Source organism: Triturus cristatus, chromosome 5_2, assembly GCF_964204655.1.
Source record: "Triturus cristatus chromosome 5_2, aTriCri1.1, whole genome shotgun sequence".
In the NCBI taxonomy this organism is placed as follows: Eukaryota; Metazoa; Chordata; class Amphibia; order Caudata; family Salamandridae; genus Triturus; species Triturus cristatus.
Genome location: NC_140588.1, coordinates 1106420513 through 1106564691, shown reverse-complemented (window position 1 = coordinate 1106564691; position 144179 = coordinate 1106420513). Strand labels below are relative to the sequence as shown.

Here is a 144179-nt window from a genome sequence, read left to right as displayed (position 1 = left end):
ACACATCAACCGAGCTGGGTGACCCCCATCATCCTGGCCAACATGCCTGTTCCAAGCAGCAGCCTTACAGGTCTCTTGCCACCTGAGGCACTGCAGCAATCATCCCCACAAACAGCATCAGAGCAGTTGGTCAGTTGCTGAGATAAGACCTTTCATGGAGCTCAGGCCTGTGGGGTTTCACTCAGCACATTCAGAGAGAGTCCCATGTGATTGCAGCTCAGGTCTAGCCCCTCTGCTCATTCTGTTGACAAAAGAAAGTCTAGATCAAAATGAACCCATATACGAGATAGAGAAAAGTGCTTCCTGTACATTTTCACAAACCAGTTGAATACATTGAAATGTTTCTGTGTGTACATTGTTAACTCACTTGTCAATTCTTCTGAATGATTAATGAGATGCAATCATCCTTGTCATCAAAAACACAAGTTTCTCTTCATTATTTGGCCATAAAAAGCAAAAGACATCATTTGATGCAGAATAATAGGGGCTAATGAACTCATGCAAACAATGCTAGAGTAACTTAAGGGTAACATCTTCATGGACAAATACACCCACCACAGCTGTCCGTAAAACAAGGAAAATACTTTTATTGTTTCAACTATTCCATACAAAACAGTGATTGTGCCCAAGTGCAAAAAACACACCAAAAACAAAATACAGAAATGAAAGTATACCATAAAAGCCCATTGTGTTTATAACAAACAAACATTATCAAGAACCAAGAAGGAATTCTTCCGTTTCACAGGACTAGCAGTCCTTTTGTTTTTTTATTCTATGTCAACAACGTTTTGACCCTTATTCAGGATACATGTGTTTTTTCAAGACTATAGGAATATGGGGACTTTAATACAACGGAATTAATAAAAAGTGGTGAGGAGAGTGTAGATTAATCGGAAGTGATTATGTGATTATCCCTAATTGAAAAGTAACAAAAAATAACAACTGCTAATACATTTGTGCTCAAATGAAAATAAGGAAATATATACTCACTCAGAGGAACCAAGGGCCATATGTAGGTAAAACGTGTTTTGCGATTCTCTAATTGCAATTTTTAGGGAATCGCAATTAGAGAATTGCAAAACGCAATGTAGGTAGGATTAGCAAAATATTTTGCGATTCCCACCTATTCCTTATTTGCGAATCCCAAATTGAGATTCGCAAATAAGGAATAGCTTGCCATTCATTCCTATGGGCTAGAAGGCCCATAGGAATGAATAGGAAGACATTCTCAATTTGTTATTCTCAATTAGAGAATCGCAAATTGAGAATGCAATTTCAAGGTTGCAAGGGTGTCAATAGGACAGCCTTTTGCACCCCTGAAATAAACATGTGGCGCACATACATGCGCTAAGGGCATGTATGTGTGCTACATGGCACTTTGAAAAATGCAAAAAAGTGCATTTTTCAAGGAAGTCGCAAATTACCACCAACCTGAGGTTGGTGGTAATATGAGATTCCTTAAGCCAAAATTGCACAACTTGGGTGCTTCCTACATTGCATTTCAGGAATCGCACTTTGGGATTCCTTAAATGCATTAGCAAAATAAGGAATCACAAATTTTGCAATTCCTTATTTTGCGTGTGGGTTTTTGTGTGCTACATAGCACACTGCCCAAATTGCGATCTCAAACGCCGAAATTCGGCGAATTTCAGCATTTGCGATCGCAATTTGGCTTCCTACATATGGCCCCTAGTCTGTAAAAGTGAAACTAGCAAGTAAAGTTAACATTGAACTAGGATAGAGTGTTTGATTTCCAGATAGGATTCTAATTTTATAGAAAGTGACTCCTGAGGAGACAGAAAGTGTGGGAAGCAATGCATGTAGAATTGGTGTAACGCTAATCAGAGCTGGCACCAAAAAATGGCAGATTACCGTGTGGAGTCAAGGCTCTGATAAGTTATCAGGCAGCCCGGTAGTAGGTACAGTCACTGTCAACGAAGAAGAGTGAATGCGCGCTTCACAGAAGCACACAAATATACTCTAAAACAAGACTTGGAAGGAAGGCAGCATGATCAGACTCTGCAGCTTTTGGTGTACCTGCTCAGGCCTAAGAGACTATCTGTCCTACTAGGATCATTGGACTGTGGTTAGGGTCTCAATATACATGTTAGTATCTAAAGGTTTGGACAGCCTTATGCAGCATCGCACATCATTATAATATAGAAAGCTTTCTGCATAATTTAAAGTTAACTCTCTCCATTTTACCTCCAAATGGCATGGCTCATCATTAAAATATCCAAATAAATATGTTTGCCAAGTCACATCTTGCTCTGTTTGCTCATATTTGTGTCTGTGTTGTGTCTCTTCTAATACTCCCTTGGGATATTGGCTCTTACTGCTGAAATAATAATATAAAAAATGTATTTAAAATAAACACATATCCACCATGCCAAGCAGGAAGTGACATCCGGCGTCAAAAGTGTAAGAATGCAGATCTGAAACCATGTGATAAAGCATCAATATTAACCACCTCTTGTGCACATTTTTGCACAACCATGCAATGCAGAACACCAGACGGCAAAATGCCCACCCCAAAACTCAAGGGATTTAGATGGTATAGAAAACACTGGTCACAAATGACTTACCACTGGATTCAAGCTAGTCTGGCTGATGAGGGGTGTTACCCCAAAATGGTCCCAGGATGCTTGTTTCTGGTTCAGGGAAGACCTGGCATGGCAGTTCGGCCTGGACTGTTCCCATGAGGCACAGGGTCAAGACTGATTTGCATATAGCTGGATCTCAACTGTGGTGGCAAAGTGAGCTAAAGAACAATGATGGATCAATACAGATCTTTTGATGAATGTCTGAAAAAGTTTCAGCACTCCGTCCATCATCTCCTTGTGTTTGCTTCACAAATTACTGGTCACAAATTCCAGCAAGTGTTTTTGCAACCAATGGAATTTTGTGAACTAATCTTTGCACTAATAGGGTGGTCTTCAAACCACACTACCACAAATATAGCGTAAGGTGCTATCTACTTTTACCTCTGCCTATCTTTGGGGTTCCAATGGATTCTGTGCACATTATACCTCACTTTGATATAGTATATACATAGCCAGCTTCCTACACCTGTGACAGGAAACGGACCAACATGCAACATAGGCACATCACATTTTTTCTACAGAAAACTGACTCTTTTTTTGCAATGTGTCTAGCTGTGTATTTTGGGCTGTAGCTCATCTGCCAACAAGACAAACCTATCAATCCTATAAATGTTGGAAAACTAGACACATGAAGAATTCTATGATGGGGTGACTTGTGTGGCTCTCACCAGATTCTATTACCCAGGCTCCCTTGCAAACCTCAGAATTTGTAAAAAAAAAAAAGAAAAGCAAGTAATAATCACTTTAGTCACATTTCTGTGATGGAAAGTTCTGGAATCTGTGGGAAGCAACAAACTTCCACCCACCCAGCATTCCACAGAGTCTCATGATAAAAATGGTACCTCAGTTGTGCGGGTAAGTCAAATGACTGCAACAGGAAACAGCCACAAACGCAACGTGGAAACATCAACATTTTTCCACAGAAACGGACTCATTTTTTGCAATCTACCTTCGTATTTTAGGCCTTAGCAAACCCAACATCTATGGAAATCTGGCAAACCTGTACATTTTTAAAACTAGACACCATGCTGAATCTAGGATGGGGTTATTTGTGTGGTTCTCAACAGGTTCTGTTACCCAGAATCTCTTGCAAACCTCTGAATTTGTAAAAATATTAATAATAATAATAATTATTCACTTTACTGTGTTGAACAGTTCTTGAATTTACAGGAAACCACAAACTTTCTCCAAGAAATCGCACAAGTCTCCTGTTTAAAAAGATTCTTCACTGTGTGGATAGGCCTTGTGTCCATGACAGGAAACTGCCCAAAACACAGCATGGACACATATTTTTCCACAGAAAACTGATTTTTTTTTTGCTTAGCTGTGGATTTTGGGCCCTATCTCAGCCGGCACCAAGGGAAACCTAGAAAAGCTCTATGGGACACATTTACAAGCCCCTTGCGGCACTTTTGCGTCACTTTTAACATGAGAAAAGTGACGCAAAAGTGGCGCAAGGGGCTTGTAATTCTGCCCCTATATTTTTTTTAATTAGACACCAAGGGTAATGAAAGATGGGGTGACTTTTGTGGCTCTCACCAGGTTCCGTTATCCAGATTCCCTTGCAAACCTCAAACTTTGTAAAAAAAACATATTACTTACATTTCTGTGATTGAGAGTTCGGGAATCTGTAGGGAGACACACACTTTCATGCATACAGCATTCCCCCAAGTCTTCCGATAAAAATGGTACCTCAATTGTGTGGGTAGGCCTAGTGCCTGCAAAAGGAACAGACACTTATATTTTCTTCACAGTGTTATATATAATAAATCGCAACTGGAGGATTCTAACCTCAAATACCCTCCAATGGCCTAAACCTAGGTTTGCCAATAAAAGGACACGTAACCTGAAAGATCAGTTGGTACATACCAGACCAGCCCCAATCAAGAAAAAAGAGAACATAACATCACTCTGGAACATGAGTCCCATTACGGGCCATTACCCATGTGGGTCATGTGTCGTATGCAAGCTCACAACGGCCACAAAAAAACTTGATTTGTTACCTAACTTCACATGGACCCTCAGACATCACACGAACTGCAATACCAGCCACGTGGTATACATGATCAGCTGCCCCTGCCAAAAGAGGTACATTGGTATGACATGACGTAACGTCAAGCTCCGCATAGGAGAACACAAGAGCAATGTGAACTGCAAGAGAGCAACGACAAAAATGAGCAAACATTACATAGAGCAAAACCACAATTCAGAAGATCTCAGGTGGGTAGTACTAGAAACCCTGTCAGCAACAACAAACAATGCTGAACGCATCTTATTCGAAAAAGAACAGCGTTGGGTACATCGCCTTAAAACAGATATTGAAGGATTAAATGATTTTATCCCATGGCATACACTGGCGTGACATTATGAATGAGATGATACAATCAGATGCCAGTCCGAGAGAAGACGATAGAAACCATCCATGTATCCTACATCACGTCATCACCTTTAAAAAGAATAATCTCAGTAAAAGAATAAGTACTGAAAAACAACCTTAAAATACAAAATAATAATCCTTCATAATGACACTAGATAACTTTTGAAATTAAGCTTTTGAAAATAAACCTTGGAGAATTTCATCCCTCCTTTACCATAACAGCGATCACATTTACACAATTCCTTTAAACGTATCGCTAATTCTGAAACTATTGATTTGCTTCATAATTAATTATTTTTCTTTAACCACTAACATGATCATTGCCAACTTATATCTTACACCAGAGTCTTCTTTCTTAACAATGAAGACCTTTGCCAACCGCTTTGCCAACCAGATGCAGGAATAAGAGTCTCTCCTTAGTTTCTAAACCCAAACAGGTAAAAACGACCGATACGCGGCCCCGCGTTAACCGGGACACGGCGATCAGAGTCAGCACAAGCAATGCGTGGTGAAGAACCGGTAAGCCCTTGCTACTCGCTACCACGAGACAGAAGACTAACGCGGTAAGAGCACCCAACTAAACAGCATTTAACCTTACAGGAACAGGTTTCTTGATCTCTGAAGTCCCGAGGAAGCTCATGCAAGACATTGGGCAAGGTAATAGAGACAATTATTATTCTCATACTAATCTGGGAATGTTGACCCTTACGAATTGGCGGATAAATTAATTGGCTGTTTGTTTGGTTCAGGGGTTAAATGTACGCGCCTCTTTATTCACGGTAAATACACACTACCGATTTGAAAATTATGACGCTTACGAATAAAGTGGACTATCTATTTGTTTGTTAGTTTTAACAGTCGAATATGCGCTCCTCCATAAAATACGATAAATACAGATTGTTCTTGACATCTAACTAAAAGCGGATAAACACGAGCGCTCGACACACATAGAATGAGAACTAGTGAATTTATGTCATATAAGTCACTTAATTAGATATGCCCCCGTAAGTACATTCAAACCATCAGTGACGACCGTCTGCTCATTCATGCCAAAGCGTGTGTACTCTCAAACTATGACACCACACAAGTGCTACCATAATCAAGATATCCAGTGAATCTCTTGACTTTCCACTTCGTGTAGCCCACATGCCAGTCTCTCCTTGACTGCTCAGTTGTTTTTAGCGCGTAAATTTCCTATTCGAAGTGCTTAATTGGAAGCACGATAATTATTACATTATTACTGTCACAACCCCATCAATTATATAGGACGAATGGTCACTGTATTATTGATGCTGCAAAGAGGGTAGAATAATTACAATTTAATCTTGTTTATATTACAGAGTCAACAACTCTCCAAAGGAATTAATATAATTGTGATCACCTGATCACACAATAAAAGGCGGCAGAACGGGCCCCCTTTTTACTTTTTGGTCCTGATGAAAGCCTCAAGAATACACGAGAAGGCTGAAACATGTTGACCTTATTCACAGACCTTATTCACTGATGTAATAGACTATTAACTCTGTCTATCACAACATCACTTTTATTTTAATTTCCCACTTCACTATTAATCTCATTAAATTTTTTTGCAGCTTTTAGAGTTGAGTAGGGAATTTTAACCTCACCACTTATGAGCACTTTGCACATCCCTCTCCTTTTTGATACCTGGACGCTACTGTAATATCAGTTGGTCTACCTCCAGGTGGAGGACAGCATACTAACAAAAAGAAACCCAATGAAGATGCTGTGACAGTACACGAAGGCGGAGAATCAAGATACACCGCCATCGACCTGTGTACTCATATGAGGGTTTTCTTACACAGACTCCTAAGATCTTAGACCCTGATAGCACAGGACAAGTGATCCATTCTCCCAGTACTTGATTTTTCACAAAGATTATTATCCTGACCTTTGTTTGTTTAAATAAATTTAGTATTGATTACTTTCCCCCAGTTGTTTCTTTGTCTCCCGGGGTCAGTTTTTAGCTTGTCGTTTTCTGGTAACCTAGACCCTAACTTGGGCTTATACATATTATCTCTGTGTAGGCAGTCGGTTCCTTTTTCCTTTTTGATACTAGTTGTCCCCTATTCCTTCTGCCTACCCATCCAACATATAGGGGCCCCCCTTCTATTAGATGTTTGCACACGTCACCTCAGATCCATCCCCTCCCTTCTCCACTGTGTAAACACGCCCTGTGTCCATTTTAATTTGGGAGATTAGGTCCCCTTGAATTCTGAGTGTTCATAGGGTCGAAGTAGTCCACTAGGTACCTCCAGTAAGCACCACAGAGCTGCGTTACAGAGAGGTGTAAAAAGGGGCACAGCCTGGTCCACCTCTCTGAAAGTGGTGCTTACTGGAAGTACCTGGTGGGCTAGTTGGCCCTCTGGGGCTCTCAGGATTGAAGGGGAATTATTTCTCCAACTTAAAACGCGCCACAGGGCATGTTTTCACACGTCACCTCAGGCCCCATTCCCTCCCTTCACCACTGTGTAAACGCGCCCTGTGCCCATTTTAAGTTGGGAGATTAAGTCCCCTTGAATCCTGAGGGTCCCTAGGGTCAAACTAGCCCACTAGGTACCTTCAGTAAGCGCCACAGAGCTGCATTGCAGAGAGGTGTAAAAAGGGGTGTGGCCTTATTACACCTTTCTGCAACGCAGCCCCCTGCTGCATACTGGAGGTTCCTGGTGGGCTAGTTGGCCCCAGGGACCCTCAGTATTGAAGGGAATTAATTCCCAAATGTACAACTCACCAGGGGGTGTGTTGGCACAATGGTGAAGGAAGGGGGCGGGGCCTAAGGTGACATGTGAGCAAAAACACCCTGTGGCGCATTTTAAGTTGGGAAATTAATTCCTCTTCAATCCTAAGGGTCCCTGGGGACCAACTAGCACACCAGGTACCTCCAGTATGCGCCAGGGAGCTGCGCTGCAGAGAGGTGTTCAGAGGCCACGCCCCTTCTTACAACACTCTGCAAAAAGACCTTCGTGGTGCTCACTGGAGGTACCTGATGGGCTAGTTGGCCCCCAGGGACCCTCAGGATTCAAGAGGAATTAATTCCTCAACTTAAAATGCGCCACAGGGCCTGTTTGCACACATGTGACCTCCGGCCCCACCCCCTCCATTCACCACTGTGCAAACGCGCCCCGTGGTGCGTTTTAATAGGAGGATTAGCTCCCCTTGAATCCTGAGTGTCCCTGGGGTGCAACTAACCCACCAGCTGCCTCCATTAAGCACCACAGAGCTGCGTTGCAGAGAGATGTAAAAAGGGGCGTATCCTCAGAACACCTCTCTGCAATGCAGCCCCCTGGCGCATACTGGAGGTTCCTGGTGGGCTAGTTGGTCCCCAGGGAACCCCAGTATTCAAGGGGAATTCGTTCCCCATGTGCAAACGTGCCAGGGGGCGCGTTTGCAAAGTGTAGCAAGGAGGGGGGGTGGCCTCCGGGCACGATCCCCTTTTTTTTTTTCTTTTTTTTTAAGAAGGGGGGCTGTGTGGCCCCCTTCTTGTTCTAATTTATTGGCCCTGGGTACCCTACCCCCAGGGCCTGCCCCCAATATTTTTTTTTTAAATGAAAGATTTTAGAAAGGGGGAAGCATAACCCTATCCCCTGGGGCATGGCCTTTTTCTTGTGTTTTGGTTGTTTTGGAGGGGGGCAGGGGTGCCACCCTCCTCTAGCCACTTATGGCCCCGGGGATCCCATCCCCCGGGGCCTGCCTTAGGTTTTGTTTTTTATTTTTGCTTTTTAAGTTTTGGGGAGCGGGTCCCCCCTCCCGGGCCACTAATAGCCCCGTGAACCCCATCCCCCGGGGCTGGCCCTCTCCGTTGGGGGCTGTGGGGGGGTCCCCAATCCCCCATGGTCCCGCCAGCTCCCCACGTCCCTCGGGAGCCTGTATTGCTTGTCCACATGGGGAACTGCTAAGATGCAGCTCCCGGTGTGGAAAAGCAATTTGGTTTGCTCTCTCTTTCAAAATCCAAACCAAGTTTGCTATGGAAGGGTGGGAGCCACGAGGCTCCCATCCTGCCATAGCAAACAGCAGTGTCCCGTGGGTGGTCACCCTGGGACACTGCAGGAGCTGGCCCTGGGGGGTGGCAGTCCCCAGGGCCACGACAAGGCTCCAGGAAGGGGGCCGAATGGCCCCCTCCCACTTAATTCAAAGCCCCGGGGGTTTTAAATATTTAGTCCCCGGGGCATGTGGGGAGGCTCGAGCCCCCCTGCAAATATGTAAATAAAGCCCTGGGGGTGGCGGTCTCCAGGGCTTGGTGGCCCCCCTGGGCCCCCCATTACATTATGTATATTGCCCCGGGACTTGACCCCCCCGGGGGCTAATTAACTTTTTTTATCAGCAGGATCCACCCACCCTGAGCGGAATTTTCCGATTTAAAAAAATAATAATAATTTTGGAGGGCCCTGGGGGTCAGGGTGTTTCTATCCTGCCCCCTTTTTGCGTTTTTCGCATTTCTTTTCTGCTTTCTTATGCCTCGGTTCTTGGAAATATAATTTTTTATTGTTTTTTACCCATTCCATCCGTCATGACGAGTTACAGTCGACACTCAGCCTTGATCACATGACATTGCTAAGACATTTTTACCAGAATTTAAAGTACCAGTGCTAACAACCCTGGTCATGGACATAAACAACATACTACACCATAGACTCACATTACTGCTTACATGCAATATGTTTACCACTATCCTAGTAAAATACTCAGGATAACACGTGAAGATAAATAAATAATATCCTACTATGGATAATATGTTGTCACATTGTGTGCGGGATATAATACCTATACCTATTGTGGCATCAATGCCTCTAAGCATACTATTATTGCTTCAATGCCTGATGCACCTCGACATATAATTGTCCTGTATCTTTTGTGACTTGAGTTGATTTCCCCAAATGATACCTCCCATATTCAAAAAAGTAATGTCGCTGTTAGCCTTATTACTATGCAATAAATACACTGAAAAAAAGACCATAAGCCATAAATGTGCCAGTTGGGCAATGTGTATCCAGTCTAATTACTGTACCCAAAATGTGCCCGGCCCAAACACTGTGCTTAATAGCAGCTTCGAAATCTTACAATGTGCAAATATTGGTGTATGCTAACTCAAGTGACAATATGCTAAAGTGTTTGTTCCTAAGGTGCGAAAAATAAATATGAAAAAGTGCTATGTGCTAAATTATCCTTACTCATGGCAACATATATATACAAAAATATTTTCAAATGTCTAGCAAGTGATAACGATTAATTATGAAACATATTTTGTGCAAAAATTGCAAAAAATTGTGTTTTCTCCTGGCATATTGATTGGCGAGAGCCGTAAATACTAGAAGTACTGGAGTCGCCCAATACATATGTATAAAGTGCAAAAGAGGTGTGGATGATTTTATAAGGATCTGTCCATAAATGTATCATAGATATTATATTTCCAGTTGAGTCTCATCAATACACATAAATAAATAAATCCATATAAATATGATGCATAAAAACCAACCGCCTAAAATGAATAAATATGTACATGAATAAGATCCTATAATAAAAAGAAAGAACATGTTCGGTATAGAAAAAGAGAAATGCTTGAAGTTACACATAGTGAGAATTACTGTTCATAATAGCGATCAATGGGTCACAAGCTTGATATTTGATTGCTGCTCCAAACCCATTAAAATGTCTATTAGTTTATTCACCTCAAAGAGTTAACTGATCAATAAAGAAGAAACTTCACTTTTTCATAGATATATGTGCAGGTCTTCACTAGCATTGACGCCCCCTGGCTGTTTTGGAATCAAATTCTAAAATAAAGCTGGACTCAAGGCGCCTCAACTTAGCCTCCCGGTTTCCACCTCTTTTTTTGGCGGTAATGCCTCTATTGCATAATTCCTGAGGTGTCTGAGGTCACTGTTGTGACATTCCTGGTAGCTGGCATCATTGTTAACTATGGCTCTTAAATGCTGGTGTATTCTTTTGTGCACGGCTAACTTCATGCTGCCAATGTATTTAAGATTGCAGCTATATTCCAGAGTATATACTGCATACTCAGATTTGCAGGTTAAATGGTGTTTGATATTCTGCGTTCTGGTATTGAATGCAGTCTGATACAAAATGTATTAATGCCGTGTTGGCCAGCTTTGCAGGTGGTCAGTTAAAAAAATATTTCCTAGCTGTGAGCTACATCCCTGTGCCCTGGTCTTCTGGACTGCTCTTTACCAGTGCATTTCCCATGCTTGCAGTTTTTCTAAATGTAATGGCTGGGTTTGGTGGTAAGAGCCTACCTATTACAGGGTCATCTCAGACAGTAGACCAATTACATCTTACTATTGCCCCCAGCTGTTTTTCCTGCCTAGAGAAAGATAAAATAAGCCTGGTGGGTTCCTGGGCCTCTTTCCTTCCCCCGCTTGTCTCTCTCCTTGATTTGACACTGAACTGCAATAGGTCCTTCTTGATAGCTCTTTGGACCTAGCTATTGCTCCATCCACTGTCTCTGGCCAAGAAGCGGGCTTGGCTTTCTGCTTGCTTAATTCCAGTATCTTCCTCATCGCTGAAGATGCGTCTAATACGCAACATTTCCCCATAGCGGATACTATTTATAAGAGGGGGAGGTTGTGCACCAGACGCATGCAACACTTTGTACCCTGCTGTCAATTTACGAAACTAGATATAGACAAGCGGTTGTTCCTGACTTGAACCTGCACGTCTAAAAATGTTACTTGGTCTTTACTGATATTTGAGGTCAAATTTAAATTAACATCATTAATATTGATTTTGGCAATAAAATCAATAGCACTTTGTTAATTGCCTCGCCACACTATAAATAGGTCATCTATAAATCTTACCCGAGAAATAACTCTAGTTTTGTATATATGTTCAAACCTCATGAGGACCAGCCTATCCCACCAGCCCATCAATAGACAGGCATAGCTAAGGGAGAAGCTGCCCCCATTGCCACTCCTTGAATCTGTTACTACGTTTGATTTTTGAACAAAAATACATTATTATCTAAACAAAAGAGCAGCATCCTGAGTAGCATGTTGTTGCGCTGAGCATACTTGAGAGGCCTATTAGATAGAAAGTATTCCACAGCCCTAAGACCGTCCTTCTTTCTAATGCATGTGTACAATGAGGATACATGAAGGGCTATTAACAGGTATTCTGGCTTCCATTGTATGTCTTTCATTTTTCAAAGGAAATCACAGGTATCCCGAACATAGGACCTTACAATTTTGACAGGTTCTTGCAGGAAGAAGTCAATGTATTTAGACATGTTTTCCAAAGGCCCATCACATGTAACAATGATGGGTTTGCCCGGTGGTCTATGAATGATTTTGTGAAATTTTTGAACAAAATAGATCACCGGGGTAGTTGGAGGTTCCTTCTTAAGGTATTTATAGTTTTCCAAGCTCAAAAGACCCAAACTTTTTCATTTCAGTAATTTTGAAAAGAAAAGATCCTATATACTTTTGAACTTTTGTGGACAACTCTTTTTATAGCATTCCTGGTCATTCAGCTGACTGTATGCTTCTTTCATGTATTCCCCCAAGGGTCATAAAATGATGTTCCCGCCTTTGTCAGAGTTCCTGATTACCACTTTCTTTTCATTCCTGAGTTTGTCAATGAGCTGATAATATTTCCTTTCCTGGTTGGTAATAGGCTTTATAGCAATGTTAAGTTTCTTTACCTGCGCTACCACCTGTTCGTTAATTACATCGGGCAAATCACGAGACATAATTGGTATGAACTTATATATATTTATATTCTCTACATCTGCATATATATTATGTATATGTGTAACATAGATAGCCAATGCATACTAAAACAAACAGAACCAGTACTCACTTGTTCCATGTTAGCACGCCATGTGATTCATTAGTTTGTATTTAAGATTCCCATTATTATTCAAATGAACTTTGTCAACAAAGTCTCTTCCACTATTATTTTGAAATTTTGTGCCTGTTTTCACAATATGTGCAACAGAATATAACAAAACAGAGAGTTTGCTTTTAAAGAGAAGGTAGAAAAGAAATGTTGTGCATGAACCACAGATTATTTGAACTCGGAAGTAGGAATCTGCACTGGATGATCATTATAAACAGATGTGCAAAGCAGTGAGCTTCTCAACTCTTTTCCCACTTACTGAGTTGACCTTTGGCTTCCTTCATTTAATGGCAGAGGGAAAATACTATAGGGTTCAAATATTTCTTCTGATTTTTAGGAATCTACCCTTTCAAGCTGTCCACTGTCAGAAGACTTTGAACTGGACGCTCCCCCTGAAGTGACATGCTGATCTACAGCTGCAGCTTTGTAGAAGCCACTTTCTGTTTTTTGAGGTACGCTATGACTCTCTATACTTTCTCTGGATCACTGACATAATATCGATTACCAAAATATCGACTACTTAAAATATCGTTGCTAAATTATCGACTACAATATTATCGACTCACCATACTTATTAAACAAAATACAAAAATATCGAGTACACAATATCGTCTTAACAAAATATCGTATATCATTATATCGAAGTTAAAAATATCGTTAACAAAATTATCGTCTACTCTTAAATGACAATGTAAATGACAAAATTATCGAAACCAGAAATATAGACAACCAAAATATCGAATATTTCACAATATCGACTATCTAAAAAACTATGAAGAAAATATACTTTAAGCACAACACATACATTAACATTGCAATACATAATAAAACACGTAAATAACATTAAAATTTTCGTTCAAACACATACATTTAAAAATAAACATTCCATAAACAATATGAATACATTTCACTACATAAATAATTTTATAATTATTATACATGCATTAAACCACATTTAAAAATCTCTGTAAAGCATTTAATACTACAAATAAACAATGACTTACTACTAATAAGTTGCTAATTAGCGTTTCCCTTACAAGGAAACAAACAGCCCGAAAAGAAAAAAAAAATTAAGGTGGACCAATGACATGCTCACATTTCAAATTAAACCAATGAAATGAAGCAACTATTTAATTGCACACTATAAAAACACTACATTTCAACATCTCTTTCACACTACAAACTGAAAAGAAGAAATAAGACGAAACTCTACTCAACTGTTTCCTGAAAGAAGAATTACAGTCCAAAAGAAAATTTAACAACTACAGAAAGTAAGTTAAACTCTGTTTATAAAGCAACTAATCTAGAATGCTACAGCTGAAACTATTTCTATAAATGAATGTACTACACTTCATTTAATTACATTCATTTCGCCACTATAGATACCTTCTAAAAAGACAGAAATATTTTGGACATCCCCACAACTCTAATATTAATCAATGTAAGTATTGTTTTACTTTTTCCTACCCACCTACAACTATTAAATAAAAAAATAATTCTAAAAAATATTTATTCCTTATTTGTCTCCTCTACAGAAAACCACTGAACCATCCAAAACTACCTTCTACGCAATCACCTACTGGACCAAAGAAATAAGTAAGTATATAAACCTCAATCATTAAACAGCCTAAAATACGCAGCCAGAATGTTACTTTCCCCTTAAAACAGTAGCACATTCAAAAAAATGTATCCAACTATTAACAAATTTTTTTCTCTTATCAACAGAAAATCTATCTCCAAGATTAAACTGAAAGCTTGAAGTCAGCTAATTAACATATTTCATTCAACACATCAAATTATACATTGTAAGTATATTCACTAAAATGTAAATATATTTAAAATATCGATAACATTGTTTATATTTACAAAATATTTTTTCATCTCCCCTAGCATAATACAGAACAACATGACTGAAGGTACTGAATTTATAACGTCTCAAAAAAATAAAATGTTGTTATGTTATATGGGTTATGTATATACACAAGAAAAGCAAAGTGGTCTGAAAATGTTTTGGAAATGTAGCAAATACTACTCAAACAAATGCTATGGTAGAGCTATTACAAAAGAAACCACTGTTCTTTCTGTAAAAGAACATAATCACCCCCCCAATATTACAGAGATAGAAGTTAGAAATGCTCTTGAAAACATTAAAGAAGCAAGTACTAGCACTGATAAACCCACCACCCAAATACTCAAAGAACAATTAATAAAAATACCACACCATGCATCAGCACAATTACCCCCAATTGATTGTTTAAAAAGAAAAAAACTAACTACCAAAACTTTACCTACCCCTAAAACATTTGATACAGTAATCATTCCCCCAGAATTAAGCATAACTCACACTAATGAACCATTTATTTTTTTTGACAACAAATCTCCTGAAAAAAGAATAATTATGTTTGCTACTGCTAACAATTTAGTGAAATTACAACAATGTGACACTTGGATGATGGATGGAACTTTTAAAGTTTGTCCAAAACCATTTTACCAGCTGTACACAGTGCATGGATTGTACCAACATTCTAACATTCCATTCATCTATGCCCTCTTACCAAATAAACAGCAAACAACATACATAGAAATATTAACCAAAATTAAAGAAGAAACCAATAATTATTTCCCACAAAAAATAATTATTGATTTCGAATTAGCCATGATCAATTCAATACTAAAAAATTATCCACACACAGCAATCCAAGGTTGCTATTATCATTTTAACCAGAGTCTATGGAGACATCTGCAAAAGTCCACCCTAAGTGTACAATATGCTACAGATAGTACTTTTGCCTACCAGGTTAAAAAACTAATAGCACTAGCATACGTACCTGTAACAGATGTAGCAGAACACTATAATATTCTAATAGAAAGTCCCTATTACAAAAAGAACTAAGACAAATTAAGCCAACTCCTAGACTACTTTGAGGACACCTGGGTGGGAAGATTACATCGATCAGGACATAGAAGACAACCAAAGTTCCACATTCCTTGGTGGAATGTATACCTGAGTACCTTAAATAAACAATCCAAAACAAACAATAGTGTTGAAGGATGGCATAATGCCTTCCAAGCAACTACAAGCAGAGGGAAACCTACCCTACAAAAACTCCTGGAATCTCTACAAAAAGAACAAAGCTACCAAGAATTACGGATGCAACAATCTGTTACTCAAATAGGTCCTAAATTAACTAAACAAACCAAACAAATGTTTGATCTACTACAAAGTCAAGTAAACCTATACCCATCAACAAGTGGCCTAGACTACCTATCACTAATAGCCAAAAGCATTTTATAATTAACATACACACAGCTAATAAATGAAATAGGTCAATACAATAAACAATTGCAATCATATATTAATACTATATTTTCCTAAATAATATATAATTGTCAGATACATTTCATTTTCATATAGGAAATATATATGTACAATTAAATATTATTTCTGTAAATATAATATATATAACAATAAACTATAATAACATTTCCCACCCAAATTATAACAAAATATAACTTACCATTGATGTAGCCATACAAGATGAATTCCACCAAGTAATACTCCTCCCATTTCTATGTCAATCCATAGTAATAATAAAACATTTGCCGCACCAAAAATGAAAATATCAACACATCCAATGTAAATCCATCCTCGACAAATCCAAAAACGTGAAACCCTCAAAAACCCGAAAAATAGGTCAAAATAGTAACAAACGCTCCTGGAAATCCAGGTGAAAAAAACAGTGTGACAACTTTATTAGTTTCATTAACTAAAACACACTGTAAAAAAAATAAAAAAATTACGTCTCTCTTTCCATCATAATATCCAAACCCTCAAAAACCCGAAAAGAAGTGAAAAATCAAAATAAACGCTCCATGAAATCCCGTAAAAAGTTAAAAAGTGTGTTAACATTATTACTTAAATCAAGTAACACACACTTTAAAAAAAAAAAACGCGTCTTGGTCTTCGAAAAAACATCGATCAACATTTACCTGAAAAACAGAACAAAACATACCCACCCACACAATCACACCCAAATACATTTAATAAATACAATTACATCATTTCAAAACAACACATATTTAATCACAATATTTACTTCGAAAACTACGTCACAACCAGTAAACAACCAGACGTAACTAAATCATTACTAACACGTCAAAAACACCCAAAACATTTTAAATTATCTATCAATACACTATAAACATCCTAACTACCCTAAACATAAGTATTTAATAACACTTAATACTTAAAACACCCCTTACCTTGCTCAACGCGACGCAGCTTCCAACCGCGAGCTTCCTCAGTCCAAAATGACCCAAAATAACATGAACCGGTTACAAAATAATCCCATTCAAATGAAAGTCCCTACTTAAATCAGTGTAAATACATTAAAACATTATAATCATATATAAATATAACATAAATGTATCTACATTTTTTGAAAATTATTTTGTAATAAACAATACCTTAAAAAATTATATTCATAATAATTATAAATACATTATTATTATGATTATAATACAGTAATTTTTTTTCACAACTGTACAAACTATAATAAAATGTTTTTATTATTTAAAAATTATTTACAAAATGTACATGTTGCCAAACAATTTTTTTCATATAATTATAAAATATAAAAATTAATAATATTAACATTTCCTACAATAATATTATTAATCATCATTAAAAATACATAGCATAAAAATATACTTTTTGTCATGTACTAATTATGTACAACAACAAAATAAAAATGAAACAATATTCTTCAGAAATTAAATATGCAATGATTTTTTTTATGTATATAGCCAACAAAAACATTATGATATGAATACTGTAAGAATATGTTTATTTTCAAACAATGTTAAAAAGTAATAAATGTTATGTATGTTTTTTTGTAATTATCAATACTTCTGTTATAAAATGTGATAATATCAATACATTTTATTTTCCTTAAAACATTGCAAAAAGACACAAATGAATGCATATTTGCTGTATGTCTACTAATGTATACTCCATTCTGTAAATAAAAAAAAAATAATCTGTCTACTTTCTTCAACAAAAATAAAGCTTATCTAAAAATATAAAATGTGTCATTGGATTTCATAATTTATAACTCTCACATATATAATGTAGCTAATTTAATTTTTTAAAAATGTAAATAATCACATTTTTTGCCAACATTTAATCCAAAAACATACTTCATTAACACAATACATATACATTCAGCACACTAACCCTATACAAATTACTATTCCCATTTCACCTACATTAAAGTTAGGAAAACTGCTGGACACTAACCCTATATAATTTACTATTCCCACTCCAGTTAACATAAAGTCAGGAAAGGTGCTGGACAGTAACCCTATATCATTTACTATTCCCACTCCAGTTAACATAAAGTCAAGAAAGGTGCTGGACAGTAACCCTATATAATTTACTATTCCCACTCCAGTTAACATAAATTCTGAGAAGGTGGTGGACAGTAACCCTATATAATTTACTATTCCCACTCCAGTTAACATAAAGTCAGAGAAGATGCTGGACAGTAAACCTATATAATTTACAATTCCCACTCCAGTTAACATAAAGTCAAGGAAGGTGCTGGACAGTAAACCTATATAATTTACTATTCCCACTCCAGTTAACATAAAGGTGCTGATCACGATCCTGCAAAAACCGGGTACGAACCGTCGGACGGAGCATAATCTCCGCCCGACGCGTACCCGGTCGTCAATTTTTACAAACAAGGAATTACGATTCGCACGGGTACACCATTACCGTACGATTCGTAAAAAAGCCGACCGAACAAAAAACACCTACCAATGCGATCCGGGAAAGCGCCGACCTGACGTCGGGACGCACGCAGCCAGCCATTCACGACCCAGGAATCACGATTCGCACCGACGTCACCCCGCACGGTGAATATTTTGCGGCAGCCAAAAACTGCCGTGAAATCAGGACGACGTGAACAAGGACCACCAGTACGCGACGGACAGACGACGCCGCGAACAAGGAGGACCAGTACGCGACGGACAGACATGGACCCGAACCTACGAGTCATCCCTGCCCTCATAGCAGTACACCTCCTCTACAGGTTACGACGCAGACGCCGCAGAAGGTCAGAATAACTAAGGGAGGGGGGAAAGTGGGGTGGGGTGGGGGTGGCACGACCAGGGCAGGCCACAAATCAACCACATAAGTCACACACCACACATGGCCTGGACATACCTGACTCCCATGCCCTGGTCACCACGAGGGGGTGGGGGCGTGTCCTGATAAGCCAGCGACCGCCACAACGGAAGTCCGTCACCACGCGAACCGGCAACACAACCAGACAGGTACGTCCCGTACCCACGCCTGAAGAGCGTGGGTACGAGTCGGACCACGCCCACACACGTCACCCCAACAATGGCGGGACGGATCGCACCCACGTGGCAAAGGCCTGGGTACGGGCCGCACAAACATCACATAGCGTGGGGACGGATATGTACAGACCCCACCCCCACCCCGTATGCAAGGAGCGTACCCCCACCCCAACAGTGAAAGTACGACCCGTACCCCCACCCGCGTATGCATGGAGCGTACCCCCACCCCAACAGTGTAAGTTCGACCCGTACCCTCACCCGCGTATGCATGCAGCGTACCCCCCATGCCAACAGTGTAAGTACGACTCGAACCCCCACCCACGAATGCAAGGAGCGTACCCCCCAGCCCAACAGTGTAAGTACGACCCGTACCCCCACCCGCGTATGCAAGGAGCGTACCCCCCATGCCAACAGTGTCAGTACGACCCGTACCCCCACCCGCGGACGTACGGAGCGTACCCCCACCCCAACAGTGTAAGTCCGACCCGTACCCTCACCCGCATATGCATGGAGCGTACCCCCCATGCCAACAGTGTAAGTACGACTCGAACCCCCACCCACGAATGCAAGGAGCGTACCCCCCAGCCCAACAGTGTAAGTACGACCCGTACCCCCACCCGCGTATGCAAGGAGCGTACCCCCCATGCCAACAGTGTCAGTACGACCCGTACCCCCACCCGCGGACGTACGGAGCGTACCCCCACCCCAACAGTGTAAGTCCGACCCGTACCCTCACCCGCAAATGCAAGGAGCGTACCCCCCAGCCCAACAGTGTCAGTACGACCCGTACCCCCACCCGCGGACGTACGGAGCGTACCCCCACCCCAACAATGTAAGTCCGACCCGTACCCTCACCCGCGTATGCATGGAGCGTACCCCCCATGCCAACAGTGTAAGTACGACTAGAACCCCCACCCACGAATGCAAGGAGTGTACCCCCCAGCCCAACAGTGTAAGTACGACCCGTACCCCCACCCGCGTATGCAAGGAGCGTACCCCCCATGCCAACAGTGTCAGTACGACCCGTACCCCCACCCGCGGACGTACGGAGCGTACCCCCACCCCAACAGTGTAAGTCCGACCCGTACCCTCACCCGCAAATGCAAGGAGCGTACCCCCCAGCCCAACAGTGTCAGTACGACCCGTACCCCCACCCGCGGACGTACGGAGCGTACCCCCACCCCAACAATGTAAGTCCGACCCGTACCCTCACCCGCATATGCATGGAGCGTACCCCCCATGCCAACAGTGTAAGTACGACTAGAACCCCCACCCACGAATGCAAGGAGCGTACCCCCCAGCCCAACAGTGTAAGTACGACCCGTACCCCCACCCGCGAATGCAAGGAGCGTACCCCCCAGCCCAACAGTGTAAGTACGACCCGTACCCCCACCCGCAAATGCAAGGAGCGTACCCCCCAGCCCAACAGTGCAAGTACGACCCGTACCCCCACCCGCGTATGCAAGGAGCGTACCCCCCAGCCCAACAGTGCAAGTACGACCCGTACCCCCACCCGCGTATGCAAGGAGCGTACCCCCCATGCCAACAGTGCAAGTACGACCCGTACCCCCACCCGCGTATGCAAGGAGCGTACCCCCATGCCAACAGTGTAAGAACTACCCGTACCCACACCCGCGGACGTACGGAGCGTACCCCCACCACACCAGTGTCAGTAGACTCGTACCCTCACCTCGAATGCATTGTGCGTACCCCCACCGTGTATGTGCCAAGCGCACATATCCAGAAATCAGAGGTGTGTGTGCAGAGTCCACCCAGCAGTGCCCTGACACAGGAGGGGTGGGTGCGGAGTCCTCCCAGCAGTGCCCTGAGACAGGAGGGGTGGGTGTGGAGTCCTCCCAGCAGTGCCCTGAGACAGGAGGGGTGGGTGCAGAGTCCTCCCAGCAGTGCCCTGAGACAGGAGGGGTGGGTGTGGAGTCCTCCCAGCAGTGCCCTGACACAGGAGGGGTGGGTGTGGAGCCCTCCCAGCAGTGCCCTGAGACAGGAGGGGTGGGTGCAGAGTCCTCCCAGTAGTGCCCAGAGACAGGAGGGGTGTGTGCCTATCACTCCCAGCAGTGCCCAGAGACAGGAGGGGTGTGTGCAGAGTCCTCCCAGCAGTGCCCTGACACAGGAGGGGTGGGTGTGGAGTCCTCCCAGCAGTGCCCTGAGACAGGAGGGGTGGGTGCCTATCACTCCCAGCAGTGCCCTGAGACAGGAGGGGTGGGTGTGGAGTCCTCCCAGCAGTGCCCTGAGACAGGAGGGGTGGGTGCAGAGTCCTCCCAGCAGTGCCCTGAGACAGGAGGGGTGGGTGTGGAGTCCTCCCAGCAGTGCCCTGAGACAGGAGGGGTGGGTGCAGAGTCCTCCCAGCAGTGCCCTGAGACAGGAGGGGTGGGTGTGGAGTCCTCCCAGCAGTGCCCTGACACAGGAGGGGTGGGTGTGGAGTCCTCCCAGCAGTGCCCTGAGACAGGAGGGGTGGGTGCAGAGTCCTCCCAGCAGTGCCCAGAGACAGGAGGGGTGTGTGCCTATCACTCCCAGCAGTGCCCAGAGACAGGAGGGGTGTGTGCAGAGTCCTCCCAGCAGTGCCCTGACACAGGAGGGGTGGGTGTGGAGTCCTCCCAGCAGTGCCCTGAGACAGGAGGGGTGGGTGCCTATCACTCCCAGCAGTGCCCTGAGACAGGAGGGGTGGGTGTGGAGTCCTCCCAGCAGTGCCCTGAGACAGGAGGGGTGGGTGCAGAGTCCTCCCAGCAGTGCCCTTAGACAGGAGGGGTGGGCGTGGAGTCCTCCCAGCAGTGCCCTGAGACAGGAGGGGTGGGTGCAGAGTCCTCCCAGCAGTGCCCTGAGACAGGAGGGGTGGGTGTGGAGTCCTCCCAGCAGTGCCCTGACACAGGAGGGGTGGGTGCAGAGTCCTCCCAGCAGTGCCCAGAGACAGGAGGGGTGTGTGCCTATCACTCCCAGCAGTGCCCAGAGACAGGAGGGGTGTGTGCAGAGTCCTCCCAGCAGTGCCCTGACACAGGAGGGGTGGGTGTGGAGTCCTCCCAGCAGTGCCCTGAGACTGGAGGGGTGTAACACATGTGTGTGAGGCCAGAATTATCCACACGCATACTGGCTACAAGGGAACATGTCCCCATGAACTCATGTCAACAGACTCCACACACAAGTACAGTGATCACCAAGGATGCCACGATTGTCGCAGGTGGAGACATGGCCCTGCATGCATGGCCAAAGTAGAAGGGCTCCGTCACACACACAGCTCATGTAGACACAGCTCTGCGCTAAACATTGGGAACACCCTGCAGGGAAGAAAGCTGGGTACACAGAGGAAGGAATACACCCTGGGAAAAGTGCACCATGCAGTAACTGCTTACATGAACAAAGAAAGTTAGCCAACACCTTGTGATGGCACACAGATCACAGGGTCCCACCAATGAGCAGTACACTACTACATATCCCACACACCCAAACCCTTACACACCACCCAAAACCATGTAGCAGCCCCACCAACACCAATACCAGCATAGCAGTAGTGTGATAATGAAAACAAAATTAAGCTTTATTCAGCATGAGCACAATGTCCGTGGATCGCAGGCAGTTCAATCTTCACAAAGCCCATAGGGCAGTCAATGATTCTCAGCTGGATGGGGGACACAGTGGGATGCGTGTCCCCTACCTTGCCTGCACAGTCAAATGGCATCGTCTTCCACACTGGTGAGGGCATCGGGGGGGGGGAAGCAACAGGCACCGCAGGGACATCAGGGCAAAGGGGCGGCGTTGTGGGTGCAGGGATGGAGGACTCCACCACAGGGGGTGGGTCAGTGCCAAAGGCGGAGGCCAGGATGGCACTACACACCTTTGCAAGGTCCTCCAGGGAGTCCCCTGCACCCGAAGGGACCTCAGGCCCCAAGGAGGGGAGGGGGGGTCAGAGGGATGGGTCGCAGCGCCACCGGGGGAGGGTGGAGACAGGGGGGGAGACTCAACCACCCTGACCGGGGACCTCCTTGACCGCTTGCGTGGTGGTGTAACTGTGGGGCTCAGGGACAGAGCGACCATGAAGGAGTCCTTGGGGGAGATGTGGCCAGGAGAGCTGAGGGGAGGGGATTTGGAGGGAGTGGACTGGGTGGAATGCGGACTCCCACTATGGCTGCGTGTCACACGTTTGCCCCCCGACCCAGTGGGTGTGCCTACCTCACCCTGTGTGTGCGTGTCAGGAGGAGTGCGGTGGACCTTCCCTGCTGGTGTGGTGCCCGTGTCCGTTGATGTGGGTGCATGCCGACGTCTGGGTGTACGTGTGACAGGCATGGGAGTGGGAAGTGTGGATGGGGCAGGGGTAGGTGGGGGGAGGTCGCGCTGCAGGAGACCCACTGCTGCAGTCAGTGTGGAGTCGATGGACCTTAGCAAGTTGCGTTGGTCAGCCTGCGATGAATGAATGCCCTCCAAGAAAGCCTCGATGTTGGTGAGGGTTTTGCCGTGGGCATGGAGGACATTAAGGATCGCAGCCTGACCAACCTGCAGTTGCCGCTGGATGTCCACAGACTCTGCATTGGCGGCAGCAGTGGAGACAGGGGCAGGGGGTGCGGTGCCTGGCAGGAAGGAGACATGCTGTGACCGGGCACGCTGGGAAGGGACACGAGCAAGTGGGAGGCGGCTGGTGGAAACTGAGGGGGCGGTGCGAGGTGTTGTTCCGCTGTCAGCTGCTGGTGCAGCCTCCGCCCACTCGGAGACATCGTCCCCGGACCTGTCAGCTTCGTAGTCTGATGTGCCAGTCGACAGGTCCTCGGCCACACTCTCCTCCGCCTCTGTCCCACTCGATGTGCCAGACCCGATGTCACGGCTGGCACTGGTGCTCGGTCCCTCCGCCTGGTCTGTGTCCATGTCTCCCTCTGTGTCCCCCGACGATGCTGTGGGCAGGGTGGAGAGACAGAAATTATTCAGACACCTGTACACATCTGTCACATGAGTCCAATCTACATAGGTAACATTGCATGGCCTGAAAAGGAAGATCCCTAACATCTACTGAACAGGGTAACGATGTAGGGCATGAAACACACAGTTGGTTGAGCCACCATGCCACTGAAATACCATGGAGAGCATGAGACAATAGCTAAACACAGGAAAAGGAGTCTGACATAGCACCCAGGCCCTGGGGACAATCCAGCACTGCATCTGCACCACACAGCGTTGGCGAAAATACCGATGACCAGGGACCATTACCATGAACTTGAGACACATGCTGCATAGGTAATGCTGAAAACATGCACAACATGACTCTGTCACTGCACATTGCGTGTGTGTCCAGGCACATCACACACTGCCCAGACCCAGCAAGTGGTAATCAGGATTTAACACATAGGCATTGCCCGCCCCAACAAGACCCTACACGAGGCAAATTGTTGAGACACAGGTGGCACCAACATCTCATAGTCTGGGTGATACACACAGGGGCAGGCAAAAAGCAAGATTGGACGCCAAACAGCCAAGGTGTGCCTGTACAAATAATGAGGTACCAGTGCCCATCCTCAGATGAGTATAACAAGACACACAGGCACTGGCAACTGTGAGTATGAAGAAGGACAATCAGGTCAGGCTGCACAGTGGACACCTGTACAAATTAGCACGTCTATATACATGGTGACAGGGGACAATGGCACAGAGCACAACTTACGCTGTAGACACTGACAGTGGCCACGTTTATGATGACACATACACCACTGAGGAAAAGGTGCCCCAGGGGACAGTAGTGGGCACGCAACTACATGCTACTGAATGGTAATGACTGCAACACACGTCACCATCCCTGCACTATGTGTATCGCACACTCATGCACATCATGTCACAGGCCACTACATAGGACATGCGCGCTGTAAGGCATGACACATGAGAGACCAACTCTCATGTCTGGAGTCAGCATCAGTGCCAACTGACATGGAACCCACATGCAGTGAACTTGACAGTGCACAGGCAAGGTCCCACAACCTGTTACACACCACCCCCACACATGATGCTACAGACATTGTTCCCGTGGACAAAGCGCCAGCCTACATTACCCTGTGAAGGAGTGACTACACACAGACCAGGGAACACATTGCAAGGAGGGGAAGGGTGGCAGGGGCACAGCGCTATACTGGGGCAAACAGGATCTGCACAGCACCTTTAAACCCTGCCAGTGGATTCATGCTACTGTGCCCTTACAAATGCCGGTGACACACAACAAACACACATGTACCTACCCCCTTCCGGCTGCTGCATCGCCTGTAAGCGCCTCTCCAGGTCTGGAAAGACCACTGGCAGCACACGCCTGTGGAGGTGGCTCAGACGGCGGCGGCCGCGGTTCTTGTGGCTCTCAGGTGAGTCCCCCAGCAGGAGCCGTGCAATCCTCCGCGTCCAGCACCGGATATCCTGCCAGCGTTTCCTCACCTGGGGCAGGCTCCGCCTCCGACCATCCACACCCCTCACGGCACTGACGGCGGTCAGCCAGATCTGCTCCTTGGCAGTGGCGCCTACCTGTGAGGAGGAACAAGTGACACCACATCAATACACCAGCCACATGTCACAGAGAGACATATGGGTACAAATTAGCTGGTTACAACAAGGCATGTCATGCAGCCAACGCATTGCACCTTTGTCATAGGGACATCATCCCCTGGTGAGGGAAAAAGCACTACGTGCCACAGTGGGTACACAGGTGGAATGATGACAATGTCACAATCAATGATCAAGGCTCACACTGTGCATCACACCCACCCCTCCTGTCTCAGGGCACTGCTGGGAGGACTCTGCACCCACCCCTCCTGTGTCAGGGCACTGCTGGGAGGACTCCACACCCACCCCTCCTGTCTCAGGGCACTGCTGGGAGTGATGGGCACCCACCCCTCCTGTCTCAGGGCACTGCTGGGAGGACTCCACACCCACCCCTCCTGTCTCAGGGCAATGCTGTGAGTGATAGGCCCCCACCCCTCCTGTCTCAGGGCACGGCTGGGAGACATCAGGCACCCCCCCCTGGGACCCCCCCGACAGTACATGGCATGTGTGTTACACCTGGATGCAATGGCAGAATTCACAGTCACCACATAGGGACAGTCTGTGGCAGTGGCCTATGCACTCACCTGATAACCTGGTCGCCCATACAGCATGGAGTACTGTGGGAGGATCACATCCAGCAGAGCCATGTTCTCCTCCAGGGTGAATGGCTGTGTCCTCTCCACAGCCCTTGACATGGTTCCAGGGAATCAGTAGCAGCAGCTGGGTCGACGAATGCAAAGATGTGCAGGCAAGTGCTCCCTCATGGGACCTGGCTGCCTTATATGTGCCCTTCTGCCCAGTCTCATGCACAGGAGTACAGAGAGATTGGTCACTCACATTTGCATCCTATGTTTCCACCAATCCCTTCAAACCTAGCAGTCTGTGGGTTCTCTATCGGTTTCATTCTCCTGCATGATGTCAGCCCCACAAACACATTGCAACAAAGTAGACAAATCCCAACTGACTTCTGCTGTACACCTTCCAGAACAATTTCGAATTTTGAACTTGGTCTCCATGACAACCAGCATGCATGTAGGCCTTAATACTTGTCCCCTATGTAATTTGGAGCATCACACACAGGTACGGTGCGTGTGGGGGCCCTAGGGCACCCCAAATGCATGGCAACGGCCCGTACATGCATGCCTACGCTCTCCATCACTTTTGGTCTGCACGCGTATGCGTACTCGTAGTGATAGTGAGCGTAGATGTGAGTGTACGGTCCGTACCACTACGGGTACGCATACGCGTGCAGACCCATAGTGATAGTGAGCGTAGATGCGAGTGTACGGTCCGTACCACTACGGGTACGCATACGCGTGCAGACCCATAGTGATAGAGAGCGTAGATGCGAGTGTACGGCCCTATCACTATGGGTCTGCACGCGTATGCGTACCCGTAGTGGTACGGACCGAACACTCGCATCTACGCTCACCATCACTATGGGTCTGCACGCGTATGCGTACCCGTAGTGGTACGGACCGAACACTCACATCTACGCTCTCTATCACTATGGGTCTGCACGCGTATGCGTACCCGTAGTGGTACGGACCATACACTCACATCTACGCTCACTATCACTATGGGTCTGCACGCGTATGCGTACCCGTAGTGGTACGGACCGTACACTCACATCTACGCTCTCTATCACTACGAGTACGCATACGCGTGCAGACCCATAGTGATGGAGAGCGTAGATGCGAGTGTACGGTCCGTACCACTACGAGTACGCATACGCGTGCAGACCCATAGTGATGGCGAGCGTAGATGCGAGTGTACGGTCCGTACCACTACGGGTACGCATACGCGTGCAGACCCATAGTGATGGAAGCGTAGATGCGAGTGTACGGTCCGTACCACTACGAGTACGCATACGCGTGCAGACCCATAGTGATGGAGAGCGTAGATGCGAGTGTACGGTCCGTACCACTACGAGTACGCATACGCGTGCAGACCCATAGTGATGGCGAGCGTAGATGCGAGTGTACGGTCCGTACCACTACGAGTACGCATACGCGTGCAGACCCATAGTGATGGAGAGCGTAGATGCGAGTGTACGGTCCGTACCACTACGAGTACGCATACGCGTGCAGACCCATAGTGATGGCGAGCGTAGATGCGAGTGTACGGTCCGTACCACTACGGGTACGCATACGCGTGCAGACCCATAGTGATGGAGAGCGTAGATGCGAGTGTACGGTCCGTACCACTACGAGTACGCATACGCGTGCAGACCCATAGTGATGGAGAGCGTAGATGCGAGTGTACGGTCCGTACCACTACGAGTACGCATACGCGTGCAGACCCATAGTGATGGCGAGCGTAGATGCGAGTGTACGGTCCGTACCACTACGAGTACGCATACGCGTGCAGACCCATAGTGATGGAGAGCGTAGATGCGAGTGTACGGTCCGTACCACTACGAGTACGCATACGCGTGCAGACCCATAGTGATGGCGAGCGTAGATGCGAGTGTACGGTCCGTACCACTACGGGTACGCATACGCGTGCAGACCCATAGTGATAGGGCCGTACACTCGCATCTACGCTCTCTATCACTATGGGTCTGCACGCGTATGCGTACTCGTAGTGGTACGGACCGTACACTCGCATCTACGCTCGCCATCACGATGGGTACACATACGGCAGCACTCCCACAGTGATTTGGGAACATGCACAGGCCCTCTCAGCAGCAGTACGGCGGATTTTACACATCACTGTGGTGATAGGTGACACACATGTAGGAATAGGGCGGACATACTTGTCCATGGATGGACATACTTGTCCAGGAATGGACATCAAGGCATCGTCTGTGCATTACCACATGTGTGGGGCACAGGTGTCACAGGCTGTGATGTGGAACATGCCTCCTGAGTGGAGAAGGCACCAGATGTATGATGAGATGTGTACATGTGTACTGTGTGAGGGTGCAATGTGTGCCAGGCATGCCCTTGACTCCTTTGACATGTGTGCATGTGGGACTGCGCACTTGGGGTGAGCGTCACTGGCATGGCACGGACACCAACACACGGAAGTGTCCCATGATGCCCGGTACAGGGGTCATGACACATGACTTATCACTACCCACAGTGCACAATGTGACTATGCCATATACGTGTCCGGGATTTACATCAGGTTGATGTTGTAGCACCCTCAAAAGCTGCAGCCGTTGCAGCAACCAACATGTGGCTGTGTGTAGATTGTCATTGCACACTGTTCCCAACACCATGCCACATGTGTTATCGGATGTGAGGTGCACATGTATGCAAGGGACACGGAGTAGCGTGACAAGGCCATGTCAGCAAACTCACAAGGAATGTGTGGGGAGTCATGACATGTGCACCTTCATGGCAAGGTGTGTGGGCTGGACTAGTGTAATGTCATGTGACCTGTGGCTCAAGTGTTCCGCTGCCAGTCTCTGCAATCGGCATCACACTTCTGCTGATGTGTGGGTGTATGTCACTCCTGTCTTGCGTCGGGCAGTGCACTTGCACTGGGACACAGCTATTTCCATGGCGTGGCATGGGGAGGTTCTCAATCACCGTGTGTAGCTGGGTCTTGGAAGGAGTGTCACCTTGCATCCATACGTGTCCTGGGCATGTAGCACATGCCTGACTCCCTATGTGGCATGTGTGTATTGCCAGATTTACATGTGCTCAGTAGACATGAGTTGTTCTCGTAGTGCACTCACTCTTCCTTGTCACTTCCAAATTACTGCAGAGCGCCTCCTGTTGCCCGAAGAATTCCAGACTTGGCCACCATGCAGGAGAATGACAGGATCCGGCTCTACCGCTTCACCCAACCGTTGATTCTGGAGCTGACGGCGAGACTGGCACCACACCTGCAACCGCAGCACAGGTATCCTACGGCACTGACACCCCAGCTGAAGGTAATGGCTGCCCTACATTTCCTTGCCACGGGTACCTTCCAAAATACCATAGCTCATGTTGGTGGCATGTCCCAGAGCATGTTCAGCGGTGTGCTGCATGATTTCTTGGAGGCCATGTTGATTCACCTGGATGACTTCATCAAGTTCCCAACCCCTGAACAGATGACTGAGGTCAAGCGTGGTTTCTATGCCCTGGGAGGGATGCCCCATGTCATTGGGTCCATAGATGGGACACATGTAGGTTTGGTACCACCACACGCACGGGAGGTGGCGTACCGCAATCGGAAGCACTACCACTCCATCAATGCCCTTGTGGTGTGTCTGTCCAACATGGTGATTTCACATGTCTGTGCTCGTTTCCCAGGATCAGCACACGATGCCTACATCATGAGGCGTAGCGGGATGCCTGATATGATGATGCAGCTGCGCAACGAACGGGCATGTGTTGTTGGTGGGTACAGTCTGTCTGTCCTGTATTCTGTTTGGCCGAGCAGCACTACCGCTTCGCCAGTTCTAACGATATCCATGTGCTTACCATTTAGGGGACGCTGGCTATCCCAACATGCCTTGGCTGCTGACACCTCTCCGCAACCCCATCACGCCGGCCCAGCTCCGCTACAACACCGCCCATGGCCGGACAAGGCGAGTGATAGAGAGGACGTTTGGCATGCTGAAGAGCCGATTCAGGTGCCTCCACAAGACCGGCGGCGCACTCCCATATGCCCCGGCGAAGGTCTGCAAGATCTTCATGGTCTGCTGCATGCTGCACAACATGGCAGTTGAAAGAGCTGTGCCACTCATCCTGAATCAACATGACGAGGACCATCCACCCGTGGAGGACGAAGGGCTTGGCAATGGGGCAAGTGATGTGGAGGATGTGGAGCAGCAAGAGGACATCCGGACTCGGCTCATACGCGACTTCTTTGCTTAGTGGTGAGTACCAGTGTCTGAGTGTGCACGCCTTGGTCCCCGTGTGGCATGTGTTGTGATGCGTGTCTCCACCTGCATGTATGGCACGTGAGTCAGAGGTGTGTGTGGGTGTGTCACTGGAGTGATGGTGGCAGTGATGGTAGTATTTCCCCACTCATAATTGTGACCTGGCATGTTGTCATCCATACATGTGTCGAGTCAATGCACATGCAAGTGGCTGTGCTTTTTGTGGCTGACTTCTTGTGTGTCTCTCTTCCCCAGGTACCTGCGCATGCCGTCTTCTGGTTGCATTGTTGTGGCACTGCTATTCCTCATGGACATGGCATCGTGGGCTGACTCAGCGTTACAGGCACGGACACGTTTGGAAGTCTCCATGGGGTAAGGGATGCATCTGGGGTGTATTGGGTGTGGCAGTTGTTCACGATGTGTGCACACTGCCCAGGTCGGGGTTTGGTTCCTCTGCAGACATGTGGCATCCCCATGGGACACGACATGCAGCTGGGTACACCTGAATAGATGGGCTGCCTGGTTGTCAGTCATCAGTGATGGGATAGTGGATTGTGATGAAGGCATCAATGTGTGTGACACTGCCCTCGGACACATACGGTTAACATTGTCTTGACATGGCGTGGGACTTCCACATCAGCGGATGTATGGTGTATGGCAGTCTCTCCGTGAGCAGCTGTGGGTATTTAGCTGTTAGCCGACACTTGTGTGCCAGTTCCATGGCTATCACGCATTTGTGCTGCAGAAGGGGGGTGCCAGTGTTGGAGCAACATGTTACTCCACATGATGTGTTCATGTGTACTTCAAGTTGCCTCTGCAATCCCAAAAACATGACTATTAAAGGTGTCCCTATGCCCCCAAGGTGCCTCTTCTCAGTCAATGCTGGTGTGTTGGCACGGTGCATCCTGCATGTCTGGCATGGTATTCCCTGATTGTGGCTATGTGTCAATGTGTCGAGTGGCAAGATGCAAGCTGTGTGTGTGTGCTGAGACTGTGTATTGGGCATGATGTCCATGACTGTGTGGGTATTGTGACATGTGCCATCCCCATGCATCCAACGTTGTCCATGACCCCATTCTCTGCATCCACCGGACTCAAGCTTGCAGGACATGGTTCTGCCACCTGTCTACACGTACCTGGGTGCCCCCCAGGACACGGGCCAGGATCCCTGACCTCTGCGCATGACTGTTGCTGTACTCAATGTGTCTGTCAGCACGGTTGTTCGGCCACCCCCTCAGCTGGTTCTGACCATCACGGGTGTGTATGGTGCTCCATGTCTGTCTTGCCTAAAAAACTGTGACCCATGTGTCCTGTGCCAGACTCAGGCCCCAGGGTGTGGATGGTTGAAGTGAACAGATGACTCAGGCATGTTTAGACTGTACAAGACACATGTTAGGTAATAATGCTACCAGCAGCCATCTACTCTCAATAGTGTGATTTATTATTGGGGGGGGGGGGGGGCAAAGTGAGGGGCTTTCCGGGATTAGGGAATCCAAAGTTCAGTAGGGGAGTTGGTGTCCTTGCCATTGGAAATCCTCAGAGTCCATGCCACAGTCTTTGTCAACATTGGTCAGCCAGTAACCAGCAGGGCCATGTGGCAGAGAATGTCTCTTGATGCTGTGATGCTGTTGCTCCAGTGGGCCAGGTGCCAGGCCAGGTGTCCTGGGAGATGGTGATGTAGCAGCCACCCTCACGGTCCTTTCCGTGGACGACCCGGCTTCCTGCGGGGAACCTCAGCAGCAGGCCGTGACGACGTCTGGGATGCTCCGTCGGATGTTTCCTCCTCCTCCTCATGATCCCTCCCTGTGGGTGGTGATGTTCTCCGCCTTCTGGCACAGGGAGGGTCGGCCATGGTGTCGGCCATCCGACGGAGTTCAGCGTGAATCCCCTGGGACGCCGTCACTTGCTCAGCCTGTCTGTCCTCCATCCTCCGTTGGTGTAGCTGTAGACAGGCTATTAGCTCCGCATGTTGCTGGGCCTGCTGGACCTTGATCCCCTCGAGGATGGACACAACCTGGGCCATGCCCGTGGTGTCCTGCCGGTATGAGTCCAGGATGTTACGGACATGGGAAAATACCGGATCCCCAGCCAACTGGTCAGGCTCGCGCCTCCGCCGTCCTCCACTCCCACCACCCCTGCCCACTTGCGTCTGGCCTGCACTTGTGGGCACATCGGGTCTCCGGGACCCCTGAGGGGTGGCATTGGCGTTGTCGCCTGCCTCCTCCTGGGTGCCCGGGACACCGTGTCCCTCCTGGCGAGCCTGGCTGCATTGTGGTGTTGGGGCAGGGATCCTGGGTGTCTCCTGGGATGTGGCAGGAGTGGGGGTGGTGGTTGGCACGGTTGTACCTGACGCAGGTGCTGCAGGTGGTTGGACACCAGAGGGGCCAGGTCGGTCGGGGTCGTCCGCAGAGTGGTGAGAGTGGTCGCTGCCGGTGGGATCGGTCTCCTGCAGATCCGGGTCCTGTGAGTGTTCCCCCCCAGTGTTGGGGGGTGCAGCACGACGTTGACCTGTGTGTGAGAGAGACAATGTTAATTTTGATCCATGCAACATCCATGTTTCATCCGTTACAAAGTTGGCACATTTCCTCTTGGAATTAGGATCTGTCTTGCATTCCACTCACAGTGCACTTGTGCATGTGTGTGTCCCTTGGGCACCAATTTGGCCCCTTTAACTATGTGTGGCACAGTCTTACTTGCTGCGTCAAGTGTGACTGCAGTCAGCAGTGGAGTGTGCATGTGTGCCGAGCTATGCATTTGCGCCTTCCTTGTAGCACTGTACATGTGCACATGGAGTGGATCCACACACTTATATGATGCAGGTGGCTGTCCTTGTGCTCATGTACAGGTTGTAACATGGCCCTGCGTTTTGCCATGATGAAGAGGGGGGGTTCTGGCACTGGCCACCCTTGTCTACATGCACGCAGTCCACCTGCTGACGAGCAGACATTCCCACACACCAAAGGACTGATTTGCTCTCCCTGTGTCTCCCTCCTTCTCTGTCCCCCTCTCCCTCCCTCTCTGTCCCCCTCTCCCTCCCTCTGTGTGTCAGCCTCCTCCCTCTGTCCATCTTCCTGTGTCTCCCTCCCTCTCTGTCCCCCTCTCCCTCCCTCTCTGTCCCCCTCTCCCTCCCTCTGTGTGTCAGCCTCCTCCCTCTGTCCATCTTCCTGTGTCTCCCTCCCTCTCTGTCCCCCTCTCCCTCCCTCTCTGTCCCCCTCTCCCTCCCTCTGTGTGTCAGCCTCCTCCCTCTGTCCATCTTCCTGTGTCTCCCTCCCTCTCTGTCCCCCTCTCCCTCCCTCTCTGTCCCCCTCTCCCTCCCTCTGTGTGTCAGCCTCCTCCCTCTGTCCGTCTCCCTCCCTCTCAGTCCCCCTCTCCCTCCCTCTCTGTCCCCCTCTCCCACCCTCTGTGTCCCCCTCTCCCTCCCTCCGTGTGTCAGCCTCCTCCCTCTGTCCGTCTCCCTCCCTCTCAGTCCCACTCTCCCTCCCTCTGTGTCCCCCTCTCCCTCCCTCCGTGTGTCAGCCTCCTCCCTCTGTCCGTCTCCCTCCCTCTCAGTCCCCCTCTCCCTCCCTCTGTGTCCCCCTCTCCCTCCCTCCGTGTGTCACCCTCTGTCACCTTGGCCCAGCTTCCTGGGCACACACTGTTAGCAGATCTTTGAGTGGCCCTTGGCCTGTTGATGTGAGTTTGTTTCTGATCTCCAGGCACCCATTTTGTCTGCTGTGTGTCTGTGCGCTGCTGCTGTGGTGGTGTGTGCTGCCACTCTTTCACACTGTTGGCTGTTCATTAGCTGCTGGCATGTGCAAAACAGTGCCTTCACCCCCATGTGTTGATGCAAGGCGTCCGCCATTTGCTGGCAAGTCATTCCTGTGTTGGGACACAGTGTTTGTCTGGCTGTGACCTAGGCCATATGGGCAGAGGGCATTGTTGTCTGCTTTGGAGTCGCACTATGTGATTCTTGGTGCCCAGCCTCCCGCCATCCGGGTTACCGTGTCATGTGTTGTTGTCTTCTGTGGCCTGTGACTTGACATTGTCCAGCTGGGTGCATGGGGCATGGTGGCAGCAGTGGCATGTGCCTGCTCATGGAGTGTGGTTGAGTAATGCGATGGCTTGTGGTGGTTGCGTGCCTGTTATTAATTTTGGTTGTGGTTGCAGTTCCCCCCATGTGAGGTGCGTTGTTTGTGTACTCACCCGGGTCTCGGAGTCCTTCTACTCCTTCAACTGCCTCCACCGGCAGTATGGCCATCACCCTCTCCTCCCAGGGATGGTACTTTACGGCTCTTCGGGAGGGCCCTCCTCCGGTGGCGTTGGCCTGGTCGTGTTCCTCCTGTCTCTTGGCTCTGACCCTCCTCCGCAGATCGTACCACCTGTTCTGGCAATCCTGCTTGGTCCTCCTGGTGTCCGCAACAGCATTCACAGCATCGACGATGGTCTGCCACATGGCTGTTTTGGCTGTCATGCTGGTGCTTCTGACCAATGTTCCAAAGATCTGTGGCTCGACTCTGAGGATTTGATCAACAAGGACCTCCAACTCTCGGTGACTGAACTTTGGATTCTTGGTAGTGGGCATGGTGAGGGGTATGGGTGGGGATGGTGTGGGTGTGGGGGGGGTGTGGATGTTGGGGGGGGGTGTGGATGGTTGTGTGTGTGTGAATGTGATGAGAGGGTGTTTGTGAGGGTGGTCGTGTGAAGGTGTGCAAGTGTAAGATATGGTGTCGCTTGTAGTCTGGTTCTGTGGTGTCTGGCAGCAGTGGGTCTGTTGCAAAGGCTCATGGTTTGTGTGTGTGGGCCCTTTTCATTGGTCCATGGGTGGGTGTGGCAGTGTTTGAATTTTGGGTGGGTGTGTTATAAGGAGTGGTGGTGTATTGGGCCTCTGTTTGTTTTTGACAGTTGCAGGTCAGTGATTGTGTTATTTTAGTGGTTGTTGGCCATGTTTAGTGGCTGTGTGCCTTTCGAATGGTGTATTGTTGAGTTGTTTTGTTTTGTCCTTGTTGTGTACGTGCGTTTTGAGCGTGTGTACGGTGTGTACATGGGCCATTTGGTTGTACGATTTTGTCCTTGTGTGTGGCTTTGTAAGACTCGTACATGCGGTTGTGATGTTGGGGCATGGGGTGCGCTCCGTACTTAGGAGGTTGTGTTGGGGGTGCGCCAGGAACGTACTGTGGTGGGGGTATGACTGGAACGTACTGGGGTGTGGGTAGACGGGGCGATGACACGTCCTGGGGTGGGGGTGTGGCTCGCACGTACTGGGGTGTAGGTGCACGGGGGGTACGACACGTACTGGGGTGGGGGTACGACTGGAACGTACTGGGGTGTGGGTAGACGGGGCTATGACACGTCCTGGGGTGGGGGTGTGGCTCGCACGTACTGGGGTGTAGGTACACGGGGGGTACGACACGTACAGGGGTGGGTGGGTGTACATGGACGGTGGTACGACACGTACTGGGGTGGGGGGGTGTACATTGACGGTGGTACGACACGTACTGGGGTGGGGGGGTGTACATTGACGGTGGTACGGCACGTACTGGGGTGGGGGGGTGTACATTGACGGTGGTACGACACGTACTGGGGTGGGGGGGTGTACATTGACGGTGGTACGGCACGTACTGGGGTGGGGGGGTGTACATTGACGGTGGTACGACACGTACTGGGGTGGGGGTACGACTGGAACGTACTGGGGTGTGGGTAGACGGGGCTATGACACGTCCTGGGGTGGGGGTGTGGCTCGCACGTACTGGGGTGTAGGTACACGGGGGGTACGACATGTACTGGGGTGGGGGTACGACTGGAACGTACTGGGGTGTGGGTAGACGGGGCTATGACACATCCTGGGGTGGGGGTGTGGCTCGCACGTACTGGGGTGTAGGTACACGGGGGGTACGACACGTACTGGGGTGGGGGTACGACTGGAACGTACTGGGGTGTGGGTAGACGGGGCTATGACACGTCCTGGGGTGGGGGTGTGGCTCGCACGTACTGGGGTGTAGGTACACGGGGGGTACGACACGTACAGGGGTGGGTGGGTGTACATGGACGGTGGTACGACACGTACTGGGGTGGGGGGGTGTACATTGACGGTGGTACGACACGTACTGGGGTGGGGGGGTGTACATTGACGGTGGTACGGCACGTACTGGGGTGGGGGGGTGTACATTGACGGTGGTACGACACGTACTGGGGTGGGGGGGTGTACATTGACGGTGGTACGGCACGTACTGGGGTGGGGGGGTGTACATTGACGGTGGTACGACACGTACTGGGGTGGGGGTACGACTGGAACGTACTGGGGTGTGGGTAGACGGGGCTATGACACGTCCTGGGGTGGGGGTGTGGCTCGCACGTACTGGGGTGTAGGTACACGGGGGGTACGACACGTACAGGGGTGGGGGGGTGTACATGGACGGTGGTACGACACGTACTGGGGTGGGGGGGTGTACATTGACGGTGGTACGACACGTACTGGGGTGGGGGTACGACTGGAACGTACTGGGGTGTGGGTAGACGGGGCTATGACACGTCCTGGGGTGGGGGTTCGACTGGAACGTACTGGGGTGTACCTAGACGGGTGGGGGTATACATATACGGGGGGTACGTGTCGGACGTACGGGGGCTGGGGGGAGTGTTGGGCGCGTATGCGGGCACATGTCTCCATGGTTGCTGTAGGAGTTCGGTGCGGACGGTGTTTTTTCCATACGGTTGTAACCTCGGACGCACGGGATGGATCGTGATTCCTAGGTCGGACTTTGTTTTTCACGTTTGTAAGGTAAATCGTCCGAGGACGTGTCGGACACATTTTCCGACCCGGGGACGTGTGGGGAATGATTCCCAGTGCGGTTCGTATGGACTTTTTACCATGCGAATCGTGATTGCCAGTTCGTACGGCACTTGTACGATTCGTACGGTAAAAAGACCCGATACGAGTCGCACGGGGGAATTTTTTACCGGATCGTGATCGGCACCAAAGTCAGGAAAGGTGCTGGCCAGTAACCATATATAATTTACTATTCCCACTACAGTTAACATAAAGTCAAAGAAGGTGCTATATAGTAACCCTATATAATTTAATATTCCCACTCCAGTTAACATTAAGTCAGGAAAGGTGCTGGACAGTAACCCTATATAATTTACTATTCCCACTCCAGTTAACATAAAGTCAAAGAAGGTGCTGGACAGTAACCCTATATAATTTAATATTCCCACTCCAGTTAACATAAAGTCAAAGAAGGTGCTATATAGTAACCCTATATAATTTAATATTCCCACTCCAGTTAACATTAAGTCAGGAAAGGTGCTGGACAGTAACCCTATATAATTTACTATTCCCACTCCAGTTAACATAAAGTCAAAGAAGGTGCTGGACAGTAACCCTATATAATTTACTATTCCCACTCCAGTTAACATAAAGTCAAGGAAGGTGCTGGACAGTAAACCTATATAATTTACTATTCCCACTCCAGTTAACATAAAGTCAGGAAAGGTGCTGGCCAGTAACCATATATAATTTACTATTCCCACTCCAGTTAACATAAAGTCAAAGAAGGTGCTATATAGTAACCCTATATAATTTAATATTCTCACTCCAGTTAACATTAAGTCAGGAAAGGTGCTGGACACTAACCCTAAATAATATACTATTCCCACTCCAGTTATCATAAACTCAGGGAAGATGCTGGACACTTGGGTGCCGATCACGATCCGGTAAAAAATGTCCCCGTACGACTCGTATCGGGTCTTTTTACCGTACGAATCGTACAAGTGCCGTACGAACTGGCAATCACGATTCGCATGGTAAAAAGTCCATACGAACCGCACTGGGAATATTTCCCCACACGTCCTCGGGTCGGAAAATGTGTCCGACACGTCCTCGGACGATTCACCGTACAAACGTGAAAGGTGAACTCCGACCGGGGAATCACGATCCATCCCGGGCGTCCGAATGTACAACCGTATGGTGAAAAGGCCGTCCGCACCGAACTCCCATAACAACCATGGAGACGTCCAAACAGGTGCCCGGTACGTGCCGTACCCCCCCCAGCCCCCTTAGGTACACGCCGACCCCCCCCCAGCCCCCATAGGTACGCGCCGACCCCCCCCAGCCCCCGTAGGTACACGTCGACCCCCCCCAGCCCCCGTAGGTACGCGCCGACCCCCCCCCAGCCCCCGTAGGTACGCGCCGACCCCCCCCCCAGCCCCCGTAGGTACGCGCCGACCCCCCCCAGCCCCCGTAGGTACGCGCCGACCCCCCCCAGCCCCCGTAGGTACGCGCCGACCCCCCCCCAGCCCCCGTAGGTACGCGCCGACCCCCCCCCAGCCCCCGTAGGTACGCGCCGACCCCCCCTGTGTGTACACCCGTGTACGGTGCGTACCCCCCGTGTACGCTCGAGTCGAACCCCCCCGTGTACGCTCGAGTCGAACCCCCCCGTGTACGCTCGAGTCGGACCCCCCCGTGTACGCTCGAGTCGGACCCCCCCATGTACGTTCGAGTCGTACCCCCACCCGTGTATGTACGGTGCGTACCCCCCCGTGTACGCTCGAGTCGGACCCCCCCGTGTACGCTCGAGTCGAACCCCCCCGTGTATGTACGGTGCGTACCCCTCCGTGTACGCTCGAGTCGGACCCCCCGTGTACGCTCGAGTCAGACCCCCCCGTGTACGCTCGAGTCGGACCCCCCCGTGTATGTACGGTGCGTACCCCCCGTGTACGCTCGAGTCGAACCCCCCCGTGTATGTACGGTGCGTACCCCCCGTGTACGCTCGAGTCGAACCCCCCCGTGTATGTACGGTGCGTACCCCCCCGTGTACGCTCGAGTCGAACCCCCCCGTGTACGCTCGAGTCGGACCCCCCGTGTACGTTCGAGTCGAACCCCCCCGTGTATGTACGGTGCGTACCCCCCCGTGTACGCTGGGGGTACGCACCGTACATACACGGGTGGGGGTACGACTCGAACGTACACGGGGGGGTCCGACTCGAGCGTACACGGGGGGGTTCGACTCGAGCGTACACGGGGGGGTACGCACCGTACATACACGGGGGGGTTCGACTCGAGCGTACACGGGGGGGTACGCACCGTACATACACGGGAGGGTTCGACTCGAGCGTACACGGGGGGGTACGCACCGTACATACACGGGGGGGTCCGACTCGAGCGTACACGGGGGGGTCCGACTCGAGCGTACACGGGGGGGTCTGACTCGAGCGTACACGGGGGGGTACGCACCGTACATACACGGGGGGTTCGACTCGAGCGTACACTGGGGGGTACGCACCGTACATACACGGGTGGGGGTACGACTCGAACGTACACGGGGGGGTCCGACTCGAACGTACACGGGGGGGTTCGACTCGAGCGTACACGGGGGGGTTCGACTCGAGCGTACACGGGGGGTACGCACCGTACACGGGTGTACACACAGGGGGGGTCGGCACGTACCTACGGGGGCTGGGGGGGGGTCGGCGGGTACCTACGGGGGCTGGGGGGGGGGGGCGGCGCATACCTACGGGGGCTGGGGGGGGTCGGCGCGTACCTACGGGGGCTGGGGGGGGGGTCGGGCCGTACCTACGGGGGCTGGGGGGGGTCAGCGCGTACCTACGGGGGCTTGGGGGGGGGTCGGCGCGTACCTACGGGGGCTGGGGGGGGGTCGGCGCGTACCTACGGGGGCTGGGGGGGGTCGGCGCGTACCTACGGGGGCTGGGGGGGGTCGGCGCGTACCTACGGGGGCTGGGGGGGGGGGTCGGCGCGTACCTACGGGGGCTGGGGGGGGTCTTCGCGTACCTACGGGGGCTGGGGGGGGTCGGCGCGTACCTACGGGGGCTGGGGGGGGGTCGGCGCGTACCGGGCCACCTACTCTGGTCGATTCGCGCCGTACTTCGCTTTTGCGGCACTTTTTGGGTGCCGTGAAAATATTGCCGTCCGGACTGCTGTCGGTTCGAATCGTAATTCCTGGTTCGTGAAACGCTGCCTGAAAGCGTCCCGACGTCACGTCGCAGCATTCCCGGATCACATTCGTATGTATATTTTCGTCGGTCGGTGTTTTTTACGATTCGTACGGAAATGGTGTTTCCGTGCGAATCGTAATTCCATGTTTGTAAAGTTTTACAACCGGGTACGAGTCGGACGGGGAATTCGCTCCGACCGACGGTTCGTACGCGGTTTTTAACGGATCGTGATCGGCACCTAACTGTATATAATTTACTATTCCCACTCCAGTTAAGATAAAGTCATGGAAGGTGGTGGACATTAACCCTATATAATTTAATATTCCCACTCCAGCTAACATAAATTCAGAGAAGGTGGTGGACAGTAACCCTATATAATTTACTATTCCCACTCCAGTTAACATAAAGTCAGAGAAGATGCTGGACACTAACCCTATATAATTTACTATTCCCACTCCAGTTAACATAAACTCAGGAAAGGTGCTGGCCAGTAACCCTATATAATTTACTATTCCCACTCCAATTAACATAAAGTCAAGGAAGGTGCTGGACAGTAACCCTATATAATTTACTATTCCCACTCCAGTTAACATAAACTCAGGAAAGGTGCTGGACACTAACCCTAAATAATTTACTATTCCCACTCCAGTTAACATAAAGTCAGGAAAGGTGCTGGACACTAACTGTATATAATTTACTATTCCCACTCCAGTTAAGATAAAGTCATGGAAGGTGGTGGACATTAACCCTATATAATTTAATATTCCCACTCCAGCTAACATAAATTCAGAGAAGGTGCTGGACAGTAACCCTATATAATTTACTATTCCCACTCCAGTTAACATAAAGTCAAGAAAGGTGCTGGACAGTAACCCTATATAATTTACTATTCCCACTCCAGTTAACATAAACTCAGGGAAGGTGCTGGACACTAACCCAATTAAATTTAATATTCCTGCTCCAGAAAGATCAAACTGAGACAAGGTGCTGGTTATAACATCACTTAAAATATTAATAATCTACATTTATTAACTATGAGATATCATTTAAAAACTATTAAATTTAACAATACTATAGTTACAATACCCACCCCTATCCCATATTAACCATAATTTTAAAATAAATATGTACAATATGTTTTCCATATAAATTGCAAATATACAATTATTTAATTATAAATTTTATGTTAAATTTTAGATTTCACAATATTTACTAATAAATTGTTTTTTTTTTGATCTATGTTTACAATATTATTTTAAAAAATTACTCCCCACCCTTCTCTCCTAATATACCCACATCCCACCCATAAATACAACATAAATATTGAAATTATATTTTCCTATGTAAATTATATAAATAGATTTTGACATAAAATGTTCACAAATTTGACTTATTCCAAATTAAATATTTATTGATTAATCTATAATTTTGTAATAATTATTAAAATACAATCCACACCCTTACACCCTAATAACCCAAATTCCCAACCATGAAACAAAAAAATAATTTCGAAATGAATTTGAAATTTTTTTTAAAACATTGTCAAAATTACATTTAAATTTTAACATTTCTAATTCTTTAGTATTAATATTTATAACTTATTATCCAATTTTACAGTAATCTTTTTAATACACTCCCCACCCTTATACACTAATAACCCTACATCCCACTCATAAAACAAAATTTAAATTTCATTATAATTTCAAATTATATAATTTCGATTTTTTATTGAAATTTTGAAATTTCGAAATCTTGAATATTAAATATTTTTACATTATTATCTGATTTTACAATAAAAATTTTAAAACACTCCCCACCCTTCTCCCCTAATAACCCAACATCCCGCTCCTAAAAAATATATATAATTTCTTTTTTATTTTCTAAATTATAAATATTTAATTTAGAAATTTCATTACAATTTACTAATCATAATTATTTATTATTTAATATTTTTAAATTATTATCTGATTTTACACTAACAATTTTAAAACACTCCCCACCCTTATCCCCTAATAACCCAACATCCCGCTCCTAAAAAATATATATAATTTCTTTATTATTTTCTAAATTATAAATATTTAATTTAGAAATTTCATTACAATTTACTATTCATAATTATTTATTATTTAATATTTTTAAATTATTATCTGATTTTACACTAATATTTTTAAAACACTCCCCACCCTTATCCCCTAATAACCCAACATCCCGCTCCTAAAACATATCATACTATAAATTACTTAACACTATTAATTATATTTTATACTTTAATAAAGTATTTATACATATAATTAAACAATTTACTTATTCAATATACACTAAATACACATTTTAAACAATATATATATTATATTTCGATATTTCTAACAAAACTATTCAATCGATATTATCTTCAAACGATATTACTACATCGATATTTCATACTTCGATATTTTACTAAACACTAAAAAAACGATATTACTTACCTCGATATTCTACACTTCGATATTAATGTTATCTCGATATTTTAACTTCGATATTCTTGTTGTTCGATATTATTTTTTCGATATTATGTCTATTTACCACTTTCTCTATAATAACCAATTCCAGCAAATCATTTTATTTGTTCTTGGCACATCATTTCCTAGAACCACTGGTGGCTCATCTACTTCTCCATCTACCCCAAGTGTTTCAATATTCTGTTTAAAGTTTGGTAGAAGGTGTACAGCTTTTACCATTAAAGACTTTCACAAATTCACTTGGAGGCTGTTGTGCATCTTTTGGTGGCATTCTCTCTGTTGTTTGAAATGTGTATGCGGTTCGGATCCAAAGGCTCTCATACACACTTGTAGTTCAGGAGGGAGTGGATTAATTTCAAACATCAAGTTTGCTTGTGCAATACTTATGCAGCACACTAAGAACCAACTTTAACACGAGAGGCATAAAAAGTTAGTTCTGAATATGATGCACTAATCTCAGCACTCACCCTGTGCATGGCTCTTCTTGGAGACCTTACTCCTTCAGGACACTTAAGCCCCAAAGATGGTCAAGCCCCCACTATGCACAGCCTTTGTTATGGGTAAAACTGTTCACTTGGATCCAGTATCCTTCAGACACCGCATCCTGTTGAGGTGGTCTACTATGTACAGCCTTTGCACTGAGCAAAAGTCTTCATGCGGAGCCCACTCTCTCCATAAACACAGGCTTTCTTAGTTGGTGAAGAGAAAAACAATCACAGCCTTCACCCTGTGCACAACTCTTCAAGGACAGCTCACTCCTTACAGACACCCAAGCCCTCTGAGGTGGTCAGGCACCTTATACGCACAGACTTTGCCGGGCAGTACAGCTTGAGCATGGAAAGTGAAACAGTAATAAAATAAATACCCTTTTTTAAGTTGTAATTTTAAAGCAATTGTGCCTATATACAAAATAAATAGCATGGGCCTGAAGACAAGTGACAAGTGATAAAAGGTGCACATTATAGGTACCAATAACCTATCTATTGCAAAGAATACCTCAGAAAAAACAAGGCACACATATACTAACAGACAACAAGGTATGCTTGAGACAGGTTGAGTATTAAATCTGGGGTTATTCTTAAATATTTAAGGGTCTTATGTTATGTCATGAGTGCTGTAATATGTGAGTCCATAATCAGTGCATGCAGAAGGCATGAGTTACAGTAAGCTCGATGAACCATAAATAGTGAATTTCAATGTTTTTTGGTATAAAAAGATATCGAGTCACAGCCTTCACCTCAGAGTGGAGAGGTCAAGCAGTGTATCCTGGGGCATGGCTGTACCTCATAGCAGAACATGTCAGTGCCTCTAGATCTTGCTGCTATGGGTAGTTTTTCCTTCCAATGGACAGCAGTGCCAGTGGAAGAGGATCCCTGAGATTGGGGAGAAGATGTTGCCTGCTGGGAAGCTTGGTCAGGGTGCACAAGACTGGGACACTGAGTCAGATTTTAAGCACCTTACTTTCTGATTAAGAACATCTGCACGGTCAGCTCAGGAAGGAGAGGAGTGCATGTGTGATTGTTAGGGTCGAGTAGATTTGTGGACCAGGTCAGGTTGGCAATGGGCCTAGTTTAGATGCAGCAACCTTTTTCTCACTGTATGGAGGCCAAGAACAGGTGCACAAGGTTTTCTGTTTGTAAATCTTGTGGATCTCTCCCCCCAGTGCTTAGGTACCCCCAGGAATGACAGTGCTGTTCTCTACAAGTGGTATCATTGGCCAGGGGGCCAAGTTCCATCCCGTCAAAGGTGGCCGAACATAGATTCACTATACAGGAAAACTCACTTTGACAATGTGATAGCACCACAACTCTGACTCAACTCAATCATGCCCAGAGCATTAGACAGGATACAGGCACCACCTCACCAATAAACTGTTGAGATGCTTTACATAAATATGTTTACTTTGAAATGGTAAAAACTCACAAACAGTCATATATTGGATGTGTACACAGAGATCTCTTTGTTTGAAGATCATTTAAAAGTCAGATTTCAGACTATATAGCATGCATGCAAGTAACACAGGCAGAAGGTGGCAGAAGGTTGCACCAGAGACTCCACCATGGACCTGAAGGAACTCCATGAAAAGTATTTTAATGCCAAGGCATTTAGGGAGACCTATTTCACCAAGGAATCCAGCTTTTTTGAGAATGCCGTTGCCAAAATGTTTTCTCATTTCATGAAACTCATGTCATCAGGTATGTACTATTCATTACCCTGCTCATCCACAGACAGTAGATTTCTTTATTTAGTCTTTTGGCAGTAGATAAACTCAGGGTGTTGTACCAGGACATAGTAGTAAAACTGTCATCTGACATAAACACTGTGTCCAAAAAAGCGCTACATTTTTATGGAGGAGGGATTCATATTTGCAGCTGCCAATCTCTTTTGAGCATGGCAGCATAAAATACCAGAAAGTGAAAGAAAGGACATCTAAAGTGAACACATTTCAGCTTTGGCAAAAAAGGAACAGAACAAGTAAGGTAAAATTGATAGATTTACATAGAGAACACGCCCTGGATCATCCAGGCATCAATGCTGCTCCTCATGACATCAATACCATTCTGTTTTAAAACCTTTTATTAACATTTTCAAGCTTTACAACTGCGTAAGTGGGAATGATGCAATAGCAATATGCTTTTACACAGAAATAATTGTCTATGCATAAAATTATACATTTATCATTAATCATTTATCATTCAATTATACTCTTAGTTATGAGGCCAATAACTTGCACATTGTATTGTTGAAGCAGACCTTAAACTAAATCATGCCCAAACCAGGTATGAGAGTTTCTCTGTGGGTCTGTTGTGTCAAAGTCTGAGGCCCAGATCTACAAATGGCATGCACGGCCCTTGCATCACGCAAGGTGACACAAGGATACCAAGCCCCTAAGTTCCTTGTTTACAATGATTAGTCGTATGGCAGTGCCACAAGTATTTTTGCTGTGCTGCCCTATGCAAAACTGAAAGGGAAGGAATGCACCACATTTATGAAATACAGTGCATTTCTGTCCATTCATGGAGCACTGGCACAAAGTTTGGTGCAGGCACCTTTGCACCATGGTGCAGGTGTGTCTACATTTCGCATTGTTGGCAGGATCGTTTTTATGCAGGAAAAACAATCCAGGGAGGTGTTTTCCTCTTTTTATGTGTGATGCAGAACGCAGCACAAATAAAAATATTAAAAACCAGGGGGTAGTAAAGATATTTCTCCTTGTTACACCAGCCCTGGCAAGGTGTACAATGTTGACGCATTCCCAGATTTACCGTCCTTGTAAATATGCAAATGAGGCTGCTTGGGAAAATCAACTGCAACACATATGGAACGCCTCCCTTAATCAGTGTAAGGCGATGCAGTGATTGTGCTGCGTTACCATACACCATATCCAGAAGGCCATGAAACGCTAGATATGGGTCTGAACTCTGCACCCCAGAGCATCATTAAAAGTGGCACTTCAGCGGAGCAAGGGGCTTGAAAATAAGCCCTTGACTGGTAAATCCTGAATAATGTAGGGTAGCCTAATTGCTACCTTGCGTTTCTTTGTGTGGTTTCCGTTCCATGGGTGGAGCATGGGCATCCCCACGTATCCCATGTATCACTCATGGGTATGGGCAAAATCCCGGAGACCTAACCAGGAGAAATAACTATATTTCTCCACATTATTTCCTCTTTCTACATGTACTGTATTCTGCAGCACACGTATACAGAGGGAATTGCCTTTAATGATTTTTTTGTGTGCAGATAGATGTCCCTTCCTGCACAAACATAATCTTGTTCATAATGCAGGCCCCTTTGCACCATGGTGCCAGGTTGCCTGCATTACCATATGGCAGCACATATCATATCATGTCATGGTTTCAGATTGCTGATGTGAGACATTTTAATAATTTCCGAGTAATTATGAGTGACATTCAACTGCTATGAGTGACACTTTCTTGCAACAAAATTAAGCAATGGAAAATATATAAATACGAGAAATTGCACCCATTTGAGCAAAGACAGGCTCCCATATTTCTTCACTGAAGAGCACTCTTCCTCCCACCCCTGCCCAATATACCACACCTTTCCTCCAGTTCTCTAATGCTAAACACATGGCAGCTCTTCATCTCATGGCTTTGGCTCAACAAACTTGGTGGCCAGTTGTGCTTTGGGTGTGTCCTAAACACGCAGCTTCCATGCTCCCTAAACCATTAATTTCCATGGCACTGACCATACAGTTCAGTAGTGCATGACAGTGATTTAATATTTCCACACAGCTCCATATCATTTTTAGAAAATGTGCTGTGTCATCTCTGCAACTAGGGCAGGCAGTGGGGGCATCTGGGCACATCAAACTATCCGTATACAGTGTGAGGTAAACCCTATGTCAAATATTAAATTGTTTGTACTTAAAGCGAGCAATACAAGATATCTTCTGCAGATATTCTGAGACCCATTTTAGAATCGGGCCACTAAGATTTCCCATTTGTCTTTGAGGGCCTCATATTACTCTTCAGTAATCTTGTGCATAGTGTCTGCACCCTTGATTGTATTCGGGGTCCTATGGGGGGATTGGTAGTATTGATATTCCAGTGGTGTAAGAGCTAGCTCAATCCGACTGAATAGGAGGAATTATCATCTCAGAATATCCCCTTCATCTACCAAGTTTGTCCGCATGGAATAAGTGTTCTTCAGCGTCAACACCTTCTGTTTCTCAGTGATGTAAGTCTTGAGGGGTAAGGTGTCCCAGCACAGTTCGCAGTCCCTTTAAGGATATTACTAGCATGTATGACAGCACCAGACTTGTGTAGACGGTGTTCCAACTCAGACATCACAATGCCCTTCTGGCCAGCAGTGGAAGGTCTTTCTTGGTTTTGAGGTATGGGAGCAGTAGTACCTGAAGCAATCCCTCATGAAGGTTTATATTTGTGAGACCTGTTTCACCTAAGTGATGTTCAGCATCAATATGTGACCCATTGTAGTTGGGCCACTATATAGTACCCTCTAAAATATGAAGTTCCCATTCCACCTCTATTGGTCGCTAACACTCCCTGCTGCCCTGCAACCCCAATTCAAAGTCCCAACAAGGAGTACTGCTCCCTGAAAATCTTTGCCCAGAGTATAACCGCTATATTTGTCAAGTATTAAAACAATTGGGGAAGCATAGCCCTTTTATCCACTGCTATTTTCCCTGCCACAAGCATTGGGTATATGGACTAAAAGATCTCCTGTGATCTCAGTGATCTGATTGCTATGTGTATCTTTCCCTCTATTTTGTCTTCCAGATGCCATAGATTTACACTCTTATTGTGAAAGGCACAACACCCAGGTTTTTCTTATCATTGTGGTTGTGTTTGTTTTATAACTGGCCGCAGAACCTGCCACCTCCCAAAACCTTTGCGTAGTATCACATATTGATGTAAAATCTATCCCCAGACCTCTTAAACATCATATCATCTGTGTATGATCTCCCCCACGTTTTTTGACTAATGCCACAGTTACTTGACACTGCAAGTGCACCAGGCATGGTAACTAGTCCTCTCTGTCACTGCCCTGGCCCTAAAGTGCATATCAAATTTGCTATACCCAATTGAAAATGGTTAACCTACCTGTAAGTCCCTAGTATGTGGTAATCTAGTACCAAAAGCATGTAAGTTTGATAGGTAACCCATGGTTTGAACTAGTTGTGCAAACTTGGAGGTTACCCTAGTAAAACGAGTCCCCTAGTCCGAAATTGCAGACTGGCAGAGCTGTTGTTCACTGCTAGTTGGCCTTTGCCATTAAAGGCAATGGCATAGCCACTACTTGCCCCAGAAAATCTTTGTAAGTCACCCATCTGGCAGATCTACCAAGACCTATGGCGAGGTGCAACATATGACATGGGCAGGACATTTAGTTTGCCTGTCCTGACAGTAAACATGCAAAATCCACAATTCTTTCTGTGGTACCCACTGACCTCTCCCTCCTCAGCTTTGCTAACTCCTGAATTTTCTGACTAAAGTTGGAACTCCAACATATGAAACAACTTGTTAAATGCATCCCAACTTGTATCTCATGTCAAAATGTATGTAACTTGTTGCAGTGTGCATTTTTTCCTTTCAAACTACTGTGCTGTTCACACCACAAAGGGTGCCTATTCCACAAGATAGCTTTCTGTCCTCCTGCAGAGATGTGTTAACGTTTCTGCAGGGCAGAAAGCAACTTGGGTGTTAGCTGCAGAAGAGAATCTGCCTTGAAAAGGCAGATGTGTTCCACTAGGGAGGAGGGAAGCCTCCTTATTTAGGACAGGCTGGCCCGGGGAGCGGGGAGGGGAAACCAGTAGCCACACCTCTAGATAGGTCTGAAAACCAAGAAAGGGGTCTCAACAGCTTTTGTGGGCAGAATGGTGCATCCTGGAAAAGCCAGATGTCACACTTACAGGAAGTGGTTACCAGGTGAGAAGAAACCTGGTAGCTCATTGGCTACAAGCAGCAGTCACCTGTGAATGCTTTTACCGGTCATAAAGAGGGCACCCCTGGCTGTACCGAGGGACCAACAAAGGGAGGTTACATTGAAAAAGATTGTACCTTCTGTGTCTGGTGGCTAGTGAAGGAAGGAACAGTGCCTGAAGTGTCCTGCTTAAGGAGAAACCATCCCCCGATGTCGGCAAAGCCAGAAGACTGCAAGGGACAGCTGTCTGGCCTCCTGTTTGCAGCACAAGGACTCAACAGCTGAAGAACCCCGTTGTAGCTATTTGGAAGCCCAAAGTCTTCAAGCCACTATCACTGCTGCTGTGCAGCACCAGGGCTCACAACCCAATGCATGGAGTTATACCTTAGTGGCGGGAGTGCTGTTGCAGAGTTGCTGGGATACTAAGAAGATAAGTTATTGAACCCAGAAGGATTGGCCTGTGGCGGCAACAATCAGCGACTAGCACTCCAGTATTGACTGGATGTTGCATAGAACAGAGAGGACCTCATGGAATATCAATCCTGCAATCAACTTTGTGGACTGAGGAGCACCTGCAGGAAGACCCCCATTCACCTCACTGTATCCGCCACATCTGGAGAGCATCTCACTCATCCTTTATCCCTTGCATCAGAACCACTCCATAGGAATTTATTGCAACACGTATAAAGTGCCTGGAACTGATTGAGGACTGCTCTTCTGTGGAGGAAACTGTTTCTAAGGGCTTTGCTGATCCCCTGACTAGCTCCCAGCTGGAGTTGTTCACCCCAAGTACTTCCAATAGACTGCATTGACAATTACCCACGTGTTTACCTTGAAAACATTCATGTGTCAAATTTGCTAAGGGTTGTTCATGGTTGAGTGAAAATGCTTTGATTTATTATTACTTGCAAAACATATATCTCCAGAACCCCCTGGGAATCTTTTTCATTGTGGTGTTTGCAAGTGATTTTGTGCTGTTTAAATGCTTTCCACTAGCTTCTCTATCTAAATTCTTCTGCTCAGTACCACAGCTAACCCAGAATGAGGGTTTTGCAGGTTAAACCGACTGGTCCGAAAAGGGTTAGTAAGTGTACTATATGGTGAGGTTGCACAACCACACCATACAACATACCCGTTTCCTCAGTGTTATTTCCCAGGATGGGCCTCAACGTCTCATCTTGCTCAGCAGTTTCTATGGAAAACACAAACAATATGGGGGATAGCGGTTACCACTGTCTCATCCCCCTGGTGATTGCTAGGCCTGTATGGTGAACAGCGATACTTTCGTAGAGTTTGGAGAGTTTTCCGGTCTCCTCACTACTTTCCCAGCTTGCGCTTGCCAATGGTAATTTGGCAAGCGCTCTGTTTGTGCTCTGGTGGTGGGGCACCATACAGGAGTTTGATACATGCAATCATGTGTTTGTCAATGTGAAAATTATTTAAGGATCTCTCTCTATATATACTCAAACCTGAGAGTGCAAAATGATTTCTTAAGGTCTATTGCCATGCATGCTGGGTTGGTCCATTCAACACATATCCCTTCCAGGATTTTATCAAACCTTCAAAGGTTTAGGGAGGTAGCCATGCCTTACCTTTTGGTCAGTGATAGGAGCTCCCACCACTTCAGTTTGCCCTTTTATTAGCCGGTGCATCATTGCATCTCCCAAGTTTCCATCTAGGGCTTGAGCTAGGCCTGGGCAGAATTTCAAATTACATATGACTAATCGGCTATTCATTCAGGTATAGCTTAATCCCAGTGGCACAGATATCAGGGAACCTACATCTGGGCCTACCCTTGGCCACTTACTGTGGCATACCAAGCACACAAAAAGTGATGGGAGGATGCTTGCTACAAGTTTAACCACTGACAACCACTCAGGGTACCATTCTAACCCATCGTTCTTTTGACCACCATGCCACTTCAGATTAGACCCAATATGTGCAAATCTGTCTTGGTCCTACTCGAATGGGAACATTGCCTCACAAACTGCCAAGTCAGGTCATTTCTGAACCAGACCACAAAGAAACCCAAGACCTGTTTTGCCCTAATTGGGGCTTTTTAGTCGGGTGTAGCTTGGTTACCATGGCACAGTGAGCAGGGGACCCATATAGGGTATGAACTGTGTTACTTAGAGATGTACACTTAAAACGAAAGGTAATTGGAGGATGCTTACAAATAAGTTTATTTCAATCATACCAAGCCCCTTTTCACTAGTAAGAAAAACCCTAGACTGTTTACACAGTAAATTAGATTATTCATAGATCACATAAAAAGCCAGCTTCCTAAACTGTCATACTACACATTGCAGTCATGCACTTATTTTTACACTATCACTTGTTATAGATCAAGCACAGATCACTTCACATTTATTAGTGGGGAAAAAACAAATGTCACTAATAAATTGGTAAAAATAAAAATTAGTTCATTAATTCTTTATTTATTTACCATATGTAGTCTCATGGTAAATCATTTCAGAAAAATACATCATATTTTTTATTATGAGCAATTAACCCCTTCTGTGCCCATGACGACCTGGACTCGTCATGGAGCACAGTCGCGGTGTGCCCATGACGAGTCCAGCTCATCATGAGGCATTGCCTGGGGAATCCCTCTGGTGCGGGCACCAGAGGGATTTCCTTTTACTGAAAATAGCCTCGGGAGCTGGGGAAGAGCTTCCCCAGCTCCCAAGGCCCCCCCCCGCTTTCAGTGTAATGACGATCGGCACGCATGTCGCGCCAACGTCATTACACTGAAACTGAAATGAGCCAAGAGGCTCATTTCAGTTTCACTTTGTACTTGCTCAGGGGGCTATCTCAGCCCCCTGAGCACGTAGAAAGGCGGGAGAGGTATCGTTGGAAAGGGGAGGGCGATCCCCAAGCAGGGATCCACCCACTAGACACCAGGGAGGGGGGAGCGGCCCCTTGGGCAAGGGCCTTTGCTCCCCCCAAATAATTGTGTCATAATTTAGTTTTTATGCCCCCCTGGGGGGCAGATGGGGGCAGTAGCCCCCTATCTGCCCCCCCGGGGGGGGGGCAAAAAGCCCACTAGACACCTGGGAATTTTTAAAATAATAAAAATAGGGGTGGAGGCTGCCCAAAACTGGCAGGCACATGCCCCCACCCCACCCCCCAATTATCACAGTTTTTCAGCCCCCCCGGGGGACATATGGGGCATTGGCCCCTAATCTGCCCCTTCAGGGGGGGCAGAAAGCTCACTATACACCAGGGATTTGTTTTCAGTTTTTTTTAGGGTGGGGGCTGACGGAAATGGGCACGCCAATGCCCACACCCACCCACCACCATTACAGCCTTCCTGCCCCCTCTGAGGGGGCAGATGGGGCATTGGCCCCAATCTGCCACCGCGGGGGGGGCAAAAAGACCACTAGATACCAGGGAATTAAAAAAAAAAAAATAGGGGTGGGGGCAGGCCCATGCCCCCACCCCACCCCTCAATTATTACAGTCTGTGTGCCCCCCCTGGGGGGCAGATGGGGCATTGGCCCCTAATCTGCCCCTTCGGGGGGGCAGAAAGCCCACTAAACACCAGGGATTTTTTTGCGCAATTGTTTTTAGGGTGTAGGCTGCCCGAAACGGGCACACCAATGCCCCCACCCTGCCCCCCATAAAAATGACAGTCTTTCTGCCCCCCAGGAGGCAGATAGGAGCTGTAGCCCCCAATCTGGCCCCCCCTGGGGGCGCAGAATGCCCACTAGAAACCATGTTTTTTTTTGTTTTATTAGTGTAGGGGTAGGGGCTCCCCAAAATGGGCATGACAATACCCCACCCCACCCCCAGAGAAGTTCCAGTCTTTCTGCCCCCCCCAGGAGAGCAGATGGTGGCAGTGGCCCCTGATCTGCCCCCTGGGGGAACAGAAAGCCCACTAGGCGCCAGCGAATACGCAGGCTTTTTTTATGCGTGGGGGTGGGGGCTGACCAAAATGATCATACCAATGCCCCCACCCCCACAAAAAATAGCCACAGTCTTTCTGCCCCTTTAGGGGCATATCAGGATGAAACCCCCTTCCCCGATTCCCCCACAGGGCGGCAGAAAGCCCACTGGGCTCCGAATTTTTTTTAGCAATGTGCATACCTGTTGATTTTGGTCCCTAGCGCAGTTGGCAAACCTAGCAAACCTGTACATTTTTTTAAACTAGACACCGAGGGGAATCCTGGATGGGGTGACTTCACTGGCTCTCACCAGGTTCTGTTACCCAGAATCCATTGCAAACCTAAAAATGTGTCCAAAATAAAACATTTTCCTCACATTTCTGTGGTGGAAAGTTCTGGAATCTGCGTGGGTCCAGAAAATTCCACCCACCCTGCAATCCCCAAAGTCTTCAGAGAAAAATGGTACCTCACTTGCATGGGTAGGCCTAGTGCCCGCGTCAGGCAAGGGCCCAAAACCTATTGAGGAGACATCAAAATTACCTATCACAAAACAACCTGGTTTTGCAAAGGGGGTCCCATGAGTTTTTGGTCCTGGGCTTGGCGGCCATCTAGGAAACCCTACCAAACCCACACATTTCTGAAAACTAGACACCCGGGGGATTCCAGGGAGGTATGGCTTGCGTGGATCCCCCAACGTTTCCTTACTCAGAATGCCCTGCAAACCTCAAATTTAGCTGAAAAAAACCACCTTTTTCACACATTTTTGTGTGGGAAAGTTGTGGCATCACCGGGCTGACACAAATTTCCTACCACCCAGCTAGGGTTAAAAAACTACAGCTAGGCACTTTGCTAAAAAAGAGTTATTTTGCATTGTGAAAATGTGGTATGTTCACGTTGGGTTTTGAGCCATTTCCTGTTGTGGGCACTATGCCTAACCCTACAAGTGAGGTACCATTTTTATAGGGAGACTTAGGGTAATTCATATTTGTAAAGGAACTGTTATTACCTATTGACTTTCGATGCATTTCTGCCTTCCAAATGAAAGACATTGTGTAAAAAAGAAGTCATTCTAAAAAATTACTGATAATTCTCATGCTAGTATGAGTATCCCAATTTCAGAAATGTGCAAATATCTGCTGTTTCTAAACTCTAGATTTTGTTCCCATTTCAGAAATACATAGGTGTCTTTCATACCGATTTTTCCATGTACACATCTTTACAGAATAATTACTATATACCCGGTACATAATAAAAAACCATTGCAAGTTGCTGCTCAGTTTTTGGCTCTGGGTTTGTCGGGTTCTTGGTGAACCTACAAGTCCTATATATTCCCACAACCAGTAATGTTCAGCGGATTTAACAGTATATTGCTTTCAAAGAGCTGTCAAAATTGGAAGAAGTTACAGGTGAAAACGTTGACACAAAAGGCGCTTTTTTTCAACAAATTTTCAATTTATCCTATATTTAACTGTTAGTTTCTATAAAGAAACCTTGATGGATCTACACAAATGACCCCTTGCTGAATTCAGAATTTTGTCTACTTCTCTAAAATGTATAGCTTTCCAGGATCCATTATTGCTTTTGTACCCATTTCTACCATTAACTGGAAGGAGGTTGAAAGCACAAAAAATAGCAAAAATAGGCTATGTCCCAGAAATATGCCAAAACTGTGTAAAATATTTTGGGTTTCTGACAAAAGTCTGGTATCCCCTAAAAGCTGGGAAAATGTTGATTTCAGCCCCACAAACCCTTTTTTGATAACATTTGCAGGGAAAAACCCAGATGCTTTCATTTGCAGCCCGTTTTTCCCATTTTCCCACCAAAAAACTAAATTTTGCTGTATTTTGGCTAATTTCTGTGACCCCTCCAGGGGAATTCACAAACCCTGAGTACCTTCAGAATCCCCATGATGTTGGAAGAAAAGTACGCACATTTGGCGTGGATACCTTATGTGGTCAAAAAGTTACAGGGGCCTCAGCGCGCACTACCCCAAATAGCCAAAAAAGGGCGTGGTACAGGAGGGGGAAAAGGCCTGGCAGCGAAGGGGTTAAAGACATTAAGCGATAGTCAGTTCCAGTGTTTTAGAGAAACAGGTAGTGGGCAATGGGAAAAGGGTGCACGGTTAACCCTGCAAATTGCTGCGTTGCGTTACTCTGCTAAGACCTTCCAAGGGCATTACATTTGTGTTCCAACACGACTCTCATGGATTTTGATGCATTCCCATATGTAAAAAAACTTGTAATCCTGAGGATGTGCCAAAATCTTACACCTTCCCAGGGGAGATGCAATGTAGAGAAGTACCTCTATCTGTCTCTATTTTTTCCTCTGTCTGTGCGTACTGTACTTTGAAGCACACATAGAAAGAGGAATATGCCTCCCAGAGAGTTTTTGGTGACCTTTCCTACACAAAAGCAAACCTGCATGCAACATAGGCACTTTTGATAGGCGGTGAAAAGGGCTCCAGCACAAGGGAAAGGACAGAAATGTGCTGTTCTTTCCTCCCTTTCTCCAACATTTTGACTTTGGCAAAGCTCATTGAAAAATGCATCTAGGTACAACTTTGCAACGACGTAGAACAATTCCAACTTCTAGACCATGTCCAATTTGGCTTTCAACAAGGCCCAAGCACTGAATTAAAACTGTTGGATCAGAAAGAATCCTGCCTTTTAATCCTTCTAGACTCTTTGTCTGCATTCAATACAGTTAAACATGACATTCTCCTAGACTTACTTGAGCATAGGATGGAGCTTTCAGGGTCCTAACTAAATTGGTTCACTTCATTTCTCCACAGCGGAACTCAAAGAACAAAGGTTAACCAGTCCCCGTCTAATGCCACACCAGTCATGTTAGCAGTCCCACAAGGGTCCTTTCAATCACCTACTCTCTTTAACCTTTGCACGCAGCCTCTAGCGGAAATCTTGAGTTCCTCCAACACCCAATATCATATATTTGTTGAGGGCACCCAACTGTACTTGAAAATCTCTTCCCCAGAACATATTATGACCCTCAATACAACCCTTCAAAAAACACCAAACTGCCTAACCCACAACCACCTTAAACTAATTGGCCTTCAGAACGAAATTCCTCCTAATCGTCCAACCCAATCACTCACCCAATATTGCTCCATGGATGAATTGTATAACCATGCTTAACAGATCACCACTCATTATTGACTCCACAAGTGTTCTAGGAATAACACTTGATAAGAACCTTAACACGCTGGAAAACATTGGTACCGCCATTAAAAGAGTGAACTACTAGATGAATATTTTAAGGAAATTAAAACCCTTCCTCTCCCATGATGACTTCAAGTATGCGGTCCAATCATTAGTCATTCCCAAGTTGGACTACAGAGGTGTAACCGTTTGTGGCCTTCCTAGATCAAAGTTGGCGCATCTAAGGGCCTCCCTCAATACTGCTGCTAGACACAGTAACTGAAATAAATAAAGACATCACCCCATACCTAAAAGCTCTAAACTACTCCTATATATGGCAAGGATACAGCTGAAAACTGCTTGCAAGGTACATAGCACAAAAGCTAGAATGATCTGTTGAATCCACTAGAAGCACCAGCACCTTGGTACTGAAACTTCTGAAGTTTCATAAAAAGAAAACTTGCAACACATCTGTTGAAAAGTGGGTTATTAGTAGTGGTGAATGTGTATCTTCCACTGGCAATAAAACTAATAACCCAGTCTAGGGCTCAGTACAGGTCTCAATAAATTATTCCCATGTTCAACCCTGGGTAGCTTGGCTGTGAGCATGCATGTAAAGCATTTAAAATAAAAAAAAACTATTCAGTGACCTGCGCACAGCATTTGATCCAGTAGATCTGATCTGAGGAGAAGATAGAAATCATAGGCTCGAAACTGAGCTTTTTTGAGTTCTATTGCTCTCACAGCAATACAACTTTAGAACTCTCATTTTGACCCTTCCTATACCCTATTGTACACTGTACACTGCCAACCAATCCTCCAACTTCGCCCCACAGGAGATTGTTGACTCCCAAAAAGGTGACTACGTCAGAACGTAGAAATCTTCACTGTGACCTCCTCCAGTATCTCCCCAATGACCAGGCCTCCTCCTCGGACACCGCTGGCTACCTTGTCTCTTTGAATTTTACCTACTCAAATATTTTAGCTTGAAATGTCTTCTTTGTGAATCCCAACTGCGCTCCATTGTGGTTGGTGCTTTGATCTTTTAAATTATATTTTTCACTTAAAACGTTAAGAATTCCTAACTCCAGTTCTACTGATTGTATTTTTATAGTTTCAGTGTCAAACAATTTATTAAAATGTACTCTATTTTTCTAAATTGGTTTGGGATTTTTCTTGTTATGTGTTTTAAGCTAATTACTGACTAATCATCGCATAACTACTTTACACATTACAGATAAATCAAGTCTGACTGGTTTTGAGGCAAGCTTCAAGAGTGTTAAGCACATGTAATTTGTTGACTTTTGAAGTTCACCCTGACAAGGACTGTGCCTGTTGTTTATGAAGGGCTCACACCCCCCTCAACCAACAACCCAATTTCAAAAATACATTTATTGTTGTTTGCTGAGAAGGAAAGAACATGTGACATTTTATGTTTTCAGTTTGCTTAAGGATGAACCTTTTTCTAATCTACACAGGTGATGTTAAAGGAGAAACCCTGATTGCACTTTCCTTCGGACCCTTTGCTTTTTACACTTTTCCAATGTGTGACTATTTCAACGAGATCACCTTTGCCTGTGCAGATAACAACTCCATTCAGGAGATGCAGAAATGGCTGAAGAATGAACCTGATGCCCTGGACTGGAGTCATATAATAAAGATGATTTATGAGCTTCAAGGCTGTGGGTAAGAGTCCTGCGCTCTAGTAAGACTGTCCTACTGTGGTTACCTATTCTGACTCTTCTTTTAGATCTCCTTTAAAGAAAGTTACTGCTCATAGAGTGGAGCAGACATGGCATGGGGAGAATGAAAGAAAATGAAAATTTTTTATGTCATTGCTGTGAACTGTAAAAGAAGGAATAATATTCTATGTGATATACTTGGGCGTCTATGATCACTGATTCAGTTACTAAGAAACGCAGATAAACCAAAGTCTTGCTAAGCTACCAGTGATTCCATTTTAACATAGTTTTCCTCACACAAATTGAAGGACTGGGCTATTCTAAGGCCCAGCGGTGCCAGGGGACAACACCTGAAACCTTCGTGGGTTACCTGTTCCGGCGTACAAAACACAGAGACACGGGACACTTCCTGCGGCGTCAAAGATCAGCGTTTATTTACTGCAGGGATACAGAAATCGCAAGAAATACACAACGTGTAGGTTCTGAGAGACTGCTTCCAATTGCTAAAGTGGATCGCTCCTTTTATACACATTTTGGTCATTGCACAACATGGCGAACAAAAGGTTACAACTCAGTTCCCACAGTAAACTTCAAAAGGGTCTCATTCCTGTTTCAGAAGCCCGGAACATAATTACAGCAACATTGCCGGTTCCCAACTGTAAAAGCACATTATCCCCACATTAAGCACATTCCATTCTGACTGTAAACGAATTAGGAGAAGGGACAGAAACAGATGCAAAGGAAAAACAAGGATGCACAACAGATTGGAAAAGAGTGTAGAGAGCAATAACGGGAACTTGATTGCAGGATCAAAGACCTCGTGCTTAATGCATGCACGACTGAAACAATAGACCAGCACGGCAAGATGAGCCTCGAGCGGAGCCATCTGCCCTTGCCGTGTCATTCCCCTCATCATAAAGACACCTTCAAAGGAACATGTGTCCTCCGCGAAATCTTGGGAATCCCAGGGTCACGAAGCGGACAGTGTCCGTTCGCTGGCTACTTGAGGGCAAGACACAAAATGGATGCCGCATCTAAAATGGAACCCGAGGGTTCAGATGGACATACCCAGGAATGAGACGAACCGTACATAGTAGCGTAGCGAAAACGCATACACCCACTAAACTCGTCATTTGCGGTTCGTAGATACCAAACTCGTTCATATTCGAACACACCCAAAAAGTGTCATTACGATTCCCACGGAACCTCAGACGCTCCTTTTGCCCTCATGTAGGCAAGCACTAGTCGAGATCAGAATCGATTTCGATATTCATCAAATCGTTCAGCTGTTGCTGGAACATCATTCTATCCATCAATGTCTCCTTGGTAACAGATGGCCGTCTTATACACGTTGTAGCACAAAGACCACATAAGGCAGGACCACACTGCACACAAAGACAACACGTGAATAGAAACGCTACAACAACCCCTACGATCTTCAGAATCTTCCAACCCCAAGTTGATATCAGGCCCCAAAACCATCCTAGAAGTGTCCAATTACCTTCGTCCACGTGTATGGACTCGGGGATCTTATGTAACTTCGAGATGGCCTGGTAAACAGTCGGAGCGTTGTCAGGGATGAAAATGCAACAACTCGAATGGATAACTTTGCACACACCACCTCTATCTGCAAGAACAACGTCTAGAACCATACGGTTCTGCAACGTCATAAGTCTATCCGCCTGAAGTTCTGCTGTTAAATTACCAAGAGCACTCACAGTTATGTTAGCAGTTGATTCCACCACACGGGTCAACTGTCTCAGGTTCCTACTATTAACCATAGGTCCCCAAAACGGCAGGAAACACTTAAAGAAGTCTCCTGCTTCTTGACCCGCAGTGTCCTCTTCGCTAATAATGCCTCTCACAACTCTAGTCTTGTGATAGTCTGAGGCAACCGTGAAAGTCGGTGGCAAAAGATTCGCAATATAACAGGTACCCGAGAAGTCACGGGGCAACCATGTATATGCACGTTCATAACATACGAAATAGGTACCCTTGGCAGTCAGAAAAACAGGGGAAGAGAGCATCGGCAGAACATACGTATCGGTACAAGCACTCTTCCCAAGTTGGGCTCTCGGATTTCGACCAAGACCTTTCAAGCAGAAATTACCGAGGTGGGGTACGATCCATATTGTAGACGAGCTCTTAAGCTGTCTATCACCCACTAACATACTATACTCAGCCTCACTCAGATCCTTATATGCTTGCACCTCTTCATCTGGAATAAGTGATGCATCAAAAATATCTCTATCTAAATCAGCAATTGCTATCGCCAAAGGCTTGTGGTACGGACCAGGACCGAAGTTTGCAGAGCGTGGCTCTCGACTGGGGTAGGAATCTAGTGCACTACGAAACATAGTTTGGAATGCTCGAGCTGACCCTTGGGAGCTATAAGGAAGAACCAAATACGGAATACCCCTATCCATGGTATGTGGCATTAACCCACACACCCAACAGTTGGTAGTATTCATCACCAGCTGATGCTGATGTAGGAGTTGAACGAAGGAGTTATTCATGAATTCCGCACATCTAACCTGTTCATGTTGGGGCAGAGGATGAAAGGAATGTGGAGAAGCAGTGGTAATAGAGCTTAGTTTAGGAGAAAGAGTAGGTGAAATGGAAGGCAATAACGACTGTATTCCAAAATACACTCCACTCACCAATAGCATAGAAACAGTCAGAAACAGCAAGAATACCTGAAACAAAAAACATTTTGTTCGTACAATCTTATGCAATTTTGATCTTTGCGCTGACATCCTTTCTACTTCCAACAGCTCAGAGAATGCCATCCTCTAAAAACCGTCCGTGACGTCCTTGACGCACTTCGTTCTGAGTAGCGATTATCAACTCCCAGGAGTTCCCAGGAGTCAATAAAAAGTAACCGACCTAGTGTCAGGAACCTGCTAAACAGAAAGAAGTACCCGCACGGCCCTACGGTTAACCCGGATGATAGGTTTTCTCAAACAAACACCCAATTTAATAAAAAAATCTCTCAGCTGTAAAAGCACACGTAAAAAGGAACTTGAAAATCAGTAAAGATGCAATTGTTCTTAATGTTCGTGACAACAGTGAAGAAAAATATAAGAACGATTTTATTAGTCTTTGTCACGTGAACGAAGAAAATATCGACTTCTTCCAGGTCGAGTCTGCTCCTCAAATAATTGTTCAACTGGTGAAACAGTGTTCAGTGTTCAGTCGATCAGATGACAATTCAGACCTTGAGTTCTCCAAAACTGACGACTCAACAGATGTGTCTGGCTGCAATGAATTGTCTCCTACAGGTTGAGCATCACTAAACGGCACAAAGCATAGAGGGGTCTCGGTTTCCGTTGCCGCTATACCAGTTCTCACCCAATTATCTGCTGGCGAAGGGATCGGAACCTTTTTGGTATGGGTGGCATGCACCCAGTTCTTTCTGCCTTCCAACCGAACTGCAGTCCTTGTAGCCAACAGCACTTGGAAGGGACCCACAAATCTCGGCTCCAGGTTGCGTTTTCTGCCAAAATTGCGGGTAACAACCCAGTCACCCGGTTGGAGCCGATGTCCAGGACATGAATTAACCTCAGTTTAGCAGTCAGATCATGAAGATAATCAATTAACATTGGATACTCAAGACTATTAAAGGCCTTAGGCCTCGGGACTCCCCAAACGTTTGCAGGGCTGCCGAACACAATCTCATAGGGGCTGAGCCCTACTCGAGAGTGCACAGTAGCTCTGGCCGATAAGAGAGCCAGAGGCAAGGCATCAGGCCATGACAAACCAGTCGTAGCTTGTATTTTCGCAAGTTTCAGCTTCAGAGTACCATTGTACCCTTCAACCAAACCCGCTGCCTGGGGATGATTGGCGCTATGGAATTTCTGTCGAATTCCAAGGCCCTTACACACACTCTGCATCACGCTTCCCACAAACTCGCTTCCGTTATCTGACCACACAATCCGTGGCATTCCATACCGAGGAAAGTATTCCTTCAGTAGGACTTTCGCTGTGGACAGGGCAGTATTATCCTTAAGAGGATAGGCCTCGATCCATCTGGAGAACGCACAAACCACAACTGAAACGTATTTTAGATTATTGCATCTCTCCATATGGATGAAGTCCAATTGGATAACCTCAAAGGGATAGGCAGGAGGAGCAAAATGGCCGGGTGGAGTGGGGGTGCCCTTGCCAGGATTATGCATCAAACACACCATACAATTCTTAACCACTCTCTCAGCACATTTAGCAATACCATCGTTCTTCCATACAGGGGACAATAACTTACATATACCTTTCGCACTAATATGTGACAAACCGTGAGCCATAGTCACAATGGCTAGCACATATGCATCCGGTAACATCCACCTCTGACATTCCGACAAGTCAACCCAACATCCATGCATGTCTAACTTCCCTGTGCTTTCTTTCCACTTGGTCTTTTCAGTTTCAGTGGCCTCATTCTGAATTGCTTTCACGCTCTCAACAGTGTCTTCACACATACCAGTCTCCATCGGCCACCTCACTGAACTCGTAACATACATTCGGGTTGCAAGATTCTTAGCCGTTTCCTTAGCAATCTCATCCGCAAATGCATTACCACGACCAACATCATCCGTAACCTTTTGATGCGCACTGCATTTAATAATTGCCACTTGTTTAGGCAATGTAAGTGCATCCAAAAGATCGTTCACGAGCTGTCCGTGTTGGATCTTCGTACCATGTGATGTCATAAATCCTCTTTCTCTCCACAGTCGACCAAAACTATGTGCAACACCAAATGCATACTGACTGTCGGTAAACACATTCACTTGCTTTCCCTTAGACAAAACACACGCTCTTGTCAATGCAATCAACTCTGCCGCTTGCGCTGAATTCTGACTCAATCTCGCAGTTTCCACAACTGTACTCAACGTCACTACAGCATACGCAGTCGTCACCTCACCATTCGGCAACTTAAAACATGAACCATCAACATACAAAGTGCCATCGGAGTCTGTCAATGGGGTGTTTTTCAGGTCCACACGACCCTTCGTTTCTTCCTCAGTTCGTAAATATCAATCATGTGGTGGTACATCATCTGATTCCATATTAGTCGGCAACAATGTCGCCGGATTCAGCACATTACAACGCTTGATCTGTATATGACTTGCCAAAAGTGTCAACTCATACCCGGACAACCTTGCACTCGTCAGATGTTGAGTTTTTGGCCGATTCAGGAGAGTGTCAACTGCATGCGGAACCATCACTATGAGCATATTATCCATGACCAGACCTGCGGATTGTCGAATAGACACCGCAGATGCCGCTGTCGCTCTCAAGCAACTCGGCAAAGCTCTAGCTACCGGGTCTAAGGTCGAGGAAAAATATGCACACGGACGCTGCTTACCACCAAATTGTTGCGTCAAAACACTCAACGCACAACCTTCTCTCTCGTGAACGTATAGTGTAAATGGTTTACTGTAATCAGGAGTACCTAACACAGGAGCTGAACACAACGCATTACGTAGTTCAGAAAAACTTTTCTGACATTCTTCCGTCCATGGCAAAGGAGTCAAAACATCCTTGCACGTAAGAGCTATCAATGGCTTTGCTAACAGTGAAAAGTTTGGAATCCACTGTCTGCAGTATGACGTGATACCTAGAAAGGCACGCACATCTCTCTGAGTTGTTGGCACAGTCATTCGAGCAATTGCTGCAATTCTTTCAGGGGTCAACCTTCTTCCCGCCTTTGACAATAAGTGACCTAGACAGGTTACTTCTTGACAACAATATTGTAGTTTAGAAGGTGACACTTTGTGATGTAAGTCACACAGATGCTGTAACAGTGATACTGTAACAGTTCTGCAAATCTGTTCAGTGTCAGCAGCTACCAACAGATCATCAACATACTGAATCAAAGCCGCACCAGCCGGTAACACAAACGCATCAAGTTGACTCTTAAGAGCTTGGCTGTAGATCGATGGACTCTCACAGTAGCCCTGAGGTGCGCGTTTTAACCTGAAGCTGCGACCACCTAATGAGAAACCGAATAGATCTCTGCTTTCCTCAGCAATTGGAATGCTAAAGAAGGCATTCTTCAAATCGATTACCGAGAACCATGATGCAGAAGCTGGAATCAGAGTCAGCACAGCTGTAATGTCAGGCACCACGGGAAACTGTGGAATAACGATTTTATTTACCTCCCTTAAATCAATAACAAAACGATACACAGGAGGCTTGGATGGATCAGTTTGTTTCAAAATAGGTAACACAGGACTATTACACACGTTACCCCGAGTTTCTTCAATGACATCTTTATCGATCAAATCGTAAATGATCGCTAATAATGCTTGTTCTCCATCAAGGGAGATACGATACTGGGGAATGCGAGGCAATCGCACATTCGATTTCAATTGAACAACATAAGGTGGTATATCCAGCAGGCCCACGTCATTGGGACCTGTCGCCCACAAAGACTCAGGACGAGAACTCAATTCCGATGGGAGCTTATCAGTCAACAAATACATAGGAGAGATCACTCTCTGACCTAACGTAAGCTCCACTCCCGCAGGAGAACAGTACAAAGTCGCATATAACCGTTTTAACAAATCCAGGCCCAAAAGATTCTCACCACAACCAGTAGTCAAAATCAAAGGAGCTTCTAACTCACAAGACCCAATTGTAAGGCGCAAAGGGCTAGAAACTGGATTGCCAACAGGGGCGCCAGAGAATCCAACGGAAACATTCGTTAAGCCAGACAAAGGCGCGCCAGGGAGTTTCGAATGCATGATGGAACTTTTTGCTGCACCAGTGTCCAACAGAAAAGGCTCAACTACGCCCAATGTGGTAACTGCAACATAAGGCCCTCTCTGATCAACCGGAACTGATACTACTCCCTTTCTTTGTCTATGGCTGTCCTAGTAATTACCGTCAGCATCAACATCATGCTCAACATAATAGTCGTCCACATGATACTGTGCAGATCTACCAGACGATGAATCGCGCCGATCAAAGCAATTTTGTGAGTCTGATGAAGTGGCAAAACGCTCATTCTGATTCTGAGTAACACCACGACCTCTACCACGTGACGCTTGTTGAGGACCACTACGACCTCCTCGAGCCGAAACACCATTGTTTCGGTCACGCAAAACTGGACAATTAAACTTCAAATGGCCCTCACCCCTACAATACGCGCATTGATTATACCCCAACATAGATCGAGGTGTAGAGGAGTCAGTACGCGACTGCGATCTAGAAAACTGTGAGTGTAATCGATTTGGCTGTTGTGAGTCATTTTTTATTCGAGCGCGGATGGTACGCTTGGTGCAATAAGACCTTAGTTTTAAGATCCTTCGTTTTCTTATCTGCGCGTTCACTTTCTTCTTTCTCTCTATTTTCGTAGTATTGGGCTGTGGCTAATATCTGAGCAGTGGTAGACACGGCCCACGAACTTTCGGAATTCTTCAACTTGTTGCTTAGTTCAGGCAACAAATTCGATACAAATTTATCAACGAACAATCGCTGACCTCCCTCAGAGCTCATATCCTGACCACTATGATCGATAAATGCCTCCTCAAATCTCGTAAAGAAATCGGAGACACTCTCGCCCTTCTTTTGTTTGCACGCAGACAATTTGTCCCAGTTAACTCTCATTGCTGGCATAAGTGTCTTCATAAGCGTAATTATCCTTTGGGGCAGATTTTCAATGATCTGTTCAGGTTTAGCCCCACCAACTTGCCGTCCGTCAGCCGCCGCAAGAGCAGCCCAATCACCTCCTAACTCAGCTGCGTGATTCTCTTGACGGATTTTCGCCCAAATCGGTTGAGGTACTACATTACCAAACAACATGTCGATATCGGCAAGGTTCATGACAGTAGCATCCACTAATTGGGATAACTCCTTATAATAACCTGCAGGATTTTTGCGAGGGTCAAGCAAAGTTTGCTTTACCTGCAAAACTTCCGATCGCTTCCACGGGAGGTGTATCCAAACTCTCTGAAAATGTAGTGGAATAGCAGGATTAGCAGCAGGATCACCTGGCATCCATACTGGGGGAACTTCCCGCATAGGATACTGACCAGGTTGTGCCATCCACTCCTCAGTTTCGTCCTTAAACAATGCTCGAGGTTGTACTGTAGATCGGAAAGATAACAGACGCTCTAAAGCACGTCGGACATTACCACCCACAATCATACCAGTCGAAAATTGATTCTGAAGCTCAGTGATCTCAGGCGGAACATTATCTACCTCCTCATTATCCCACTCTTCTCTCAAGGATTTACACATTTCCTCGAACACGAATCTTTGTGTGGGCTCATTAAACTGGGAAAATGTCTCAAAAACTATACACAAAGTGTACTTCACAGGATGCCTAATCCATTTACGCGCCATTTTCACTAACGACTCACGTTCCCTACCATCCGGAATTTGACTGCGCCTCTGAGCGACATCAGAAAGATCGGACCCGAGTATCGGTCCAAAAAGTGGAGAATAGAGAGTAGCGACAGCATTAAATATACGACTACGAACGGAAGGAGAAGAAGAAGGAGGCACAGGAGCAACGACATTAGGAGTAAACGTAGAAACAGTAGCAGTAGTCGGGATAACAGGAGTAGTAGTAAGATTGGGCTGATGAGATACTGGCAAAGGAGCAGTAGGAAAAAGAGCGGGCAAAGGAGGATGAACAATTTGCGGCACAAGGGGATTCGGAAGAACAGGAGGAACGACAGGCTGACCAGCAGCCGCCAGAACAACAGGTTGAGGAACAGGAGGAATCACAGGACCCACAGTATCTGGTGCATAGGGAGGTGGTGATTTCAATAGATAAGACAATAATGGATCCTCTACCGCTTCTTCTCCCGTCTTATCAGAACTAGACGGTAAAACCGGATAACATTTATCCACCGCCATATGATGCAGTCGAGCAGAAACTTCCTGCTCCTTTTCGTCTTTGTCTCGCTGATACTGTTCTGCATTTCGCATCACCGTAATAACACCATCTCTCTTATTTTTCTTGATCTGTTTGATTTCTTTCTGCTTGGCCTCTTTACGCCATAACCGAAAGGAATCAAACATGGCAGGCCTAGCCTTCTTTTTAAACAATTTAGCTTCAAGATTATCTAATATTGCAGTTTCGAAACTACCATGCGATGGCCAACTAAGAACACCATCATTTTTAGTGTAACGAATCCAATATTCATTATATACGATAGGACCCACTCCGTGGCGACTATAGAGCTCATAAATTGGAGTTCCAACTGGAGGTATCGGACATGAATCCTCCAGTCGGGAATCCGTGCTGCAACATTTAAGAAAACCAAACAAAGTACTACGGCCAGGCATCGTGCACACTAACCGAGTTTACAAACTTCAAGGGCTATCGAATTACGATGTCCTCGCAAAAAAAATTGCAAGACCCTCGGTTTTTGGCAATTGCAATTGTCAAATAAAACCCAACAACTAAGAACCAACAACTAAGAACCACAAATGCAATGGAACCATGCAAACAACCGAATTTTAGCGACCCACAAATACTTAACTGAAAGAGCAATGGCGTCACCAGGAAGGCCCGTCTATCGTCTCGCCGTACAAAGGACTACGCCAGGCGCCAAAACAGGTCGACAGTCAGGTCATCAGTCCGTCGCAGCCGTCAGGAGGCGGGAATCTTCGCGGGAAAAGTCTTCGGGCCACTTATTTCGACAACTGGATCGATGAAGCGGGGTGCACCCTCCCTCGGAGATTTCACACGAAGTTCCTCACGATCGTCAGGCTTTGGACCGGTACCGCTGATGTCGCCCAACATTGGGCGCCAACTGAAGGACTGGGCTATTCTAAGGCCCAGCGGTGCCAGGGGACAACACCTGAAACCTTCGTGGGTTACCTGTTCCGGCGTACAAAACACAGAGACACGGGACACTTCCTGCGGCATCAAAGATCAGCGTTTATTTACTGCAGGGATACAGAAATCGCAAGAAGTACACAACGTGTAGGTTCTGAGAGACTGCTTCCAATTGCTAAAGTGGATCGCTCCTTTTATACACATTTTGGTCATTGCACAACATAGCGAACAAAAGGTTACAACTCAGTTCCCACAGTAAACTTCAAAAGGGTCGCATTCATGTTTCAGAAGCCCGGAACATAATTACAGCATCATTGCCGGTTCCCAACTGTAAAAGCACATTATCCCCACATTAAGCACATTCCATTCTGACTATAAACGAATTAGGAGGAGGGACAGAAACAGATGCAAAGGAAAAACAAGGATGCACAACAGATTGGAAAAGAGTGTAGAGAGCAATAACGGGAACTTGATAGCAGGATCAAAGACCTCGTGCTTAATTCATGCACGACTGAAACAATAGACCAGCACGGCAAGATGAGCCTCGAGCGGAGCCATCTGCCCTTGCCGTGTCATTCCCCTCATCATAAAGACACCTTCAAAGGAACATGTGTCCTCTGCGAAAGCTTGGGAATCCCAGGGTCACGAAGCGGACAGTGTCCGTTCGCTGGCTACTTGAGGGCAAGAGACAAAATGGATGCCGCATCTAAAATGGAACCCGAGGGTTCAGATGGACATACCCAGGAATGAGACGAACCGTACATAGTAGCGTAGCGAAAACGCATACACCCACTAAACTCGTCATTTGCGGTTCGTAGATACCAAACTCGTTCATATTCGAACACACCCAAAAAGTGTCATTACGATTCCCACGGAACCTCAAAATGCTCAAATACCATTCCATATTAGTTCTAGGTCCTGATCAAAGTTCTGATCAAGATCTGATCAATCCACCATTTCCATGCACCCAAATATATAGTGGTACCTTCCTGTCCTCAGCCTGTGTGATGACTGTTGAATACTAGTAGGCGTGATAGGGAGATGATGTTTTGGCTTGTTGTCACCTGCCCTATTTTAATAGTGAAAATACACAAACTACAATTCTCTGCTTGGTTACTAAACCTTTATAGGATTACTATTTTAAATGATGAATCCTCACTCACATAATGTGGCATTCTTTATAACAGGATTCATCATCTATCCATCAGACGCACTCAATGTGCTCCTGCCTTATGACCTATCAGTACATCATTCACGTTGAAGTCAATATGATGCAGGGTCTGTAGCTTGGCTAACTTGTTTTTTATCTTATTTTGTGAAAGAGCTACCGTATGAAAGCATTTTTGGACCAACTCAAATAGAAATTGTGTTTATGTTAATTTTGGTGTGTCAAATGTAACACCTGACAATATGAGAATGCCCAATTTTACCCCCACAATGACATGCCCAGTTGACAGATGGACAGACGAAAGGACATGAGCAAGGGTTACCTCTTTCTGCTTCTGAAATGTGCCATTTAAAAATGAAGCACTAATAGAGAGAAACATTGGATTAACTTAATTATTTTATGCACAGAAAGTACATGTCATAAAAGATATGGCCCCAGAAAAGTTCAGTAATGTAGGCGACAATTTCATAGATAGGGTGAAAAATTGCAGGACATGTGCTTGGATTCAAAATGCAACACAAAGATCTTCACCACTTGGCCAAAAGCAATTGAATTGGAAATCATAAGAGGTGTGGAAATAAGCACTCGAGAGCTCCATCTGGAGCATCTCACCCACCAGAAGTTGGTGACCTCTGTAGGTACTTGATGGCAAATAAATTGGTATTACCAAAATCATTGGGTGTTATAATTCATATTTCATCTATAATGTTCCATTGTATCAGTTATAGGTAACTGGTTTTCCTATCCTTAACTTGGCATATACACAAAATTTACTAACTAAAGTATTTGCTATGAATGCCAAAATTAATTTCAAGATAAGTTGAACACCTCTGCCTAAATGATGGTAGTTTCATAAACTAGGCCTTGCGTATTCTACCCTCCAGCAGTGACACTGATTAGATTTTACCAGTCCAGAGATGACCTATATCAGATGTAAACAACCTCATCAGGTCTTGCTTCAGGACAATGGACCACCTTCAGTAGCTGCCCTTCTGGAAGATCTCCAGAGAAACACAAGAGCAGTTAATCACAGACACATCAACCAGCAGTTATACAAGCCTACCAAACAAACAGGCACATACTTTGGAACTTTCCCCTATTTTCTTGAGTAAAAGATAAGGTGCAGACAAGTCTTTAAATATTTGACTGTGCTGCTTTGTTGGTCTAACTCTGTTTTGCGTATGGCGGGGGAAATCTGAAGAAAATTAATGTTTTGATGTCATCTATGTAAAAGAAGGAATAATCTTCCATGTGCTATACTTGAGTTTCTATGATCACCAACTCAGCAACTCATAAGCACAGATAGAGGGCAATATTATGGAGGGTAAGGTGGATGAATGGGGCACTCTGCAGGGGAAACAGATCTTCTGCAACCCGGAAGTATCCCTGAGAATCAATTGGTGAAGATGTAGGAGGAGAAGCAGTGAAGGATGTAACCAATGAATCCCATTCCAGATTTTAGGGTGTGGATAGGGAGGTGATGATCAATAGTACAGTACTTGACTGCAAGGTCCAGCAATATCGGAGACAGCGTAAAATGTATCTATGGTCAGGAGGGCATTCTCTTTACTTTTTCAGGTAGGGTCGCTATGCTTAAGTCTGAAGATGTATTGATAGTCATGGAGGAAAGGTTGATTTTAGGACTTCTGTTTCAATGGTCTTGACAATGGCTGGAAGGTGAGTGATAGCCAGGTAGTGGGCAAGATCACCATACTCTTGTCGGTGTTTCGCAAAAGTGGGCGTATCAGGCCTATCTTGGGAGATTCTGAGACCATGCTTTGATTCAACAGCAACACTGCAGCAGGCGTTCATGCCAGTCAGATGAATGGTACCAGCAGTTGTGGTGCCTATAAACAAACAAATAATAATACTTTAGTCTAGTATTAACTCTGTCACTTAAGGTATCACCTCACGAAAGCTTTTCAAATCTCAACCAACCTTTAGTTTTGTTGATGTTTTTGCTTTCATTTGATTGTTTGTAGTGAGTATAATTTTAGCATCAAACCCATAAGGAAATTTGAACGGGGCTAGTTTCACCCATGTTCCCTCTGGCAGAGCCCTACCAACAGTATGTGCAAGTTGAACAAAAACAATGGTTACTTTTATTTGTAGCACAATGTTGGAACTGAGTTCAGTACATAGTAAAATCAAGGGCCAGATGTACGACCCTTACATTTTGTGACTCACAGACACGGTTAGCGATTCCTAATGGAGTCGCAAATTGCCTGTCTGATTAATATTCAGGAGGCAGGTGCTATTCGCGATTCCGTTAGGAATTGCCAGCACTAACAGGAATGGTACCTCACTTGTGTGGGTAAGCTTAGTACCATTGACATTACATTGTTAAAAACATACTGTAAAGACTTCAAAATTATTGATCAAAAAAATACTTTATTTTGCTAGGGAGTCCCTTGAATTTTTGGTCCCAGGTTCTGTGGGCATCTAGAGAAATCTACCAAACCCAGACAGTTTTGAAAACAAGCCACCAAGGGGAGTCCAGGGAGGTGTGGCTTGCATGGATCCCCCTAATGTTTCCTATCTAGAATCATCTGCAAACTTCAAATGTACCTAAAATATTACATGTTCCTTAGCTGCCTGCCTGGGATCACCACACCGGCACAAATGTCCTACCACCCAGAGTTCTGCTTGGTCTCCTGATAAAAATGTTATCTCACTTATGCGGGTGTTCTATGCAGAGTCAGCCTAAAAACTCATATAAAATAAATGTAGTGCTTAGTGCTTGCTGTGCCATCCCCCTCAATTCCTATATGTTTTGGCCCTTCCCAGTCACAGGCCCTTGGCCGACCCACACAAGTGAGGTATCATTTTACTCGGGAGATTGAGGGTAAGGCTTGGTGCCAGTGATCAAAGACAGAAATGAGAGGAAAATAGGATTTGCTAGCTAAATTTGAGGTTTTCAGGGGATACTGGGTAAGACAATACTGGGGGATCCATGCAAGCCACACATCCCTCGACTCGCTGGGGTGCATAGTTTTCAGAAATATCTGGGTTTGGTAGGCTTCCCTCGGTGGCCTCCAAGCCCAGGACCAAAATCTCAATTTCAATATTCTTTTATTTCAACTGTAACTTTCTATAGGAAAACTTTAAAGGATCATCACAAATTACCTCTTACTGAATTCAGAATGTTGTCTGCTGATGAGAAATGTATAGCTTTCTGGGATCCATTATTAATTTAACACACAGTTCTACCACTAACTGGAAGGAGTTTGGCCATGGTGGCTCGGAACTCACTTAGTTGTACCATCACCACGGTGAACAGGGATCCTCGCTTGCCATTGGAAGCAGCCTTCTCCGGGATTAAGTTGTCCAACAACTATAATTTGTCAGGCCTTCTAGTATATCACCCGCCAGGTCCTAGAACCAGGTTTACGGAATATTGGTGCAAAACACTGGAACCATTCGTCACCACCGCTCATCTCACCATTTTAGGAGATTTTAACTATCATCTCAAAAACAAACAGGACAATGACTCAGTACACCTCCTAGAACTCAATATATCCTTGGGACATGAGCAACTTGTTTAATCTCCTACCCATACCACTGGCCATGCCTTGGACGGCACTTTCACCAACCATGATATATTAGTGATTGAGAATGTGCAGCCCCTTAGCTGGGTGGACCACTGGTTGATTGAGTTCAAAGTCTTTCCTACCCTTCCCATTATGGTGAAGGAGGGTACCACGCCAATGTGCATTCACTGCAGGAGTCTTAACAAGCTCACAGCCACAGAATGGAAGTCTGCCATGGCCACGCCTTGTGTGAGGAGGCACATCCCTGTCTCTCCCATAGCAGAGGGTTTCTGCAACTGGGCCAATAAGTCCCTTTTAAAAATTACATCATTAGAAGAGGTAAACCGTCGGCCCCATGGTTCTCAGAAGAACTCAGATCTTTCAGGTGGGAGTGCCGTAGATAAGAACGTAGATTTTGCACGGACCCTTGTATACGGGAATAGGCCAAGCAGAAATCTTTGCTGCAGAAACACAATTCCTCTAGCATGCTATTCAAGGTCATCAAGGAGATCTCTGAGCCACCAGGGAGACAGTTGTTGATGTTGTTCTTGGGAGGTCAATCAGGCCTGCGAGAAGTTTGCTCTTACCTTCTTCCCACAAATTACTGTTCAGCAAACCAAGCATCTCCTAATGTGCCTTAAATCCTGCATGTCAATTACACTCTGACTGGTTTCTGACCCCTTTGCAGACTTCCTGTGCAGGGTGTTTAACAACCTTCTCTTATTTGGCAGCTACCTGGATACCTGGAAGAAGGCTATTCACTCACCATTCCTTAAAAAACCTAACGCTAATCCCTTATAACTGAAACCTAAATTGAAGATAAGTGTGATTTTTTCACGCCTAGTAATGTACTTTCTGTACTTTTTGCAGTAGCTTGTTTCAGTGCAACACAGGTCCTGACGAAAGCCGTAGGGAGTCAAACCCGGATGGCTGAAACATGTTGACCTTTACATAGTAGTCACTTGCTAGTACTGCTATAACCTGTTACACCTTTTTAATTAAGGTGTGTGGAGTACTCGGCACATTAAGATTTGTCCTCTCTACACAACCTTTTTTAGTTCTCACTTTTTCTATTTCTTGCACTGCACACTATACGATCACGATCCTTGTTTTTCACAACCTCTTACACTTCATGTGTTGCTGGCTAATACTTACCAGCCTGAGATAACAACAGAGCTTCAAACTAGCGAGGCAGTCCCCATGATCATGGGACATACCTCTGCCAAATAGTTGGATCACCAAATGATATTACTGATCATGAGAGCCACCTTTCTCTCACCATTTGCTCTGTACTTCGAGTAAGATTGATGGTAATCCATGCTCTGCTCGTGGCCAGGTTTGATTTGGTCTGTTGCACTACAGTCTATCTTCACTTATTACCTTTGTGCTGTCTGTTATAAGACCCCCAGTTCCTGTTGTTTTGCGCAGAAAAATTTAACCAGTGCATGGCAAGCATTATCGGCTGGATGAAGACTAACTCCCTTAAGACTAATGCAGATAAAACCAAGATACTAGTATTTGGTCCGCAGTATTTCATTTGGTTGAATACCTGGTGGCCGGCAGAATGTGGTCGCCTTCACATCCTGAATATGACGAAAAAATGCTGGCGGTCACTTTCGACGAGGGTCTGACCTTTGACGCTCAGGTCATCCGCACTGTCAGCACCGGTTTCTATATCTTAAAAACCCTTAGAAAGGTGCTACAGTATATTCCGTCCGAACTGCATTGGCACACCATTATTGCATTAGCCAGCTCACGGATTGATCACAGCAATGCTCTGTACCTCAACATCAATGTGGCGTCCCTGAACAAGCTTCAGGTTGTACAGGATATGGCAGCGAGGCTGTTCTTTAACATTCCAAAGCACCAATAAGCCAGGGAGAGTATCCGTGCTTTGCACTGGCTCCTCAGGAGGAAGGGCATCTCCTACAAGGTCCTTCGTACAGTTTATAAGGATTTGTACAGTAAAGGCTCACCGCAGCTGAAAACCATGTTCCAATGGTACACCCCTGTGAGGAACCTGAGATCTTCTGCCCAGAAAATAACTGATCCCTCCTAAATTCCGGAGGGCTAGATGGGGCAGACACTCCTTTTCTGTAGCAGCCGCCAAATTCTAGAACACCCTGCCCCCCTCTATCTCCAACACTGAATCTTTCTCGGCATTTAGAAAGCTGCTGAAAACTTGGCTTTTTTGTATATAGTTGGCTGATCCGTGCCTTTCTTCTCCCCTCTGTCTGCCCAGTGCCTTAACACCTTGGGTATTAGTGCGCTTTATAAATGTTATCCTAGCCTATCCTAAGGAGGTTGAAAGCACAAATAATAGGAAAAATATGTCCCACTAAAATGCCAAAATGGTGTAGAAAATTTTGGTTGTCTCATAAAAGTCATCCTGTCCCTTAAAGCTGGGAAGATGGTGATTGTAGCACTGTAAACCTTTTGTCGATACCATTTGCAGGGGGAAAAAAAGACACTTCCTTCTGCAGGACTTTTTTCGATTCTTTGAATAAACAAAACAATATGTAGCTGTATTTTGGCAATTTTCTCCTCCAGGGAAATCCAGACGCCCTGGGCACCTTTGGAACGCCCAGGATGTTGACAAAAAAGGATGTAAATTTGGTGTGGATACCTTATGTGGAATTTTTTTTACTGTGGCCTAAGTACGGACTACCCCAAATAGCTAAATAAAGACAAGGCATGGAAGGAAGAAGGTCTAGCAGTGAAGGGGTTATTGCCCCTTTTCTGAGACTACATCAAGGGTACAACTCTGACATATAGTATTTGTGTATCTTGGAATTAGCCATACCTGCAGGATTGATCATTTTATATGTGGGTAGACTGCATCATTATTCAACGCTCTGCTATAATGATGGCCATTGAAGAAGTAGATGGACACATTCAAAACAATTAGTAGCATAATAGAGTTTATCAATAGAAAAGCATTGATTTGAAATTACCAATATAGAATCACATTCAATAGACAGACATTCATCAATAAAACATAGGGGACTATGTGTCCTTAAGATAAGGGCTGGATTCCATTTAACCCATAACAACATGAAACATTTACACAGAAAACATTTTAAATGACATAATTCAATACAGATAATTCAGTGTGGATATAAGCTTAGCTTTAGATCCTATAATTCAAACACTAAATGTATGAGCTTACCCAATGCATGGAGGTCAGTCAAGGGTCACAAGGGGGCACATGTATGGACATTAGCTTGGCCCTTGTGACCCCTGGAAGTACCTTTGTGATCCCTGCCCATATTGTTTGCAAACAAAATACCGGCAACAGAAAGGAAACAGCACCCTGATGAGTACTATTAACATTTTGCAGCTCTCAGTGAGACCTAGAAATTAAACTTTATGGGGCAAATTCATCAAACTTTCATTGAGGGCAGAAATCCACCTTGGTGTGCTGCGCTGCATGAAAGATAAAGGGCAGGAACTGAAAGTATTTAACTTTATATGTCACATTTCACTCATTTCCTTGCATTGGTGCAGAAACTGTTGGCTAGTGCCAATGCAGGCACACTTGCACGGTGGTGCTTTTCAGACAGGATTGTTTTTGGACACCTCCCTGCACAAAAACCATCCTGTAAGGCATTTTCCGCTTTCTGTGTGTGCTGTAGCATTCACCTCACCAGGCGAATGCACCTCAACGGGGGAGGCGCAGCAGTTTGACAAATTCCAAGGTCTATCAATCTAGGAATGCACCAACTTCCATGGGTGGATGTACGGGAACAGCCACGCTACACCCCATAAAAAGAAGAAATACAAGTTTGGGTGAAATAACAAGAAGAAGCTGACAAAGAAAAGAGCTAAACGGAGAATATCGAAAAGAGTTCTGCGGAAAGTAACATTTTTCCAAGCAAGCTCTATAGAGCAAGAAGGGGAAGAAATTAACAACAAAAAGGATAGTAGTAACGGGCCTCTAAATACTTGTCATCAGTCACCTCCAAATATTCCTCTAATCAAAATAAAAGACCCAAAAGTCTTAAATCCGCTAGCACAAAATTTTTCAATACAGATTTTAAAACCGAATGAACCTACTACATAAGATATACGTATCTATCAGGACGTCCAGGATGACTTCGAATGCCCAGCCTAAAACTTCTTAGAATTCACAGATATATTTCCCAGTGGCAATTGTCCATTAAACCGTGGGAGAATAGTCAAACTATTACACAAAATTAGACTACTTCAATCAATTCAATTTAAAGCTTTTATTCGATTTGTACATACAAATCATACAAGCAAAAGAATATAGTTAAAAATGTGTAAAATCACCATATGACCTCTTATAAGAAACAATGAGAAGACATTGTACAAAAGGCTAAAGTGCAACAATTAGAAAATCATGCCAGTTTGGGTCAACATACTGTTATAAAAGAAAAACGTAAAGGAATGAACAAACAGGTGATCAGTGGAAGTTACTCAATGGGCCTATCCTAGCAGCTGTACATCAAAATTTATAAATAGTCGTAAAATACTGTGGTAAAAAAAAACAAAAATAATACCCTAATTACAAAGAAGGTATAAAACTTGGGACTTATATATATAAGCAAAAATGTAAACAGTAATAGCAGCATAATACAATGCCTGGCGGCTGTATAACATAAGTACAGACAGGTAAGTATAAAAATCTTATAGTACAATACTTTCCCTGGCAGCTGTACATTTCAAGATAAAAGTAGCCAGGAAAAAACAAATCTCTTCATTCTCTAATGAGGATAAAAGTATCATTGCTGTTTCTGTATTACGAGTATTATATTTGATAAAAATTGGCTTAAGGTATTTTAACCTAAGAGAATGATAAAATTTACAAAGAAGTAAAAAGTGGCGACTATTCTGTCGGGAAATACTATCGCACGGACAGGGTATATCTGAACTGGTTCTTGTTTTTGGAAATGCAACCAGATGATGAACAATACCCAATCTGACGCGTGTTAAAACATACTGATGGGAGGGACGGGTCACATACGCAAGATAGGATTGGAACCCCGAAGTTAAATTTAAATCTTTATAAAATTTCACGGTAACAAGATTGCCAGAAATTTTATCTCGCTCTGCCTTTCGAAAGTTTAAAAACGTTGTCTTGATTTCTTTTTTTGAAATAGAAACAACCTCCTCTGGCTCGCGAAATGCATCTATATTGAAAAGAAGGAGATACCAGCGGTGGATGTATCTCAACCACTGTATGCGTGAGGAGTGGTCCAGGCCTATACAATCAAGAATGATATCCTGAGTAAATCGAGTCTCTGGTTTAGCCCAAATAGAACGCCACAATAAAAGTGGCCGGACTGCTGCTAAATCAGAGATAAACTCGATCCCAACTTCTTCATGAATCAGCAGAGTGGAGGCAGAAGGGGGAACACATAACAACCTTCTTAAGAACTTATTTTCCTCCTTCTGCAGAGATGTACCCACACTATGGCCCCATACACCTGCCCCATACAGTGCAGAGGAGACACAACGAACATTATATATGTTCATCATGTCTAAAATGCTTCGTGAGCCCAGTTTAGAGGCAAAACGAAAAATACTGCCAGTAGATCGCAGCATTTTTAGTCTTATGGAATCAAATTCCGAGGTCCAAGACCCGATATTATTAAATGTAATTCCTAGATAACAAAAGGACTTGACAGGAGTCAACTTTTCCTTATCCAGAAAAAAGGTATGCTTTACCTGCTTAGCTGCCCGACCGCATGACATCCCTCACCAAAATGGAAGATCTTCACTTAGTGTGATTCCAGTGGTTACAGCGGTATTCATTTACCATTCATTTACTATTAAAATATAGTATTTATTTAGTATGCATGAAGACTATGTAGTATGCCCACAAGCCGAAATATGCAAATGAGGGAATACTAGTTCTACTCAACTACCCTTCAAATACACAATAAACACTTCAATTGATTGCTAAAAGAAGACTAGTAGTATTCTAGAAGAATAGTATTTGAAGCTTAGTAGTATTCTAGAAGAATAGTATTTGAAGCTTAGTAGTATTCTAGAAGAATAGTATTTGAAGCTTAGTAGTATTCTAGAAGAATAGTATTTGAAGCTTAGTAGTATTCGGTTAGTGTTTATTTGCAGCTCTTGTGCTATTTCAAGAGCAAAATGAAGGCTAGTCTCATTGATTGTGACCACTGTTTGAAGACTAGTGGTATTCTTTGTGAGCAATATCTGAAGATTAATGGCAATGACTGTCAAGGGTTAAGTAAGACTATAGCAGAATTCAAATAGAAATGTTAATTGAACACAAGTCGCATTAATTCTGATTAATTTATAGCAATTTTATTCATTTGGTTGCTTGCACAAGGCTTCTTTCAATGATGGTTTTTAGACTAAATTTTATGAATTAAATATCTTGGGAGTCAATGATTCTAATACGCCTGTTACAAACTCATTAGTCATGCATTTAGTAAGCATTTTATAATTGTGGTATGTGAGAAGACCGGAGCAAGAGATCGTAGGAGAAGCACAAAGCAAAGGAGCCAACCCAGACATACACAGGATTGTACCAGGAGACCCCTCCTCCTGCAAGGAAAGAACCAGTTGAATTGTCGAGAACATGACTGAATTCCCACTTGGTCCATGACAAGACAGAATCACCACCGTTTGTTTTCAGGTTACCCAAAATGAGCAATTGTGCAAAATTTAATTAGATGTCAGATAAAAAAAGTAATTGTTCTAATTCCTCCTGTGTTGATTGTCCACCAGACTCCATTAATGTTAGAACTTATAAAACCAATTCACTAAACACGTTTGTACAAGGCGTTTATGGCATTGACTTGTAAATTCTTTTAAAGGAAATGCAGTTGGACACAAAAATGTGTGATATGACATTTCAATGATATTTGCCTATGGAAGAGCTATTGGCTTTGCCAATGTGTTTTAGCCATGTTGTGCACTAGCTAGTGGTGTGGAGTGTTGCAGTGTGGAATTGCGAATATTGGAATAGAGTGTTGAAAAATGGAGTGGCAGATAGTGTCATGTATTGGAGTGACAGAGTGGAGTTGCGTAGAGTGGCGTGCAGTGGAGTGGCATAGAGCAGAGTTACTAATCTGTTGCAGCATAGTGGAAGTCCTTTTGTGAAGGTTGATGGGTCATCTTTCTGTAGCCTATTGCTGTATTTGAGTTTTAAAGTAGTGCTTATGGAGTAAAACCTTTGCTAAGCCAGTGTCAACAACAATAAAAATGCCAAAATAATAAATGCAAAAATAGGTCACAAAATGTGCTGCATTCGCCTACAAAATTTGCCTTTTCTTACCACATAATTTAGTCAACTATGCCCCATAATTTGGTCTTCTTCAGCTGCATAATTCCAGTGGCCCCTACATAGATTGACAATTTCCTGAGATAATGTAAATACAGTTGCATGTTGATTCTCAAATATTTACCAGCAGCAGCGAATAAGAAGAAAAATGTTTAGTGGTGAGTAGTGTTACTAGGATGTGTTGTGAGTGGGTGATGGTATAGTGAGCAAGAAGCACAATGGCTTTGAGTAGGATCTGGCAAAACTGAGAGGGATATTGAGGGGTTTTGTTAATGACTGAAGATTAGTACTTCAACGAGCCTACAATGCAGTAGGCGTTTCTTCTTATTTTGTTTTTTAAGGGTCTGCATTTGGTAAACAGAAACTTATTTCCGAGATAGGCAGATGAGGAAAGTGCCAGATAATTAGGTGTTTTGGGTTATGTGGTCAAAGTTGCTGCTACTCACTTGGTTTTAAAATATGAGTTTCACTTACCTTTTTAGCAACCATTCTTACCTTGAAATGTTCTTATTTTTCCGACCAGTAGCAGGGCAATCTGATGAATAGCTGTAATAATTGACGAGGAGATATAAGTGATTTACTAATGTACAAAAGTATTTTGTAAATAGGCACATAACATTGTGAATTCAACTTCTTAAGCATAAACTGAGACAGAATGTGTGGTTCAGTTTCACTAACCATACACCATATTATGGCATATTGAGTGGTGAATATCATAAATTTATTACACAGTCACCACAGTTTAGTTCTGGTTTGGCCAGAGAAGGCATTTTTTCCTTTAATAGCCTTGGTACCGTTTCATTAAAAACATTTTTTTTAAAAAACAAATCACTTTGGCTTCATCATGGAAAGTTATGCAAAATTATACCAAAATTGATCAGCAAAATGTTAGAACTTTATAGAGAAAACCTGCTTTTGGTTATTTGGTGTAAATCTGTTCAGCCACTGTTGAGAAATTAGCATCAAAATGGAGATCATGATGAGCTGGTCTCTTGTCTTCGTGGACTAATGCATCCACTGTAGGAGTCTATTCATGACCTCACAGCAACGAGTTCAAATCCCAATCCATTCAGCCTATTATCCTGAGGTTGATAAAATGAGTACCATTGAGTTGGGTAACAACAAACATCTATTAATGAGCAACAAGATTCCTTTTCGCTGAACGTGTGCATTACAAATGTACATGTTATGTTAGGGTAAACACCAGTTAAAACTTAAAAATAAATGAACCATTGGTGCCAAATAATCTGCGATTGGCCCATTCAAAGTGAAAGGGTGGAGCCTGATTGGCTGCCCACAAAATTGAGAATGTTGGGTCAGCCATCTCAATCCTCTAGTCCTGAAGGGGGAAAGACAACATGAAAGACCACATAGGGGTCAGGATAGGCATGCCTTGCCTTTGAGACACCCCACTTTAATTCCCAACAGGTAAAAACAGAAAAGAAGAAGATTGGGCCGCAGGTACCCCGGTATCAGTGCCTGGTACTAGGGTAGCCAGCACAGTAGCCACTGTGGTACCAATAAAACATTGAAATATAAAATACAAAACCTACGGCCAATCACCACTTTGCACATGTGAAAGACAGGCACCATCATATCATGGAAGCCAACAACAGGACAGGAATTCCTACCATTATACCCAACCCAGCATTTTACCAGAGGTAGCCAACATATCATGCGTGCTCACATATGGCCAAGAATGACCCTTTTTGTGACTTGGACAAAGTTTTCCAAAGGTTGGGTATCATGCAATGGTTGCCAAGGAAAAACCATTATGTGAGGGTCAGCATATCACCAGTGTTGGCAATGGGAGCAAGACTACTTCCTCAGGCACTCACAGAGCCTTAAACGTTTTTGTAGCTTACCTTTTACTGCTGTCAGGACGCCAAATGGTGCTCCAGGCTGCCTTCCTTTTCCCCTCATGTAGACAGCAGCAGTACCCTGATTAGTACTCCTGGGAGAAGTGGGCGCGAGTCCTTTGGGTAGACTGCAGGAGACAACTGGGAGAGAATGACACGGCCTGGGGGAGGGTTTGAAACAGGAGAGCATGAGAGCAGCAAGCAAGAGCGGGAGTGCATGGATAACTGGACACTGCAGTGGTGAGAGACCTTGTTATGTGAAAACTGTAGGTGTGCATGAAATCATGAGTGACTCCTCACCCGTGTAAACATTTACAATTTTTCTGATAGGAACATCAGGAAGAATGAAGTAAATGAGAATGCTAGCAACTGAGGGACAGTATGAGTTAGCATACACAAATCTTTTGTTGGTCCATCTATTTAAACTCAATTATATTTGGTGTTAGAATTTCCTATGTAGAAGCCTCTACTCCAGTGGTGGCGACTTTCAATAGAAAGTGGTAGGGCAGCAGATATTTAAAAAAAGAAAAAAGGACTTACCTGCCGCTGTCCAGCTTCTTCCACGAGCGCAGTCCAGCTCCTAGACTGCACACCCAATCTTGAAGCTGCTCTCATGGTATTACCCAGCATGACAGCATCACCAGGATTGGCCTAAGCGGACTGGTTTAAAATGCTCACTAAGGCATATGAGTCTGTGGCTTTTCTCTACCTGGAAATACAACACAGCTGGGTTAGAGAAATGTAAGTGTGCATGTTGGTTTGCCCGTCCTAGGTTGGCCGGCCAACACAACAAGTGAACTAACAGTGCCCACCACTCCTCCTCCCTGCTATTGTCCCTAGAGGATGGCCCTGCCATAGACTCAGGCCACTTGACCTAGACAAGGAAAAATAAAATGATAAATTGTTTTATTATATTATTTTTCATCTGCTGGCTTTTAGCGGGGGGGGGCACTCCTTTGCCACTACGGAAGAGCCGTTGCTGCTCTATTCTCTACCCTCCCAACCCCACCACCTTCAAACCTTACCAGGAGAAAAGACAGAGGCGAAGATTAGGTAGTGTTTGAGAGATAGAGAAAGCTGGGAAGACTGGGAGCCTGGGTGTTCCCATCAGGTTTCTTTGGCCTTGAATATTTATGTAGTTGTGCCTCTATATATGATCTAACTTTAGGGTAAGAGCAAAATAAATCTGGTGGCATAGGATGTAAGTGGAGGAGGGATAGAAAGTGGGAGAGAGAAGAACTATGAAAACAGTGGTCTAGATGGATGTTTCTTTGGGCATGCAGAGCAGGTGGTTACGAGCAATTTAGTACTGTGAATATGAGTGACACTTTCCCGCGAGCAAAATCAAGCAATGAAGATAAGCGAAATCCCCTTTAAAAAGAATCCTCCTAAGTAGTCTGCTTCGTGTCATGAGCCATCCAAGCGCACTCTGTCAGTGACCCACTCGGTGCCACTGCACAGACAGGGCAGGCAGAGAAAGAGGGTAGTCATGAAAATATAGGTTTTAATAGGTGACTAAGACCAAACAGCTCATCCTATCATCGCAACTTTCCTGCATAAGTACCTCAAGCAAAACTTGATATTCAGCTATTAAGTGATGTGCCCAGAATCACAGGATGGGGATCCAATGCTAGGACTCGAACCCGTGGCCAAAGTTTTAAAGTCTGCAGGTGTGATTGCAAGGCCATACCAATGGCTAGGTATGGCGATACAAATCCCCACATTCAATCGCTACCACACATGCTTTTTATTAATAGATCATGTCATTCATCTGAGCCTGAAGCGCCGATGTTACCAGGAGATCTCAGACACACTGCCTCAATTGGAAGTCTCACATTCAATGCCCTGCAGCGTCCCAAAAGCCCACAAATTATGGGATCTAAAATAGCTGCCAAGGTTTCGGATTGCTTATGCGAGGCATTTTCTGATTCAGTGTGATTACGAGTGACATTACAATAAGCATTTCTCATGAGCAAAATTAAGCAATAAAGATGAGGGAAACATAGAAATTTCGGAAATTACAGCCATTTAAGCAACGAGAAACTCTAAGACCATCTTAAAACTTCTGCAAAGCACCAGAAATGGAAGAGCTTGACATCAGGGTTTTTAGTGGGATGAAAAAAGTGGGAGTCTCTAAAAGGGGCATGCATGTAATTAAGCGTATGTCTTAAACACAAACCAAATTTCTCCAATGGCAGCACCTTGCAGGAAGATTTACTAGTAAAACAATGTTATTGCCATCTTATATCACAGTCCACAACTGGGGAAGAAATGTGCATGGGACAATCACAACAAAATGCCCAGTCTTCAAAAAAAATGCTTACAAATTCCTGTAGTGTTTCAGTGATAAAAAAAAAAGGTCCCCCCTTAACTTATTGCCTGAAACTCTTCCTATCAAAATGAGAGAATGAATGAAAATGTAAAGTTTACGGGGGCTTGAAAGACACTGCTATGTACCATTTGACTCAACTGGGACACTTCTGTATACCACTAGAAGGAGTTTAAAAAACGTGAAGAACTATCCATGGTAAAGTGTCGAAAATCAACACGTTGTTTATGTCTGCTTTCATTCTCTCGAAATAGTAATTTAAATAAACAATTGTCAAGCTTCGGACTGAGAGTGCAGCAGCCAACTCATACTAGAATGGGTAGATAGAATGGGTTTTGACACTCAGTCTAGCGACTGTTAAATGCTGGTGTATTGGGTGAGCCCTCTAGATCTTTTCAACTATCATTCCGATTTTTCTTCCGCCCACCATGGCCTACAACATGGGGTAATCCACATCACCCACTGGCATCCAAGCAGTGGCAATGGCATCATTTTAAGTGATCACACGTGTACATTAGCAGTGTGCTTCATTGCGAGGGCTTGTGGACAAATAAGTTATAATTGCCAATGTGTTGTGTGTATAGATTATGCCTTCAGATAACTAATTCATAACCAATATTACATATTCTGTGTGTCAAACTTCTTTTCCAATGATACTTTCAAACTAAAAATTATTTTTATATCCAAGCAAGCCTCATTATAGGAAGAACCCATGCTGCTCGATTAAAATCACAAAGATTTATTTATATGTTTTAATGCAAACATACTGTCACCGTGTTCAGACAATAGCATTTTTTTGCTGCATAGGTTTAAAAAAATATTATATTTTATATATCCGCAGCACTGGATTGCTAAGGTAAAACATATTGGCTTTGCCTAACCGTCATCGGTACGGTAATCTTTCTCCTTTGGGCAAAAAGTGAAGGATTACTCATACTGCACCTGGTGACAGCTCTCGACATTCTGCCTGTGGGTTCTCTCGTGTGGAAGGCGCAACTCTCTACTCTGCGCTGCAAATGGTCTCAAAGGGGGCCTTTAGATCTCTTAAAATGAGCTGCCACCCTTATGTACACGAGCTGTACTGAACCGCTAGTTCCTAGCTTTCATCGCACCCACAGCTAGCATACTTCAGTAAGCAGAGCGGTCTGTTTCTGGTGCGGTTGGGAAGAGGTCTAGCCCCACACCTTGTAAGAAATTATGCATTCCGGAAAAGGTGTGCTGAGTGTCTGACAAACTTAACGTCTCTTATTTGGGTTTTACTTGACAGTATGTGTGGTCTGTGGGAAGCTTGTATGCGGGATTGAGGGCGGGGCTCCCTCTGGTTCCTAAAGGGAGTGGGGGCAGTGACAATTGCTAACCTTTAAGTGGAGGACTGCAGGGTGGGATCCTAACCTGGCCGCTCTATACGTAGGCAGTGCTAGTCAGTGGCGTAACGAAACTTGAGGGGGCCCCCCTGCAAAGCACATAGAGGGGGCCCCCCTCCCCCGGCGGCGCGGCCCACCATCTACCACTTTGCCCTACCACCCAGAAACCTAGCATATTTTGATTTGAAACCTCCAACATTTAAATGAAATGCCTCTATATTGTCTTTCTCTAAGTTCTAATGAGAAAGTGGGAAACACTTTTAACATACAAGCTATGCCATTTGTAACAATACTGTCAAAAGCAGATTATTTAACTGAGGCAGCAATCAGAACAATGCCAAGAAGTGATCCTATTGTCTCAGGAACTGCCTCTGGCTGAAGAACAAAGAACAACTATGAAGGGTCTGAAATAGAATTGACAATACCTTGAAACTTTGAAAGACCAACCCACACCTGCAATTCCATAAAAACTCGACTGACAATGTACATGAGAAGTACACAAGCTATAACTCAGTATCCTGCGAAAGTCAAGAGAAATAGACTGGTGAATTATCTGCATGCCACACACTAGGGACTGTCAAGGGTTGTGCATGATAACGTGAACTGAAGAAGAAATTTCAATCATAATGTCTTTATTAGTAAGCACTGCAAAACAGGCAGGCAAACAAGGCTGAGGAAACTGTTTGGATGCTTCAGAACATTGATGCAGATGTTTATCTGTTTTAATTTATCATTTCTGTAGTGTAAACAATGCTAAATAAAAGATTTAAGGTACACGTATTACAGACAAGTGCAAGCAACACCATAAATAACACTGTCTGTAGGATAAAAACAAACCATATCAGCAAGTACCTAATGACAATCTATACTAACTTTAGTTGTAAAGCAAAATAAAAAGTGCAAATACTTTCAAAGTGCAAAATAAAGCAATCACCAGTCCAGCAATATACAAAAATCAAGCATGTTTTGTAAAACAATCCAACTTTCTTCTTGCATCAAGGTGAAAATACTTTCAAAGTGCATGGTAAAAACAAGTCCAGCAGCTTCCCTCACAAGGATTGACCTGAACCACCTGACTGGGCCACTTGCTTATATCCTTTCAAAACATAGGCAGTATGGTTTAAAAAGACCACGGGCATATTATCAAGGACGGCATTAAAATTATCACTGCTTTAACTGCAGGAAACTGCCACTAAAAGCGGCGATAATGGGCTTGATAATGTGCCTCAGAGAATTCCAATAGAAGCCCATGTTCTGGTGTGAACATGGGCTTCTATTGGAATTCTCTGCGGCATATTATCAATCCCATTATCGCTGCTTTAGCGGCAGTTTCCTGCCTCGGCGATCATTTTATCGCCGTCCTTGATAATATGCCCCAAGGGGCATATCAGCAACGGCTGGCGATAATTATCGCTAAGCACGCTTAGCACGAGGATAATTATCGCCGGCTATCGCTGGATTTTGTTGCGGAGATAGCGTGCTATCAGCAACTCTTATCTCCAAAGCGATAAAAATCCAAGCGATAGCTGCAAAATGTGCGATTATTGCTGGAAATCCAGCGATAATCGCACAGCGATAGGTGATTCCTTGTTCATAGAGGAGGGTGTGCTTATGCCCAAAATCCACCTACCATAGGTTTATATGGCTTAGTAAGAATAATAGCAGGCGTAAAGTAACCTGCGATAAGCGTGGTTAGCGCTACTTTTCTCGTCGCTAGGAAGGTTAGCGACGAGATTGTTGATAGGAGATAGGTCAGTTAGCGCCCTTTCCCATTTTTATTATACTCGGGTACGCCCACTTTGCATATCATCGGCGTTACTATGATAGTCATTAAGGAAACCGGCGAAGAGGCATAGGAACACGCGTTAGCGTATCCTTGCTGATGGTGCGATAAAATTATCGCCGATTTACGCCCGAAAAACGGACGCTAAAGCGGCGATAATTTTATCGCTTCGCCTTGATGATATGCCCCCAAATTCGTAAACACACAGTCGCTGTACACATTTGGTTTTCCAATTCACCCATCAAGCAGGTATTTCAGTACCTCCAGGCAAGGTGCACTTTCCCACACAGGGAAAACAATGTTGTTCAAAGAGAGAGGAGAAAACGAAAGTATCACTTCACTGGCAAACACTGTAAAGTGGCGCTAATGTGTTTAGGTGTAAATAAATCAATCTGACCACCTTGCAACCACTCTGTCTTGCTTTAATTACTTATTTATTTTTCACATTTGGAATGTTTTATTTCTCTCCACCCGGAGGCTGCTTGTGTCAGAAAAAGACAACGTTTCCAACAAAAATGTTTTTCTTTTTTGGATCCATTTCACAGGGGAGCAAATAAACGAAAGGAGGAAGGAGAGGGTAATACCCGTTTCTTAAAGTCTCGGTTTTCAATAACTGAGGAGCGAGACAGAAAGAGAGGGAAGACTAGGCCGTCACCGTGGCGTGCGTGCAACAGTTTAATTTATGGGGACTTGGGGATGCCGTGGGTGCAGGAGCACCTTTTTATTTTCGAAAACTGAGGCTTGCTTGCAGGCGCAGCCATCTCCCTCCGCTGGAGCGTGGGGGCCCCCGCACCGCAGGGGCTGCGGGGGCCTGTGTTACGCCCCTGGTGCTAGTGCATGGACTTCCGATGTCCTACCTCTGCCAAAGCTTCCCGCGAAATGTAGGCCCCAGGCGGCTCCATTGCCCTAAGCTCCAGGCAGCTCCATTGCCCCCGGCGGCTGGGAAGAGTGAGCCATGTCGTGAGGCATCCTGGGAATTACGTAACCACGCAATCGCCACGTTCCCGCACTTCGAACACCGACGTTGGGGAATAATAACAGACACAAAAGAAGGACGGATAAATAGTTCGCGAATCAGACTGACACCACTTGACAGCAAGGCAGCCTAGAAGCCGCAGGAAAGGTGTTAGACCCTGACTGGGAAGGGGGCATTCTCTCGGGGCGCTGTCACAAGATGCTGTTATGGACTAAGTACTAGGGACTTGAACTACAGGCAACTTGGGGTAATGATGACGTGATGCATGTCGTAGCGCGTGCTGCATCGCATTTTGCGAAGCAGCGCGCGCTACGAAATTCGTTTTATTTATTTAATTGTTTACTTACCTGCAATTATCCATATTCCGGTTTTTAGAACCCCCCACCCTGCCCCTCCCCTGCCCCGCCTTACCGCCCCACGGAACTCCCTCCACGGGCCGCGGCTGGGAACACGAACCCAAGGCTGCAGAAATAATAAAACAATACGTTGTCATTTAACATAGCTTTGAAGCTCCCATCTTATGATGATACAATTTACTCGGCTACCTTTTCAAAATAGATGCCTTAAATTCAATAAATATAAGGTTACTCCAGGAATCCTATATCATTCTTTAGTAATTGGTTATTTGTAAAACAATTTTTAACCGCTGTCGTTTTAGGCGTGAAGACACATGCATTGCTCATGATATGAATACTTATGCTTCTAAATGGCCACTGCCGCTTGTCCACGAAGACAGATAAGTTGATACTATTTTTGCCCCTTTTTTGTTTCTCTCAGGGAAAGTTCTTAGAAGACGGGTGTTGTGCAGATTGCGTTCCAATGAACTTCGGGGAGCATTTCAGATTGGTTTAGAAGCGTCTGATCTTGACATTGGCCCGAGAAATCTCTCATATTGGCCGATGTAATTAAGAGCGTGGCTTAAAACACTTATGCTAAAACTCTGTATTAGCATACTGTGCTGCCCCACTGGTATTTTGCTGCCTTATTTGTCCACGTGAGCTCTTTCGTGCACTGTGGGAGAAACACTTGGGTAGGAGAAAGCTGGCATCGTGAGCTCTCGTGTAACGTGTGCAACTGGGATAGAAAAGCTGGGGCTGATTTCTAACGCTTAGCTGTATCTGCTGGCTTGTTCTGTACGCCTCATCTGCACGGGGACCTATTTAGCCCCTAGCACGGACTGTCCCCGCGCTGCTTCTAATGGAAGACAACTGGGGCATTCGGCTCCTGTCAATGCCACTCATGGCCCATCAGGTAACCTCACGGCTGCTCAAGTGCAGGTGTATGATCCGTCTTTGCAGCGGGCGCCTGGAGGACAAGGGCTCGGATTTGAGCTAACATATATAAAAAGCAACTGTTTGAAAATAAACTGAATTTGGGATTTATTATCTGCATAGCACATAGGCCTTCTAGCATTGAAGTCTCTGCTAATGCGTGCACTGTAGGTTTAATTGCAGAGTTGAAAACACCCTAAACCCTAAAACACTATACCCCCAGCACGGCCCTCCCCCGACCCCCAGTCCAGTCCCCACACTCAAACAGTACCCTGCACGACCCCTCAGCACTACCCTAAAATACTACCCTACACTACACTAAACACACACCACAACACTACCCTAGAACACTACCCCCAGCACGACCCTCCCCCTACCCCCAGTCTGGTCCCCACACTCAAACACTACCCTGCACAACCCCCCACACTACCCTAAAACACTACCCTACACTACACAAACACCACAACACTAACCTAAACCCTAAAACACTACCCCCAGCATGACCTTCCCCCGACCCCCAGTCCGGTCACTTCACTCAAATGCTACACTGCACGACCCTCCAGCACTACCCAAAACCATACACTACACAAACACCACAACACTACCCTAATACACTACCCCCAGCACGACCCTCCCCCGACCCCCAGTCCGGTGCCCACACTCAAACACTACCCTGCACGACCCCCCAACACTACCCTGAACTCTAAAACACTACCCTACACTACACAAACACCACAACACTACCCTAAACCCTAAAACACTACCCCCAGCATGACCCTCCCCCGACCCCCAGTCCGGTCCCTTCACTCAAACACTACCCTGCACGAACCCCCAGCACTACCCTAAAATCATTCACTTCACAAACAACACTACCCTAAACCCCAAAACACTACACCCAGCATGACCCTCCCCCGAGTCTGGTCCCCACACTCAAACACTACCCTGCATGACCCTCCAGCACTACCCTAAAGCCTAAAACTCTACCCTACACTACACAAACACCACAACACTACCCTAAACCCTAAAACACTACCCCCAGCACAACCCCCAGTCCGGTCCCTACACTCAAACACTACCCTGCACGACCCCCCAGCACTACCCTAAAACCTAAAACACTACCCTACACTACACCAACACCACAACGCTACCCTAAACCCTAAAAGCTACCCCAGGACAACCCTCCCCAGACCTCCAGTCCGGTCACCACACTCAAACACTACCCTGCACGACCCCCGAGCACTACCCTAAACCCTAAAACACTACCCTACACTACACAAACACCACAATAGTATAATAAATAAGGCATACAAATAGTATAATAAATAAGGCAACGATCTACCATTCAGCATGCAGCTTGAATAGAATGTTAATAGTAGTCTGGGTAAAGTCCAGTAGTATTCAAATTGTTTGTATTCACTAAATGTTCTGCATTGTAAATGAAGACTATGCGATTACAAATAAGTATGTGCTTAGTATTCTGTTAGTATTCGAGAAGTACCACTCACATATCAGTAGTCTTCATGCACTAGCCTTCCCAAAAAGAACACTATTGAATACTAAAATTGGCATAAATTAGTCTTCGAATGCTATAAAAAGACAGGTTAACCACTAAATGTAGTATTCGACTTCGGTAAGGGATAACATACGTCTTAGTTTTATTCACGCATAGCCGCCTAACTTGAATAAAATGCATAAAATTATCAATTAGGCGCTGAAGGCCCAACTGTGTACGGGATATGAGAACAGCGTCGTCCGCGTAAAGTAACAACGGAACAGGTTTACCACCAATCAAGGGGGCATCTGCTGGGATGTCAACCAGTGAACGGTCGACGTCATTAATAAAGAGGGAAAATAGCAACGGGGCCAAAACGCATCCCTGGCGTATGCCCCGAGACACTTTGAAAAACGGGGTACATTCGCCAAGGGTGCCATAGCGGACCTTGCAAGAAAGTTTTTCGTAAAGTCTAGCTAAAAAGTGGACTATTTCCCTCGGAGCCCCTGCATCTAGCAAAACCTCCCAAAGAATAGTGTGGTTAACCAAATCAAAAGCACTGCTCAAATCAGCAAAACATAAAAAAAGGTTGCCATTTTTAGCCACAGTGTATTTATTAATTAAAAGGTCCAAATTTACACATTGATCCAATGTGCCTAGGCCTTTCCGAAAGCCATATTGGACTCTAGTTAAAATGTTAAAATCGGCTGCCCAATCTTCCAGCCTCTTGAGCAAAATCCTACTCATCACCTTCACAGAGGCGTCCAATAATGAAATTGGACGATAGTTAGAGGCCTCTGATTTGTCACCTTTCTTGTGTAAAGGAATAATGACTGATTGACCCCAAGTGGGCGGGGGATTAGTTTCTGCCGCACAATTAAATAACCTCGCCAGGATGGGAGCCCATAGAGCTGGTTCGTCTTTGTATAGATCCAGCGGGACCCCATCGGGGCCAGGGGCCTTACCTCCTTTGCTTGAAGAAATTGCTTCATGGCTTTCTTCTAATGTAATTCCCAACGAGAGAGGTAGCCATGAGATAGACTCAGGTAACATTAGCTCAAGAGGTAACCCGTCTGGATTAAAGATTTTGGAGAAATGACTGACCCAATCGCTACATGCCACATAAGATGTTAATTCTGGAACATCTTCCTTATTGAGAAATGGGCTGTTAATGGTTTCCCAGTACAGTTTGCAGTTTTTGGTCTCGGCTGCTTCCTTCAGCTTATCCCACGCTTCGGTCTGTAATACCCTTTTCCTGGTATTAATTGCTATTTTATATCTTGCCCTAAAAAATTGTATGTCCGTCTTAACACGTGGGTTAGTGCCTAAGGCATTTTTTAGATCATGGAGGGCGACTATACAGGTCTTATCGAACCACCCCTGCTTCGGACCGCTATTAGATAACGAGGCCTTAGTAAAAATACCATCAATAATACTATTCATGGAGATAAAGTGAACTAATAAACAGCCTAGGTCACAATCATCCTCCAAGCAGGAACTAATTTGGTTCTTACATCTAGTGATAACCTCCTTCTGCTTAACCTTAGAATTTAGACCAGTCCATTTGATCCTCAGACCCTTCGGTCTAATAGGTACTAAGTCAGTAGAACATTTCCCACCTGAAACCGTCGAGGTACCATGCCTCAAAAGGATAACACGAAGGCTATTATGGTCACTGAGACTTTCTTCATTTACATGCAAATCAGTGAAACCTCCACTGCTAGACAACAGAATATGATCTATAAATGATCCTGCATCTCTACCTGTAAATGTAGGGCATATTTTCGCCTGATTGTTTGTGTTACAATTTAACAGGGTCATGTCTAATGTGACTAGCATATTATTTAAGGTGGAACCATAACTGCAATGTTGGAAATGAGGGGAATCCTCCCTCACACCCAAACCCCCCCAATGACTACTCATTGCTGCACCAAAGCCGCAGATGTTCCCGTTGGACAAATGGCAGGGTTGCAAATTAAAATCCCCTGCCCAGACAACCTCGGCCATTCTTTTCGAGATACCAAGGGCTTTAGTTATTTCCCTTTCTAGAGGCGGTAGAATATCCCCTCTAGTGGCATCAAAGAGATTGTTATAAAAATTTATCACAACTAAATCGATATTCTTTTTGCACTCCAACCTTATAACTTGGCTATGAGCCCCAACTGTCGTGCTGTATTTAACTGTACAATCGCACAGCTTGGTAGATATAAGCAACAGGAGGCCCCCCTTAGCCCTACCCGAGCTAGATTTGGTGGCTCTGAGACAGCAGGATATGTACCCTTCGATGTTAATAGGATCCAGACACCAAGTTTCCTGCAACAAAATTAGGTCAAATCCCTCCCCCAAAAAACTGGTCCAGAAGGGTGTACCTAATTTACTGGCAAGGCCAGCTATGTTCCAGGAAACAAGGGAGAGACCTGCTGGTTTGCCAGAATCACCAACTACAGATGGCTCTGGCTGAATTGCTCGTGATGGATTAGGACCATCTTCCCGAGAGATGATATCTGGGCTTAATCTGGGTATGACAGTATCTGTGCATGCATCATAGCTATCCCTGTTTTTTAAACACGAGTGGGGTATTACTGATGACACCATTGGGGATTCGGGGAGTGCGATTAAAGATGTAGCAGGAGAAGCACTCGCCATATCTGAATAGGACAAAGAGATGTTTAAATCCAAAGCTTCAGTAGAGCTCAGTCAATCTACCTCATCCAACACAGCATATCTGTTGGGGTGAGCAAATTGTGAATACAATGAGTCTTGGGAAGGGGGCAGGTTCTGCCATGCTTGCTGCCACTGGGGTTTAACTGGTTGTAGTGGCTGAAAGGGTTGCTGCCACTGATGGGCAGACTGAAATAAAGGTGGTGGAAAATGGGGAGGATGAGACCAATGAGAATTAACATGGTGCTGGGAAAAAGATGGAACATGTAGTGGCTGCTGGTGAAAATTGACAAAATGTGGAAAAAAAGAAGAAGAGGGATATGGTGATTGCTGCCATGGTTTGGTAGTATGCTGCGGGGGATACACGGATCCTCTGTTACTTTGTAAAGTGGAGCAGGGAGGATTTGATCTTGAAGGCATCGGTAAAAAGTAAGATAGGGGGAGTGGGTTAATTTGAGTCGCAGGACCACTGTTGGGAACATTACATATATAACCAACTGTCCCTGTATCTCTAAAATTAACTGTAATTACATCCCCTACTATTGTTTTCTTGCTTCTGCCCACCCAGTCCCCTCTACGTACAGTAAGAATTTCACCATTCATACCGTTGGGTAGAGGTTTATGTAGGTGGAACCATTGGGCACATTTGTTTCTTAGCTCGACATGACTTTCTTTTACTCCCTCCTTCAATGGGGGGACTGCTGTCAACACGACCACAAAAGGGGAAACCTCTGGTGGTAAAGTGATTGACCTAAAGCGTGCCTGCTTTGGCTTAGGACCTTCAGGTATGTTCGTGGAAAGGGAAGGTGCTAAAAGGGTATTAGATTTCCCTACAACATCTTTCACTTGTGTAGTGGTAGTATTATTGCCAACAACAAAGTGTTGAGAAGTCGAAATCGGTCCCACCACCCTCGGAGTGGGTATAGATGTGGATTGAGCAGAATTACTCCCGGTTTGCAACAAATGAGGTATAACTGGATTCCCGGGGGCTACAGTTTCTTGAACGTTAGTTAATACATCTTTAGGGGGCTGGATACATGGTGAACATTTAGGGGCTGCTTCTGTACTCCCTTGTGGCTGATCAGGCCCTTGCCCATTCGTTTTTTGTGGCCATTTCGAATGTATTAAAGACGTAAGCCTATCCAGTTTGGAAATTAGAGGCTTGATTTGTGCTGCTATTGTAGCTTCAAGGTCTAGTTTTAAATCTATTACCAAGTTTTGCACCCAACAAGGAATACCTGAAGTCATTTGTGGGATAGGGGAAATCAAATTATGATTCCTAACTGTAACTTTAGCTTTGCTTTTTCTCTTAGATATAGCCTTTGGGAGACTGGTGGCCCTTCCCCGAGAAGCTATAGGTACAGGAGCTATTACCACCTCATTAGACCCACTCGGACATGGGGCCGCTATACCGGAAGACTGACAGGCCTCTAGGTCTGGAGTAACCTCTAGGTCCGATAGGGCAACCGATAAATCAACAATATTTGGCACAATCGGAGCACTATTGGTGGGTATGGTTAAGGGTAGGGAGCAGACATTTGAAGGTTGCAATGCGGGTGATTTGGCATTGGCAAAGGAACCCAAGGATGAACGCTTAGCATTTGCAAGATCCATGGAGACTCTTTTTTCCAGTACAACAATGCTTTGATCAATAGTCTCATTTACACGGGAAATAAAGAGGTCTATAGGTCCTGTCACCTGTGTGACCGCCGCAGCTTTTTTCGCACAACTTCTAGTTCTGTTGCGCATGGCCAACATCTGAGCACAAAGTCAACAATAAATGATGTAAAAGGTAGTGGCCGTTAATGTTGATATGCGAAGAAACAGGACACAGTTCCGCCTACCTTAGTCGTTAGATGATAAATATAGACAGTAAGGCAGGGGTTCAGGGCCAGGGCCGTCCTCAGCCGTCCTTGAACGGCCTTAAACGGCCCGCTCTTTGCCCGGTCTTCGCCCCGGGCTGCGTCCCGCGCGCGTCCCGCGTTATGCGGTCCGGAGCGCGCTCTTTAAAGGGAAGTAGGTTGTGGGGGCGTGGCGCTGTGAGGGGGCGCGGCTCACGTGGGAAGAGGACCAGCTGGAGCTATGAAATGCTGGTCCTCGCAGTCCCGGGGCCTATGCCTCACCCTCCTCGGCTGCTGGGCAGTTGGTGCCGGCGTCCCAGCGGCTCCTCCGGTGATAGATGAATCGTTGCGCTACTCCAGTAGCGTGACAGGGACAGCAACTGACGTGTAACAAACCAAAGCGAGTGGCACCCGTGATGCGGGTTCCGCGAGTTGTTGTAGGGCTTGGCTGGGGGCGTGGCGCTGTGAGGGGGCGCGGCTCACGCGGGAAGAGGACCAGCTGGAGCTATGGAATGCTGGTCCTCGCAGTCCCGGGGCCTATGCCTCACCCTCCTCGGCTGCTGGGCAGTTGGTGCCGGCGTCCCAGCGGCTCCTCCGGTGATAGATGAATCGTTGCGCTACTCCAGTAGCGTGACAGGGACAGCAACTGACGTGTAACAAACCAAAGCGAGTGGCACCCGTGATGCGGGTTCCGCGAGTTGTTGTAGGGCTTGGCTGGGGGCGTGGCGCTGTGAGGGGGCGCGGCTCACGCGGGAAGAGGACCAGCTGGAGCTATGGAATGCTGGTCCTCGCAGTCCCGGGGCCTATGCCTCACCCTCCTCGGCTGCTGGGCAGTTGGTGCCGGCGTCCCAGCGGCTCCTCCGGTGATAGATGAATCGTTGCGCTACTCCAGTAGCGTGACAGGGACAGCAACTGACGTGTAACAAACCAAAGCGAGTGTTCAATCAATAAATACAGGAGAAATAAAATTAGTTTTTTTTCCTGACAAATTGACTTGCTCAGTGGCCCATTTAGAGTTCTGGTCAAATGTAGGTCCAGCTATTATAATTAAAGAGCAAAACATTCTTTATAAAAATGTTTTTGATATCGCCATAGTTAAAAAGTCCAGCTTTGCCTGTGACCAGCTGAGAGACAATAAAGATAATATAGACAATACTAAGAATAATTTTAACCAGCAGTGCACGGAAGGTGAAGCTCTCTGCTGATCTCCATAAAAGAGGGATTTCGGCGAATCTGGAATGGCTCAGACTCAAGACAAAAGCCGCTATCGGATGAAAATTCCTCGGCTTGGATAGTGGGATCTCTGAACAGGAATATGTTAGGAAAGGAACTGAAATTGACTTTTTAGCGACAATTAATAGAGTCATGGAACATTGCGGGAAAGAATACTGACAAAATGCTTTCTATTCTGGAAAATTCACCTTCTGTTGTGTTACTGCAAGAAACATGGTCCTTGACGACTTTCTCTCAAAAAAAGTACTTTGTGTTTGCTAAAGCAGCAGAATCCTGTAGAAGAGGCCACGCAAAAGGAGGCCTAGCAATCCTACTAAGAGAGGAGATAGACTGGGACCTGGAAGAAATCGAGCTCTCACTTCCAAATGTCCAATGCATTAGCATCAAGTGACGGAAAGAAGGATTCAAGCCTTTATCAAATCTCCTACTTTTTTATATTTATATCCCACCAGGAACCTCAAAAGATCATATCTTGACCAAAGCATTCAAGAACATCGAATTAATCTTAGAAGTGAGGGGATATCCAATGATGATAATTGTTGGGGACTTCAATGGAGAGATTTCAAACGCACTGCTAAATAAAAGGGGGAAATCTCCACAAGAAGTAGCCTGTTTATTTCCAACTCCCGTCTTCCCCTATAAGATAAAAGCAGATAAAAGGGGGAAAATGCTCTTGTCAGCTATTGAAGCAATTAATGGCATGATAATAAACGTGAGAGTGAATAGCGATATTCCGGCGGCATACACCTGACTGGGTCCAACTGAATCCTCATTTTATCTGTAGTTTAAACATATTCTCAAAGGTTCAATCATTTTCTACCCAATGTACCCACGAAAGTGATCACTCAATACTTTCTGTAGAAATTGACGTCTTCACACAGCATACTTCTTCGCGGTCACTCCGCTCTTTGGAAGGACGGGCAGTATTAAATCACAAAACTGGAAGGATCCACTGGAATTCCAAAAAAATCAGTAAAATAAATCACACAATTCCTCAAGTTCTGCTAAAATCTGCAAGGAAAGTAGGCAATCCTATAAACAAATTTGAAGCTACTGTGCAGTCGGTAGTTGCCTCTCTCCAAGGAATCACAGCGAGGCGTGAAAATTTTAAAATACACTAAAAAGGAAAACAAGCTGATAATAATTCTCAACAACTAAATACATTGACTAGAATACAATTTTGTTCTTTCGGTGTGATAAGACATGGAGAAATAAGGAAACTGAAAGAACTCCACAAACGAAAAAAGGAGAGAGAAAGACAAGTTCTAAGAGATCGTGTCTGGGTCGACATTCAATCAGCAGTAAAATTCAAAAATGATAAAACATTTTGGAACATAATCTCTGCGCAAATGGGGATACGAAAATCTGCTCTAGCCACACCAGTATCATTATCTGACTGAGAAAAGTATATTCTAAGGCTTTATAAACATAATCATCAGCAACAGATCTCCCCCAGACAGTATCAAGCGTTGAAGAGCCAAAGCGAGCAGGAACCAATGAATCTCAGCCACACAAATTTCTATTCTTATATTCTCTGCCAGTTCATCTGCAGCGATGGGACCAGACAAGATCCCAATTAAAGTTTTACAAAAAACGCTGACAACTGGGGTAAATTCTTAGCCCCACTTTTCCAACATTGACTGAAAAGTGGGGAAATACCAGAATCTTGGCGAGGGAGTGTGGTTTATCCTCTCCTAAAAAAGGCGCAAGAACGAATCCTGAGAACTACAGACAAATAGCTCTTCTCGACGCCACCGTTAAGATCTTTGCAGCTTGTGTTTTGGAACACTTAAAAGACTGGGCTTTTTCGAGAAAAGTGATCGCTATGTATCAGGCTGGGTTTCGCCCGAAGCATTCAACATTGAATAATATCGCTGTGTTCCAAACAGTACTCGACAAGTATGTTGATCCTATGGAGAAAAATGACAATCCTTGGGATACCTAAAGCTCTTTTAACAATAATAATTTCCCTTCATACATCTACATGGTGTAGTGTCCAAATAGGGGGAGAAAAGGGCCTAACCAAACCTTTCCCCATGAAGAATGGGCTGAAACAGGGATGCTTATTAGCTCCCCTATTATTCTCTATATATATTAGCGATTTTCCGGGGCCTCTCTTCCAAATCAAAAATTACCCTCTGAAATTAGCACAAGTTGAAATACACTGTTTAATGTATGCCGATGATATTGTTATAATCGATCATACCCCGATAGGCCTGCAAAGAAACCTAAATGAACTAAATCAAAATGCAACTGAAAATGTTCTGATGCCAAACATCACTAAAACTAAAGCACTCCCTTTCAGTGGCAGAAGGAAACCTTTACCTTATATATGGTCATTAAGAGGTGAACCAATCAAGAGAGTAAAAGAGTAGGTCTTTTTGGGGCATATTTTCACTTACAATTTACAAGATACAGCCCACTTCCAACACTTAAGCCGGAAGGCAGAATCCCATATTGGGGTCTTCACAGAGACTGTATCACTCTACGGGAAATAGACATTTTATATCAATGCTCGAGGTTTATGGCATGAAAATTCCACTGATTCTATCATATGCCATGGAATACACACAAATTAAAACATGCCAATCTATAAAAGTAAAGGGGGAATCATACTCCGAAAATTTTGGTAAAAGTGTCACAGTCAGAACCAGTCCAAGCTCTTCGTCTCGAGCTAACTATAACGGGAATTTTTGCTCGAGTAATTTCCAATATCATTAGTTGGGCGTACAACCTATTAGATGCAGCGCCGGAAACATTAATGCATCTGTTAAAACTGGAGACCTTCAGAGTAGAAGCGTCTGGGTATACTTTTAATCGGAATATGTTAAAAGCCTTTGTGGTTTCATAATGCACTGTTGCACTTTTACAGGAGTGGTCTCCAGCGCACTTGAAACTGTTTTTAAAACATTAGGGGCCATATGTAGGTAGCATCACATTTACCGATTCATAAATACCGAATTTTACCTATTCGGTATTTATGAATCGGTAAATGTGATGTAGGTAATAATTCGGTAAATTTTACCGAATCGGAAAAATTCGGTAATTATGAATCGGTATTTACCGATTCGGTAATGAGGCATACCTTCCCATTGATTCCTATGGGCCTGGAGGGCCATAGGAATCAATGGGAAGGTATGCTTCATTAGCGATTCGGTAAATACCGATTCGGTAATGGGGGGAGCATATTCAAGGGTGGCAGGGTGTCACATTGACACCCTGTTGCACCCCTGAATCTTGCATGTGTGCACATGCGGCGCACATACATGCCCTAAGGGCATGTATGTCTGCCACATGGCACTCTTAAATCTGCAAAATATTACTTTTTGCAAGGTTTTCGTTATTTATCACCAACCTGTATTTGGTGGTAAATAACAAATTCTTAATACTAATTTTCACTCTTTAGAGTGCTCCCTACATATGATTTCAGGATTCGGTATTTACCGTATCGGTATTTAACCGATTCGGTAATTTACCGAATCCTGAAATATGCCTCCTACATCTCAAATAGCTAAATACCGGTCGGTAACGGGATATTTACCGAATTTCGGCCGTTACCGACCGGTATTTAGCTACCTACATGAGGCCCTTGGCCCCTAGAAATAGCTATGAAATGGATAAAGAGCATTGCATTCAATTGACGCATTATAAAGCGTTCCCAGAAAACATAGAATTTAAAACCTATGCTCCCTATTTACGATTCCAACTCGAGCATGGGGTAAGGTGCTGTATTCTACTCCTACATTTGGGTGTACTCCCATTAGCAACATTCTTAGCTAGCTCGGACGGCACAAATAACTCCAAAGGCATTTGTGAATTGTGCAAAGGTGGCCGACAAGATTTGTTTCACGTTTTATTAATCTGTCCTAATGCGAGTATAGTAGAGGCTCGTCGACGTTATATACCTCCAATTCAACTAAAGTATAATGCTATCTTGACACAAGATTTAAATATGTTGTGTAACTCTCCAGTCAATGAATTTGTATGCCATAACTTGTTTAAGTATTTTTTTAGTTTTTTGAAGCTGTAAAAAGCACAATCTTAAGATCTTATTTTACTTTATTGAATGATGTATAAGTAGGCGATAAAACATTTTTACTTTTCGATTTTTATAGCGTGCTTTTAAAGTTTTACCATTTTCATAATTTGAAACTCAATAATAATAATTTTATACCTGTATTTGTTGATCTCAGTTGAGGTCTGAACCAAATAAATAACAAATTACTGCTCACAAGGAGAAACATATTACCGAGCTGGTCATAGTTGACTATGTCACAAGTTATCCAGAGGCCATAGCTTTGCTGGTAACCTCTACCCAAGTCATTGACCAACATCATATAGAGGTCTTCTCATGAATGGGGTTTATGTGAGAAATCCTTACAGATCAAGGTACGTCTCAAAATTGATGAGACAAATCTGCAAGCAACTAGACTTAAAACATATGAAGACTTACCATTCCCAAATGGGTAGTCTCATTGAAAGATATAAGGGAAGCCTCAAACTGAACCTAAACACACTGTTGTGTGGGTATGGTAAAAACTGGGAACAGCTGCAACCACTGGTGCTGTTTGTCTTGCGAAGCCAAGTACAAGATAGCCTAGGACTTTTGTTATTTTAATTGCTCTTTGGCAGAAAACCCTACACCTGCTTTTAAATCACAAAAGAAGCTTGAGAGAGGCATGCTTAAGAGGAGACAGATCCACTTCTTGTGTATACCAATCTCCTATTGGTAAACGAAGGGCCCTAGTACATGAAAACTTGGAAAAAAAAGCCAACAAAAACAAAAATTGTTCTATCACAAAGGGAAAATTGGAGGGAGTACACAGTGGGTGAATGAGTCTTGGTTCTTCTGCCTACCTCCACTGATAAGATGAAAGCCAGCTGTTATGGACTATATGAAATAACCAAAAAGATAGGAAAGGTGACTTACCAGTTACAGCTTTCACCAAGGAGGGAGCAGACATGCCATATTAACATCTTAATGAAATGGCTATGGCTACCCCCTAAAGCAGTACAAACTGTGATACCCCTGAATCCTCGGACCACACCATAGTAAACACCAACATCAACAGTACTATCTCCGTAGAAGAAAGGACAAGCCTATTGCAAGCACAACAGTCAATTTCAGAATTATTTTTAGATGAACAGGTAGGACCAACCTAGAATCACACTCCATTCCTACTCGAGAGGGTATTTTGGTGATTCACACATCAATGCCAAGACTTCCAAACTTGCACACCAAAAGGTCAAATATCTGGGATATCTCCTAGGGGAAGAAGTCATCAAGCCTCTAGAAGAAAAAGTCAAGGCGATATCACAGACTCGTTTCCCTACCACAAAAAGAGAAATGAAAGCCTTTTTAGACCTCTTGGGATACCATAGGCGATTCACCCCTCAATCTTCTGAATTGTCTGACTCTCTAACTGATTTTCTGCAGAAAGCAGCCTCCTCTTCAGCCTTCACGCAGCCCCCTCCTTCGGTACTCATGGGTTTTCCACAATTGAAAACCTCCCTCACTACCGATCCTGTATTAATGTCACCCGATTTCACAGAGCTCTTCGTTCTGTAGACTAATGCTTCTGATGCTGGGATTTGGGTGGTCCTATCACAGCTGGATCAGGAAGGGAATGAACGTCCAGATGGAGTGAATTGCTCTGAAATGTGTTGAGAACCTCTGTTATTCCCTGGAAGAAAGGCCCTTTGTTTTATATACCGTCCATGCCCTTCTTACCTGGCTCTATCAGAATAAAGGCAACAATGATTGGGTCCTCCATTCGTTTTTTGATCATGCCAGTTTGAAGTGAGTCATAGAAGGGGCTCCTGTCTTCCCTTTTCCCTTATTGTGATAATCCTGGGGGAGATGTGTGAGTCAATGGGATGCTCCCACAACTCCCTGCCTTGGCCCTTCTATGCTGATGCGAAGGAAACATTCTTTGTTTGCTTAAGGGTTTATCCAAGCCCTGTTTCTTTAATCAATACACCTCAGAGCTGAAGGGGCAGGTCTTAACCCTCGGCCCAAGCAGACTATGACAGGAAGTGTGCAACCAGTGCAGAATAGTCACCAAAGAGACACCAAACCACAGGGAACTTCAAGCACCAGAACATCTAGACTCCTTGAGGAGGAATTGCCTGATATTCTGGGAGCCGTGCTGACAGACAGCAAGAGGAGCCAACAATTATCTGATACTTCGAGAGCCACGTCGGTTCACAAAAAATAAGAGCTATGTACCTTGAAGTGTACAGAAGCATGACCACCTTCAGAGTTGGGGTCGATGTGTAGGTAGTATACAGGGCCATACAAGCACCTCTAAGGGAGCAAACCCAGTGGCCCTATCCATCCCTTTACCGCAGGTTTCCACTCGGCAGAAAATACTCTTTTTTACTGGCATGCATTTCTTGAGCAACATTCCCTAACACCCTTGCACTGCCCCCCACTATATGCACTATGAGAACTGGGGGAGAATGCAAGTATATTTTTAAGGATATATTTAGTTACTTGTGCTTTCCTTATGTCAAAAGTACCAACGGGACGCTTCCTGTGGAGCGGACCTTAAATAAGAAGATAAACAAAAGACGCCCATTTACTTGATAAGCGCAGGACAGAGCAAGCAAAACACAAATAAGAAGTCCTACCTATTTACAACCTACTCTCTCATGACTGGCTCTAACAGACATATGACATGGTCCTACCACCAATTTTTAGGTCTCCTCTGAGGTGAGTCCGACACCAGCAATAACCTCAATGGAACCCTGGCTGTCATCAGCTCCACTAGCGAATACCTGAAAAAAACAAAATTGAATCTTTGATGGTGGACCTCAGCCTCTTGCTGGATGACCACTGAAAAATATCTGACTGGGTACGCATGGTTGAAACCTCAGTCTTTGTATTGGCCCCAGTTCTGAGTTATCACACAACAAAACTTACTGACATGGCTGATCACATTAAAATTCATGAGGCTTGAATTGAAGACCAGGAGTGCACAGACAACATTAGAGTGGTTGGGCTCCCAGAAAACATTGAAATGGCTCAATGATCGCATTTCTGGAGTATTTGTTGCAGGATGTGATCCTCCAGAGGGCCTATCAAAATGTTATCCCCTTGAAAGGGTGCACAGGTTGCTGGCCCACCTCCGCTGTCTAATACCGCCTCAAGACTGGTGGTGACCCGCCTCCTTCACTTTCCCGTCTATGACTTTCTGGTCTGACAACACTTCACTGCAGGCCCCATTCAAGTGAACAATGTGAAGATTTCTACATTTCCAGATTACCTAGAAGCTGTACATTATCACAGGGCATCTTTCCCTTCTGTAAAGCAAAGACTATGTGAATTATCCATCCCTTACACCCTACTGTTCCTAGTCAGACTCTGGGTGCAATTTGATGGAAAAAAAACATATTTTCTACACTCCTGCATAGCCCTAGGAGAACTGTCTGGACACCTATGATGCTTGCATCTACGTAGAATACTTGCTGGACCCCCCTGCATCTGCAAAGTACAGATTATCCCATTTGAGGAGATCCTGGGGACACTCCCCACACCAAGCCAGTCTCAGGCTAGAAGGGATTGGGGGATTGGAGCTTCTCCCATCAACACTGATTCTGAGAGCAGCCTGTGCCCTGACTTGTGTTGTCCTTCCTCAAGACTACATACTCCCCTTTGGGGCCTTTGGGTAAAACCAGCTACTATAGCTGCTCTTCTGCACATCTGATACCTTTAGTGCAGACATTCTTATATTATTGAAAGTGCATATTGTTTGTTGAGATACTCTGGGATGAGTGAGCTTAATTTCTACGCAGTGTGTTTCCTTCCTCCCCCACTCACTAACCTGGTGTGTTTGGTTTGCAGTGACCCCACCAACAGTGAGTTCTTGTCATGAGGCAACATGATTTAGATCGAGTGCCACTGTGCAGCTGTCATTGGGGAGTTTTATTTCGGGAGTTTCCTTCTTGTATTCCACCTAACATGGGTTGCTAATTTTGTTTTCAGCTGGGATCTCCTCTTTTTACAGAATTGTTATATTTGGTTGGGTGGGTCAGGTGGGGAGGAGGGGCCATCTAGTTTTGACCCTTCTCTTCTTTACAATGGCTGGAGTGGATCTCTACTTGAGGGTAATTAATTGCAATGTGCTTTGACTACATTTGTCATCCAAATGATAAAAATACAAATGTTTCTTAAAATGCAGAGGGCTCAGGATCTGCTCCCCCAAGAGAACCCCTTCACCAAATGTAAAGCTAGGTGCTACAAAAACATTGGAAGCAAAAGATTTATGCCACTACATAATCATAATTTCCTAGGGTTTGTGCTCATGTTGGTGCTTCATGGATCTCCCAGCTGCAGATCATTGGTCCAGAGTGGAGTTATGTTGTTCGGCAGTGCACCCCTCTCAAGATCGGGGGAGACCTACCTCCTTCACTTTCATCACCAGGAATTTCTGTTCTGACAAGGGTGGGTGTTGTATTGCAATGATATTGCTTTTGTTAATGTACATGCCCCAAATACAGATCACAGATAAACCAACGTTTTGTCCTCTGTTGTGTCACATATCACCGCAATATTGAATTATCAACTACTAGTAGGTGGGGATTTCATTGCATCACTGATGTTAAATATGAGCGAGTAGAAGTCTGCAGAATTCATGGATATACATAAAAACTCTGCAAGATTCTGTGGAGTTCTGCCACATCACACTGCTCACACTGAATGTTATCCGCAAGAGCTTGTTCTCCGCTGTAACAGTGTGTATGGCCCCACTTTCTGACGCTCAGTTAGATTTTCTAATCGAGTGCCAGCTTTCTCAATGAAAACGGTCGCTACATGTTGCCCTTAATGAGAAATCTAGCTGGGAGGCATTCTAGCATCAAAAATCATTTTAGGTGAGGCAAGTTCTCACACGTGCTCACCAAGTTAATGTTGGTATTTCATGCACAAGAAAAAAACTCTTCCACATAGCAGTTGGTGGAGCATTGCCTGAACGCTGTGTTCCCGCAGAACGGGTAGTGAGCAAAACTCTACTAACTGTGCCGGCAGAGCAGAAATATTTTCCCACCCCTAATGTTGACCTAAATAAGTCTCTCTTCCCCATCCAGAAGATCACTCAACTCTTTAGTTATTGGATAGAAAGGGGGCAGAATGGGGTCTTATAGTCTTTTGATGGGCTTATAATACATAGGGCACTACCTACTCATATTACTGTGGCATACATAATCTATCTTTTCACCTGGACACATTCTTATGCTCTGCTCCACATTCAAAAATGGATGATTCAAACTATAACAATTGGAAAAACTAACCCTGGCCAAAATCTACTGTTGCTGAAATGAGCGTAGGGAAAATCAGGCCCCATATTTATTTATTTATTTAGTTTTGGTGATTTTTAAAGCTCGCAAATACGGCGCTGTGTCACAGAGCTCTCCGTAGGAAAGGAAACTATGCATGGAATAGCCATGTTTTCAGATTTTTTCTGAACTTAAGCAGGGTAGGTGCACACTTAAGGTGGAGAGGGAGAGTGTTCCACAGTCTAGCTGTGGCAACGGTGAAACGTTTGTCTCCCCAGTTAGCCCTTCTTGTGCGGGGGACTGTTAGCAGATGGGCAGAAGATGAACGCAATGTTCTTTGCTGTTCGGGTGGGCGAAAGGCTTGTTTTAGAAATACGGGGCCATGGTTATGAATGGCTTTGTACGCTATGCACAAGGCTTTAAATTTGATGCGGCTCCTTACCGGCAGCCAATGCAGCTGTTGGATGTAGGGGGAGACAGATGCAAATTTAGGAATGCGTAGCAGGGTCCTAGCTGCTGCATTCTGTACAGTCTGTAATTTATTAAGGACCTTTCGTTGTGCATTTAGGAGTAAGGCATTACAATAGTCGGTCTTGGAAAAGACTAGCGTGCTGACTAAAGTTTTGCCTGCGGAAGATGGTAGGTACGGAATGAGTTTTTTGATTTTTTTTAAGGTGTGGAGGGCAGATGAGACCACTGAGTTTGCGTGCTGCTGGAAGGACAGTTTGTTGTCGAAGATGACCCCCAAGTTTCGTACCTTGACCACTGGTACTGGAGGTTGTCCCATTTGTTGGGGCCACCATTGAGGAGACCAGGTTGGTTGTAGTCTCCCGAATGTCATCACTTCTGTTTTATCAGAATTTAGCTTGAGGCAGTTTGATGACATCCAGGAGCTTATTGCTTCCATGCCAGATTGGAAGTTTGACGCTACTGTTTGGCCATCATCGAATACGGACAAGACCAGTTGTGTGTCGTCTGCGTATGTAGTGAGAGAGATACCGTGGGACTTGATGACCCTCGCTAAGTCAGACACATATATATTGAAGAGTGTCGGGCTTAGCGAGGATCCCTGTGGTACACCGCAAGGCAGGGAGAATGTCTGGGAAGTGTATTGTCCCAGCTTCTTCGTTTGTGGGCGGTTTGACAAGAATGAGGCCAGAAGCTCCTTAGCCTTGTCCCTTACTCCTATGGCCGCGACACGGTTGATCAGAGTGGCATGATCGACCGTGTCGAAGGCTGTGGACAGATCTAAAAGTATGAGGATTGCAGCTCCTCCATTGTCCATAATGGATCGAATCTCGTCCGCCGCCTTCAGGAGAGCTGTCTCTGTGCCATGTCCCTGACGGAACCCGAACTGGGTGTCATCCAGTAAGTTGTTGTTGTGGATGTATGTTGCCAGTTGCTGGTTCATGATCTTTTCAAAGATTTTGGCCGGAAAAGGAAGGCATGCAATAGGCCTGTAGCTGGATGGGAGAGACGGGTCTAGACTGGGTTTTTTGAGTAGCGGCTTGATAATGGCTTCCTTCCATACTGAAGGGTAGGTGCCGGATGTGAACATTGCGTTGCAGATCGTAGTGAGTGACGGGGCAACAGCTTCTGGGATAAGGTTGAGAACAGCAGGAGGGCATGGATCAAATGGAGATCCCGATTTGTTTCGGGCGATAAGGGGTTGAACCGTATCTTTCGTGATGTTTTCGAAGGCTGGGAAATTTGGAGTGTTATTTGTCGTAGGGTGCTCGGTAGGGGATAAGGAAGGGTCAGGTGCAAAAGTGGAGAAAATGGCTCTGACCTTATCTTCAAAAAATTTGGCCAGTGCATCTGAGAGGTCCTGTGATCCCTCTGAGGGGGGTGGAGGAGGATTGGACAGGTATGTTACTACCTGGAACAGTTTTCCTGATGAATTTTTGGCCTGGTTGATTTGGTTGGTGTAGTAAGTGGTTTTCTCGGATGTGATCAGTTTTTTATAGTTGGAAAGGGCGTTTTTATAGCTGATCTTGTCTGCGTTATCATAGTGTTGACGCCATTGTCTTTCTAAGTTCCTGCAATATTGGCGCTGCAATCTGAGTGATTCCGAGAACCAAGGGGCTGAAGGATGCTTTCTGTTCCTGTTAGATGTTTTTGTGGGGGCTAGTTTGTTACAGGCTGCGTTCAGGATGTTTAAGTAGGTGGCTGACGCAGCTACAGGGTCTTGTTTGTTTAGCGGAGGACTGTCCCGTATGATCTCAGTGAGGTGGTCGATATTAATGTTTTTCCAGTCTCTGAATTTTGTTGGTTCAGAAGTAGTCTGGGAGGGTGGGCAAGGAGTAATGGGGACTGAAAAACAAACTGCCGAATGGTCTGTCCATGTTAGAGGAAGAACCTTATTGATTGTAATATCTCTATCGTTGGTGAATAGGCCGTCTAAGGTATGCCCTGCTGAGTGGGTAGGTGGTTTGACAATTTGTAGGAGGTCTACTGACTCCATGTCACCTAATAATGTTCCTGTATCAAGGTCATCATGAGATTCAAGATGAAAATTGAAGTCACCTAATACGGTGAAGTGTTGGGCTCCGATAGACATCTCAATGATTTTGTCTACATTTGAGAGAAATTTAGATCTGGATCCTGGGGGCGGTAAATTAACAAACCTCTAAAGGTAGTTTTACTGGAGGTGCGTATGGCAAAGAGGAGAGCTTCGCACTCAAGGAGAGTAGTTTCTGATGTTGTTAATTTTAGGTGCTGTTTATGTATGATTGCTATTCCTCCGCCTTTTCTTAGGGGTCTGTTTAGCTTGCTTACACAGTAATTGTTAGGCATGGCATCTCTGAAATCAGGTCCAGAGGATTCATCTCCCCATGTTTCGGTGATAAATAATAGGTCCAGGTCATGGGAGTCAATGAACTCGGCGATTTCCATTTTGTGTTAGGGTAAGGAACGAACGTTTATTAAAGCTGCAGACACTGTGGGTATGGAGGTGGTAGTGTCTGTAGACGGTATCTTTATGCATGTGGGACATGTAAGCGGTCCAATGCAAGAGTCGTAATTACAGAGGGGTATGGGATGGGCTATTTCGGCATAAGGTTTATAGCTCCGGAGTTCTGCGGAGGAGTAACATAGCAGAGGAGTATTGATGGTGGGTCGTGGACCAGGCAGAACAGGGGGGGTGGCCCCGGGCCCGTCCTCGGCGCGGACGAGCGCAGACGAGCTTGCCTTATGCGCGCCTTCGGCGCGCAATCGTCGCGCCCGCTGCGCTCGTCCGCTGCGCTTCCGGAAATTGCACATATTAAGTAGGGGTAAGTGATAGGGAGAGGGGCGTGGCCTGGTGTTGGTGGGCGTGGCCTCAGTGTCCCGAAAATCGCGGCAACACAACAAATCCCGCAGCTGCCTCTAAAACTGCAGCGCGGTAAATGCCCAGAGAAGGTGCAAGTTTGTTTTTAAAATCACAGAAATCACTAAATGCACAATTCTAGTTAAAAACACAGCGTAGTGACCCTCCCGGCTTCCGCCTCAAGAGGTCTGATGTCAGGGATCGCGCTAGCGAATCAGCGTGCTTTAAATGCTGGTGTGGAGGGGGCGTGGCCTGGTGTTGGTGGGCGTGGCCTCAGTGTCCCGAAAATCGCGGCAACACAACAAATCCCGCAGCTGCCTCTAAAACTGCAGCGCGGTAAATGCCCAGAGAAGGTGCAAGTTTGTTTTTAAAATCACAGAAATCACTAATGCACAATTCTAGTTAAAAACACAGCGTAGTGACCCTCCCGGCTTCCGCCTCAAGAGGTCTGATGTCAGGGATCGCGCTAGCGAATCAGCGCGCTTTAAATGCGGGTGTGGTGGGGCGTGGCCTGGTGTTGGTGGGCGTGGCCTCAGTGTTTCGAAAATCGCGGCAACACAACAAATCCCGCAGCTGCCTCTAAAACTGCAGCGCGGTAAATGCCCAGAGAAGGTGCAAGTTTGTTTTTAAAATCACAGAAATCACTAAATGCACAATTCTAGTTAAAAACACAGCGTAGTGACCCTCCCGGCTTCCGCCTCAAGAGGTCTGATGTCAGGGATCGCGCTAGCGAATCAGCGTGCTTTAAATGCTGGTGTGGAGGGGGCGTGGCCTGGTGTTGGTGGGCGTGGCCTCAGTGTCCCGAAAATCGCGGCAACACAACAAATCCCGCAGCTGCCTCTAAAACTGCAGCGCGGTAAATGCCCAGAGAAGGTGCAAGTTTGTTTTTAAAATCACAGAAATCACTAAATGCACAATTCTAGTTAAAAACACAGCGTAGTGACCCTCCCGGCTTCCGCCTCAAGAGGTCTGATGTCATACCGCCCTGGAAACTAAATATTGCTACTCAAGATGACCCTGTCTTTCGGTTTGACTAAGGGGACAAGATTCTCAATTACTTTACTGAGAATGAGGGCGCGGCTTTCTCTCCTTTGTAGAGTTGGAGGCATTCAGTGGTGTTGTAACAAATAAATGGTTTGAGTTAGGACTCAGTTACATACAGAGATCTAACAGCATGGGGACCTCCTACCAGAATGGGAAGTTCCATACTAGGACAGAAAACATCAGTCTAGGAGCTAAAGTGATTTGCATTGACTGATTAATCAACAAATTGTATTCAGCAAATGTTGATACCCTTCTCCCTATACTAACCAATGATTTAATGAGACCATGGCCTCTGGCTGTCTTTCTCTAACAATACAAGAGTTCTCCTCCTTAAGAAGGATAATATGTATGAAAAAGTGTCCTCCTACTGGCCCCTTTCCATCCAAAATATAGACTCTAAAATACTGAGCAAAGTCCTGGAGAATAGATTACTTTGTCATGTAGATGACCTCGTCCATGAACATCAATTAGGTTTTATCCCAACTCGTAACACAGTGACTGATATCCAAGAATTGGATGAGCTTCTCAAAGCGCTAGTACTCACAGCGGATATTGAGAAAGCCTTTGATTCCTTATGCTGAGATTACCTATAAATTACTATTGCAAGCATGGGTAGGGCAGCGGGTTCCTCAGGTGGATATCGCCATTTGCTATATACACACCCAGTGGCTCATGTAAAGATTGGTACTCTAATGAAGAGGGACACGTGTCAGGACTGACCTCCTCAGCATTTGTTTTTGTCTTGGCAATGAAGGCCCTAGCTTTTAAGCTCCACATCAGACCCCACTTTTGTGGGTTGGGATAGATAGTCAGCCTTTTATGCCTCTTTATATGTAGATTATTTTCTCCTTTATATGCGGGGTGAACACTCCGACATGAAGGAGGCTATGCGTGTGCTGGATCATTATGATCACCATTCAATGCCTGTTTTAAGCAGATTCAATACTATCGCCTTTACAGATTACACTTAAACCCAAAGTGCATCAATAGGATTTTCCTGGGAGCACAGCGGCTTGCCCAAGATGCCAGCTAGGTGGGGCAGATTTCTAACATATTGTGTGGGACAGCCTGACCCTCACGCATTATTGGGACATGGTGCTATGCCTTATCAAAGCTGCCACAGGCTGGAACCTAAAACGTACTCTCTTTACAGGGGATGTTTACTGAATCTCAATCTAAGATCATCACCATCAAATGTTCTGACCTAGCTTTTGTTATGGCCCGCCAACAGTTGTCCATATTTTGAAAGTCCCTTACAGGTCTCTCCATAAAGGAGTGGAGATGGGAGTTGTCCAATTGGTCTGGATGTAAGAGTGCTCTGATGAGCCTGGAAATACAGAAGGGATGGTGCATCTGTGATCACATCCAGGTGTGGGGTGGAATACTGCAGGACTGCCTGCTTGTAGCTAATGATGGCTGAGGGGTGAGGCAATTGCACCTGTCAAAAGGGGTTTGATCTGCGCATCTACCACACTCTGACCTCTGTTGACTACAAGGACACATAGTATGTGAGGCGTTGATCCCAACCATACTTTACCATCCCCATAACACAAGGATCCATTATACTGCATCAACAGCTGTTTGGTGAATAGTGTGATGCATTTGGCTATTTGTTGATTTGTTCTTTTTCCCTCCTCTTTCAACATTTCCTCCTGTCGTACTCTGAGAGTCACCTGTGCACGTTGCTTGTGCAGACTAGAATGGGAAATAATGCTCCTAATTGTGGGCTGACCTTTCTGACATGTAACTCACTACCTTGTAAAGACTAACGTTGATCTTGATACTGCTGGAGTATGTACGGCATGCTACTGTTCTCCTGTGAAATGTTTCCCTATCCATGAAAAGTTAATAACATGTACAATTAGGAAGGGGACCAGGCAAGTGGGTGATATCCACAAAGTAACCGGAGAATGGGACTGAATATCAGATCAATACACAGTGTTTTGGGGCATCCTAACTATAACCCAAACAAGGAGGGTTGAAAATGTATAATATAAATTGTTCTGAGCACTCAGCAGGAAAGAAAGTTCAAATGTCCAACACGTGATGTTTCTATTGTCTTTTTTATTCAATCCACAGATACGTCTTTGATTCCTTTTTTCTTATGCAGCAATTAGTGTACAGAAGTTTTACACTCTACACAGCAAACACATGTTTCGTCATTGTGGTGTATTCACCTCTGACTTCCTTAGGCCTTAAGCACATCAAGATCAGTCTTTGACTCCTAATATGGGTAAAATAATAGTGGTCTTTCATTTCTGGTTGTGAAGACACACTGTGATCTTCATTAGGGATCAGAGAGTACTACTTCCTCATCTGGACTTTCGACGGGTCTGGGACTTGCCTGCAGACACAGTTTTCCGTTGGCACCTGTGTTGCATGTGTTGCTTTCTTGCCGGTCTGAGAGAGTTTGCTCATATAACACATTCCACTCTGGATTCCCTTGGGTCACTGACACTGTTGATGTGAACTCAGGGAATACAATTGAGACCCCTTCATTTTGCAGATTGTTTACTTTTATTTTTAATAGATCTCTGGAATCCACCCAGGTCATATACGTTTTTATTATTATTTGATCTTTTTGTCAAGAAATTGTCTCTCTGCATGCTGGAGAGGTAGAGAAGTTGGAGGCAGCCTCATCCAATAAAGGGCTAATATGAATCCCTGCAGCTTGCAAGCATACCATACTCCTTGCAACGAGCAGTCTGAAAACAAATGGAGCCAACTATCCAAGGGAGGATTTGATTGTGTAACAATGAGTTTTAAATTCTCAGTGCAAATTGAGCAACAATTGGTAAACCCAAATATTTTGATTTTAGTGTGCTAATGCATGCAAACTCAGGCACACCCAAATCATGTTAGATATATTATGACATTCTTTTATTTGGTGATTCTTCCTAAGAATGTGGTTGTCTCACATTCCTAGTTATTTTTCCTAGTTAGTTTCCCTTTCCAAAACAAAGCACTCGCCTTAGCACTTCAATGTATCATGACATGACGCTGTAATTTGTTTTTATTTTTATGTTTTGGATTTTATATAGTACAACAATGTGGACAGACAAATTACCAAGACTCAGAGTACATAAGGGAACTGGTAACCAACAAATTGGATGTCACTTTGTGAACCATCCTCAAGAGGGTAAAATGTTTATTTATCCAGTAAATGTAAGAATCACAGGGTCAAAAAAAAACATAGGTCATCAGGTAGAAAATCAACTGGGTTTATGAAAACCGAGTTGAGCAAAGGTCTTAGTGCATGGTGGCCTATCAGAATTGTTTAATATTGCTAGACGTACGAGGCAGGGATGCCCCAAGTCCCCTTTATTATTTGACGTTTATATAGAGCCTTTTGCTTGTACAGTTAGAAGGGACAGCACAATCACACCTTTTAAAATCAGAGAGTTAGCGCTTAAAACTGCCCTGTACGCTGATGACCTCCTCCTGTACACCTCTAACCATGTTGAGGCAATCCCGTGGCTCTTTGAATTAGCGGAGGAATTTGGAAGAGTATCTGGGTATAAAATTAATAAGGAAGAAACAGATATAATGGGCTGGAACAATTTAATCCCTATAGAGGGGGCTAAACAAAAAATTTGATATCTCGGAATACATCTAACCCAAAAATTGGCTGATATCCCAAAAACTAGTTGGCAGAGAGTTGTGAAGGAAGCATGTAAATTAATGGTAAGATGGGGAAGCCTTCCACTCAATATCTACGCGAGAGTAAATCTTGTTAAAATGATTATCCTCCCCAAAATAACGTTTCGTTTTAATTCTATCCCATTATCATTTAATCACAAAGATATTGCTAGTCTTCAAGGGAAGATTTGATCGTTTATATGGGACACAAAATCACCTAGGATTGCCTGGAAGAAACTGAGGAGAGGTTTGAATGTAGGTGGCTTGGCCTTACCTGATTTATTTGTATACTGCCACGCCTTTCACTTTAAAAATTTTAGAATTTTAGCCAATAAGTTGGACTTCTCTTCACAGGGCCGCCTTTTCCAGGCAACGTTACATGGCCAGCCACAGGGCTTTGAGTTTTTCCTCTTTAAATTTGGGGATCAAAAATTCTTTCAAAAGGTCCGCCTTAAGATCCTACAGACGGCGATTAAAAATTGGGGATACATCCGGAAAACTTTGGGGATACCGTATTATAACCTATATGCTCCAATTTGGGACTCCCCAGGCACTCCTGAATGCCTTTTAGATCAATTGTCTCAGCCACTTAAAGCAGCAGGGATTAAAACATGGGGAGACCTATGTCTTGACTCTAGGCTTATGGACTGGGAGACCCTTGTAAATTTAACCAACAGGTCCCTAACCAGATTTAAGTTACCAACTGTCCGCGTGGTGGGCAAGACAATCATGGGGGTCTGCAGCGGACATCCCGATCTTAGACTCCATCTGCAGGGGGGAGGCTTGAAACGTGAGGTCTCCTTCTGGTATAAGGCACATATTGGGGTAGAGGATTGTTTAGATTCTGAGGTAGGGAAACTCTGGGGCAACGGTTTAATAGGGAGCATGGAGGAGGTACAGAAAATGTGGAGGGTTGCATTCTCAATGTCGCAGAGAGTAATTAAACCTGCTAATTTGAGGAGGAACCATCTATTTACAGCCTATAGGGTTTATTGGACACCGGCTACACTATCCAGGGTAGCGTTAGATAATTATTATTGCCCCAGGTGTAAACTTCCGGCAGCTGACGATCAACATATGTTTATTAATTGTCCAAAGATCTCTAGCTATTGGGTGGCTATATGTAGCTTTTTAGAGGAGGTTCTATCTACACCGATCATATGTTGCCCTAGACTGTTTTTTTTTGTCTTTCACCGGGGTATAAGATGAACGCTGCTTCCCAATTTGTGTTTTATGTGATAGTTATAGCCAGGAGAAAAATCTGTAGACAATGGAAGTCCGAGGCCCCACCCAGATTTGCGGACTGTTTAAAAATCATCACGATGATTAGCCAGTCAGACATGGCCTGCGACGAAGCGAGTACCAATAAGGTCTGGTCTGCACTAATGGCCTGGGTGAAGAAATAATAACACCTGTCCAATGATGATGCCAGGGGTCTGTGGTCCGGTTCTCCCTAGTACTCACTATGTTTATAGAAGGGAACAGGAGTTGGACAAGGAGACAGCCTACCTCTGGGGGAACCCGGTTTGCTGCACACAGACCCCGGGGGCGGAAATCGAGCTGGTCTGTGTGAAAGGCGCGGAGAGTTCCCATTTAGAGCAAACATCATTTGGTGGCATATATGAGGATAATGAAAAAAAAAAAAGAAGTCAGTTACTCAAGGCTGTAGTGTTTTTACTATACTAGCTCTTACAGCTCCTTTTGAAAAGCTCCATAGGCGGGATTGTATCTGATTCTATTGGGTAGAGTTCAATATATTGGATTTGCCCTGTGAGTAACACGGAGTTCCGGCCAAATTCTGCCAAACACTACCTGGAAAATCTTTTACTCATTATCGGCTCCAGGTTTGGAAGTTGCCCACTGTGAGTGAGATTATGCACCCCCTAGCATGATTTCCAGTCCCTAGGAGGACATTCACTGAGATTTTTGTAAGCCAGGCTGCTGCGGATCGTCACTTCCATTTGCAGTCAGAAGGTTGCCACTGATGTAGAAAATCTACCTGAGTGGCATCAAAATTAAGCCTAGTATCTGCTCCCCCTGGTGCACCATGTGTTGCCATTCACACATATTTTTCAGTGTGGAACGTGCTCCCATCACTACATCACAGCTCGAGCAAGGCAACATGCCTATGTCAGCCCATTGACAGAAAGGCGTGAGATCTCGTAGAGTTTTCATGTAAGTCCGTGAAACTCCATGGAGTCAAATTCTGCAACATCCGCCCACTTTACATTTTATGTGCCAGGTTTTAAGATGTTGGATTGTACGTACACAAACTAAAACAATCCTCCTGACTCCATGATAACAATTTCAGGGGGAAAAGAGGTAGAATGACATATTCAAACATTCCGTTCATGATGTAAAACTTGCAGCTGCATCTAGAGGAGCCTTTTAGAGCTTGAAATGGAGTATGGTAATGCCTGTCATTAGTATATTCCCATGGTTGGTTCAAGAGAGATCTGCAGCCTGTACAACTGGCTAAACTCTTTCTTATTTATGTTTTTTTTCCCTGAGGAGTCGGATATGATATTGTGCACCTTTCACGTAGGAATTTCTCTTGGTGTGAAATTCAAGTTTTAATGCAGAATGAATCCCAGGTTCGCTGCATTTGATGAAGTGAAATTTCCTGTCATGTAGCTTGAGATTGTGAAGCCTTGCCTTGATACAATTAGTGCATTCTGCATGGTATAAAAAAGGATAGTGTTTACAATTGGTGCATTATCTCCAGGAGAAGCTCTGTGTTGTCATCAGATAGATGATAGGGATGTTGTAGGATTTCAAGAGAGGCCGTAATGAAAAGATGCGCACTGAAGAGCTAGGAGGGTATACGATTAGGTATTTCTTCTTCTACACAGAGAAGGGCAGATTGGTGTCAGAGAGGACCAAAATGTTTTATTTGTTTTAAGCAATTGTGTAAATGAGACATGAATCATTGATGGAGCCATATGGTGGAGATGAATGCTTTAATTGTCCAAACATTTTTTCAGGGCTTTTAAGAGGGAGAAGTAGTTGACTATATTAAAAGCTACTTATGAGTCTAATCTAATTATGATTGTCACTGACTATTTGAGGGAATGATTGCAATCTCCAACTAGAACCAAAAATTCACGGGAAGTCACCGAGAACGGTATGCTCTGCATCTAATTGACTTAGTTGTGTTTCCACATGACCTCCCAGTACTTTGTCTTGAAAATGCAGGTGAGAGATAGAGATGACATTGTTCATATCTTCTAGGTCTGCTCCTGATTTGTTTTTCTATAGAGGTGAGATCTAATACCTTTATTAGATTGTCTCATGCTTGCACTAAGGCAGTGAGGCAGTAGTCAGGTTGTTCTAAGAAGTGCAAGAGAGGTGGTAATCCCTGTTATACAATCCCTGCAGCGGTATGGTATGCGTGAGTGCAGATTGGGTGGTTTCTTTGAAAGATGACCAACTGCCTACTGATTTCAAAACTATGCAGACCTGAGCTGTTGTTTAACTGGTGAGAGAAAGTTCAATGTTTTATCATTTTTTCCTGAAATAAATGTGAGTATTTTGACAGCTTTCAATTCTGCTGTCTGACATGGATTGTTTGTATTTAGTTTGATATTCGCTTATAATTTATTTGGACTGTTTTTTTTTAGAGTAGTTCTTCCTCAAAATGGTTAGTGCCTTGGTTTCAAATGCATTTTCATTTTGTTCAGTCTTTGTCTATAATGCCTAGCTTTGTCTGTCAGTCTGAGTCACCCTCTTTTTTGTTCAGATCTTTTGAGAACCATTTGGATGTTTTGTCTCTTTAGATTTGGGTGTCAATTCTTCATGACTTCTGAGATTGTTTAGCTGTAGTAGTTGTGGTCTTATTGAGGTTGGCCGTGGCATGAGAAGCAAGGTTGGACTTATGAACACCTTTGTAGCCTCTACCTGTTATTTTGGTTGTATTTGGTCTTCAGTAGTCACCATATTGGAAAAGAGGAGAGGGAAAATAATTAAGTGGAGCTCTGATCAATCTACTGAGATCCAGCTCTGCTTCCAGGAGTCCTTCCTTGGTGATTATCAATCCAAGTGTGGGATCTTATCATGAGTGAGTGTGAGGCCTCGGTAAGGAAGATCTTCATTGAGTAGATAGCGCTGCTTTGTCAACTCTATCTTTTAGTGAAAGTTGAAGTCCCCTAGGAGGGCAGGTTTGAATCCAAATTCCGTTTTAATCAAATCTATATGGTGCTGCGGGACGAGAAAGACTGGTGTAAGCTCGAGGAATCGTCCCCATGCAAATGCGATGGTTTCTCCACTCAGGATAATGCCCATTTTCTGTTCTTCTGTTCTTTTTATCACGAACCTCGTACCCGATATTTAAAATCAATTTTGAAGGAGCTGGGTTTCATGCAGTACAAGCTTGCGTTGTTATACTTACAGATGTTGCTTTCCCCTGTAATCATGTATTGCACTGCTAGCTTTTTGGCTGCATCTGTTAGATGTAAGAGATCAAGGTTAAGATTGGAATCACAGATGAGGACAGATACTTGAATTCATGTTTATTGTAGTGTTGAGTGCAAATTATAATGAATTTTGTGTAATAAATGCCTTTTTAACCTGCTTTTTAAATCTACTTACTGTTTAATACTGTTTTAATCTGTTTCTTAAATCATATGAACGTAAGATATTTGTTGTAGAATACTTTTATGATTTTAATTAATCGAATAAAGTGGACTTTGACTGACTGACTGAGTGTTATATTCTGAATTCTATCAGTTGTTCTGCAAAGAGAGAGTCATCATTGGGAGGGTGGTAGCTGGTTGAAATTTGATGTACCTCATTTGCAGATTTCACTTGTGCTGACAGAGATTATTAGGTAGGGCAGTGTTTATATTTTATACTCTGAAATGGGTTTCTGTGAATGAGTGCCACCTAGTGGCGTTGGGTTTGTCCAATATCACAAGGGAGGAGCCATTTTTAACAGGTTTCTGTCAGGGAAAGCAGGTCAAGGATATTGTTGAGGATCAAGTTTGTCATGTCAAAATGATGTCTGAAATGTAGTGTATTATTTGCGGAAGACACTTGAAGAAGAGAGGCTTCTATTGGAGGTCAGTGGGTGCTATTGTTGCCTGAATGAGGTCAATGGGTGCATTCTATTTGTGCCGGGTCTCAGAGGACATACATCTTCCAGTGTTAGGTGTTACCAGTATCTGGAAAGAATTACTTTGGGGACTATTTTGTGTTGCCTCTTGCTATCCAAGCGAAAGGTAAGTAATGTTCTCAGAGAACAGTTTGGAAGTAGTTTTCTTAAATTGGTTCCCATGGTGTATCTTTTGTGGGTGAGAGGGTTTAGTTGCATAAAAGTTTGATTAACAGCGAGGGAAATGACTGCTCCTATACAAGTGCCCTAATAATCTGTGATGTGGAAGAGGCACTAGTTGTAAATGGATCGGTCAATGACTTGATCAAAATGCCGGGGTTTTGGCATGCTAAGGAGCCTATTCATAAACATACACAAGGCTCTTTCATATCAAGCAGACAACTCATTCAACAAGACCAAAACTGACCCCAGCATGTTTAATAGGAAGCCAGGGAAGGGTGTAATGCAAAGACATCTATATGATGAGCTCATAGATTGTAGATTGTTCAGAGAGTGGTACAAAGTCTAAAGCAGCGGTCGTGGAGGCAGCAAACGAGAACATTTCTATAAATTGTTACATAACAGCCATCACAGCAGCATATTTAAGAAACATGTGGGAGTCAGCAATTAAAAGCGTGATAATCAAGTTGTATCTCTTTGCTTTCAGAGAGAAATGGACTGAGAAGCAAGATATGTTAAAAACAAAATTCAAACGAGTTCTGAAACTTGATGTCACGAGCTGTAACCCGCTGTCTCCCGTCACCCACCCCCAGGCTGACTGTCTGCTCCTGGCGCACTGTTTGGAGCACTTTGTCACAGACAAGAAGTCCTACTGCGAAGCCCTGAAAAATGTCTCCACACTCCTGAGGACCGGGGGAGTTCTGATAATGACTACAGTCCTCCAAACAACATTTTACATGTGCGGGGACGTTAAGTTTCCTCTTTTCTGGTTGGAGGAGGTTTTTCTGAAGGATGCTGTCAAGGGGGCTGGTTATGTCATTGAGGGATTCCACATTTATCAACGGGATTCAGAAAAGATGAATTATTTAACAGATTATAAATATTTTGCTGTTTTAAAAGCGCGCAAAGAAAGAGAAATGTAATCTTTATATGGAGGGAATGGCCATAGGGCACCCTGATGGAAAAGCAAGCTTAGGCGAGCATGACATTTGTTTTGCATTGTTCCCATGATATCTATAGTACTTTCATTAAAATCATACTGAAACTTTACTAAAGCTGAGCATGGTACATCAAGCTGAATATAAGATGCTGAGTGACAAAAGTGATTACAACTGTTTGTGAGTAGTTGATGCATAAATCCAATCAATAAACAATGAAGCCATCCTAACTACTCAGCATGGCTTTCTTTTTGAGAACTTCTGACTTCACGTGTTTTGGATTTAATTATAAACCAAAGAATCTGATTCCCTTGCAAAGGCCTTTTTTAAATTATTATATTTGGCATTGTTCAGTCAATCAACACAAAACTATCCTAAAAAAGTGTATCCTTATTGACTCCTCCGTGGAACATTTGGCACTGATCTGTCAAGCACAGGCCAAGAAGAGGGGAGGGGGCAAAAGATCAGTTTCATATGCAAAATACAGCTGAATGGATTTACACCAAATTAATTAAACCATTACTCGGAAAGTGTGCTTTTCATTATTTGATGTAAATCTATTCAGTATGTTTTGAGAAAGTTGTCTTCAAATAGGTATGAAGGGATTACCCTCCAGAAAATGTTAGTGATTCCTTCACCTTTGCTGTCCAGATATGCTTTGATGTCTGGGGACATATGGTGGGTATGGACCCTGCATTCATGCCAAACATGTTGTGGGATCCAACAAAGGTGGCGGGGTCCTGGTACTCACTGAGATGCATTGTATTGTAAGTCTGTTTCAGAGGGTCACAAAAAGGAAAACATACGAATGAAGATAATTTATTTTAGTCACAATATAGGTCATTTGTTGATGATACCCTCCTACGTTTACATATGGTGGTGTGTGCAAAGGTGACTTTACCCTTTGAAAATTGTTGATTCTCTAGTGGGATTAGAAGAACTGTGTTTGAGAGAAAATGGTTTCCTTTAAAGAATTTCTCCTAGATGTTAAGAACATATTTTCCAAAAGCTCACATTATCCTTCTCAGACATGTGACAAACAAGTCTCACTTTCTGAGTGAAACATTTATTTCCACCAGCAGCCATCAGTCAGCAGTTTCTTTAATGTTCTGCTCTAGTTTCTCGCAGTGTTCTAATGAACAGCTAGGGCACTAGCAGTCTTATGATGGACAAAAGAGTTTCACACCTGAATCCATCTTGATTGAATCAAAGTTGCAACACTTAAAACACTTTAGAAATCAATAAAATGACTGAGTTTGATTTGTATAGAAATCATGGTTAGTGCTGTGGAGAGGAAAAGGAGGAAACAGCTTCTATGAGTATCCAAATGTCGTCCTCATCCATTTCAGTAAAGCATTCTGACAGGCAAACTAAAACAAGTACTTTCATTACAACCTGCGAGTTAACTCCCTGGGGATCAATTGTAGTTCAACCATAGGGTTCTAATGGCAATAACATGTGTATTTGACATTGTTATTTTCTCACCAGTTTTCAATGATAATCATCATAAAATCAAGTAAAATTGCTACCACAGAGATACAAATATTCACACTACATAAAATGCTGCAAATATACCCATGATATCACTTTCAGTAGAAATGAGCTAACATTGCATGCGCTTTAAAACAGGTAAGGTCATTGGGTGGAATTTATCAGACCCATGAACATTTGGTGTGTGTCTGGATTGTGTCACGTTACTAAAGGTAAGACATATTTAAATCTAGCCAATTTTTTTCAAGGACATAACTGCAAAACATAAAATATATTTTGAGTACCCTTAGAGAAAAGGTCACAAATAAAACATTTTTCAACAGTGATGTTCAGAGAATTTCGCTGACTAAAGGACATAATAAAATGTACAATATAATATGGGATGTTAAAAGAGGAATATGAGGGAGCCACTTCAATATTAAATTTCATTACAATACTGTATTATAAAACTTCACAGAAGCACAACTACAATTATCCAGTGTATAGCTAGAGCACAAAGATTGGAATTTGAGGAAGCCGGCTATGCCTGTCGACCATCCATTCTTACACTCAAAATACTCAATGGCTCTTCTAAAATTTCTCCCAAAAACTGGGTAAGCAATGGAGTCTTACATTATTTCCGCATTAGGGAAATATCTCAAAGAGGAGCATGCTGCAGTTCATATTCCTAAAACATTATGTTGGCTAGAGCCTGCGCATCTGTACTCACTATACCAAGTTTTAATCTAAACAATTGTGCCTGCATAAATGAAATTAGTTAACAACATTTTCAAAAGATCTTCCCCTCACAATTATTTAAAAATGACTGAGATCTGATTGAGTCATTCTCTAAAGTGTAAATTAGAGTGGGAGCATTTTCGTTTTTATAAATTTGAATTTGGAAGTGCAAGTGTTTCCAATTCATATAAAGGTATAAAAAGTGGAAACAAATGTTTATGTTGAAGAGCTTTATTGCACAAATTTATAGTGTGCAACCTAATGTACCAGAGAATGTTCTGCCTAAGATGGTGTGAATATTAGCCACTTCCACCTTTTCATTATCCAAGTACCAGTTAAATAGAGAACTCTTTTCTTTCCCTAAAAACTACATTTTATTTTTCTGTAAAAATACTTAAACGGTGGTTCTATGTAGAGCTATGTAGCCCCATAGACTTGTTTTGAGACCTATAGAAGTCTGATTAAATACAAATATATTGTTGACATACAAAAGGGTATACATCTGTTTAGAGTTGACCTTTGGGGCTTCAAATGAGCAACTAGAGTGCTAACATTCTGTATTTATGACAAAGGTGTGGTACACCTGAACTCCATCTTGATGGAATCAATGCTGTAAAACGGAAAGCATTGCCCTAAGAAATGAACAAAATGATGGATTCATTTTGTCTTCAAAATTATGCTTAATGCCCCAAATTGTATTTACATTTTTACAACATCTTCCACAATGTCTGTAAAAAGTCTGATAGGTTGAGTGAATCATATACTTCCAACTCCAGCAGCATCCTGTCAGTTAATAAGGATTTGTGCAGCTCTAGTGAAGGGAAGTCTGGATCTTATTAAAGACACAAAGGCAATTATCCCATATTACTTTCCAAAAACTCCATAAGCTGGTGTCTTCCATTCATTTATCTTGTTGGGTAAAATGAAATGTGAATCTGTCAGGTTATTGACGATAATGAATTTGAAGCTTGAAAATCCATGGCTACCCAATCTTTCGGGCTGGAGCAAGAATTGTGGACAAATTGGTCAAATCCCAATATTTTGGAAACACAGGATGCCCAAATTCCACAGAATTAAGAAAATACAAGAGACTCATTTCAAATGTTTCGAATCTGGATTTTTTAGACCATAATTTGAACTAGAAGTCAGGTGTAACTGCTTCCTTGGCGGAAAAGTTGCTGTTGGAGTTGACACTGAAAACATATGATGAGAGGGCTGATACAAATAGCAAGGTCAGTGGTAGTGACAAAAAAACAAATTGCCACTGAGTCTTTATAAAAATCCTGGCTTTCATTCACTAGAGCTAGGGCTCTGTCTACTGACTCTTGATGAAATCTCCTTTGCAATCCTTTCATATTCCTTAACGTCACTACAGTTCTGATTGGCTCATAAAAATGGGATATTGTCTATTTGCCCTTTGAGATGTGGTGAGTAAGCATGTAAAATTGAATTATCCGATGAAGCCTTCCTAAAATGTCTTGTTTCCAACCTTCTCTCATTCACAAAAATCTATAAATCCAAAAAACAAATTTGCTTTCTGTATATTCCAAACTGAGAGATATATTAAACTGATTAACATTAAGGTGGATATGAAAAACCTATAATTCTTTTGACTCCATTTCCAAATTTCAAATCTATCTATCTATCTATCTATCTATCTATCTATCTATCTATCTATCTATCTATCTATCTATCTATCTATCTATCTATCTATCTATCTATCTATCCATCTATCTATCTATCTATCTATCTATCTATCTATCTATCTATCTATCTATCTATCTATCTATCTATCTATCTATCTATCTATCTATCTATCTATCTCTCTTTCTCTATATATATATATATATATATATATTACCTACTGGCGGTCGCCAGTAGGTAGTTATAGTTAGGACCTATTATCCATAGGAAATCCGCAACACTCTATTTGGAATAACTTTGGAGCCGGTTGACGAATCTTCATGAAATTTTCAAAACTGGTGGGACGCTCAGGTCCGCTCCTGTCCTGAAAGTCTCAGGGTGCATGTTAGCAGCTCCCCGTGTGGCAACGCAGTGCCGGCTCCCGAAGGACGTGGGGAGCCGGCTGGGACCGTGGGGTCATTTGGGCTTCCCCCACAGTCCACAACATTGTATAAAGGGGAGAATAGAAATCAGTGATATTTATTTTTTACGAGCAAACTAGGAGTCGCGCACCCAGCGCGGGGCTCAGCGCGGCCCCCTGGTGTGCATGCGTTGGGTGCACGACTCCTCCTGCGTTGGGTGCACGACTCCACTCGCAGCCCCTGGTGTGCACGCATTGGGTGTACGTCTCCTCTCGCATTGGGTGCGCGATTCCTAACGCGTCGGGTGCGCGACTTCAAGCAAAAAAAAAAGAAATATTTTTCAGATAAACATCAAGCTTATGTGTTTAGATCTTGAGTGGCTCTAAAAAGAGCCGTTGTGTTTATTGAGAGATTTTGGTACCTTCAAGTAGGTACCTTTACAGAGTCTCTCCTATAGATGCCTTGCATATTAAAACACAGATTGTTGTTGTAAATGGACCCCATCCTATAATTACGGCCGCAGCATCCTAGAATTTATTTTATAGCTGTTGTACTTTGCTATCATGCTTAGTTTTATTTTTGTGATAGAATTCATTAACTATGCAAATCAATTTTCTATATCTAGACACATTGTTGTGAATCAAAATTAGACTTGATCATACATCATGGATTATATTTGGATAATTGAACTTAGGACAGAAATTCTATAGTAGAATTGCATTTAAAACCAATTTTGATAAATCTGCATGAGGTGCCAGGCCAGATTCCCTCTACTGCCATATGTGCATTACCTTGCATAAATATATGAATGGGGCAATATTTACTCTTCCTTTGTGGTTGGTGAAACAAGTGATCCATGTTTCCCACCTGTGTGCTGGTGGAAGGTATGGTACTTAGTTCAATGAGCAATGCAGGGCTCCTCCGAGCAAATTAGGTCCTGGGTTACTGGGTCACTCACAAATGGCAAACCTGCTGCACCTGTTCCTGGCCTCAATACAGTGAGGAGACTGCTTCATCCAACCTAGGCACATTGCCATCCTGACATGTTTCATGAAGTTATTCGGCCAGAACAATCCCACATGCACTTCTCTGGTGCATGAGCTGACAATGTGATAGTTGTCCCTAAAAAACACTAAAACTTGATGTTTATAGTTCAACAATCTTCCTGTAAGTCAAGCTTTCGGCAGGCACTGATTATGGATCTCACATATTACTGCACTCATGGCATGACATACGTCCATTAAATATTTGTGAATATACCCTGATTTAATACCCAACCTGCTTCAAACATACCTCTTCATCTCTTTGTATATGTGCGCAGTGTTAACTTTTGTTATTCTGAGGTATTGTTTGTATTAGATAGTTTATTGGTAGATATAATGTACACCTTTTAACCTGTAATACAGTGAATACCACTTATCTTCACACCAATTATATTTATTTTGTACATGGACAAAATTTTGGGCAGTTCCTGTTTTACATGGTTTTGCACCATTTCATACTTATATTTATATGTGAAATACTTTAGTGGGTTATAGAGTGATTTGAACAAAATTAGGTTGGATGATGGCATAAGTAAGGTCATAAATGATGGCATATGAGATGTCATCTGTGATGTCATCGTTAATGTCATTGATCATTTCATGAGTGATGTAATATGTGATGTCGTAAGCAATGCACTGTGTACAGCAGTAATAGTTATCTCGCTGAATGAGAACTGGTGCTTTTGAATGTTATTTTATGGTTTAAAAGTAATGTTATGAATGATGCTTTTACTATAATGTCACATTCTTTTCTATTTTTTCAAAGTACAGTAAAATGTTATTACTATAAAAAACCACTAATTAACCAATTTAACCTTTATATTTTTCAGTTGATTTCGAGTTGTTTTTAACATAAATTAAAATCTAATTAACTAACTTAAGCATAATGACAATTTAGCTTTTCTATTTTGTGATGAATTTTCAGTATTATACTTTCTTTTTTAAACTTAATATAGGTTAATAAATGTTTTTACATTTTTCACTTTCCATGCTCAAGCTGTTCTTCCTGGGCAAAGCCAGTGTGTATAAGGGGCCTGACCACCCAAGATGGCCGGGGGTCTGAACAGAGAGAGCTATCTCTTAGGATTTGTGCAAAGGGCAAAGATTGTGAGTATTATGGGTTTGACCAACTAAGAAAGTGTGCTTGTTTGTCGTGAGTGGACTCAGCATGGAGACTTCTGATCAGTGCAGAGGCTGTATGTAGTAGAGGTTGAACCACCTAAATAGGCTTGAGTCTTTTAAGGAAAAGGGCTCTCCTTAAGCAGCTTTATGCAGGTCAAAGGCTGTGCATAGTAGGGGCTTGACCATCCAAGGGGGTGAAGTGTCCTGAGGGAGTAAGGTCCCCATGAAAACCAAACAACGTTTCCCTCCTGTTAGATTGTGTTTCTACTGTGCTGCATAAGTATTGCATAAGCAAACTTGATGTTAAGAAATTGCCTACTCATGTTATTCACAACAAATTAGAAATTAATCCACTTCCTTCTGATCCTCACAGTATACACTTTTTAAGCAACAATGAGAATGCCAATAAAAGCTGGAAAATGACCACCAAGTGAGTGGAAAAGTTATTTACCTTCTACCAGACTTTAAACAGAATATTGAAACTCTATGGATAGATCGAGAAATAGAGGAGCCACCTGTAGTTCTAGTAAATGGTGTGCCAAGAAAGAATAGTAAGATTTGGCTGGAATCGGTTATTATAGAAAAAGTGTAGAAAGTCATAGAATACCTCAAAAAGAGAAAAACGCTTCTACAAAGCTGTAGCTGTAACTTTCGGGGGAACACCCAGTTGTAAGTCTACTGAAATATTTGAACCCTATAGTATTCACCCTCTGTACTCTAAGGATGTTACATGAAGCAAGCCACAGGTGAAATCAGTGTGTTTTGAAAACCTTTAGAAGCTCCTGCTTTTCAGATCTATTCCCAACAGGGAAGGATGTGGTTATGATGGGCATCCAGTACAAGTTCCTGCTTCAGGATTCAGATCAACTAGACTGCATTCCAAAGATCTGCAGTTCAGAAGAGCATTCCTTATCTTCTTCACCTTCTCTTTCAAAGCGGACTCTTTTGTTTGTCATATTCTGTTGCATAGTTGTAAAATCAGGCACATCATTTCAAAATATGAGTGAGAGAAACTTTGTTGAGAAAGTTATATATTGAGCAATCACTCTCTTTTGTCATTTGTGGGTGGACTATGTTCAGAAAGATCATGACCTCTTGAATCTAATGGCATGCTAAGATGGATCAAATGAGTACTGGTTCCATCAGTACTGTGACGTCGAGTGCATGATACAAAATGTAGCTGCACCTACCTGCCTTATTATGCTTAGCTGTGAGGAGTTTGCCTGTGAAGATTTACATGACTTTCCCAGAAGAGCAAACTCAAAAATGCTGGTACCAACTTTACAATAGACCTGGGCGTAAGTCATGTAATCATGGGAAATTCCCCAGAAATTCTAAAAGATTAAGCAGTATTAAGTGAGAAGCTTTTTGCTTACATTGCATCAGAAACTGACGCCGATGGAGTTGTTCCTGCTAAAAAACGGCACACATGGCATGTCAAGGTGCGCAAGCCATTTTGATTTTTAAGGCCTTCTCCTGCCTGGTTATCCTCTCGTGTTTCTGGTTCCCGAGGCTCCATATAAGCTAATCCTTCAAAACTCAGACATAAAGAACAAACTGCTGTGCAATGCAGTATAGAGAGATACATGTGTTCTGAATAGCCACTTGTGAGAAGTTGGCCTGGTATATGCTGTCCACTAGTTATAGTGGGAACCCTGTGCCAGTCCAAACAACCCCTTATTGGTTATAGGTTAAAGACAACCTTTATTGAAAACTATCCTAGTGGTAGCTATGGAGAGCAGCCTTCAGGCTAAGTCTTGAAGGAATGTAAAGCAGCTTGTTTTACCAGTCTATAATCAATTGAATGGCTAAATGAAAGACATCCCCACCAGGTATATATATAAAATATATGTATTTATTACTCAACACACCCTCCTAGTCTCTTTATGAGACAAGAGGTCAAAACACATAAGTTACACTTCAAATATTACAGTAAAATAGCACAAATACACGTCAGGCTCTTGAGGCAAGCCAAACCATATACTAAAATAGTGGTATAAGAACCACGACTTAACTAGACACAAGGCCTAGAGCCTGTAGAATCGCTGGGACCCCAAGGAGCCACCCAAGGTAGTGATACAGGGGACTCACGGGGGCTGTATGCAGTGTGTGAACACAGCCGCGAGCTCCCGTTAGCTTCTATGGGGAAAGTCGCGATAAGATTTTTAAACATTAGGGACACTTAGAAGTGAGTCAGGACCAAACCCTCTGGGACTTAGGAACTTCTAGGGACAACACCCACGGGAGCACGGGAGTACTCATGTTACCTCACCCAGGTGTCGGGTCGCTTCGTCGATTTCAATGGGAGCTGCCAAAGAAGTGCTGCTGCCAGGAAGATGCGAAGTGTCTGAAGAGATCCAAGCCTGGATCAAAGTCGAGAAGAACATGAAAGCAGAGGGGACAGAGTCTGGGTCAACTTTTTTACAATTCTTTACATACAAAAAAGGAACAAGGGGAGAAAAAGGGGGAGAAAAAATGGAAAGGAAGAATTTTAACCACATTTGACACAATACTAGGCATGTTTTCAGCATAACGTTTGTGACTTAGGTGCTTGGAGTTGCGTGAACAATGTGGATTGAATTTCATGCAGAGGTGGTGACATTTCTCTACTCTATGCTGAGTGAGGATTTAAATTCGTGTCGCAGTGCCTGATCATGAGCAAGGTGTTTCCAGTGATTCAGGAGGAACAAAAAAATGGCGCGGTGCGAAGGTGAATGAAATATTTTCATGGGTGAACCCAGAAGGCAGTGGGGACTTTACCTAAGGTGGCAGAGAGTCAACGGTTCATTATAGGCGCAGGAGCGCTCAACATCTGATAGTGTGCTTTAACCAGTCCTTCCTCACTTTCTGCCGATAGTATGCCATAACTAGCTCTGCATGATCAGGCACTGCGCCGGTTCGTCGTCCTTTAATATGCAGACTGGTTTTTATCATACTCACTTGTCTCTTCTCCGTTGAAACACTGCAATAATTCACCATTTCATGACGAAGCTGTACTAGGCACCATAAATCAGCATCAATTCAACCAACTCCTTTTTAACGTCGTCACTGCGACACGAATTTCAATCCTCACTCAGCATAGAGTAGAGCAATGTCACCACCTCTATGTAAAGAATTGTAAAAAAGTTGTGATATATTATCAAGACAGCAGTGCATTATTTGTTTGTCCTGAAGATGATGCCCTATATTTAATGTGGCATTGAAACGTCGTCGACACCCAAACACCCTATGCACTAGACTCAAGCTATAACACATTGTGCAACGGTGTTAAATGATTAATTTGTGTCTGTCTATACTGAGAACAACTGTACAGACCCATTTTGGCTTGCCTTTTGGCCAATTCTGTGTTCATTGTTCTGTCTTGTGTTCTGTTGGTCACGGCTGTGCCCACTTGTCATTTGAATGTTTTATTTGATACTACTTTTGAAAAATACTATGAAAATAAATTCTTGTCCGGCTGGACAAAAGACATACATTCTATTCTAAGTGTATGGTTATCTATCACACTGTATTCCTCCTGAATAGGGACCACTGTTCTCTATAACATGAAATTGCCCAAGGTCCCTGTCTTAATTCCTTTGGGTTCCCTTGTTCTGGAATATTCGCAGGCAGCTCTCATCCGAACAAACCGCAATAGAAAAATGGCTACTACAGTATGAAATGGGTGGGGAAGGCGAGGGCAGGGATAAACAGTGCTTGGACACGCTATTCACGCAGCACGCGGAGCTACTAAAACGTCTCTACTTTCATAACTTTGCGGCACACACAGCACGTACACATGCCACGGCCGACAGGGCGGGTCGACTTCTAGCCTGGCTAATCCACCAAGAACACGACCGCAAACCCTTCGAAGTGCTACAAACTAGCGAGGGAATGCTGATATACATACAACAAGACATCAACAAGGCCCTGACACAACACTACCATCAACTGTACCAATCCCACTGCAGCTGCGATCCACATGCCATGACGGATAGATAGAAACTGCACTCAGTGATATCCTGGATGAGTCAATCTCACCCGAGGAGATCGAGGAAGCGATCTTGTCACTGGCCACGGGGAAGACCCCGGGTCCAGATAGACTCCCTGCGGAGTACTACAAAGCATATCGGGTGACAATAGGCCCAAGACTGCATGCCCTCTACACACCCGCAGAGGTTGCGAGCCGACTTTCCCTGTCGCTGCGCGAGGCACACCTGATTTCGTTGCCCAAACCTGACAAAGACCCAACTGACATGAGCTCCTATAGGCCCCTCGCCCTACTCAACACTGAATATAAGCTGCTGGTGAAGGTATTGGCTGAAAGGCTGGCACAAGTGGTTCCTGCGTTGGTACATGCAGATCAAAATGGTTTTGTGCCAGCCCACAGCACCTTTTTTAACCTGCACCATTCCTTCTGCATAGCCACTTACTCTGTAAGCACGTATCTGAGAGCAGGCTGCCTTTAGAATGCCTTTGACTCCCTAGAGTGGAATAATATGTTTTTTGTGCTTGAGAGGTACAAGCTAGGCCCTGCCTTCTTACAATTGGTCCGCCTACTTTACACAAACCCAGTAGTAAGGGTGAAGACGGGTCCATACATCTCGCAGGCGATTCCAGTGCGACGGGGGATGAGGCAAGGCTACCCGTTGTCCCCCCTCCTCTTTGCTCTTGTAATGGAACTGCTAGCGGAATCAATACGGATGCAAATTCCGGGGGCCATACAGCTAGGGGACGGTCTACATAAGGTATCGCTATATGCAGATGATCTATTAATTTATCTTCACAACATCGCCAATGTACCTGATAATCTGGCCCAAATCATGCTGGAATTTGCGTCTATCTTTGGCCTCGAGGTAAATGCTGGTAAATGTAAGCTTTACGCCTTCGGAACGGGTGTCCCTGACCCGGGCTTTGTGCTAAACAGGGTAAGGGTGCAATGGATTGAAGACACATTCCGATATCTTGGAATCTGAATATATTGCCAGCCGATGGATCTGTTGGACGGCAACCTAGGTAGGACGCTCACGGTCATCAAATCCCAGATGCGGTTCTGTAGCACGCTTCCTCTTGCGGGGACTGGCAGGGTGGCCTTAGTAAAAATGGTGGCCTTATCGAGATTTTTGTACTATTTTGCCAATCTGCCCGTTCATGTGCTGATTTCCTTCACTTTTACTGCACTAGAGAGGTTGGTCAGGGACTTCATTTGGGGCTCCAACAGACACAGGGTGGCAATTAAAAAACTATATCTGCCCACTGACCAAGAGGGCCTGGCCACACCATCCCTAGAACACTGCTTCTTGGCAGCACAACTTCAATGGGTGGCCAGATGGATGGCAGGACACCAATGTGATGACAATGTGACCATGCTTCTGCTGCTCTTGCGGTTTCAGATTCTCCAGCTCTTTCACCCGGGCGAATGTACACGACCCCCTGAGTCTATATGTCTGAGCATAGCACCCAGATGTTACAAACGAAGCCTTTATATAACTTGCAGTATCATGCCGTACACCCCTGCCCTACCTCTAGAGGGTGCTTGAAAAAGTCAGTTGACGTTTACCACCACTGATTTACAGCAGTGACACCCGGCAGGGGGTCAAGAGGCTGGGTGACCTCTACCGGGAGGGCGGCCTGATTCCATATGAGACCATGATAGCAGAAGACGAGCTCCCCGTGGGACATTTCCTCCTGCACCGATCTTTGTTGACTGTGCTTACGGCACTTTGGGGAGACCTAGCAACCGAGCCACACACATACCGAACTATGCAATACCTGCATGTAATGGGACAAGGCAGACGCCTGATACGATGGTTCGCAACCTCGCAGCTCCAACACGCGGCGATCAATTTAGACCACCTCAGGCTTAAATGTGAACAAGACCAAGGTAGACAATTTTCAGACAAAGAGTGGGGACAGGTACGATACCCAGGAATGCGACGTTCAGGCAAATCCAATATTACATCATGCAGCGAGCTTACTACATGCCGGCCAAAATTAACAGATACATTCATCGTACTGAAACCGCATGTCCTAGATGCTCTGTGGTAGACGCAGACTTCATACACATGCTGTGGAGCTGTGCCAGTCTTAACACCTATTGGAGAGACATGGCAGACACACTACAGGCCTGCACAGAGAGAGAACTACCCTTCCAATGGCCTATATACCTGTTACATCGATTCCGCGGAACGCGCAGCACCAAGGTTACATCTAGGTTCCTGGACTTGGGTATAATAGCTACCAAATGGCTCATTACAAAGCGATGGAAGGCTACTAACCCTCCACACTTCCAGGCTTGGAGACACTCCACACTCGCATGGGCTAGGGCAGAGGGCATCGCGATTCACCGCGAACAAATAACAGGCCTTAGGAAAGTACAAATAGCTGCACACTGGGAGGCGATCCTTGTGGCAAAGCTACAACACGACGACCTGCCAGTCCAACCAGCACTGGTGCCCATCCTGGAGGGGTAATGCCGCACACGCGACTAGTATTCCTGGGGCACCTACAGGCGCTAACCCTACAGCTAAGACAGGCGCTGGTACGTTCAGGGGGGTGTATGGCTGCAGTATTGGGCATAAACATAGCAGACGACATTCCCCCAGCCACGCGTAGGCAAGGGGAGGTACTCCAACTCAGCTCCAAGTTCTAAATCCCTCCCCACAGTGTGGGTAAATAATACAGTTTATCATGCTTCCCTACATCACTTCAGCAACTCAAGGTTACTGCCTATACATGGCAAGTTGTAGGCTCTCTCACAAGATGAGACTTGGTACAATGATTACCGTCCTGATGTAATGTAATTGGTACTGGCATGCATGCATGCTCAACGTATAATCACTTGTAAAGATTTTGTAGTTAAAAGAACTGCTGCAAGTGACCTAAAAACATACGCTGATAACCATGTAACACTGTTTATAAATGTTACTGCCGTTTAAAAATCAAAATCAATAAAAAGATTTAACAAAAAAAAATGATACCACAAAAAATACAAAACCTGGGAGTGTACCTCAGGTGGGGTCCCGGTCTCTTCTTGATTGTCATAGTAGTTTTTGGCTGAAATGTTTTAAAGACCCCAGTTTGCAATTTAGTCATCTGGGCAACTCTAGAACAACAACCAAGGGTCCAGGGCTGGGGGGCCACCTATTGGGGGTTCAAGACTTACTTAGGCTGTGTCAAAGTGTAATTTCAAGATGGTGGTAGCCTTTAATGTCCTTGGGGCTGCCAGAAAACTAACCCTTGGAGTCACTCTGTTAGTCCTAGTTGCAGATGATGTTGTAGGGCTCAACAGCAGGGCTGGCCTCCGAAGGTTCAAGGCAGTGTCCAAGCAGCAAAACAGATACACCAACAGTTGAGCAGAGTGCACAGCATGTCACTGCATCAGAAAGTCCTCTAAGAGACTTTCCACAGGTCCAGTAGTAAACTGAAATGTCTGAGGTCCCTTTTTTACATCCTGATGCCTTCCTTCTGGAAGGTGGGAGAAACTTCCAAACAGTGGCTTTGAAGGACATTGAATTTCCCAACTCCCCTACCCTGGCTCCAAGCTGGCTACAGTGACAATGTGAAGGATTAGGTCCTTTGTGTGAAGGCAGAACAGGCCTGAATTCATTTGCAAATGGGGCTCTGCTCAGCTCTGCCCCATCCTACCAGCAGATGGCCCATCCAGGCATATCTAATCCCTATAATGTGTGGCTGGAAGGAATTCACAAAGTCTAACTGTTATTTATACCCAGTCATGTGACCCAGGACAGGCTGTAGGCCCAAAAGGGGTAAGGGCACGAAAATGTCAAGTTTCTACAAGTGGCTTTCTCAATATTGAAATTAAAACTCAACTTTGTCATTAAATTCTATATTTCAATACAATTGCAAAGATGTCAAACATAACATAGCTACCTGCAACCAATTGGAAATTATACCTTATTAAATGTGATTAGGCCTATACAGTTTAAAAGTAGATGCCCTACTTTTTGTTTACACTGCAACCTACCCTCTGGACTGCCCAGGGCCTACCAGAGGGTGACTTTTATATATTTGGAAGGAAGGTGTGGACCTGGCAAAAGTTTTATTTTGCCAGGTAGACATGGCCGTTTAAAATTGGAGTCGAGTTGGAAATGTTGGCTTACACAAATATTGAGTTGGAAATATCGTGAAACAGAAATATCAACAGAAAGAATATTGTGGTCAAGAATATTGAATTTAAGGTAAGAAATATTGTTTTAAAAAATATCGAAGTCATTAATATCGTTTGTAGTGTTATGTATTTTAGTTTATATTTTAAATGTATGTGATGTATTCTTTTTTATAAGTATTGTTTATGTTTTTTAATAAATGTGTTACATTTTTAGTAGTTAGCAATTTTATTTTAAAGACATTTTGTGTTTTTTAGCTTCGTAGCGGTTTGTGGGTTTATAGGGTAATAGGGCGGGAAGTAATTTAATTATAATAAATTAATTATTTCTTATTCATTAATATTTATTTATTTGAGATTTTATAGTGTTAACTCTGGGAAGTAATTTATTTCTAATGAACTATTATTTGGTTTTTAATTAAAATTTTGCTTGTTTGCGTTCTCAAAATGTGTGTTTGCAAGATATTTCCCCCTGAGCACACAAACAGCGTTCGCAAACAGGAAAAAAGCATCGCGAACACGCAATTCCGCGTGTTCGCAGAATTTCTGTGTGCTCGCAGAGATTTTTTACCGTTTTGTGTAGCTGTGCGTAGCGCGACTACACAAATTCCCCCCCACCCCTAATCATATTCACGCCCTCGTTCAGGAAGACACGTCCCGATCTGATTCAGAAAGAGCAAATGCCGTTAGGAGTCCTTCCTAACCGCATCATAATCGAGCCCTATGTGTGAATGCTTTCCTAAACTATCATATTCGGGCCCTTAGTTGTTAATTATTATTGTTTAATTGAAAAGTAAATATGGGAATTGTGTACTTAATTGTAGGTGTGGGTTGTGGAGTTTTTAGGTGTAAAGGGTGGGAAGTAAATTATGTTTAATTAATTAATAATTAGTTGAACATTATTTTAATTAATTGATATTTAGTTTAGGTAATTGTTTAAATTTTTGTGTGTGTGGGTTTTACTGTTATAGGGTACAGTGTGGGGTGTAAATTAATTTTACTTACTTTATAATTAGTTGTTAAACACATTTTTTAATTGAAAATAAGTTTTAATTGTGTAATTACATTTTTTACGGTTTAATTTCAACTGTGGGTTGTGGGGATATTAGGGGTAATGTGTGGGAAGTCAATTAATTTGTATGAGTTTTAATTTGTTTTTTAAATAATAATATGTCTTTAATTGGTAATTAAATATATTGATTGAGACAGTACCTTTTGAAAAGAAAAATAGATGTGGGTTGTGAATTATGTGGTGTTATAGGGTAGGACATAAGAAAAAGTAAATTTGTATAATGATGAATGTTTTTGTATCTAAATAATTGTTAATAAAAAATATGTATTTTTTAGTTTAATATTAAATATATTTGTATTTAAATTTTCACATAATTATATATTTTAAATTTAGTTTGGGTCATATGTACAAGGGGTTAACGCTGCCGTAGTGTCCATTTTTTGACGTTACGGCAGCTTTTTTTTAACGTATTTACAAGTTGCCGCTAACCACAGATATTTTGCATAATTATTAAGAAAGTGTAAAAATGACAAGAAAAGAGCAAAGAAAAAGAGAACAAAGATAAGAGGTTTATTTTTTTTAAAAATGAAAAGAGGAATTAGATCAACTACAACATGGAACTTTAAAGACAAGGGGGCCCATTAGGATGTAGGGCGGTGGGACCACAGCGGTGCTGGCGGTGCGGAAAAATGCCTTTTTCCGCCCACCAGCAGCGGACATCACGCACGCCATATTGGTATGGCCAAACATAGGCCAATTCCTGACTGCCGCGGTGCGAGGCGCACTGCCATCAAAGGGCGCCTGCCATCGCGGTGGTGGCAGCCAATGGAGACTCCGCCGTGCGGAATGATGTCTGCCCCACTCCACAAATTAGGTTGACTCAAGCAAGCAGATGAACCGCAGCGGAGACATCGCCCAACCAGAGACGGCGGCAGCTTGACAGCGGAGCGCGAAACCAGGATCCCGGTCACGATCACCATGGACCCAGCTCTACACGTCTTTCCGGTGCTGTACCTGCTACATCACCAGGAACTCATGGACCGCCGCGGGTGCCGCCGCAGGTACGTAACAACACAACACACGGACTGACACAGGGTCCAAATACACATCAGACACCTTAGGGGGGACAGGGACACATGGACCAGGGCACCCACACATCACCCACCTGCCACATAGTCACCCTGCTGGATCCTGGACACACAGCTACCGCCACCATGCATCAATGTCCCGGTCACATCACCGCAGCGGCGAACACAAGCAAATAGATGCACACAATGTGAAGGCAGGGCACAAAGACCACAGGACCACACCCCCCTCCCACCACACACTAGCACACCCTATGAAGGCACATGCCATGTGCACCCCATGCACAACAACAAGCCAGGGCAATACACACCCTGCACCACACAACAAGCAATCAAGGAGGCACACAATGCAGGAGTGGTTGCACAGGAACACGCAACACACAGCACAGTAGCACAGGTCCAGGGAAACACACACAACACCACACTCAGGTAAATATCAATGAGTACAAGCAACAAATGAACACACACAAGGAATTAACATCCACATGGACACACAGCCTGCACAGTCACACATACATATCACAGACTGACACACACACACACATACACACCCCACATGTCAACAGCAATGGAGCAGAACAAATAGGGAAACAAAAGTAGGCTGCACACAATGGGAAGGCCATGGAGACACACAACAAGCATGTGTACATCACATCAACACAAGGAACAGAGCACAACACCCTCACACCATCAAAGCACACATGGCTGGCACAGTCAGTGAACTCAAACAAGAGACAGCTCAGTGCAACAACACAGGGAGACAGCAAGGCATACCACGTATGGGCACAAGGATGAAAGGAAGAAAGGAAGGCCCTGAAGTCAAACAGAGAACAGCCACACATCCATACAACTACCCCACAGGAGCACACAGCAGCACTACATACAGGGTCCATCTACACACCTCAGGACTGACAAGCACCAGTAAGAATCTACACACATACCCCCTCACACCAGCAGCACACAACACCAGTGCCAAACACACTGAAGGCTGGCAATACTTGACAAACAATCCACACACAAACAACCATACACCCTGGGCTCAGACATAAATATCACACACACACACAGGGATGTCACCACAAATATAGAGACAAAGACAACAGACAAACACAGCACAACAGAAACACACACAGAGCCACAACAACAACAACAGACATGCCCTGTGCAGCAAAACTGGGGAAAGGCAATGGGAGCACAGACACAATAGGAGGGCACAACCACATCACTCAGAAGCAATGCCCAGACAACATACCACAACACACACAAGAAGTGCACCATCACAAAACAACACAGCCACAGCAAACAAACAACAGATGCACAGGAGGAACATTCACATAGCAAATACAGCACGACATCAGGGGATGCACACCAGGCAATCACAAGGCAACATACACACACAGCACTGCATGCACACCATGTGGTGTGTGCACACCAAGCATACCAGGCACACACAGACATCAGTGACAGAACAGCAACCCACACAACACCATACAGCACAGCACAAACACAACAGCACACCCAGGAAGTGAAGCAAAAACACAAACAACACACATACATACAACACAACACCCAATAGATGCACAAGTTTGGGACACAAAGGTGGAAACAACTTGACCACAGAACTGGGCAGCACACACAGGTGAACTGAATAGGGGCAACCATGACTGACAAACAGCAACAGAACATCACACATGACCCATTGGGGAAATGCCCTGAGTGACACATTGACCCTGGACAAATAACTGCACCACAAAGCACAGTGGCACATATGAACAAATGGGGAGGCACACACACACATACAAACCAAGGGGACAGCTCACACCAAGGTGAAGTGTACTGCATGTCAGTAGGGGACATGGCAGGAGTGTACCATACACAAAGAGAGCGAGTGCAGACCCACAATGGGTATGTAGCTGAATGCACATATAGGGGAGGGCATGACAACACACACAACATGCCACACTGGAGGCAAAAAGGCACCATGTGACAGCAATGCATGAGAAAACACAACCACAATGGCAGTGTGGTTCAGCAGTTCTGCACAGACCCCACAAAGAGCAACAAGACACATGATGTGCAACAAAACACAACACTGACTTGACAGTAACACTCTCTGCATACTCACAAGTGTCAAAACCAACAAGTAGAAGTTAGACAGAACTGTAAGGACACACCAACACACTGAACAGTGCACAACATGCAACTCACACATGGGCATACAACCACATCCACAGGGATGAACAATCAAAACAACAGGCACACAACTCCCGGGTGACACATGTGTGTAGTTGACATTGCAGAGGCATACACACATCAACACTCCCCTCAAACTCACCCCCTTCAGACTGCACACTACCTGGCCATCACAAGATGACCACAAACATACACTACTGGGACACATAAAGGAAGAACACACATACATGATGACCCTGGACAGCCTGCCTGCAATACTGTGTGCAGAAGCCCACTCTGTGCTGGCAGTTATCCCCCACCGACATGTGTACAACAGAGCCAACATGAACCAATGAAGTAAATGATTAGTGCTAACCATTCGAAATTGACAACATTGCCACAACAAGTATCTGGGTCAAACAGAAATTAAGACCCTGTCACCCCTAAAAAAAACAGAGTAAGTGAGCCCAGACATTGACCATGTTGAGGTGCCACACAGATCATGTGGCACAGTAAACCATTTACACACAGCAAAATAACTTTATTCAGTAAGGACACTGACAAAATAGACAACAGGAGCAACTGTCTTTATTCACATATTGCACAGATAGGTACCATGAGAAGAGAAGAGCAAGGCACAAGATGCAGAGCATGTCCATGAGAAGCTGCACAGGCCGGGGACACACAGCAGTATACGACAATGCCAGTGAGCAGGACAAAGTACAGACTGAGTCCATGAGAAGCTGCACAGGCAGGGGGCAGACAATAGTGAACGACAAGGCCAGTGGGCTTTACAAAGTGCAGACTGAGTCCATGAGAAGCTGCACAGGGAAGGGTCCAACACAGCAAAGAGGAACAAGGCCAGTGGCCACTTCAGGGTGCAGACCGAGTCCATGAGAAGCTGCACAGGGTAGAGTCCAACACAGCAAAGAGCAACAAGGCCAGTGGCCAGTCCAGGGTGCAGACTGAGTCCATGAGAAGCTGCACAGTCAGGGGGCACACAGCAGTGAACGACAAGGCCAGTGGGCAGGACAAAGTGCAGACTGAGTCCAAGAGAAGCTGCACAGGCAGGGGGCAGACAGCAGTGAACGACAAGGCCAGTGGGCAGGACAAAGTGCAGACTGAGTCCATGAGAAGCTGCAATGGCAGGGGGCAGATGGCAGTGGGCAGGACAAAGTGCAGACTGAGTCCATGAGAAGCTGCACAGGAAAGGGTCCAACACAGTAAAGAGCAACAAGGCCAGTGGCCAGTCCAGGGTGCAGACTGAATCCATGAGAAGTTGCATAGGGAAGGGTAAAAAACAGCAAAGAGCAACAAGGCCAGTGGCCAGTCCAGGGTGCAGTCTGAGTCCATGAGAAGCTGCACAGGCAAGGGCAAAACAGCAGTGAACAACAACGCCAGTGGGCAAGACAAAGTGCAGACTGAGTCCATGAGAAGCTGCACAGGCTGGGGGTACACAGCAGTGAACAACAAGGCCAGTGGGCAAGACAAAGTGCAATCTGAGTCCATGAGAAGCTGCACAGGCTGGGGGTACACAGCAGTGAACAACAAGGCCAGTGGGCAGGACAAAGTGCAGACTGAGTCCATGAGAAGCTGCACAGGGAATGTGTGCGACTGTACCTTGCCATGGTCAGCAACACAGTCAAGGGGCAACAATGTGCAGTACAGGCCCACCTGTGTGAGACACAGGTGTGTGAGGGTGACTAACACTCAGACTTTGCTGTCAGGCGGACTGGGAGCTGGCTGTGTCTCGGGGACTGTCAGGGCACTTGACGGGGGAGAGAGCGGAACAGCTGAGGAAGAGCTATCAGTGGCTTGGCAAGCCGGAGGGCTGCTTGGAACAGGTGGTGTAGTGGCACGTGGAGGTGGAGTCATGCAGACAGGAGTCACGGTGTAGCTGGGATATTGTGGAGGGGTACCCTTCCACTTCTTGGGGATCCTAAATGGCTTGACTGACTGTGGATCAATGGAAAGTGGTGTGGGCACAACAGGCACACTCACCTTCACTGCTTCAGCAGGTGCAGGCGCTGGCAGCCCCTCTGGTGATGTGCTGGACCCAGAGGAACACTTCACCTTGCTTCACCTCTGCCCCCCCTTCCCCTGTTTAGTAGGTGTTATCCCTACAGTGCACTCCAGCCCCTGCTTCACTGGGCTTGGAATGGGAGTCGAGGTGGTTGGTGATACTGCCTTGGAGCCCTTCCTAGGTGTACCCTTGGCAAGCACCACCTCCTTGGTGGGCACAGACACTGTACGATTATCTTTGCACGATGCTTTAGGGGCAGGAGAGTCCTTGGATGGGGATGCCACTGAGGCATGTGTGCCTGAGGTCTGCTGCTTTGCTAATTGTCCACTGGTGTCACCTGACAGGCTTTTTTCCCTGCGCTCTGGGGTGCCTTTGGTCTTCTGTGGAGATGGTGTCTGCGCCCGGGACTGCTTGGGTTGCTGCTGCTGTGTGCTCCGTGTGCTGTATTGTGATTTTGATGTATGTGGACGGTGGTCACTATCGTCAGCCGTGGCCAATGCCCAGGGGGTTGACAAAGGGACTGGAGCTGGACTGTGAGCATGTGCCTGTTGCAGGGCAAATGTCACTGTTGATGACACAGCCTGGACTGTCTGGTGCAGCCCACCCACGTCGGAATGTATGCCCTCCATGAAAGCAGCCACCTGGGCCAATTTCTTGTCGTGGTCAATGAAGGCATTGAGGAGAGCTGTCTGGCCTACACACAGCTGGCACAAAAGGTCCACACACTCAGCATTGATGGCAGCAGGGGGGACAGGGGCAGGGGCAGCAGTGCCAGGGGTGAAGGACTCTTCCCCTCTTACTGAGGCGGACACAGGCAGCACCAGAGGAAGTGGCTGGGAGGGTGGGAAATGGCCGCTGTGTGGTGGAAGTCGATGCAGAGTCCCCATTCCCTGTGCCCTCCAACATGGATGCATCCCCGCTGGCATCGGATGATGTGGTGCTTTGCGTCTCAGGATTGGACTCCTCCAGCAGACTCCTGTCCCCCTCTGAGGCGCTGTTGACATCTGTGTCACTGGACTCCTGGGCAGCTGTGGTTTCACCCGCACTGGTGTCAGTCTCCTGTCCCTCCATAACCACAGGTGATTCTGAATGGGAGAGAGAGATGTAGGGTCAGGTCAGTGGCAGCAACAAAACAAACATATGCAAGCAATGCATTACAAAAGTTGACCGAATCTACATGTTTCACACTACCCTTTGCAATCACATCATGCCAACTCACTACATAGACTCAAGCAATGTGTGGAAACAGGATACTCAGGCATGAGTGAGCCATGTGATGACCACACAGCACAACACCCTGCTTGTGGCTCTGTTCAAACAGACACAAACATTGTTCTGAGCACACATAGGGACATGATGGGGGCACACTACTTGTTGCCAATGACAGAACTGGATGGAACAGGAGGGGACAACACAGACCCAGACTACAACATGACAGTCCACAATGGACATTAGCCCATGCCACCCACCATGTCGTACATTGGGGACAATATAATGATGCACATTGTTGTAAGATATGAAGGCCTCCCCAATATGGGAGCATGCAATGGATGCATTGATGTACGCACAGTCAGATTGGGCACACCGCCGTTCCCTCCCATGGGATTCCCAAGACTACACCAATGCAGAAGAAACTCAGAATGTAATGTGAAGGCACAGCATCCAAATCACCTTTGTAAGTACAGGTAGGGCAAATGCATGCCACAGGCACCCAGGCCAGCAGCCACTTAAATGCCACAGCATCAAACTACCAACATCACAGAGGCCAGCACTGTCACAGGTTCTCTACACATGCAGCCACTCCCAGCCAAAGTCAGACTCCCCAAATGCTCACCCCTGGCTTGCTACTGATGCTCCTTCAAACGTGCATCCAGCTCAGGCTGTGTCACCTCCAAGATGCGCCACATTAGTGGTGTCATACTGCGCCGTGCCAGATGCCCAGTGCGAGGAAGCAGCCCCTAGGTCATCTCCGTCACATTCTTTGCCAGTCGGCTAATGTCGTCCCATCTCTTGTGGCAGTGGGTGCGCCATCAGTTTGAGACCCCCAGGGCTCGCACCTTGGCTGCAATGGCCCTCCACATGGCCTTACGCTGGTGTACCATGAGCTGCAGGCATGGGAGACAAGAGGGAGAAATGATCAGGGACACAGTGTCATGTACCAACATCTATCAGTATAGCAGCAAGATACAAAATCATCACATATCCAACGATAGGTCAATCAGAGACTATAGTACAGCTCATATTGAACCCCTGCATGGGAAAAGCTGATGTTAAAGCATGCAGCTGTGAGAGGGGTACACAGTTCCTGCACATCTCACACACATGCAGGATGCCAGCACTGAAACACCCATATAGCCTGTCCACATCTCCAGTCCATTGTTGGCTTGAGCAACACATGCATCACATGTCAACCTATGTTTGGGGGTGGACTCACTGTCTAAGACTGCACAGCCATCAATATCCCTGACCTGAGAATATTTGAATGTGTCATGTTGGTCACATGGAGGGACATGATCTCACAAATACAAAATGCCATTCACAAGGGCAGTTGTGTGCAAACCACAGTGCTGAGATGGACCATAGCTGGAGTGCTATGTGAAAAGACTGATGTCATACTCTGTAAGTTAAGTGAGTTGTACTTGTCTTTGTAGGTGGGGACTGCACAGGCCAGCTGGGCTCACACTGAGATGGACTTCAGGGGCATACACAGCCATCCAGACAAGCAATCACTGTCCTGACCACAGCATGAACAACCTTCTGTGTGACTGTATGGCTGACACCACAACACAGGTCACTCATACATACATGTGCAGAGAGGCAAACCTGTGGCATTGGGTACACACACCCTCCCACTGGAGACAGCATTTCAGGCAGTGCATGACACTACCCACACTCCCAGGCACATACTGTATCAGTCCAACTACATGTGTGGCCCCCCTGCCCTACCCAACCACTGTTGAAGACTTACCATGACATTTGGGGCACCACAGAGCCTTGGGTACTGTGTGAGCACTTCGTCCACCAGGACCTCCAGCTCCTCGCTTGTGAAGAGACTGGCACGGATCTTCTCTGTCCTTGCCATCACTGTGGACGTGAGACAACAGCAGGGGATTTTGGTAGTGAGGGGTCTCTGGCAGCAGTCCCCTGAGGCAGCAGCAGGTGAGGGGTCTCAGGCAGCAGGCTCTGGAGGCAGCAGCAGGT

General features: G+C 44.8%; 1 protein-coding gene across 1 annotated transcript; it reads left to right on the top strand.

The window, feature by feature from the left end:
- The first annotated feature begins 44978 nt into the window (after positions 1-44978).
- On the top strand, positions 44979-120370 carry LOC146829785 (nicotinamide N-methyltransferase-like). Its single transcript, XM_085608500.1, has 3 exons — positions 44979-45170; positions 57903-58110; positions 119711-120370. The coding sequence occupies exons 1-3, from the start codon at positions 45035-45037 to the stop codon at positions 120144-120146; spliced, it is 780 nt and encodes a 259-aa protein (XP_085464626.1). The 5' UTR covers positions 44979-45034; the 3' UTR covers positions 120147-120370.
- The last annotated feature ends 23809 nt before the right edge of the window (positions 120371-144179 follow it).

Excerpts from the sequence above, each read along its gene's own strand:
- LOC146829785 (XM_085608500.1), top strand. The coding sequence starts at position 45,035 with ATGGACCTGAAGGAACTCCATGAAAAGTATTTTAATGCCAAGGCATTT. Across the intron at positions 45,171-57,902 it reads CATGAAACTCATGTCATCAG|GTGATGTTAAAGGAGAAACC; the intron begins GTATGTACTATT and ends TAATCTACACAG. Across the intron at positions 58,111-119,710 it reads TATGAGCTTCAAGGCTGTGG|AGAGAAATGGACTGAGAAGC; the intron begins GTAAGAGTCCTG and ends CTTTGCTTTCAG.